We start from the raw sequence: 144,179 nt of genomic DNA on the forward strand, positions 1-144,179 counted from the left end.
TTTGGAGATTAACTGGGGTAGCTCAGAGCTCGGAGTTGTCTGGGACACTCATAAAGCCGGAATTCGAGGAGAAACAATGAGCTACTCTCTGAGAAGGAGCAAATTGGAAAAAACTGAAAGGGAGGTTACGCAGAGATTAATTGTGGATCTAGAGGAGGAATTGGTTAACGCAATAAAACATAGCTTGAATATAGAAGAGATTCTAAAAAAATTGGCTCTGGCAAAGGCTGCGGCAGGGGAAGCTATTGCTGCTAAAGCAGCAGGGACATTTTTGGTATGGAAGCAAACTCAGCATGAATTTAGTGAGCAAGTGGGGCAAATACTTGCTGTAAGGACCAGGCAGCTAGCCACTAAGGGGGATATTACGGAGATTAAAAGTAAGCATGGGTGAATTTTGCGAATTCGCTTTTTGCGATTTTGCGGATTTGCGAACTCACAATTTGCAAAATTTGCGAATTCGTGCAAATTTGCTGTTTTTGCCAGTTCGCAAGGGTTTTGTACAAGTTCGGGAACGCAAACTTACTTGTGTGGTCGCAACAGTTGCGACCATGTTGTTTCTACGTGTCCAGCCTGTTTGTGACCCTGTGGTTCATCACGGCCAATCTCCGGTTCATCACTGCCACCCTCTGGTTCACCAATGCCACCCTCTGGATCATCACTGTCTCTCTCTGGTTTATCACAGCACCCTCTGGTTCATCACTGCCACCCTCTTGTTGATCACTGCCACCCTCTGGTTCATCAATGCCACCCTCTGGTTGATCGCTGCCATCCTCTGGTTCATCCCTGCCACCCTTTGGTTCATCACTGCCACCCTCTGGTTTGCCACTGCCACCCTCTGGATCATCACTGTCCCCCTCTGGTTCAAGGCTGCCACCCTCTGGTTCATCTCTGCCATCCTCTGGTTCATCCCTGCCACCCTCTGGGTCATCACTGCCACCCTCTGGTTTGCCACTGCCATCCTCTGGTTCATCCCTGCCACCCTCTGGTTCAAGGCTGCCACCCTCTGGTTCATCACTGCCACCCTCTGGATCGTCGCTGTCCCCCTCTGGTTTATCACAGCACCCTCTGGTTCATCAATGCCACCCTCTTGTTGATCGCTGTCATCCTCTGGTTCATCCCTGCCACCCTTTGTTTCATCACTGCCACCCTCTGGTTTGCCACTGCCACCCTCTGGATCATCACTGTCCCCCTCTTGTTCAAGGCTGCCACCCTCTGGTTCATCACTGCCATCCTCTGGTTCGTCCCTGCCACCCTCTGGTTCATCACTGCCACCCTATAGGTTTGCCACTGCCATCCTCTGGTTCATCCCTGCCACCCTCTGGTTCATCACTGCCACTCTCTGGATCATCACTGTCCCCCTCTGGTTTATCACAGCACCATCTGGTTCATCAATGCCACCCTCTGGTTGATCGCTGCCATCCTCTGGTTCATCCCTGCCACCCTTTGGTTCATCACTGCCACCCTCTGGTTTGCCACTGCCACCCTCTGAATCATCACTGCCCCCCTCTGGTTCAAGGCTGCCACCCTCTGGTTCATCACTGCCATCCTATGGTTCATCCCTGCCACCCTCTGGTTCATCACTGCCACCCTCTGGTTTGCCACTGCCATCCTCTGGTTCATCCCTGCCACCCTCTGGTTCAAGGCTGCCACCCTCTGGTTCATCACTGCCACCCTCTGGATCATCACTGTGCCCTTCTGGTTTATCACAGCACCCTCTGGTTCATCAATGCCACCCTCCGGTTGATCGCTGCCATCCTCTGGTTCATCCCTGCAACCCTTTGGTTCATCACTGCCACCCTCTGGTTTGCCACTGCCACCCTCTGGATCATCACTGTCCCCCTCTGGTTCAAGGCTGCCACCCTCTGGTTCATCACTGCCATCCTCTGGTTCATCACTGCCACCCTCTGGTTTGCCACTGCCACCCTCTGGATCCTCCCTGTCCCCCTCTGGTTTATCACAGCACCCTCTGGTTCACCACTACCACCCTCTGGTTGATCACTGCCACCCTCTGGTTCATCAATGCCACCCTCTTGCTGATCGCTGCCATCCTCTGATTAATCCCTGGCACCCTTTGGTTCATCACTGCCACCCTTTGGTTTGCCACTGCCACCCTCTGGATCATCACTGTCCCCCTCTGGTTCAAGGCTGCCACCCTCTGGTTCATCACTGCCATCCTCTGGTTTGCCACTGCCACCCTCTGGTTTGCCACTGCCACCCTCTGGATCCTCACTGTCCCCCTCTAGTTTATCACAGCACCCTCTGGTTCACCACTACCACCCTCTGGTTGATCACTGTAGATTATGGGGGTTAAGCAAAGCACACCTTCCCAGCCTCAACTGAGATGAATTAATTTGGGGCTAGTTAATGTGTCACTGAATTGGTGCTTCAAGTTTGGCACCTGCTTCCTTAGCTGTAAGACCTTCCTGTTGCAGTTATTTTTTTTACAGGAGCATTGTGCGATACTTGTAACTATTCTCTGACCCTGCTTTGAGGGTCAGAGAATAGTCTCCGCGGGTAAACTGTAAATGACTTCCGCATTTACACGCTGAGACGCTGGAAAGCAGTACGGCTTAACCTGCCGCTCACACGGATACTCCTATGGTGTGTTGCATCTTTGGTATTAACCATCACACGGACGGCTGAGACGAATCAGCTGGAACCTCGACAGTACCCGGTAGCTGGGTCGGAATTAGAACCGGCTGAGAGCACCTAGCCATTGTGGCAATAGCTTTGGAACCGCTGCCCGCGTGAGCCCTGATAAAGTCGCGGGCTACTAGCCCTGACGAAACACGTGTTGGCTGGGCGTGGTAGATAAAATCAGAATAGAAGAAAAACTTCTATCAAGACTACTTCCACATTGTTTGTCTATTGGTTGTGTTGTTTGATTACCAACAGCATTTACTCTGTAAAAGGCGACGTGTGCACAGATACCTGCTGTATCAATTATGCTTGGATCTTGGTCCTCCTAAGTGGAGGTTTAGGTTCTTCCTCCTATCTGGGGCACCCTCAAAATAGTGGTTAGAAATTATAAATAACGTCACATACGGGAGGCGCCAGTTGTGGATCGACAATCAAAAAAACCTGGTCCGTTATCTTCAAAATGTTTTACTGTATTTGCTACTTGCTGGTGTTACTGATGCTGGTTTTACTGAGTGTCACCTTTCTGTTGAATTATTTTGACTTTATGTTAAAGACTATTGGCTACAGTATTTTTCTTTCTTTTTTCATAGATGCTACTCTCAAAAAGCTCACCCGTAAGGAGATGGATGTCCGGGCCAGGGCCCGTAAGCTGGAGGCTATTTGTGTCGAGTATCGACGGTTGTGGGCTCGGGAGCATGAGGAGGAAACTACAACAACCTCCAGTGCATCCTCCTCCACTGCCCCCGGGTCCACCAGCCACAAGCCTCCAGCCAAACGGAGCCGTGGCCCGACAGCCTCCCGCCGCTGCCGCCGCACAGCAGCAAACACAACAGCTGCCCCCCCAGAGCCTGGATGGTACGCCAGCACCGCCTCCGAAAGCGAGTGGACTACCTGGAGTGGTTGGCCCAAAAACTTCAGCGCCAGCTCCGGGACCTCCGCAAAGAGCTGCGGGACGTGCAGCACCAGCTTTCCAAACGCCACCGGAGGAAGTGACTGTCTCTTGTCCCTATTTTAAAGACTGTTGGGGGGGGGGGGGGGAATTGGGTTTTTGGGAAAGGGTACTTTTTGATTTTTGGACATTGGTTTGGTTAGGGAGGGGGTGAGTTGGGGTAATTCTGTTTTTGTGACGACAACAACATCCATAATTTATATTTCTTAATATTTATATTTTTTATTCAAAAACACAGTATACGCGCTCATATTATTTTGTGTGGGGGTTGGCGGTGGTTACTGGACGTTTGGTTTTTCAAACTTACCAGCATGAATGAAACATCTTGTCCTGAAATGTACCAAAATGCAAGTAACCGAGTTAGTTAATTCAGTAGCCCTACTACTGTACTTTACTAGTAGTACTGTTAGTCTCTGCTCTCCTCCAAACTTAGTCCTAGCCCATTATTCTACTACCTCCCCAATATGCTTATCTTACCTGTGATTTGCGAATCACGGTTGGTGAATAAGGTTAGTTGTTGACTTGAATCCTTGACGGATGCAATATCATTGTGGTGCTGGTAGCAGTAGTGGTACACACTGGCAGTATCACCATATGAAAAAAAAAGGAAATTAAACATTGAGTGGCCTGAGCGTAGCATTTGAAAAAGTACAATAGATAGTACGGTACAGAACAGTGCCCTAGCCTAAGCAGTGCCAACATAAGGTAAGCATTAATCATTTCATTGTTGTTAACGTCGTGTAGGAGGAGGATGTTCTTATCAATCCACGATGACGCACATGAACTTCTGGTTGCTTTGACCTTATCCTCCCCAGCAAGGGTGTGGAATTTATTGTTGTTGTCAGTCACACCTCAATGAAATACCACACAGCCCGGGGGAAGAGGGGTAGGGTTTGAAAATTGGATGAGAATGGGGGTTTTTGGGAAAGTTTGGTAGAGAGGAAAAAAAACACAGCATGGACAGTCAAACAACAAATGAAGAGAAACAAATCTTTGGAGTAGAAGATATTGATACATCTTGAAAGGGACATAAAGGAAGTGCACTTCTGCATGCCATAAGTAGTAAATGGATGGCTAGGTTACTGAAAAGTAGTACTACTACTTACTGCAACTTACTAGTAACTACGAAGAAACAAGTTGACAGTACAGGGATGCAGTCATTACGCAATTTCACTTGCCTCTCTGCCCTCAGAGAGAATAAACACTTAGAACATTAAATTAGTGTTAAACATAGCAAAGATGTATCTAATTGCTGGAGGGAGGGATGAATTTGAAGCAGAGATCAAACAAACGCACAGAGTCACACTCGTAGAAGTAAGTTCAAGTTCACAACAATATAATTTAAAAGATAAGGAGAATTTTGGATACTGTTACTGTTTTTTTAGTTGTCCCGTTGAATTTGTGAAGTCGATGCATCCAGCCATTCCTCTTATTCGCGGTACTCCTTCATTCCATCGGATGCTCCGTCGATCAATCTTGGTGACCAGACACACTGTCCACTGCCTGCCTGAGGCGGATTTGCGGATCGCTAATTGTAAGCCTGAGTAGTACATCGGTGGCACAGGGTAAAAGCCTGCCTGTAATTGATGATGGAAAAATACAACAGTAAGTGTTAAAGACACCTCAGAGAAAAAAATATGTAAGGCACGCTGTGTAGTTTAAAAATTATACTGTCACTTTCAGAGATGACAATCCTCAAAATCTAGAACACCCCACATTACCCTCCCAAAAACGTGCAGAATACTGCTGCTACCATCACAGAGGCCTAATTTCAAATCGTGTCAAAACGCACTAAGAAAGTATGCCCAAAACCCCCCTTTCCCTCCATGGATTATGTTCAAACGACTTGAAATCAAAATTACACATTACAACAAGTTTTCCAAGACCCCACATAGTCGTAAAAATCCATAACCCCCGCCCAAACACATGCAATACAATACTGCTAACCCTAACGAGCCCTAAGGTAAGAATAGTGACAAACGCTTTCTTCAACTAGGCCAAATCCACCCTTTCCCACCATGGATTTTCTTCAAACCACTTGCAACCAAGATTACACATTCCCACGAGTGCTGTAAGACCCCAGAACTAAGCCTGGGCGTAGTTCGCGTAGCCGCACTCCGCGAGCTACGCGAAGATGCACTTGCACTCCGCGAACTACGCATAGCTCCGCGAGCATGCGTAGTAGCTTGCTTGACCCGTTCGCAAGCCATTTTTCATCTTCGGGAGCGCCGTGGAATTCTGGAACCTGCTCGACACCACATCTCCAGACGTCGCCTTCCTCACGGAAACATGGATGAACGCCTCCTCAGCGCCCGACATCGCCGTCGCCATCCCGGACGGATACAAGATCACCCGGAGAGACCGCGTCAACGAGACAGGAGGAGGCATCGCCATCGTCCACAAGAACACCATCCACATCACGACCAACTCAGACGACACCCTCACAGCCGCTTAACATCTTCACTTCCAGATACACACCGACCCCAAGACCACACTCAGAGGCACCCTCATCTACAGACCCCCAGGACCTCGCACACAATTCAGCTAAGACATCGCAGACTTCATCAGCCCGCACGCCCTCGCCTCCGCTGACTACATCCTCCTAGGGGACCTCAACTTCCACCTGGAGAACAACAACGACAACACCACCACCACCCTGCTGGACAACCTTGCCAACCTCGGACTCATGCAACTGGTGAACACCCCCACCCACTACGCCGGACACATGCTTGACCCAGTCTTCTCCTCCAGCAAGTACATCTCCTTCAGCCACTCCACCGGGCTCCACTGGACAGACCACAGCTGCGTCCACTTCAGCTTCAGAAAGACCACGACTCACCACCACCCGCAACAGGTTCCCCGCAGGAACTGGAACAAGATCCCCACCGACCAGCTCACCACTTCACTGAGCCAGAACCCGCCCGCCAGCTCAACGGACCCCAACCAAGCAGCCAACAACCTCACACAGTGGATCACCAATTGCGCTCGCCCAACCAGCCTCGACCACTCGCAGTCCGGCTTCTGAACCAACCACAGCACCGAGACCGCCCTCATCGCAGCCACTGACGACATCCGAGCCCTGCTCGACAACTGGGAAACAGCGGCCCTCATCCTCCTGGACCTCTCCGCAGCATTCGATACGGTCTGCCACCGCACCCTAGTGCAGCGCCTCAGCAACATCGGAATCCAAGAGAAGGCACTGGAGTGGATCATCTCGTTCCTCACCGGAAGCACCCAGAGAGTCCGCCTCCCCCCGTACAGATCCAAGGCCACCAAAGTCATATGCGGCGTACCACAAGGATCATCACTCAGCCCCACCCCCTTCAACGTCTACATTAGCCCCCTCGCAGCCATCCTACGCCAACACAACCTCAACATCATCTCCTACGCCGATGACACCCAGCCGATCCTCTCCCTCACCAACGACCCAGGAACCGCCAGAACTAACCTACACGAAGGGATGAAAGACGTAGTCGAGTGGATGAGGAACAGCCGCCTGAAACTGAACTCAGACAAGACGGAAGTCCTCATCCTTGAATCATCACCCTCCGCCTGGGACGACTCCTGGTGGCCCCCTGCCCTGGGCAGCGCACCCAAACCAACGGACCACGCACGCAACCTGGGCTTCATCCTGGACTCCTCCCTCACGATGACCAGACAAGTCAACGCCGTCTCATCATCATGCTTCAACATCCTACGCATGCTCCGAAAGATCTTCCCATGGCTCGCCACCGAAACCAGAAAGACGGTCACACAGGCACTCTTCACCAGCCGACTGGACTATGGAAACACCCTCTATACTGGAACCACAGCCAAACTCCAGAAAAGACTCTAACACATCCAGAACGCCTCCGCACGACTCATCTTGGACATCCCCCGACACAGCCACATCTCCGGACACCTGAGAGACCTTCACTGGCTCCCCGTCAGCAAGAGAATCACGTTCCAACTCCTCACCCACGCACACAAGGCCCTCCCCGACCTGGGCCCCAGGTACCTCAACAACCGCCTGACCTTCTACACTCCCACCCGCCAGCTACGATCGACCAGCCACGCCCTCGCCGCCGTGCCACGCATCCGAAGATCCACCATGGGAGGAAGATCCTTCTCTTACCTGGCAGCCAAGACTTGGAACTCCCTCCCCATCCACCACCGCCTGACCCAAGACCACCTCTGCTTCAGGAAGCAACTCAAGACATGGCTGTTCGAGCAGTAGCGGACCCCCCTCCCCCAAGTGCCTTGAGACCCTCTGGGTGAGTAGCGCGCTATACAAATATCCTGATTGATTGATTGATTGATTGATTGCCTGCATGCTCGGGATGTGTAGCGCGCGAAGTTACCCATGAGGTTTGTCCCGCCCGCTCGCGTCCCCTTATTTCCGGTCACTACTAACGTGTTCGCGAGTTATTCTGTGCCAGATTGCAGTATCTGCGTGTTCGGCAGCTCGATCTTACCGACAAGCATCCTCGCGCACGCGAAAATGCTATTGAGCGCGCGAGAACTACCCTACGCAGCAGTTTGCGGAGTATTCAACAACTTCGCGTTTTCCGCGGAGCGCGGAGTTGCCGAAACTCCGCAAACTCCGCGAACGGAGCGTAGTTCTTCGCCCAGGGTTACCCAGAACCCAGTTGTAAAAATCTAGAACACCCCCAAACACATGGAATACTGCTACTAGTGCTAACCCTAACGAACCCTAAGTTACAAAAAATGCCAAAAGGCTTTACAGCATGGATTTTGTCCAAACCACTTTATCCGGTATTAGACCTTCCCAGCAATGCCCCAAGACCCGTCAACCCACCCGCAAAAAAGCACAACACCCCCAAACAGCCAAAAAGCAAAAATGGAAAATATCATACTTACAATATTTTTCGGCCTTCTTTCAATTCTGTCCAAACGCGCTGTGCAGCTAGGCCATAACTCCCGTTTTCCACCCTGGATTTCCTGAAAAACAAATGCAATCAAAATTAGACTATGCCAGCAGTGCTCCCAGACCCCAAAACCCACCCACAAACACCAGGAACCCCCCCCCCAAAGAGCACCTCAAAGACAGGCAAGTCAGCCAAAACGCAAAAAAAAATTTGCCTCCGATTTTGTCCAAACCACTTTTATCCGGTATTAGAACTTCCCAGCAATGGCCCCAGAGCCGTCAACCCAGGCGAAAACAAGTAGAAGACCCCCAAACAGCCAAAAAGCAAAACTACAAAAATGGGGACTTAGTCATTTTCAGCCCAATTTCCAAAATCACTCCGGCGCTCTATGCAGCTAGGCCCTAACTCCCCTCTGCCACCATGGATTTGCTTCAAATCTCTTGCAATCAAAAGTATCCATACCCAGCAGTGCTCCCAGACCCCGAAAACCCACCCACAAAAGCCAGGAAGCCCCCCAAACAGGCCCCTGAAAACGCTAAATTGAGCAAAATGTCAGAAAAATCTAAAACTTTTTCCGCATGGATTTTGTCCAAACCACTTTTATCCTGTAGTAGACCTTCCCAGCAATGGCCCCAGAGCCGTCAACCCAGGCGAAAACAAGTAGAAGACCCCCAAAAAGCCAAAAAGCAAAACTACAAAAATGGGGACTTAGTCATATTTAGCCCAATTTCCAAAATCACTCCGTGCGCGCTCTGCAACTAGGCCCTAACTCCCCTCTGCCACCATGGATTTGCTTCAAACCTCTTGCAATCAAAAGTATCCATACCCAGCCCCCAAACAGGCCCCTGAAAACGCTAAATTGAGCGAAATGTCAGAAAAAGCAAAAGGTTTTTCTGCATGGATTTTGTCCAAACCACTTTTATCCGGTATTAGACCTTCCCAGCAATGCCCCAAGACCCACCAACCCACCCGCAAAAAAGCACAACACCCCCAAACAGGCAAAAAGCAAAAATGGAAAATCTCATACTTACAATATTTTTCGGCCTTCTGTCCAAACGTGCTTTTCAGCTAGGTCATGACTCCACTTTTCCACCATGGATGTCCTAGAAAACAAATGCAATCAACATTAGACTGTGCCAGCAGTGCTCCCAGACCCCGAAACCCACCCACAAACACCAGGAAGCCCCCCAAACAGGCCCACGAAAACATGATAGTGAGCAAAAAGGCAAAAACTTTTTCAAGTCTGATTTTCGACAAACCACTTTTATCCGGTATTAGACCTTCCCAGCAATGGCCCCAGAGCCGTCAACTCACCTGCAAAGAAGTAAAACACCCCCACAAGTGCAGAGTCTTTCTTCATTGGGCGTAATCCAGCCCTCTGCTTTGAGGGAAATAGGAGTCTGGAGGAGGATAGAGGAGCATGTTCTTGGGAACTTGTGAACCTGAGGTATGCAGACTGCGGCACCTCCAAATCAATAAGCAAATAAGTGAAGACAGGTCTGCTGATGGGCTTGTTTTTGTGATTAGGTGATTAAAGTTTTTATTTATATTGACTTTGCAAAACAAAGAAAGACATACACACAGGAATAAAAGTGAATAAGGACGAAAAAGAACGTTATTGATTCATTGGCTCATTTTCAGGGCTCGGTATCAGGGAAGAAGAGTTTGTCCTCATACTCTGCGAATTCAGGCGGGAGTAGGTCACCTAACAGAGAAGAAATTCCCTCATCTAAGTTGGTATCCTCCTCGTCTTCTTCCGGCGTGTATTCTCGTACTTTGTAATCTGGTGGTATGAGGTGCTGATTCATCTTGATCATTGTTAACCTCTCCACATTTTTGGGTGAGAGGCGGGTCCTTTTGCAAGTTACAATGCCACCAGCAGCACTGAAAACACGTTCAGAAGACACACTTGCGAGTGGGCAAGACAAGTAGTTTATAGCCAGGTTGGAGATCTCTGGCCACAATTCTTTTTTACCATGCCAATACGACAATGGGTCATCATGAACATAGACCTCTGTTGAGTCATTCGGATAGTCCTGCACCATCGACTCAAGGTTCTCCACGGTTCCTCCACTTTGCATACTTTTTGCTGGGACCTTTTGAGAAGCAAACCCAAGCTGAGTTAGCCAATCCTCTTCTTCACACAATGTTACTGTTGTGTCTGGTGCAGATGATCCGGTTGCTGGTGTCTTTAACGGCTGAGAGGTCACTTCTGCCACAGCCACAGGTGCAGAAGTGGATTCCTTTGACTCCGGATGGCCTGCTGATGCTGATGTACTGCCTTTTCCTTCAATTTCCTGCCGTTCTCTTTCAAACCTCATGGCTGACACAGCTAGCCAATGTTTGTACTTTAAAACTTCTGTGTCACCAAAAGGAAAGAATGCTCTGCCTGCCAGTGCCTTTTTTGTAGCGTGGATCCAGAATAGTAGCACAAATATAATGCTGTTCTGTGTGGATTTTTAGAAGACGTTCATCGCAAAGTAGGCGCTGTAATAATTTCTCCGCCAAATCAAAAGCTTCTTGCTTTTCTTCATCTTTTTGAAACGTAGAAGACACCGCCTTCAGTTGGTGCTCTAGCATGCGCAACAATGGGATAGCTTTTCCCAAATTACAGTCCTCCCTGCTGACCGCACACGTGAAGACCTCAAAAGGACGAAGCATGTCTGTCAGGCTTTTAACTAGCTCCCATTGCTCCGCATGTAACCTCAGGTCCTTCACAGCTGTACCCAGTGTAAGGAAATACTGATCGACTACCGTAAACTGCTCATACAGACGCTCAAGCATGTAGAAGGTTGAGTTCCAACGTGTTGCCACCTCCTGGATGAGTGCTTTCACTGGCAGTCGACGTTCATGTAGCAGGCCTCTTAGATGCTTCCAGGCCTTAAAAAAAATGGCTGAAATGTGTGCACATTCTTCGGCAGGTAGTCAGTAACTCGCACGCTGGATTTTCTTTACTCAAGAATTTTTTAACTACCAGGTTTATACAGTGCTCCAAACACGGCACTCTGAAATAGTTACCCTTATCCATGGCCTTAACTACATTGGCGCCATTATCCGTGGAAACATAACCAATCGTGCATTTTTTTGGGGACAGCCATTGAAAGACCTTTGTGTTAAACTCCTGCAAAATGTTTTCTGCTGTATGACTTGACTCCATGCCAAACATGGCTAGTGTTGCATGTTTCCGAGCAGCTTTAAAAACGTTGTCCGGGTCAACACCTGCCCTTAGCTTTGCTGTAACTCCTGAAAAAGAGACCCAGTGTGCAGTGATGCACATGTAATCAGTGCCTGCGCCACTGGTCCACATGTCTGTTGTCAGATGTATAGTGTGAATAGCACTCTTCTTCAAAGCTGCCCCAATCGCCTCCAGCACATCTGCATGTAGTGCTGGAACCGCAACTCTGGCAAAATAGACCCGGCTAGGAACCTTCCATTTAGGGCAGAGCGTTGCCACTAATTCAAGAAAACCAACCCCTTCCACAAAAGGAAAAGGGAGAAGGTCTAGAGCTAGCATTTTAGCCATCTTAGTGTTATACAGACGCGTCATTGGGTGGTTGCGTTCAAATGGCGCTTCTGAAAACAACATGCTTCTAATGGTGGGCTGGACCATGATTTTACGGGATGATGATGATGACTTCTTACGCTCGGTTACGCTCGGTGATGATGAACTTTTTCCCATTGGTGTCTCACTCTCTCCCACACTCTTAGTGTGGCTCACAGGGGGTGTGCTGCTGACAGGGGTACTGGGTGTAGGTGAAGAAATGTTTGACGCTTCTTCCTCTGCGTCATCATCAGATGAAACATCAACGGATACAGTTTGTTGACTTCCAATTCGGGCTTCCTTGATCTCCTTTAGGTGCGCATGCCATTGGACAGTGTGCTGTCTCTCAAGATGACCTTTCTGGCCTCCGGTACCATAGTTGGTACCAAGCTTACCACGACTAACTGCAAGCTTACAAATTCTACAAATGGCTATGTTTTCCCTTCTTGCGCAAACACTAAAGAAGTCCCCAAATGCGGACTTTAAATGTCTGTGGGGGGCGGAGGAGGCGATAATGGTCATGCTGCTAATGCCAGATGAAGTGGAGGATGTGTGTTGCCGAACTTTACTACGTTGTGCACTTGCACCACCACTAATTGAGGTCGAGGTGGATGGAGGTCCCTTCTGGCGAGAAAAAAATATGGAAGCGGTAGGTGGTGGTGTACTAGTTAACTCCAATGATGGTGGTCCCATTGCCTCCTCGTCGACCAGATCACGCTCAGCAGCTTTTCGGGCTATGGTAAAAATGTCTGTTTGCTGCATGCCCGCTGAGGCTCGAATGGCGTGTATGATGACTGCGTCGTCGTCGTGAGAGTCTTCATCAGCAGGAGTAGTATACGCCACTTTTTCAGCATTGTCATCATCACACCCCATAACTATGAGTCTTTTGGGGACCTTCCTTTTACGCTTAGCTACCTTTGTCAGATCATGGTGTGCCTCACTCTCAGACGGCAGTGGTGGTTCCCAAGTTGGATCCATATCATCAGAAGGAAGGGGGCTTGAAGAAGATGTAGACACCATCCTTGAACTTTTCCTTGCTAGGGATGTGGAAGACAATGAATGATCAGGAGGAGTGGCTTCCTCAAATGATACCTCGGCTTGAATGTCGATTTCCTGATGTGCCCCTACTTCGGGAGGAACAACTATTGTGGGCCCTTGTGCCTCTCCATGCACCTCTGCTTGCGCATCTCCTTATGCTGCCTCTCTTTCCACATGTACTTGGGCTTGTACTTGCACATGTGGTTGTCGTTGCGGCTGTGGTTGTTGAACACTCGTCAGATGAGTTACAACAACCTGTGTTGATTGAGGGACATTGCTGCTGCTTTCTTGTGATGAGCCAACATCACTGGTCGATGGTGATTGAACAACTAGACTAAGTGCCTCTCTAGCACTCAAGGGCTTGGACTTAAGTTGGCGTGGTGGTGGTGGCACTGAGCCCAATGGAGCGCGGGTGCTGCTCCCAGCTTGGTCCCCAGCAGATCCCGCTGCTGCTCAGGCGTACTTTTTTTAATTACCCAAAAATATGGCGGGCGGCACACCAGTCTCCTTGGTAACTTGCTTCTTCTGCTCCTTACTGGCAACTTTCTTGCTAGAGGAGCTACGGGGAACTTTTTTTGGGGCCATCTTCTTCAGATGTCAGAACAGCAGGCCGCAGTTGCACGAGTTGCAGAGTTGTCTTGTCTGTGGCCACACGTGACGTCGCGTGACGTTATGCTAAACACACACCGCTGCAGGACTTCTTCCTGGCACTGGTGGTTCTCTTGCGCACCTAAAAGCAATGGAAGACAGAGGAACATCAGTTATACACCCCAAAAAGTCGAAAAACACATAAAAATCAGCACAATCCCATGCCATCCATGCCCTCAATGATGTTAAATTCAAGACACCCCACAGAAAGACTAGGCCCATGCACCACTCACTACCCCTGGGCATAATGGATGGAAGCTAGGCACAATGGGTGCAGGCCTGGGAACACTGCCTGCATTCAAAATGGCCCCTTGCCCCCCAGCACATAGCCAGGGCCTGCCTGTACCAGCACTCAAAATGGCCCCCACCCACATGGCCAGACCCCATCAACACCCCAAAAATCGAAAAACACACAAAAATCACCACAATCCAATGCCATCCATGCCCTCCATGATGTTTACATTAAAGAGACCCCACAGAAAGACTCAGTCCATGCACCACTCACTACCCCTGGGCAAAAAGCCCCAACAGCAGCACCATAAAATCGAAAAACACACAAAAATCAGCACAATCCAATGCCATCCATGCCCTCCATTATGTTTACATTAAAGAGACCCCAAAGAAAGACTCAGTCCATGCACCACTCACTAGCCCCAACAGCAGCCCAAAAATCGAAAATTCCAGAGTTGCAGCAACTGTAATGCCACAAACAAACTTACTTGTGAAATTTCTAATCCAAAACTGATCCAAAGAAAGTCAAAAAGGTCTCAAATCCAAATATCCAGCAGCATCCACAAAAAGTAATCCTTCCAGGTCAAGAATCCAAATGAAAGTGACCAGCATATGAAGAAAGCACTGGGAGGAGCCCGCTGAACAGGAACAGGAAGTCGGAGACTGTGGGGCACTTCCTCCCCCCCCAAATGGACTCCTTGCAAAGAAAAGTGCAGACAAATGTCAACCTGAGGAGTTATTCTGATAAAAATCATCATTTTCAGAAGGTTTATGCTGCTTGCTGGTGGATTTCTTTTGCAGAATTGCAAATTTTGCAATTTTGCGAGTGCGAGATTGTTGCTGCCCGCCGCATCTACGTGTTCGCAATTGTTTACTCCCACGATGCGTGATCACGAGCCTTTATGACGTACTCGCGTTGACAAACTCTCGCTGTGCAAGGTGGCGGGCGCGATGACGTAATCGCGGTCGGCAAACTCACGCGGGATCACGCAGCAAGATCCAAAATGGCGCAGCACACGCAAATATGGAGAAAAACAACTCTTCAAATGCTGAATGACGGTAAGTGAACGCCGCGCGCCGCAATATTGTATTTGTCAAGCGCGACCAAGCAAAAAAATCCGCTGAGTGCGAATTTTCGGCAAATTCGCGAGATTTCGCGGATCGCAAATTTGCCGAAAATCCGCAAATTCCGCGAGTGGAACGGATTTTACACCCATGCTTAATTAAAACATCAGATGGGACGATCGCTACAAACACAGAAAGATATCTGTGAGGCTTTTCAAGGGTTTTATCAAAATCTATATAATGAGGATACAGCAAGGGACTCCAAGGAAGTTAGGGATTATCTAGAGCCAATTTCTGTTGATGCTTTTTCTCTGGAAGACTCAACCGCATTAGAAGTCAGCTTTACAGGCAAAGAAATTAGAAAAGCCATTTTTGACGAATAGAGGAATTGTTCCAATCCGACTTAATGGGTTTGAAACAAAGATTCTGGGATACGCTAATGATCTGGCCATCACGTCCGCTAACCCAGCTGAGGCATTGGTTGAAATTGAACAGGAGGCAGATTGCTCTGGGGCAGTCCCCGGCTATAGTCTTAACAGGGGGAAAGCTCAGATTGTTATTAATGAGAAGACTAGCCTGGCAGACTCACGTGTGACTGAATCAGCTACTTATTTAGGGGTTGTAATTTCATCTGATTTAACGAAGATTGTTGAAACAAATTTTTCACCTATAATTCAGAAGTCAAGGAGGTATCTTGATAGGATGAACAATCTGCACCTAACAATTGTGGGAAGATGTAATATTATTAAAATGTTGTTTCTTCCAAAGGTTTTATATCTTTTTAGAACCATACCTTTGAAATTTGATAATAGCTGGTTTCAAGAAATGCAGAGAATGATCCATAGATTCATATGGGCCCAAGGGAAAATGAGAAGAGCTTTCAGGCTGATGACTCTCCCAAGGGAGAGAGGAGGTTGGGCAGTTCCCGATCTTAAATTATATTATTGGGCTGCAGTACTACAGTATATTCGTGGGTTGTTAGGGGGAACTGTGACCGATAACTGGAGGGAGGATGAAACAGTGCCAGATGCATACGAGCTCCTTTTAAAAGGTAAAGCGCGCAACTGGCTACTCATGTTTCATGAGGCCAGCTAATATGAAAAAGTGAAATTTAAGACCCTAGGGGCGGCAGGATCAGTTTGGTCTTCTGTTAGGAGACGGTTGGGATTGGTCAGAATGAATCACTATACTCCCCTGTTCGGAAACCCATCTCTGCCAGAGAAGTTTAATGACAATATAATGAGGCAATAGGACGGGATGGGGGTCAAGACAATTGGAGACATTATAGATCCTGACGGCATAATTACTTTGTAATGGCACAAAGTCGGTTTAATTTGGAGCGTAGGGAGTTTTTAAAGTTTTTACAGGTACGATCGGTTATTAATTAAAAAAGTGGGGGAGCAAAGGTCTTTGACAGAGATGTTGTGATGGATAGGCTGCAAAATCCTGAAGGCTGTTCCATCTCCCAGATATATTGTGAGCTAAACCAAAAGCAAAATGATGATATTATCAAACACACTGAGAAATGGCGGGAGAAGCTGGGTATCGAAGATAATGAGCTGGTAACATCGCTCAAGATGGCTTGCACTGTTTTGAAAATAGCGAACCTACAAGCCCAACATTTTAAAATGATTTTTAACCTCTACTGTACTCCGGCTAAAATAGCTCAGTGGGGAGGACGAACGGGAACCTGTTGTCCACGGTGTGGCAGCACTGAGGCTGATTTGATGCATATGTTTGCAGCCTGCCCAAAATTAGATCAATTCAAAAGGGCAATAGAGAATTTCATAGGTCAATCCCTGAAGATTATAGTAAACCTAGCTAATGAATTAGTGATCTTAGGTACCTGCAGGGAGGGAGTCGCAATAGCGTAGAGGGAGTTTCTATTCATTGCCATGGCGGTCGCCAGGATTTGTGTAGCAGCAGCTTGGAAAGATTCTAACCCCCCCACAAGTCAACAATGGGTTTCACGGCTTTTAGCCACTTACAGCCTGGAAAAAAGACTTTATGAGAAGAAACGGTGGAAAGCTATGAAACTGGGGAAACGTATTTGGGCTCTGATAGCAGACTGGAAGGCTAGGATGGTACAATCCCGACCATAATTTCTGGCTGTTGATATATATTGTATAAAAAATGTTTGTGTAATGCTGTAATGCTGCAATGCTGCTTTTGCGTTTTCTGTAATGTTATGTCTTGGCTATATCAATTTTGTATTATATTGTAAAAATTCTTTACATTTATCTTTCTTCTTTTTTGTAAAACTTGATGGAATACTTATGGTGAAAAAAAAAATTAAAAAAAAATATATATACATTTTTGTTTCTAATCTACACTGTAACTTTTCTTTTGAAATATTAGATCACTATAAAGCCATTCACGGATAAGTGGAAACAAGATTTGAAAATAAAAGTACGTCCGCATTCTTTTACCAAACCAACAGGTAAGCATCTCATCAAACAGCGCAACAACAAAAATAATCATTTTGTTCCACATATTTATAGGAGAATAAAAAAAGATTCAAAGATCAATCTTATCCCTTTGTAAACTGGTGTTCAAATATATAACATATTTCTTGCCAGTTCAACTTACATATTTCAAATATAGATGAATAATTGTAACATACTCTAGAACCACGCAAAAACAGAAGAAGAAAAAACAACCGCCATCATCTTGCTTGAATTTCTTTTCAAAATACACACATACAGCCAAAAGTCCACTTAAAAAAATGTAATGTTCCACCAGTGAAGAAAAAGACCACACTAAAAAAATTCTCTTTACTTTTATGACAAAACAATATTGATTTTTACTTCTTCCAGCAGGGGTGGCTGGCAAGTTTATGCATTGATGGGGGTGGGAAGGGCATTTAAGTGGTGGGTGGGTGCATGCATGTAGTCAAGGTGAGTAGCAAATAATACAAAATAAAGTCACTTAACTTGCCTGCTGCACATCCGACATCCTCCTCGATCCCTCTTCTGTCGGCATGGCGGGCTCCAGCCTCCAGGAAATCCCACACACCAGTATTGGATGGAGCATCCTAGCTGGACGTTCCTTCAGGGCCTTTACCCCTGTGCTTGGTCTCCACCCAGCTGTATAAAGCAGCTGGGTTAAGAGCTTCAAAGTGCACATGTCACTTTCGCCAGCACAAGACAGCCGGACAAAGTGACGTGCGCACTTTGGAGCATCTAGTCAGCCCTGCTTCAGGCTTCCTCTACTGTCAATTGCCAGTAATAGATGGCACACCCCTATTTCTCCTGGCTGGAGGCAGGCTAGCAGCTGTTGAGCGCTAAACGTGAAATATAAAACGACATTGAAATAGTTAAATTGACATTTTATTTTTAGGAAGTTTAGCGCCGCTGCAGCTGTTGGGGCGGGGAAGCTCCTCTGCCCTCACAAAGAAACCAGCAAGAAAATGACTACTTTTGCACATTTTCTTAAACAGAATTCCAACAACTAATACTATATCTTTTTTAGTTCAACAAGAGAAAAAAGAATCACATTTTAAAAATTTTCCACATGATAAATCAAAGCATGTAAAACATTTCCATTCTGTCTTTAGATATTCAATATGGAAAATTCAAGGCAAAGTGCATACTTCTGTTCTAATCAAGGAAACAAACTTCTCAAACAAGGTTGGTATCTTTATGGTAAGGACAGACATACTGAGCCCAAAAGCCTTTGGAGGTGTGTGGACTACTTCTCAATCCATTGCAAAAGCAGATACATTACACTTGGTGATATCATTAATAAAACAGAGAGCATAACCACTCTGCTTCTGCAACCGAGTTGGAAGTTTGAGAAAATGTATAACATATTAAGCACTTGGTGCCACCGTCAATGAACACTGTGGCTCAATATGGAAGGAGGCAGCACAGGACATCCTCATGCATGTTGCTAGCAGTAGGTCCGCAATTCCTATTCTTGGAAGAATCCTTCTCTATGACAACCCTCACCCTCAAAAACTTTTCAAATCTTTGCAACCCTTCATAACACAGCTACTATAGAAAACAGTGACATTTGGATGAAGGAGGACACCTTTAACCTCTTAAGCGCTGCCGACGGCCAACGGTCGTCACGAGCGCTACCTCCCCAGTGCTGCGCACGACCATTGGACGTCCATTCAGCACTAGTTCCAATGGACAGCGCAGCACTGGGGAGGGATATTTGCGCCGCAGCTAAGGTGTTAAATCCACAACTGATCCATTCACCCGAATTTACACAATCCATGCTAACATTAATCACACTACTATCCCACTGATTTTGCATTAAAAGATGATGTACACTATTGTTACATTGTACCCAAATACCCAAATTCAAGGATGTTTTCATATTTCAGAGGACTATTTGAAAAACACATGTACAAAACATGAGGATTACATATCAAACAGTAAATTAAAATTCAAACGTAGAAAGCTAACAGATTTGTATCTTGTGACTCTTCGTTGCGTTGATGACTTCTACACATCAATTAGACAATCATCATTTTTTTCACAATAGGAGAAAAAATCGTCTCCCCTTTTAAATTAATTTGAAGATACATGGATTGGCCTTCTAAGCAGATCGGGTCACAGGAAGAAACCATGCTTTCCAATTGAATGGTGGAACTGCTAATTGACCTGCTTAGAAGGAGGCGCAAACACAAATAATGCCATCAAGAGTTGGCATAACTCCTCTAACAGTTTATTTATGAAACAACACCTCAACCTGTATCATTTCCTGGAATCTTTACTAAAGGAACAAAGGGCCTGGTTATGACGACGGTGGGACTGCCACTGACATCCGGTCGGTGGCGGCCTCACAGTCATCGGAATGGGGATTCCCGCCTGCCTCATAATGATGTGTAACTGCAACAAATGATGAACAGAATGCTGAATGTATTCAAACATTCTCCCCCAGTCAAGAGATCTGGGTTAAATCTTTGTTCATTTGCCCACTACGCCAACCCAGTTTGCACCCAGCCATATGCAAATCAGTCTTGACCCTATGCCTCATGGGAACAGTCCAGCCCGAACTACCAAGCCAGTTCCTCCCTGGACCAGAAATAAGCATGCTAAGGCCCGTTTTGGGAAGTGTCACCCCTCATCTGCCAGGATAGCTTGAATCAGGTGGGAAGGTGAGCAAGGGACCCTCGTCTGGGAATACCCGTCCCACTTAGGGCAAAAAGTGTAACTGCAATAAATGATGACCTGAATGCTGAATGATTCAAACATTCTCCCCCAGTTAAGAGATTTGTGTTAAATCCATTGTTCTTTTCCCCACTATGCCACCCAGTTTTGACACAGCCATATGCAAATCAGTCTTGACCCTATTCCTCATGGGAACAAACCAGCCCGAACTGCCAAGCCAGGTCCTGCCTGGACTGGAAACAAGTTTCCTGGGACTGGGAATGGTTCATAATGACGGCGGTACACAAATCCGACGGGCTCCATCGGAGGAGTAGTAATACCTAGAATGGTTGCAGCGCCTGGCAGGCACCACTGTAGCTATTACAATGTTCCTTTTCGCTTGCCCATTCATGACGGTGAACCCGCCATGAAAAGGCTGGTGGAAAGGGACATTGGGGGCTGGTGCCGTCCCCTCTTTGCCCCTGTGCCTCAGCTTTGTGTCTTGGGGGGAACCCATGGTGCCCCCTACATATCCTTGCGCCATATGGCAGGCACCGCATGGTACCTGCCATGTAGTGCAGGGATATGTAGGATGTCCATGTTTTGTATTGCTGCATGTGCTGTAGCCCGCAGCAGTTGGGCCGTCCCATTTTTGGATGGATGACGGTGGGATGTATGTCCGACCGCCATCCCAATGATTCAGGCACAATCTTAAACAGGTAGTCTAAATTATTGTGTAACAAAAAAAGCGAAGCAATGTCTGAAAGACTGAAAGACTGATGGCCAAAATACAACCGTTTTATATTTTGAGAGGTTCAGACTATCAGGAAAACATTAGTTACATCCTACACTATTAATCTTACTAACATTTAAAATACATTACTCTAATGTTTCTTTTGCATATTATTTTTATAAAATTGACATTTTTGGAATTGTTCACAAACAACGTTATAATATTCAGATAGGTAGAGAAACCCGCCAAGGATGCCCCCTCTCTCCCTTGCTCTTTAACTTTTATATTGAGCCGGTTGCAGAGTGCCTCAGGAACCTCTCTTCAATCCTCCCGTTTCACTATCAAGGGTGGCATAAGAAAGTATCTCTTTATGCAGATGACCTCATGATTTTCACCTCAGACTTAAAAGAGGCCCTTAAAACAACAGAGGAGACCCTGATAGAATTTGGGAAGTTATCTGGTTACCAGATAACTCAAACTAAAACTGAAACCATGAGTTGGAATGAGGAGTTTATATCCTCTTTTCGCAAGGAGAAAATAAGATATTTGGGTATAGATCGCGTAAAAGATCTTGACAAAATCACACATACCAACATTCATAGAGTAGAAACTGAGGTAAAAAAACTTCCGAAAGTATGGAGTAGTCTTCCTTTAACATTCCTGGGTAAATCAAACATCATAAAAATGGCAGTCTTGCCAAAGTTCACTTTTATGTTTAGTGCTATCCCGCTCGAGTTTAAAAGAGAAACCATAAAAAAGATCCAGGGAGAACTAACTAGCTTCATCTGGTCCGCAAAAAGACCAAGAATCGCTTGGCATAAGATAAGGAGAAGGAAAGAGCAGGGAGGTATAGCTTGTCCAGACCTCCTAGAATATTGCAGGGCCTTTCAATTTAAAAACATCAGGATGTTGTTGGGCCTTTATGAAACCTACCCATTATATCTACAAAAACTAACAAACAATACCAGCCACTTTTTGTATAAATTTGGTCACCCGAAGTTTAAAAAAAAAATCAAATTGAAGACCTTGAAATCAGCCGATAGGTTATGGTACTGTGTCAGATCTACATTGGATATCCCTCTTTACAGTGAGAAGGCCCCGATTTGGGATTCCCGGACTACACCAGGCTGCCTTAAGGACAGTTTAGCGACCCCCCTAAAATCGGCAGGAATAGTAGAATGGGGGCAACTCCTGTTTCAGAACAAGCTTCTTGATTGGGAAACACTATCGCAATGTACAAATTTCAAATTATCGAAATTTAAATATTACCAATTGTTGAGCTGGACTAAGTCACTCAAAGAAACTAGAAAAGGTAACATCTCCCTAGAATCAAAGATGCAGGTGGAAAAGCCATTCACGAAAGAAATATCCTACTGGTACTGGGCCCTTATATCAGTGGGGGAAGAGGACTTCCGGATTCCAGAGAGTATCTGGGGGAAAGACCTGCCGACGCTGGATACAAGTAATACATGGCAAGTATTTACGAGCAAATGCTGGTTGATTGTAACTTCTGCTGCCCTCAAAAGAAATCATTTACTCACTATTCATAGAGCTTATTGGACCCCGAAGAGGCTGTCCAAACCAAACGGGTCTACAGAGAGGAGCGTCCAAAATGTGGATTACAGATGGCAGACGACTTGCACATGTTCTGGCAGTGCCCCAGTCTCGATGGCTTCTGGAAGGACGTGGGTACTACCTTAGAAGGGGTAATGGGAAGACAGCTAACTGTGAGTATGGATCTAGTCATTTTTGGGGTGTTGGGCATTAATGTAATAAGACCTTTTTCTAAAGCCCAGGAAAATCTAACTTTTGTGCTGATCCTCCTGGCAAGGAGGGAGGTATGTATAAAATGGATAAGCCCAACCCCCCGACTCACAATGAATGGCTTGCGTCAGTTCTTAGAGTGTATAACTTAGACAAAAAAAAGAGGCTAGCCCCTAAGAAATATACATTTTGGGACATATGGGAAGAGTTTCATAAGGGTTGATTGATTGCATGGGTGTTTCTTTATTGCGGTAGTTATTTTTTTGGTTTATAACCCACCAATTGTCCAATGATTACGCTATCGCAACATTAATGGAGGAAGGCTTGCAAGAGTAGCCATAATGGCTAGCTCACCCCTGACCGAAATAAGAATCCTTCTCCTTACAAGTATACGGAAGTAAGGGGTTCCCTTTCTCTGAAATGCCGGAAAGATGTGGTCTAGACCCTTGAAAAAAAAAAAGCGTGGAGTAAGAGAAGGGACCCTGATAATCTCCTAACTTTAACTTGTTGCGTAATGAGGACACTAAAAAAAAAACATTGTTTGTGTTTTAAATGTCCTACCTTTTGAAGTCTTCTTGTGATATTTTTAACAATCCACTCACCAGCAGCCATTGGTAATTCACTTATTCAGTAAGTCTAAATTCTAACCAAATCTAAAAAAATAAGTTAAAATATAATTCAAAAATCTCACAAATAAATTTACAAACCCTTATTAGTTGCACCCAAAAAATCTCCAATCAAGATATTTAAAAACTGAATTCTTTCAAAATCAACTTCCATAAACCCTAAATAAAATCAATCCATATCTTTCGAAAGTTTCTGGCTCCTCTTTTGTGTGATCGTAGTCTCCTTTGTTGAAAACAAATTATCAATTCAAAAAGGTGACATAAACAATTAAAAAATAGTTGGTATTTTTGTAATTTAGGTTTAAAAAGAAGTATTTCTAATGTAATATTACTTCTTTTTAAAACTACGATTTAAAAATAACAACCATTCCAATGTGCGTATAAGAACACAACCTCTATGGGGATGTAAAACAGGTTAGAATTAGCAATAAATGTGTATATATATTTTAAAGGAGCCACAAGGAGACACTTGTGTTAGCAGAGATGACAAGCCCTAGCCGCCGCAAGCATCTGATCCCCCCGCATCACTCACCTCATTGTAGAACTGCACTCTGGGACCTGCAGTCTTTGCTGTAGCCTCAAAATCTTCACGTGGAGTAGATTGACTATTTGGGAGGCTGGGTCAGAGGCGAACCTATCGGTGTGCGGCAGGACATTGCTTTAACTCCATCTTGTGCCCACACTCTGCTCAAAGACTCTAGGCGCTGAGGAAGGCTACAAATTCCGAAATGCATCCGCCGTGTATGAGTCAAGCTTCGATTAAAGTGTTTCCTGTCATCCCCTACGTGGCCTCTGCTTCTTTCTTGGAAGGAGTGTACTGCATATTTGGCGCGATTGCCAGTATCGCACAACAGGGGCACCCGCATCTCAAGTTGGCCTGGAAACTGCTGGCACTGCTTCGGCGTTTTCTTTCTTCAGGTTACTGAAAATTCCAGGCCCACCCTCGGAGTGGAGTCAAAGGATTCCAACGGTGTTGGAGGCATTCGTGCACCACGAAGGGCAAGCTGGATTTCCGGACAAGTCCCCGTCATTTTCCTACATTGACTTCGGAGGTTTTGCGGTCCAGGGGACCTGAGGGGGCATTTTAAAGGAGCCACACGCAGGACACTTGTGTTAGCAGAGATGACAAGCCCTAGCCACCGCAAGCATCTGATCCCCCCCAGCATCACTCACCTCAATGTAGAACTGCATTCTGGGACCTGCAGTCTTTGCTGTAGCCTCAAAATCTTCAGGTGGAGTAGATTGACTATTTGGGAGGCGGGGTCAGAGGCGAACCTATTGGTGTGCGGCAGGACATTGCTTTAACTCCATCTTGTGCCCACACCCTGCTCAAAGACTATAGGCGCTGAGGAAGGCTACAAATGCCGAAATGCATCCGCCGTGTATGAGTCAAGCTTCGATTGAAGTGTTTCCTGTCATCCCCTACGTGGCCTCTGCTTATTTCTTGGAAGGAGTGTAAAGCATATATATATATATATATATATATGTATATATATTACCTACTGGCGGTCGCCAGTAGGTAGTTATAGTTAGGATTTTTTTCAATGCAAATTCTCAAAAATCTATTGTGAATAACTTTGGCGCCGGTTGAAGAATCTGCCTGAAAAGTTCCTCAAATTTGCCTCGCAAAGCTCCGGTACTTCCTTGGAAGTTTGGGGGGATTCGTCAAGCGGGGGCCGAGATAAAAGGGGGGCCCAAAACGTGTTTTCCCCATGTTAATTTCCATAGGGCGGTCGACCTCACTTTTAGCCCGAACAGCTGAATGGATTTCCACCCAACTTGGCAAAATTGTAGGGACTGGTAGCCCGATGTGCCTTTGCTATGTCTCAAGAAATGTGCTCCTGTGGTTTTTGAGTAATTTAGGTTAAAAAAATATATATATATCTATGGCCACGCACCGGTACGCACACCGGGGCGCGCTCCGGGCGCGCCACGCGAGGTGCGCACGGAAAGCTGATTGGCTTTCGGGTGTCTGTAAACATTCGAAACAGTCCGGAGTGGCCGCCATCTTGTGTCTCGGTAGGATCGAGACACAAGAGATGGCAAAAACAAAGGGGGAAATGACCATAAGGGGGCAGAGTAGACCCCCCTGACCCCCGGAGCGTACCGGGGAGCGTTCCATGGGGAAAAAAGAATGATAGAGTTTTAAAAAAATGTAGCCGTTTTTTATAATTTGGAGGTAGTTCTAAAAAGAACTGTTTTTTTTCTTCTTTTTGTTGTTTTATATTTTTTTATGTTTTTTGAACATTTTGTACTTTTTTTGGCTTTTATGAACTATTTTGTATTTTTTTTGTTATTTGTATGGGGAGAAACAAAAAACAGGGAATTGAAAACGGCTCAACTGGAGTAAAAAAAAATAAGGAAAAAATTAGGGTTTTTTGGGGCAATTGTAGTTGTCACCAGCAAGGAGGATGAGCTTTAGGCTCCGCTCACCATAGGAGATGGTCTTACCACAAAAAATACAGTGACCCTAAATTCTCCAAACTGTGGTTGAATGCAAGGGATTGTCTCCCTTGTCTCTGGTCCCGATGGATTGGGTTGTTTTCGTTTGGAGGTGCTGGGTGTAGATTGGGGAGGGTTCCTGGCCAGTTCTCTCATCTCTGCGGCAGCATAGCTGTTAGGATGCTTGCGCTGCATGTGCCTTATCATGGTATTGTTCCCAAATGAATATTTTTTATTTGGGTTACCCCTTCAGAGTTCCATGTCACAGATAAGGCAAGTCACCTTTGCCGCATTCACTTTCTTTTTTCCCTCAGGGATGGAAAAAAACTCCCATACAATGTGTGGCTTGGGTTGGTATGGGGTATTGTGTTCTTCCAGCCACCTCCTCCTCATCCCCTCCTCCTCTTCCTCCTCCTCCTCTTCTTCTTGACCACCAATGTGATGTTGTGGTGGTCCTCTTGGTGGTGGTGGTGGTGGTGGTGGTGGTGCAGATGCTCCAGCTGATGCTGCTACTGTAGCCATTTCAAAGTACAAAATATACCTCAAAGATTTCAGAACAGGTCTTCCTCAGTCAAAGGACAAAGTCAGAATAAGGAAAAAAGGTGGGGTCTTTCATCATTTGGAAAAAAAAATGTCCTGAAACAATGAGAAGTGATATTTTCAGGTCACAAGACCAGGGATTTCATCATTATGAAACCAAAACTGTTCTGTACCAATTAAAAGTGTTATTTTCAGGTCACATGACCCGATGCGCTTACGCGACGCGCCCTCGGGCATGCCCATGGGCGCGCCCAGGGTCGCGTCGCGTAAGCGCGTCGGATGTTTACGTTGCACGATCGTATTCGCTCGAGTGCTTCCGTGTGCGCTTACCCTGTGCGTATCACGTGGACGCGACTACGCGATACGTCACGATGATGTTTTCGTTCGCGGCAATAGCGCTAACGGGACGCTCTCCGGAGCGCGCCCTGTGGCACTTCAAAAGAATTCGCTTTCTGGGGCGCTCACCGGGGAGCGCCCCGGGAGCGCTCCAGGGCAAAAAAAAAAATATATATATATACATTAAAAAAATTTTTTAAATACAAATATAATAGAGGATTCATTAATTTTCAAAAATATTACATTTCATAGCTATAGACATTTGCTATTAACACAATTTTGAAATTCACTGAAAAAAACATAGGGTTGGGGCCTTATATATAGTTAGGAATTAGCATTTAAAAAACCTATGAAATTCACTGAAAAAAACATAGGTTTAACACCAGTTATAGTTAGGAATTAGCATTTAAAAAACCTATTAAATTCACTGAAAAAACCATAGGTTTCACACCAGTTATAGTTAGCTGGAAATTTTACTGACATAAAACCATTGAAATTCCCACGTTATAGTTAGTTGGACTCACTATAACTTGCTGTGCCTGCAATGCACTGCTGATGACGTCACATATTACATCACTCATGACATGGTCATTGACATCACTCATGACATCACTGACAGACTGAAAGACCTCCTTTCGGTGTAATGTAACCCTTGAAACACATATTCAAAAATAGAAACTAACATTTTCAAAAAAATGGAGATACCCATACCAGTTACAACAACCAATTCAGTAATTCCACCATCTATATACACATCCACTCATTCAGCAACAGTTCTATATAGTCACTCATACATATACTCACTCATCATATGTAGTGATACACATATACATCCTGTTACACACCGACAGTCTCCCAAAATGTACTCACACATGCAAATAAACTATTGAACATCCATTTATTTGCATATACAGCTATACACACACTACCACCTTACTTCTAAGGAAACTTACACATACTTACTCTCCTAAACAATCACTCATAGAAACACATACTTATTTAAACAGGAACTCTTTCAATCTCTCACTCTCACAAATACTTACTTATATACATCAATACTCACATATACTAGATTAAAACATATGTAGTCACTCATAAAGACACTAGTGAGGCAGGCATTCACTCACTAACACACATATATACACACTCATCCACCCATACAGTCCTGCACATATGCTGTCTTCAAAACACCTACAAACAGTGAGTCAGTCACCAACTCATGCAGCAACTTATAAACAAAGTGAAACACTGATACATATATTTAAATATTTAAAAATTATTCGCTAATATATGTATTCACTAAGATACACTTAATAAGCCAGTTAACCAATCAATATTTCATTTAAAAAACATCCATTTACACACTTATTTAAACATTTATTCTTCCATCGACCTTTACAAATACATATATAAAACATATTATTTTTCAGAAAGCCACACATTCACAGGATGGTGTCATCAGTGATGTCATCAGGGATGTCATTTGAGATGTCATCAGTGATGTCATGAGTGATGTCACTGACCATGTCATGAGTGATGTAATATGTGACGTCATCAGCAGTGCATTGCAGGCGCACAAGTTATTGTGAGTCCAACTAACTATAACGTGGGAATTTCAATGGTTTTATGTCAGTAAAATTTCCAGCTAACTATAACTGGTGTGAAACCTATGGTTTTTTCAGTGAATTTATTAGGTTTTTTAAATGCTAATTCCTAACTATAACTGGTGTGAAAACTATGTTTTTTTCAGTGAATATATATATATATATATATATATATATAAACACCATTTAACATCAACCTACCTTCCTCCAAATTCTGACAGTAAGGTGCCTAACAAATACATATATTTCCACACTTCTGTTCTTGACTGTGATGCTCCTCCAACTGTAGAAACAGATGCGCAAGCAAAAACGTCAACCTGAAAGGTAAAAACTGACAAAAGGCAATTTCTCCCATTGAAATCAATGCGAAAACGTGGGTAGAAGTTTAAAAAATGATATTTAAATGTTGGACTATGTGTGGAAAATGTCTAATTTATTATATTAGATAAGTTTATAGTTTTTATGAATTAAGACAATGAAACAGATTTTACTTGCCTACATATTATTTTGGGGTTTCATTCCTTATTTAAAAGTTTCTATTACATTTAGGGGCTGATTACTATGTTGGTCAGAAAGCCTCTGACTGCTAGATGTAAACTTGGCGATCAAGGTTGGAGGCTTTGCGACCGACACGGTCGGTTCGTGGTCTGACCACCCGATTACAATGTTGGTGGTCAGAACGTAAACCGGCCGGACATTCCGATGTGGTTCTGATCGGCTCTCAGAGTCTTTTCGTTGGTCGGCCTACAGTTGCTGGTCAAGGGAGTAACACACCCACGTCTATATAGGAGGCTGTATTACAGCCAGTTTACAGCCGTAGCACAAGCTCCCATATAAAAAAGTGAGTATGTAACAGAACAGAGTTCGGTCGCATCGGAATCATGCAGTCTAAACCGCTGACCGGAGGCCGGTCATTCCCGAGACGTGTCGGTCGGAGGAAACTCCGACCGACATTGTAATAAGCCTCTTTATACTTTTTAATATTGATAGCTTTAATTTTTTGATTGCATTATTTTAATTGTTTTTTTATTTTTTTTATTTTTGTAAACCTTTATTGTGCATGTAAAAATGACAAATACGGGCCCACAACCATCAGGTCAGCCATGATACTTTGAGCACAAGAGCAAGCAAAACATATTCTCAGCGGCACCAGGATGAATGGCGATAATCAGTTAATGACACACTGGATGACTTCGTGTCGCCGAGAAAACAAGAGCATTGAAGGTTAGTTTTTAAAGTTTTTGTCATATAAAATATAAACAATGAAGAATAGAGACCAAGGAGAACTGAGTCCGTACTGTAACTTCACAGCATGAGCAGGCAACAGCATCGCACGAAACCATCTGTAGAAGCTAACATCGCAGGCAGTATGGCGGTTCTAAGCAAAACAACAAGATAGTAAGCTGGCAATTACACGCCATGTATAGCGCAACCCACTCCCTACTAACCCCTATCGCGGACCCTGAACAGAAATAGATTAAGAAAAGCGCAGGAAGTATAGAAAATAAGGCCCATAGAAATTAACTGTATAAAATTAAAACCCCCCCCACCCTACATCAATGCAGAGGCTACGGCCTACCCCCCCCCCCGGCAGTGTGTCTGTCGCCCACTAAAGAACCCGAAATATAGACAAAGAAAAGAAGGAAAAGAAAAAGAAATCCCTAATACTCGAGGAGGGCTAAATTCTAAATCACCCGAACTCCCCGGCCAGTAAGTACTCTGCACCCTACACGTAATACCCAAAGTCAGAATTTCCGTGCACACAATGAAATAGGGAGAGACATCATAAAACACGGCTGCACGCGTTACGGAAGCGTCCCATCCCGGGCCCCCACCCGCCCCACATGCACAATTCACATGTAAAAGGACCCACCTAGCCCTGGCCAGATTTCAAGCGTCCCCCTAAGCATGGCTCCGGAGAAGGACCCGCCCCAGATAGAACAAAGGGGTAAGATGGCCGCCCTCGACAAGGAGAAGGTCCCCAAACACAAAATGAACACCTCCAGTTACATGCAGTGATAGCGATCCAGAAGATTGCCGCTTCCAGGTCCGCCCGATTTAGCATAAAACAACGACTTGAAGCCATACCATGCATAGCGAATACAGTGAGGGAGATTAGTTGCATCGCCAGCGGAGCCGTGAACAAGGACAAAGGTTCAATGTCCGACGATAAAAGTGGAGGCAGGATAGGAAACAGTGTAGCATCAACGACATGGGCTAACGTCAGTCCTGTAGAAAGTTCACTTTCAGAAAGCTGCTCCAGTTCACATTCACGCGGCAACAATGTTTCCACTGCGATATCCAGAGGGGGCCGTTCGATGCCGCAAGGAGAGCCAGCTGACGGTGCACTCTCCGAACCGAGAGCGGCTTCATCCATCTTCGCGCCGAGTGCGCGAGAACACTCATGCCAGTCTGCCCTCAAGTCGGCTAGCGCCGCAAGAATGGAGGCATAGGTGACTACGGGCGGGCGATCCAATGTGTCCTCAGTCCGAAATGCAGCAAAGTGTTCCATACGCCTCCCGAGGCCATGTAGGGCGACCCAGTCAGGGGCCGAGATGGAGCCCATCAGTGCTGTGGAGGAGACGGCCGCCATGTTGAATCCAATAAGGGGGTCACCGATCTTATAGGTGATTCTCACAACAGGCAGCGGGGGTGTGATCCCACGATATAGCCTGGGCTCCCCTGTTCGCGAGCAATAAGCCACATAAGTCCCTTCGTGGAGACCCAAACAGGGGTAATCGCAAAGGCGAGCTGCAGCGGCCAGGTCCGCACCAACAAAGAAAGGAACAGCACGGCTCACCTCAGCGCCGCTCAAAGAAGGAGTAGCGGTGGAGACCCACAGTCGGTCGACTCACACTTCCACAGGAGGGATCAGTGCGGGTGCTTCACAGGCGATAGATTGTGGCGGGGGATAGCAGTCACACCATCCGTCGGTAAAGTCTCAGGAGCTCCGGCCGTCTCCGGCTGTGCACAGCGACAAGGGGCACTGACCCAGGGCTCGGCAACGATCGTCGGGTGAACACGCCAGTACTACCATCAATCGGGCAGGTAGGGATACCGGAGAAACACTCCCGACAACAGCACGCTTCCCTCGTTCTTCCGCGGCAGCGCTGTAACAGGATGGAGATCAGGATATAGTTGCTGAAGTCACAGGCTCGGGGAGCCGGGCGACTACACGTCCGTCTCCGCCGCCATCTTGGCTCCTCCTCCCCATTATTTCCATTGTTTAATTGTTTTAATATATTTGGGAATTGGATATAATTAATTAGTGTGATTTTTTAAATATTAATTTTAAACAAAACGTAATATCAAGTATTAATAATTAATACCTGATTATCATTACATTTCCCTACCCATTACACCCAAATCCCTTGCTTCTAATCCCTAAAATTTATTATTGTAATTTTTAACATTTTTTTAACCAGTACCTTTAATTCTTTTGTTTTTTATTACTACCCAAGTATTATTAATTAATACCTGACTATTAATGCACTTCTCCACCGAATGCCCTTATGACCCTTGTATCCTGTCCCTATCACTTATTTCTCGTAAATTAAAAAAATATAATTTTTAGTAAAAACAATAATTTTTAATTAAATTGATGTATGTAACAAATTAATACTCACATTTTTTCAAACAACCCTAGGTATTAATTCCATTAACCAGTACAAAATTGAGAAACCCATCACCAAAAATTGCATTCAACTTAAAGTAAATATTAAATATATTTAAAAAAAAAACAAATTAAATATTTCAAAAGTTTCTAAAACTATTTACCAATACTTACTAATATGCATGGTAAAGGCATGCGTGGTAAAGGCATGCATGGTAAAGCCATGAGTAGTAAAGACACATGCGTGGTAAAGGATTGTGTGGTAAAGACACATGTTTGGTAAAGGTCTACGTGATAAAGAATTTTGCGGTAAAATTAGTAGTCCCATGTCTAATACATTTTGTAATCCCATGAAGTCTCAGGTCAATGCCGTCACCTCCTAAAACTTCCACATCCACTAAATGTTACGTAAAATCTTCAAGTAGCACTAGACATCAGACACTCCATCACACAGGCCCTAATCACAAGCAGATTGGACTATGCCAAAGCACTCTACAACAATATAATTGGCTCATGTTTCGGCATCATGCGTAACTTATGCAAAGTCTTCAAATGGATTCCAAGAGAAGCCAGGAAACCACTAGTCCAGGGACTGATCATCAACCGTATGGATTACGGAAATGCCCTGCTGTCCTCAATAAATGAAGTACTTCTCTCCAGGCTTTCAGGTTCTGCAGAACACCGCAGCCAGGCTTGTCCTTAACCTCCTGTCAAGATCCCCTTATCTGAGATTCCTCCACTGGCTCCCTGTCAGGAAGCAAATTAATTTTAAGACCCTTTGTTTAACACATAAAAATATGTACGGTAGAGGTCCCGGTTATTGGGCCAAAACACTAAGGGGCCCATTACGATGTCAGGTGAATTGCCCCCACCAGGCTGGCGGTAGCCACCGCCGACCTGGTGGGGGCAATCCGCCCGACATCACCTCCCGAATGCCCCCGCCTTATTAGTATGGCGGGGGGACTGTGGGGGACGGAAAGACCGTCCGCCGCTTTTCCGCGACCGGGGCGGAAAAGGATTAATATAGTGGTGGTGTCTCATAGACACCGCCAGCCATATTAGGATGGGCCATCAGGCGGCATCAGGCATCAGGCATGCAGTCTTCACTCTGGGGGCCCCCTGCGGGCCTCCAGAGTGAAGGAGGGGTGGGGGGTGCACACGGGTGTACCTGTGGTACCCCCCAGCATTTGCATAAACAAAGCGGCAGGCACCGCGTGGTGCCTGCCGCTTTGTTTATGCAAATGCACGCATTCATTTTTAACATTGTGGCGGGCGGTGCAGTGAGCACCGCCCGCCACAATGTTGAAAATGGGGGATGCGCCCGCCACTGTGGCGGGCGCATCCTAATGCAGACATCGGGACCCCCTCCCTTGAGGCGGGCGGTCGTGTTTTCTGCAAGGGTGGCAGGTGGGCAAAGCCCGCCCGCCATCCTAATGGGGCCCTAAGCTGGTACCAGCCTCGCAGGACTCTGAGATCCAGCAATCGATCACTTCTCACACCTCTCAAAAGCTGTACTATTAAAAATGGAGTAAGGTCATTTTCTTTTCTTGCACCCCCCTCTTGAACAAACTGCCCCGCACCTCCGCAACATCACTGATCATAACTGTTTTCGCAGAGAGCTGAAGACATGGCAGTTCGACAACTAACTAGCCCTCCCCTTCCAAGCTGACCCCCGAGCTTTCTGCAAGTGCCATGAGACTTTTGGATGATTTGTGTGCTCTATAAATGCTCCTTGATTTGATTTGATTTGACTCTACACCGACATCCTAACCCATCTTCTTCACAGACTTCTAACCATCCGAATTTCTCCAACAGACTTGTCTTCAACCTCCCACACCTATACCACCCCACACCACAGCTCAGAGAGCTTCACTAGCTTCCTATCCCAAAGCGTTGCCAGTTCAAACTTCTCATACATACATTCAAGTCATCACACAACATGGGCCATGCATACTCCAATCACTGGCTTCACTTCCACAAACCAATTGGACAATTTCGCTCGTCAATACTCTTACTTACCTACACACACTTTGCATCCAGAGAAGAAGAACAGGAGGTCGATCAATCTCCGACTGAGCTGTCAAATCCTGTAACAACTTCCCCCAACACATCAGGGCCTCCTCCTCACTTTGTGAATTCCAGAAGAAGTTTTTGGAAGTTTTTGCTTTTTAATTAATCTTCTTGTTGGACCATCGAGAATGCCTGTACTCAGGCCAAGCCTCACCACACACCTACTCTCACCTTCTGAGTATCTGGATACCCACACAGGTGATAAGCAGGGCTCTACAAATCCACATTACATTACACAACAATAGTATTGCTTCAGATTACAAAATGCTATTAACTAACCCATGTGCGGAGGTTTAGTAGTAAATATAGAAGGGATGGGGGAGTGGCTGGAAAATAGAGAATAATTACTACTGAAGAGGGGGTTTTGTAGGGAGTATGGCTAGGTTCAGTAAGGGTTATGGAGGGAAATGCACCCACCCACAGAAGAGTAAGCTTAATTCTATTAAAAATAGCCCTCAGACGCTCAATTCACCCACACAAGCAGGGTAGTGTTTTTATTGGGAGAAGTGCTGGAATACAGAATAGTAAAACATTTGTTATTCTCTCCTAGATTTATCTTCATTTTTGACTACCAGATGTTACACCGTGCAATAAATAACAGATTTTGCAAAGCACCCTTTGAATATGGGTAACCTCAATTTTAGAGGTGTCCAAATACTCACTATTCCTTAACTCAGTATGTTTTGCACATTTTATAAATGCATAGGGTTCCTTCAGTCATTACTTTTTGCCATATGAATTGCTGCATGTTCAGTACACATTGTAAAATCATTACAAGCTGTAGCTCAGTAGTTGACTCCATTGAATAGAATGTTTCTGGACAACATACAATTTTGTTGTCACTAAAGCCACAAATGACCCAAAACAGTTGTAAATGTACTCCAGCCCCGAGCTGGAGTAAGACCATCATTGCTCATGCCCATTAAGAAGTACTGCAACACACTCCGATAGATAAAAATAAAGGTAGGGACTTAAAATAATATGTCAAACGAAGTAATGTTAAAATAAAATAGTTCATTTAAACTATTAATAAGAAATATACATTTATTTTAATGTTTAAAAAAGTAAGTTATACATAAACACCATTAATTATAAATATTTTAATAACATTCTATTATTTTCAAAATAAATGAAACTTTTACTTTGGATGGGCCTTTGTTTTTTTAAATAGATCATTAAAGATACTTTTAATATATTTAATGTACTTACATTAATAAAAAATGTAATTAATTGTGTTCAGCATATTTTTTATTAATCTACGTTTAAAAGAGATATATGTATATATATATATATATATATATATATATATATATATATATATATATATATATATATATATATATATATATGTTACAGTCAAAGTGTGAAATCCCGGTATTGTATAGAATGCCTAGGTAATGTATAGAATGCCTGATGGGTTTCAGCAAACTATGAAATATACGTTTTTTGTGAAAATGTTACATACTTTTCCTAGGCATTTTATACAATTCCTAGGCATTAAACCGAATGACCAGTACCATTTACACAAAGTGTTAAAAGGGCACAAGATGAGATTCCTAGGCATTCGGCAAAGTTTGAAATCCCGGTATTGTATAGAATGCCTAGGTAATGTATAGAATGCCTGATGGTTTAGAGGCAAACTAGGAAATATAAGTTTTTTGTGAAAATGTTACATACTTTTCCTAGGCATTCTATAAAATTCCTAGGCATTATACAGAATGACCAGTACCATTTACGCAAAGTGTTGAAAGTGATACAAGAACAACGGGAAAGGATGACAGCAGAGCGTCTGTGGAATCTCAGCCGGATGCTATACACGACCTCTGACCCTGCTTGCAGGCAGGTCGCTCCCCACACCACCGCACAGCTGCCACCTGCTCTTTGCCTGGTTACTCGTGCTGTCTCTGCCCCTCGCTTGCTGGCAACTTGTGCTGTCTCTGCCCCTCGCTTGCTGGCAACTTGTGCTGTCTCTGCCCTTCGCTTGCTGATAACTTGTGCTGTCTCTGCCCTTCACTTGCTGAAAACTTGTTCTGTCTCTGGGATTAGGTCTATTATATACTTTGCCGGCAGACAATCCGGCAAAGTGTACAATGCCTAGATAATGTATAAAATATCAATCATTTCATACTTTGATGTTTGATTTTCAGGCATTCTATACATTACCTAGCCATTCTATAGAATGCCAGATTTCACACATTGCCGGGCGGGAATAAAATGGCAGGATTAGGCGTATTATATACTTTGCCGGCAGACAATCCGGCAAAGTATACAATGCCTAGGCAATGTGTAAAATATCAATCAGTTCATACTTTGACATTCGATTTTCAGGAATTTTCAGGCATTCTATACATTACCTAGGCCTTCTATAGAATGCGGGATTTCACACTTTGGGGCCGATCAGGATAGCGGTTTTTCCGCATCCTCGGGGCCGGCGGAAGCCACCGCCGGCCCCGAGGATGCGGAAAAACCGCAGCGGACTGACCAAGGACCCACCGCCACATTAGGATGGCTGGTGGGTCCTGGTTTCCGTCCGCAGCTTTTCCGCCGCGGTTGGCTTACAACCGCGGCGGAAAAGCTCTAATATGGTGACGGTGTCTCTCAGACACCGTCCACCATATTAGGATGGGCAGTGAATTATGCTTTTCCGCGGCGCGTTTCCCGCCGTGGAAAAGCATACGGAACTTCACTGCGGGGGCCCGTTGCGGGCCCCCTAGGTGAAGGGGGGGTGGGGGGGTGCACATGGGGGGTACCTATGGTACCCCCCTGCATTTGCATGCAGAAAGCGGCAGGCACCGCACGGTGCCTGCCTCTTTCTGCATGCAAAAGCAATGCGTGCATTTTTAACATTGCCGCGGGTGCAGCTTGAAGCTGCACCCTCCGCAATGTTAAAAATAGAGGATGTGACCGCCAGGGTGGCGGTCACATCCTAATTGCACAGGAGGGAACTCCGCATGCCATGCGGAGGTTCCCTCCTGCTCTGGGGTCGCGGACGGACGCAAGTCCGTCCGCGATCCTGATCGGCCCCTTTGACTGTAACATATACATTAAACTCCAACTTACAAATGCTTTAAAAAAAATCTTTGACACATTTTCCAAACCTTTCCAATATTTACCATAGGGAGATTTCACCCTCAATTGGTGAGGTCTCTGTCAAGTGTCCAGAAAATCAAATATTTTGTAGAGGATCTCTTATCATCTCAGACATTTGATGTCTGCATGTTGTGTTGTGGAGCATTTTTTGTCACAGACGCTCAATTCAGCCGCCCAAGCAGGGTAGTGGTTTTATTGGGAGAAGTGTTGGAATACAGAATAGTAAAACATTTGTTATTCTCTGCTAGATTTATCTTCATTTTTGACTACCAGATGTAACACTGCAATAAAATAACAGATTTTGCAAAGCACCCTTTGAATATGGGTAACCTCAATTTCAGAGGTGTCCAAATACTCACTATTCCTTAACTCAGTATGTTTTGCACATTTTATAAATGCATAGGGTTCCTTCAATCATTAGTTTTTGCCATATGAATTGCTGCATGTTCAGTACACATTGCAAAATCATTACAAGCTATAGCTCAGTAGTTGACTCCATTGTATAGAATGTTTCTGGACAACATACAAATACTATAAGACCCTCTGGCCAAAAGTGTCTGGAGGATGTATGTGAGTATTTTTGAAAATCAGGCATCAGGGCAAAACAATTACACATCTAAATGCTGTCATTAATTGCTAGTTTTGTATGCTTGCTTCCTTTATTTATTGGTTTCAAATATTACAGGGAGATTTTCAACCATTTTGCACTGGGTTAGCTTCACAATAGTGACGCTAACCAGCTTTCCAGCTTAAAACTTTTTTTGCGCTGGGAAGCACCCTCAAAGTAGCGCAAAGCACTGTTTCGCTTTACTTAGTACTGAGGGGGTGTTACATGAATGAATGAATATTAGTCTTATAAAGCGCAAACTTTGCCCAAAGGTGTCAAGGCACTACATGGGTGGAACATGGGTGTTCCCATGCAATCACCCATGCCTTTTGTTGCAAAACCATATTTACAAAGATTTGTAGACATGGTTTTGTGACGTAAGTTAACCCCCCTGCAAGGGAGGTGCTAACAGGGGAAATGCTTTCATTTCTTCGTGCTTTATTGACTTTGCATGCGTGCTGCACTGAGCACCATGCATACAAAATGGGAAAAGCTTCCCATTATGCCTAGGCACAGTATTTGGTAAAAGCAGAATACCCTTCCTGTACAAAACCTATGCCAGACTCATGCATACAACCTAGCACTATGTCGCTAAGGTGTGTGCATGCCACACAGCCACTGAAATCAGCACCGACACAAGGAAAAGGATAGGAGGGAGCCATATCTCTGAAGATATGGCGCTCTCCTGTTCCCTCACTGTTGCGCAATGCAGCGCAGCCTCGGGGGGGGGGGTGGGGGCTGCGCTGAGTTGCGTGACTTTTTTGTAAATCTCCACCTTAGTTTCTTATAGAAAACCATTAGTAAATTTACACAAATAATCTTTTGCTGAAATTGAGATGTCTTGTTGTCAGAAAAATATAGTTTTCTGGTTTCACCCATGGGTTTCATACCTGTTTTTGCCACACACTGCAAGTAGGACTAAACCACAAAAAAGGGAAAAGTGGACTACAAGTTAAAAAGAATGCAATGACTGATGTACAAAATTGGTTTTCTTTCACAACTCTGCTTGGCCCTGGAAGGCTAGAAGATGTTGATCTTACCAAATTAAAGCTTTTGTTGATGCGTTGGACGTTGGACGGTATCTTTTCCAACTTAGAGGATATCCATATAACCAACATCCTCCCGCTCCCCTGGTTCGACCATTATGTAGTTCTAGGTTCTATTATAACTAACGAGGCATCCACTGCTAGTGCAGACCCTCTTAGTCGTGAACCATTTAAGGCTTGGAGAGATATTAATAACCCAAGCCTTAAACTTCTACTTGATAGTACCAAAACGATTCTGTCAAACGATCCTAACATTGCTACTAAGCAATACCCGGACTGGTTAGGTTATGCTACTAATTCATTGGTTCCTCTCAAATTAGTAACTAGAAATAGGAATGTCCCCTCAGCTCCATGGTTTTCTGAGGAACTAAGGAAGCGGAAACAACTTTGTAGGAATAGGGAGAGGCATTGGCGGAAAAGTTATGATGAAGAAAGTAAAAACCATTATAAGGAGATGTTAGCTCAGTATAAATCCATGATTACATGTGCTAAAAGGAAGCATTTTAGCGAGCAAATAGAGAATGCAAAGAATTCGAATAGGAGGCTCTATGATATCACTAAGCAGTTAGCAGGAAACGCTCCCGATCTTAATCCTCCCCCTTCCCAATCCTTTTGTGATGCATTAGCACAATTCTTTTTCACAAAAGTGAATGATATTTATTCAGCTTTCTCCTCCAACGCTAATCATACTACACATATTGAACACCCTTCTTCTCCTAGCAGTGTACTCACTCAGTTTAGTGATATTACAGAGGCCCAAACCAGAGATATTGTAAGCTCTATTAACCCCTTAAGTGCTGCTGACGGCCAATGGTCGTCAGCAGCGCTACCTCCCCAGTGCTGCGCACGACCATTGAACGTCCATTCAGCACTAGTTCTAATGGACAGCGCAGCACTGGGGAGGAATGTGTAATAGCAGCTATGAGGTTAAATCTGGATCAGCCTTGGATCCATGCCCTTTAAAAACCCTCTCCCCGATCATGGATTCTTTGATTCCGGTTATCACGCAAATTTGTAATTCCATGTTTAGTTCAGGAACCTATCCAAGCATGCTAAAAAAAAACCTCCTGAAGCCCCTATTAAAGAAACCACGCCTAGACAAAGCAGAGTTGAAAAATTACGGACCTATTGCCAATCTTCCATTTTTGGCAAAGGTCGTAGAAAAGGCAATGAATACCCAGTTAGCAGCTTTTATTGAGGAACATCACCAACTGGACGGGACCCAATTTGGGTTCCGCAAGTTCCTTGGCACAGAGACCGCCCTGATTAAAGCTGCTGATGACATTAGAGTCATCCGAGATCAAGGAGGCTCAGCACTACTGGTGCTGTTGGATATCTCTGCAGCTTTCGACACGGTCGACCATCAGATTTTGGTCGACTGTGTCGAAAAAATGGGTATTCAAATGACAGCCAAGAGCCTACTGGCCTCTTTTCTGAACGATAGATCTCAGGCGGTGACCCTGGGACCGTTCCAGTCGGCTAACTTGTCTCTGCCGTGTGGGGTACCACAAGGTTCATCGCTTAGTCCGACACTTTTTAATATCTATGTGTCGGGCCTAGCTAAAATGATCAAAGCACACGGGTTGAACCTTGCCTCATACGCAGATGACACTCAGTTGGTCCTGGCCATCAAAAATGATGGAGAAAGAGTAGCCGAGGGGTTCAAAGTAGGCATGTTGGCAATTGGACATTGGATGTCTGCAAATTGTCTAAAACTTAACTCTGAAAAGACGGAAGTGGTAACCTTTGGACAATTATCTCCAAGTTGGTCCCCCGTCTGGTGGCCAACTTGTTTTGGGACTCTGCCTAAACCGGCTTCTAAGATTAGGAACCTGGGAGTTGTTTTCGACAATGACCTTAATTTTGTTGCCCATGCCAATCAGACTGCTGCCACAGCGTTCCATAAACTACGATTGTTGAAAAAAATTCTTCCTTTCCTACCGAAGAGTGTAGGCAAAACTCTGGTAAGTTCTCTAGTCCTATCCTCGTTAGACTATTGCAATGGCTTATTTGCCAATGCCCAGATCCGGGTAATTAAGAGAATGCAGACTGTATAGAATGCGGCGGCCTGACTTCTTCTGGAATTCCTAGGCATAAACCCATAGCTGATACAATTAGAAGCTACCATTGGCTCCCTATAAGAAGCCGCATTAAATTTAAGACACTATGCATAGTATATAAATCATTGCACAAACAAGCACCCCAGTTCCTGGGAGACCAGTTGACCCCTTACTGCCCTTCAAGACCACTTCGTTCTTCTACTCTTAACGATTTAGTGGTGCCACGTACAAAGTCTGTCTCTTGGGGAGATCGCCGCTTTTTGGTTGCGGCTCCAAAACTATGGAACACATTACCCCAGTCCATTAGGACCAGCCCCTCTCTCATGTCATTTCGAAAAAAAACTGAAAACGTGGTTGTTTAATCAGTGATTGTCAGAAACTCAGTAGTGGAGATTTTTTGCAGAAGTAACAGCACCGAGACGCCTACGGGCATTTGTTCGCGCTTTATCAAATATTATTAATAAATAAATAAATAAATGCCATTTTTAGGGAAAAAACCACTTTCTTGTGCAAAACCTTTTTCCCCAGAAAAAGTGCAATATTGTTATACTGTTATTTCCATAGTTCCCGTCAGGAGAATTGACAAACCCAGGGTACCTCTGCAATCTCCAGAAAGTGGGGGGAAAATCTCAAATTTGGCCTGAACAACTTTTGAGAAAAAAGTTCTATTGGCTTAGATATGAAGTGTCCAAAACAAGAAAAAGGGCTCATCATTGGGATGGGAAACGCTTCAACAGCTCAGGGATTAACATATATAATATGTTTGTATGAAAGTGTACTGATACTCATTTCTTTAAACATACTTATGCTGCTGTAATTTTTAAGCAAAAACTAATTAAGATATACATTAACACAATGAAATTTAAAGTTATTTAGATGAATAATAATAATAAAACAATGGTGAAAATAAGGAGGACAGTTTTAAGAGTAAAATACATCTACTTAACAGCTACTTAGCAGCATAATTGTTACATTAATCCTTCATTAAAATATTTTTAAAAATATGGAGGTGAAAAACATTGGGCCTGATTCACAAAGGTACATTTTCACATGTGTGTAAGTTTACATCTTCACAAACTATGGGCCTAATTACGCTGGCTTTTGTGGCTGCAGCTTGTGCTGCAGCCCGGAAAAAAAGGGCCGCAGCACAAGCCACAGTGAAAAAAGGCAGTTTGTGCACATCCACGCACCGTGTGCTAGGCACCATGTGGTGCCTGGCACAAGGTGTATGAATGTGTGGGGGGCACTACTTGTGGCCTTCAGGCCACTTAGCGGTGATCTACAGGTACAGGGGCCCTGCTTCGGGCCCCCAAATTCTCTTTCCGGCTGCCTTTTTTATGGCAGTGGGACCACCATGAAAAGGCAGTTGGAAAGGGATATCCTAATCCCTATGGCAGTGCCTGCGCAGGCACCACCCCCATTGTACGGTTAGTAATCTCACGCTGTCCTGATGGGATCTTTGATGCTGTCGGAGGCGGTGGTCCTATCCCCCATTCTGTGCCCTCTGACCGCCAGTATTGTAATCTGGATTTTGGGTGGACCACCACCGACAGCCTGTTGGTGGCAGTCTGCCTGACATCAAATTGACCCACTCTGAGTCAATAATAAGTTTATGACTGTGGAAACTGTGCAGTAGGGTGGAGAACTCTGCACATAAAAAGGTAGGCGTGTCCTGTCTTTCTTTTTTTGCGCTGGATATCTAGTTACAGGATAATTATGACATCACTTCATTATTGCCTGTGTATCTCTTCTCCTGGTACATAAAATACTTCTCCACAGTATATGTATTTCACAAGAATGTTGATTCCATTCCTTTATCCACAGCTGAGCATCAATATTTTGATTTCTGCTCACAGTATCAATACAGTGTGAGAGTTCTTTTGCTTGGTTGTTTGACACTGCTAGAATGGAAAGTGATGTGGTAGATGTCTCAACCTGTTTTGTCTGACATGAGAGCACATCTGCTTTTCCATGCCTATTTGCCAGCCTGTAAGTGACCCCACTCCCTCAGAAAGCTTTCTGGATATACCTAATGTATCAGTAGCTGAGACGCGTACAATTGCTGCCAAAGAGAAATCTGCTCCCCCTCTGGACCCTGCCTCACCTGCCATGTTTGAACCAGAAATTGAAGCTATTCTTCCTATTCTCTGTGATCTGCTCAACCTGTCTTTCAGCATGGCTCAGGCCCCTGCTAATTGAAACCCTCCTTAGATCTGTCTAACCCAGACAACTTCAGACCTATATCTCTGCTACCTTTTTTTGGTAAAATTGCAGAAAAACACGTCAGCCAGCAGTTGATGAGATACATCGATGAGAAAGAGATTCTGCATGAAACTCAGTCAGGATTCAGATTATAGAACCCGCCCTTCTGTTGGCTTCAGAGTTCCTGAGACTTATTGCTGATGAGGGTAAGGCAGCGGCCCTGATAATGTTGGACCTACGTGCAGCCTTCGATAATGTGTTCCATGGCCTTCTATTGGATCGGCTGTGCCAACATAGCATCGGGGTCGTGCTATTGAGTGGCTTGCAGATTATCTCCAGAACCATACCTTATAAGTGGTACAGCAGCCATTTTACCTCTGAGATCCTTCCTCTCCAAGAGGGAGTGCAACAGGGTTAGGCCCTGAGTCCGACCTTATTAAACCTCTATGTGCGCCCTCTTGCTGAGGTGATCGAGTGTCATGGGGTCAAATTGTCTGATATGCCGATGACACTCACTTAATCATCATTCTGGCGCAGAATGAAGGCACCGCAGCGACTAGCTTTAGATCATTTCTGGTGGATGCAGCTGAACAGATGGATCTCAGCTGCCTTAGAATCAGTGCTGAAAAAACTTAAGTCATGGAGTGGGGACACAGCCCTCAATATGGTCTTCAACGTGGTGCCAGATGACCTAGGTCCACCACAGACCCCCAAACGAAAAGTCAAAATTCTGGGTATTGTATTTGACTGTACCTTGTCCTTTGATATCCAGATCTCTGCCCTGGTCGGAACCTGCTTTGGCATTTTAAAATGCCCAGAAAGGTACTTGGCTTTTTACCTGGGACAGTGAAAAAGACTGTTGTCCAGGCTCTCTTGGTGTTCAGATTGGACTACTGCAATGGTTATATCTTGGGGCTCCGAGGGTACACTGAAAATGCTTTGGAGAGTTCACAATACGATCCTAAATCAGAAAGGTCTGCAATATATTGTTCTGCTGATTAAACAATACCTTTCCAATATGTGCCTCAAATCCTCGGGGACAGCACTTGGCTGAGGCCCCCAAGATGAAGAGAGAACATTTGGGTGGTAGCTCCTTTATATATTTAACTGCTAAACTATGGAATTCTCTGCCGTTGGAGATGAGACTGGAACGTTCAGAAGCCATTTTCTGAAAGACACGTAAAATTTGGCTTTTCGTACAAGCTGAGTAGAGCAGTGTGAGGTCGACCTGTAGGTTTCTGGGAAGTCTAGCGTGGGTGGGGACATTCTGAATGGAGTAACTTTGCTCTCTATAAATCTTCTCAAAAAAGTCCATTGAGAATATCTGGCATTGCCACACTTTATTGAGGTGAGGTGAAGTACAGTAAGTTCTTATTGTCTGTTTATATGAAAACCTGAAGAAATACTTTTTCCAGGTAATGTCTTAATAAATAAAGGCTTACCTTATACTATATTGTAGTCGATGTAGTTTATTTCTGCTTCAGAGAAAGTACATGAAACATGGGCCACAGGATGCAGGGCTTTTGTCTTAGAATCTTAAAATCATTTTGTGGAAGTACTAATCCAATTGTTTATTAAGAGAGCTAATTTAGACCACAAAAGAAACATATTGTCATAATGTCTAAATATGGGTGCCTCGTGAAGTTGACTAAAATCTCTGAAATGTTTGATTTTGCTCCTCTCTCCAGCAGAATTTTAAACCTTTTGTTGTAAGTCGAATGATAGAAAAAATAATGGAGAAAAAATCTTGTATGAATTGCTGGTAAGAATTGACAAGTCCGTTGTACTTGTTTCACCATTTTCAGAATGGGCCACTCCAATACCACTTTGACTTTGGCGGAATCCACACTGATTAGTCAATTTTAACACCCAATAAGGATATTCTGGATACTTCATAAATGGCAGCGGTAATGCCAGTGTCTGTTGAACTTGCTCCTTTGGTGGCTGAGATCTCTCCACCAAGGTGGAAATCCCTTCTGTGGGAGGATTAACTTTGTGTGAGAAGCCTTTAGCAGGCTTTATGCCAATTATTGAGGTACCTGATATGAAAGTGGAAATGTATCGATAAAATGGGGCTACACTGTCAGTGCCTATATATTTGGTCTCTGAAAAATGGCGAGGAGATGTTTGCCAACATGTTATAGACATCCATGTCCCTTTTTATAGAGGTTAAACACCCTTGCCATGCTGGTCTTTGACAGCGATAACTACTTTAGTGATAGTGGCGACTTAACTGGGGCTGCAGAACTGCCATCATCTTTAATACCACCACCCAGAGCGGGCATGAGGGAGGCAAAGAAGAAGGTGTGTTCTCTGTCATAAACTGAGCAATGAATAGAGAAGATAATCCACCGGGACTGTTTTGTGTCTAATCCTCTGCTACCAGGCCCCATAAATCAGGGCACTAGAGCCTAATTTATGGTTGATAGATGTGGTATATTCACCCAAACATTATGATGTTCTGTCGACCAATGTCTAGGTTCCTTTGCCCCGTTTGGAGGTGGAGAAACCACAGAGTTTCCAGAGGTAGATCATTAAGTCACTACATCAACAGAAATGCTTAACATAGGGCCATTTGTCACTGGACTACCAGATGACAGTGACTGTTACTGGTCTGATTTAGACCGGGGAGACTGTCACTGAATTTCTCTGTCCAATGCTGTAATGCAAGGCAGTGGCGGTTCCCTGGTTGGAAAACAAACAATGGACCTAATGCAGAGACTTTTCCCTCCATGGCAGGGCTATTTTATTGTTTCACTGAAAGAAACTCCAACATTGGGAGTTTTTTTTTCTTTTTTAAACAAACATGTTTGATGTGTGAGTACAATAAACCAGTTATCCACTTGGCAAAATACTCTGCTGGCAATGCATTGAAAACACAGAGATGCCTGCCAGACAGGTAAAGATCTTTAATTATGGCGGGGGCATTCACCATGGGAGCCAAGACCAGAGCCAAAACAAGCGCATCCACTCTTGGGGTGGTAGGTCGCCTGCCAGAATTTAGATGAACATGTAAGAAGAGGGACTTTTTACAGCCCCTAAGCCAAATGCACAGCTCTGTGCCGCTAGTTAGCGTGCACTTTTGATTCACATTCCTTTGTCAACTCTTAAGTTTATAAACCGTTTTAGTCCATATATTGATTCCTTATTTTAACATTTGATTCATTATTTTCTCTTCAGTCCACCAATCGGGTACAGGTGCCAATTTTCAAGTTTCAAACATTCTGACTGTGCCAATCCAGGCTTCTTCGAAAGAATGCAATAGATGCAAGAAGTCCTTCGCAAGTAGTTGTTTATTATGCAGTTAAAAACCCAATGCATTTCGGGCCTCCATGTGCCCTTCTTCGGGGGTCACTACAAATTAATCACAGTACAAACACATTATTATACACTTAATATCTAAAAGACACCACATCACAACATCATCTCATTTCTGGGCTTAATTAACCATCATCCTAACGTTACTCCCTGGTGCACTATATTCATGTGACTGCCATGCTTCTACTGTGGTCATCATGCAATTTATCCTCAATAAACAGGGTATGAATCTAATTTTTCAACAGCATCTGTGTCCTATAATTACTCATAGTCATTTACCCTCCCACCAACGTAGGCGCGGTGCGTCCCTTTAACCTTCTGTATTAAACGTGCTTTCTAGATGGATCAACCCTTGCGCGCTGCCTTGCACTAAAGCTGGAGCTATTCGACATGTGCTATATTAGCTAAAGTTGTTATACTTAAAAGTACAAAACGTGCATTCCATCTTACATCCTATACAAATTGCTAAACATGCAAATCCTCTTTACGCCCTCGCTTACCTAAAACAACGATCTACATGCGTCTAGCGTCCTCGTCCTGGTTCTTCAACCGGTATAACGAGTCATTCACCGCCCACGTTTTTGAACCCTCCTCCCTGGTATTCTCCCTCCCAATTCGCCCAAAATCCGAGACACTCCCTGTTACGTCATAACCATAGACTCTTAGTGCACCACGTTTCCCAGAATGCATCATATGAAATGTTTGCAATGTCCGTATATATACAATAATAAAAAATCATTGTTTCAACTCCATTCGGTTCTAAAAACTTGCCGAATGCATACATGTGATTAAACATTCTGCGAGGGACTCCGATGTTAACTCCGATTGTATGAAACTTTTAACGATCTTCTTTCACTCCGTTTTTTTCTTTCTTGAACGGGTGCAATCCCTGGGTAGGGCTGAAGTTACGAAAGTTTTTGAAAATGGAGGGATGCACACCAGCTTTAACTAACATATTGTATTCATCGATTCTAATCCGGATTAGAATCGATGAATACAATATGTTAGTTAAAGCTGGTGTGCATCCCTCCATTTTCAAGAATTTAGATGAAGGCATTAGTCTCTAATTAATAATAACCCCTATGGCACTGGTGACGGAACCGCTACGTCACCATCCTCGGTTGCGCTGTGCTGGTGACGGAGCAGTTCCATCACGGCCCGCTTGGCGGCGCTGATTTCGTGCCTGCGCGCGCGTTCTATTGAGCGGGCAGGGCCGTGACGGAACCGCTCCGTCACAAGCACAGCGCAACCGAGGCTCGTGAAGGAGCGATTCCGTCACGAGTACGGGAGCGCCGCCCTCCCCCTCCCCACTAGCGCTGCGCCGAAATAGCCGCCGCCTCAAAGGAGTTAAGGAAGATGATGTACTTACCTCATAAGTTGTTTTCTCATTATTATTTTTTATTTTTTTTGGTGAAGACCAAGTATGCCAGCTTCAACTGCTAGGCATGTTGATCACAACTGACCATGGGGCATATTACCAACAACTAGCGATATTTAACGCTAAATGAGCTTAGCAATATTTTTTTATTGCAGTGCGTCACCGGATTTTATCGCAGAGATAACGTGCTATTAGCAACGTTTATCTCAAATGCGATAAAATATCTGGGGATAGCGGCTCAATGCGTGAATATCGCTGGAAATCCAGCGATATTCAGGCATTAACGCTTATAGGGTCTTAACCTGAATATCCAACTCCCATTGGATATACAGGTTAAGAAGTGGTCTGAGCAGGCGTTAGTTTTTGGCGATATTTGCGCTTAGCGCACATTTTTTCATCGCTGTGTTAGAAGTAAGAAAAGGAAAAAGCAAAAGCTATAAATGGCTACACTGAGGAGAAGCTGCTTCCATCATGAAAGGCAGAATGCAACACAACAAGGCACAATAAAGCATTGTACTTTTTGTGGTCGAAAGGACTACATTCTGGCTTGATTTACTGAGCTGTGGGAGGCAATGAGGTGTATACAAAAACGTGTACTGTTGACTCATGCTCATGTTTTGAACCATAAAAAACTTCACTTAATGTCAAGCACTGTAGCGATACTTCAGAAAAATAAGTGAATGGATTTGTGATAAAATAAGCCAAGTCTGTGATGCGGCGACCTCAAGGTAAGTGGTTTTTTTAAATGTATTTATTTATTTATTTCATATTACTTATCCCGTCATTTGTCGACTTCCACCACCCCACACCCCACCCTGCCCCGCCTCACCGCTCCTACCTGTGCGAGCCGCTACTGATATGCACATGTAGGCCAGTTTGTAATCATTTTTCTTACTATTTCAACTTCCCAATGTGTGCACATGGGTTGCAGTGCATACACATATATATCATGACACATGTGCATGCATGAAGAGTGATGTACCAGAAGCCGTTTTGGATTTCTAACCTTTTTTAACATTGGCACAAAAGTATTGATGCAAACAAGCATTGGCATGGCCACTAGTTCAGCATTCCTTTTCTAATGGCGAGACCTACTAATCCTTACAAATGTTCTAGTTCTATTTCACATTACGAAGTTAATTTAATCACTTAAGCTCCTGACGATTTGGAATGCAAATAACCTATTACCTGTTTTGATCAACCATCACTCTGTGCCCCCGTCCTTCTGCCAGTCCACTTTAAAGCTTGCATGGCCCCACTGTGAGTGTAAATATCTTTTAGGTGTTTGTGCAGCATGTTGACACCATTAATAAAACAACATAAAAAACTAAAAGATCAATTTATATATTGAGAGTATCTTTGATAAAGAGACTTTTAAGTGGTGTATGTCCCAGAATATATATCATGCAGTTGACCTATCTTCATAACATTCGGAAAATACTTTGCAATTGTGTTATGCAGTATCATTTGCACGGATATCATTTATTTCGCTATAACACTGTAAAGAACTCATACTGGAGAAGTGAGATTGCTTTTATTTAAAGAAAGGGATCGGCACCCTGCATTTTTTAAATACTCAAAAATCGTTCTGCTATCTATGTTTTCAATAAAAGGCCATATTTCTTTTATCCCTGCTAAAGGTTCGTTTTTTTTCGCATTTTCTTCCACTTCATTGATGCATTTTTTTCATGCCAAGGCTTTTATCAGGAAAACAGTTTGATAAAACATTATTTAGCGGTGTGACACTGCAAAAAGGATTCTACACTTAGAAACATTCACACTCTCTAAAGTAACTTTCTGTCGTCTCGCATTCAATGTAGAACACTTCCCTGTGGGACGTTTTACTCCACTTGAGTGCTGTTAAGGCACATTAATAAAGTTCTTTCAGTTTACTAAATCTCTTGTAAATATTTAATGGCCGCATCGAGCGCCCCATTTAATCTTCTCGGCATTCAAGTTCCCTGGCCTCAGAAGAAAGATATCATTTACAAGGGTAATCAAGTTCTTTGTATTGATTGCCTGGGTTACTAAGGCCTTCTGAACAATTCCTATAAACAACAATCATCAAAATGATTTCATTGCATCAGATACAGTGCCACAAAACGCTCTTATGTATAATTGCCCTTGCTGCCTCCTGTTTCTCTGTTGTACAACTGCGCGGCCAGGCTACGAGGAAGGAATAGCGGTTACATCGACGAAATTGCGTCGAAAGAAGCAGCAAATGGGCCTCAAATATTAGATGGTGTGGCCTTCGCAGTGCAAAGGCGAAGGAGTTTTTCAGCTTAACGGGGACTAAAGGGCATTTGATGTGCAAATGGTCCCACGCAGGGGCAGCCCAACACATCTGGCATTAAGAGAGAGAAAATGAAGCTGTTGGGAGTGCAAGAGGGTGAGAGGATTCTGTGCGGGGAGCTTATGGTCCAAGGCGCAGATGAGGGTGTGGAAGGGTGCTGGTGTAGATAAAGGCGGTGGGCTATGGTGCTCAAAACATTCTCAGAATGAGGGTGCTGGAACGATGTTAGTATTGCACATGGTATACTTTTATAAAACAGAGAGGCATATTACCAATAACTAGCGATAATTATCGCTATGTTGGCTTAGCGGGAATATTACTATAGCCGCCCTTCACCTGTTTTTATCGCTGAGATACCTTGCTATTAGCAAGGTTTATCTCAGAAGCGATAAAAAACAGGCGAAATGCGTGAATATCGCTGTCAATACAGCGATATTCAGGCATTACCGTGACAATGCTCTTAGCCATGTTATCCACCTCTCATTGGATAACATGGCTAAGAACTGGTCAGGGCAGGCGTTAGCTTTTGGAGATATTCGCGCTTAGCGCAAATATTTCCCAAACTGTGTTGATCATAGGCGATAGCGATTGCAGCGACTGTTTTCCGTCGCTGACATTTTGGCACGCCCACTTTGCATGTCATTAGCGATAATTATCGCTGACATGCAAAGCGGGCCCCAAAATGCCCGCTAGCGCCTACAAGCTGTCGCCAACTGGTGTTAGCGACAGCTTGGTAATAGGGCGATAACATTATCGCCGCTTTAGCGGTAAAAATTCCCGCTAAAGAGGCAATAAGGCCCTTGGTAATATGCCCCAGAATCCTCACACACTGTTAGACACTCTTCGATCTATGCATAGATATATGGGATAAAGTACCCTATGCTGTACAATATAAGGATTTGCTTGTCACTGAGTAGTTCAATCAATAAGTCCTTGATTCAGCCTATAAAGGCAAAAAAAGCACAGAAAAACACCCACAAATCAGGTCCTGTTGCAGCAGTACATACAGACGTAGCCAGACACAATACAAACAAATATATAAAACATGATCATGCCATAAGATAATACAATGACAAATTAATTACTAGTATACATAGCATACTATGATGATATATGCTGAAACACGAGTTAAAATCAGAGACAACTTTGATCAAAATAGAACTGGTTATGAATAAACAGTGTATGGAGCTCATTCTAAGAGGACTGATTGGAGGTAATCTACCCCTATCTTATACATGTGATTTTCTTAGGGTTTGGTTGGGAGCACAGGCCCTTGCCCAAGAAGCAGCTCCCCCATTCAGAAAATCCCTGGTGTCTATTGAAAGCACCAGGCAAACACAGCCCACTGTGCTCACCTGACGCTCTGTGCTTAAGGGGACATACTATTGACAACCTGACTTTCTCAGCTTTCCAATGTTATCTTCCTATTGGCACGTTTCCTTGGGAGCATGGAGGAAGGGGCTGTTTTCAGCTCCCACTGTACTTATAGGGAAACTAGCAAATGGCTTTCTCTGAGTCAGAGTCACATCCCCCTGGGCGGGCCAGAATTGGAGAGACTCCTTCTCTGACCAAGGATGGTTTGACGTGGGTGGTGGGTACTGGAGAAGCACCCAATAGTTGCTACCCTGGTGCCTGGTGCTTGAACTTGACCTCCACTTCCATATCGTCCAGTTGGGCGCATTATAGAGAACTCCTCCATATCACTCTAAGGGTTAAACTGCAGTTGTAATGATGCTCTCTGATCTTTCACCCTGGCTGTTGACTCTGGCAAAAGGAATTGTGACATCAGAACTCAACTGCAATACAGTTGAGTAGTTATGTCAAAAGTCACCTGTGACAAGGATATTAGTAACAAACATATGCATGGATTGCAAGCTCCCATTTATACAAAGTTATAACAGTCTGTGGTCTTAAAAGAGTGACTTGCCTCATCCGATATAACTATTTTTAGACAAATAAAAGCGCATAGAAGAAAAAAGATTCCCTCTGTATTTGGTAGAATGTAACCCAATGCCTTACAGTAGCACTCTATTTATGCAAGAGAGCAGCAGAGTGATTGCGGAGCTTCAAAGAATCAAGTTATAACTACACAAAAAAGCAAAGTGCAGTATCTTGTGGCAATGAAACCAAGGATATGTTATATTGGAAATGCTTTTCCTTGACTAACTCATCACTTTTTAACTTTCGCAATGTTCAAGTCTTTCACATTTTTTTAAAGTTAAAAAAATTGCAAAACAGAAAATAAAAATATCTCCAAAATAGACTTCTTAGCAGAAGGGAAACCATGCAAAAAAGCTGAAGTTTAGGGAAAATAATTTTGTCTTGAAAATATGTTTGTGAGACATCCTGAGGCGCAAGCAGGAGGAAATGGTGCATACACATCTTTTCCTCAATACTATGCTGTTTATTCTGCTTATGTTTACTTAACAAGTAATTGACAAACGTGCCCTGCAACATGAACTGGCACCACAAAAGTGTCAACAGTGAATGCATCTTTTCTGGTTATACCATAATTGATGGTTGTTTATGAATTAATTAACGTGTGACCCATTTATGAATTAGCCAACCCGCTCTTCATTAGCCATTTCTTAGGTGTTTGAGGATGTATACATACACTGTTTTGTGTATTATCGGCCAAAAGAGGTTGGCAAGGTGCACAGCGTAGTGTTCAGTTGTTACGTAGATTAGAATACTTTAACTGTTAAGTTTTCTAAGGTTGGGTGCTCCAGCAGGTAACGTATCCGGCCGTATACGTTTTCAAACAATGATAAGAAATGTGCGCACATACATTATGAACGCATCCCTTACACCGGGCACTCCTTTAAGTACTTCATGGAAGACTCACTTCAAACAGGGTTGATTATTGTTTTTTAATGTTCAAATTGATTCATACTCATCAATACTTTACTTCGATATCTTCATTTCATATCAAATAAAGGTTCAAAAAGTTCCAAAAAATGCTTGTTTTTACTATGCATATCATTTTATATAGCGATACTCCAATGCATTTCGGGCTCCATCGCCCTTTATCAAGGAGCTCTGCAAACAAAGAATACGTAATATGTAGCCCATCATATCAAACTCAGGATTAATACATAAAAGTAACATATATTGCAATACATGCTGGTAAGTTATTGTATATTTATGTCGACGGGTAACAGGTGGTGAGTGCACAAATCTAAAAGGTGGATGTGATGGAGGGACGGCTTTTAGCGTGGCCGTGTGAAAAACCCAGAGTGAAATGGTAACACTTACATAAATCAGCGTTTCAGAAGGTAGGCGGAAGAAGGAAAAAGTTTGGGAATAACCCTGAAAAAAGGGCTAAGTCCAACAACATCTAAACCAGATGACTAAATCCCTCTCTGTTAAAGACAACAAAGCAACCTGGCCAAGAGAGCTCGCAGGTTAATTCACACAGGTCATTTAAACCCCAGCAATATCTTGATCAAGGGTACCTGTATCAAATGAGGCTCACATTCATGTGACTTTGCCTAGAGGTTCAGCCCACTCTAGGCTTAGCCCCTACCTGGTCCAAAACAGCAGAATCAGAAGGGTGTAGGCTCTGCGACAAGGCAAAGAATGCCATGATGCATGTTCTTTGCATCTATCCAGCATTGCTACCAGAACTGAGAAATTTGTTGAGGGGAGTTTTCATTCGAGCTAGATTAAGAACCTGCAGGAAAGTTCTCAATTAAGGTCTCAACTCAGATCACACCCAACTTACTACATTGGTAGTGAAACTTGCACTATTATTTGGGGCTAGAATAAAGGCTCATAAGGGCCAGACCAAACCTGAAACACAGTTCAACCAGTGTCTATAATGATGAAGCCACTTGTTACCACCACTAATTGACTGAACACCACCACTTTAGCAACCTTTGAATTAATCCTTCCTGAACAGACTGTTACCAGAGCATCACTGGTAAACTGGACACTGGGGATTACAGCCTCCCTATGATGTTGACTGAAGAACGCTGGAGTGCACCATTTGGTAGAGATGCCATTTTTGCCCCTTTTTAAACTGTGGGCCGATTTGACTCCTTGTGCTATGACTCTCATGTACACAAATTATACAATGCCAATCAGAAGAAGGACAAGCTCCTGTCACATCATGTTGTCTTAATACTATGCATTAGTGGGTGTGCATGCCCCCACTTCTCACTTCAACTGTCACTCAACATAGGTTTCAAGTAGGCTGATTACATCACTTTCCATGATTTCAATTTCTCTTATTAAGGAAAAGTCTAATATTGGAGAGTTTGACCCTAATCTCACTGTAAAAATATAGTGGTACATTAATACAGTTAAACATGTATTGTGATGGCATTAATATTATGGGACATTACATTACAGTTACGATTTTTTTTTAACTTATTACATACCACATTGTTTAATTACTTTTTGTGTAATATTGTGTATCTAATATCTGGTTTGTTTTGTTTGTAGTGTTTTATTAGTTTTAATGTTAAAATTGCTTAGTTGAATGTTATTTATTGTAATTTATTGGTGGCGAAGGGTTATTTTTCAGGGTGTAGTAATATAATCAAATAATTATATAGTGATTTTAATTATTTTTGTAATTTATTGTGGGGTGTTAAGTTTGTAGTAAAATAGAGTGGGAAGTGTTTTGAAATGTATATCCAGGGGCATAAATGTAGAAATAGCGGGTGATTTTAATGTGACTTATGAACCCCTCCTAAATGGGAATTCAAACTTTACTAATAGGGAAGATGACTTGTGGAGAAGTCCTAAACTAGATATAATCCCAATAAAAAATGGACTGATGTGGTCGTTCAGATAAATTCCATCTGTATGGAGAAAGGATTAAGGGTTGTAAATGGCAGAACCCAATCAGACAGAGATGGTGCATGTACTTTTAATAATGGCTCTTGTTTTAGCCACATTGATTACTTATTGATAAATTGTCAGTTTCGGCATGCATTAAGGGACATGATGATAAAGGAGCGAATAGAGAGCGATCACAACCCCTGGTGTGCAGTTTTTGAGGTAGTGGTAGAGAATGATGCCAATTATTCTAGTGGAGAAATTATATCCTTAAATGTAGTTCCCACAAACGACTTGAAGCGCTTGAAATCGGTAAATCTAATAGAGATGCTTGAAGTTCTAGAAAAAATCTTACTAGATGTTGATAATGCAATATTAGAACTAGAAGGCCTTTTGGTTAACCTGGCACCTCCCAAGTTGGTAACTGGATTTCAAGCTGAGTTTTTTACACAGCTTCGTACCTATTTCTATAAAAACTGTAAAAATAGAGGTATTCACCATAAAAATGGTTGTGAATGGTTCAATAATGATTGCAAGGATGAATGCTATTTTGTCACAGTTAACAGAATGTGAGGATACAGTACAATTGTCTCTGCCTTAAGGAAAGTAAGGCTGAATACAATTCTGTCCTTAATGTAAAAGGAAAGCTGACTTCAAGTTGTTAACCCAGCAGTCCGCAGTGTAGATTGAAGGCAGTTGTTGAGACAAAGATCGAAGAATGGTATTTAGTCACAGATAACAAAATCTGAGGACACAGTATAATAGTCTCTGCCTTAAGGAAAGCAAGGAAGAATACAATACTGTCCTTAATGTAGAAGGAAAGCTGAATTGAAGTTGTGAACGCAGCTGTCCGCAGTGTAGATTGACGGCAGTTGTTGACACATAGATTGATGAGTGGTATTTAGTCACAGATAGCAGAATCTGAGGACACAGTATAATTGTCTCTGCCGTAAGTAAAGCAAGGCTGGATTCAATGATGTCATTAATGTAGAAGGAAAGCTGAAGTGAAGTTGTGAACCCTGATGTCTGCAATGTATATTGAAGGTGCTACTCGACACAAACAATGATGAATGTTATTTTGTACAGTTAACAGAATCTGAGGACATCGTACAATTGTCTGTGCCTTAAATAAATTGAGACTAATATGTCATACTCTGTTTTACGAGTTTGCAGCATTCTTAAATGCACAAAGGCAAGCATTAAGTTTGATACCATGCTTATGTCATCAATAATGAGAAGTTTCATTTTCTTCAAGAGTCTTCACAACAAGCTTCCCCAGATATCTTGTGGTATTTTAATTTGTTGTTATGCTCCATAGGTAGTATAAGTAAATGATGTAATGTAGCATTGGTAATGTTAACATTTGGTTATATTTTTAATATAAGGAAGTTATTACAAATATGCAATAAGGAAATGATGCTGAATATGGAACTATTCTACAAGAAATAAGAAGTGGAGAAATGACTGAACATGTCAAAGAAGTTTTGCAGAGACGATTAGTTTGAAATTTGTTTCCAAAAGAAAATATTGTTGCTAAGCTTGTAGGTACTTTTAAAATAATTGACAACCCCAGTGAAGAAAAGCAGCAAGTGTGAAAATATCCTACTTTGTTCGGCCGGGGTATTAGCTACAATAAAAAAGTTCAATAAAAGTCCTGGACTTTGAATCAGAAAATGAAATTGAACAATAGTTGATAACCCCTAGCCAAGAAAGGCAGTTAGTATGCAAATTGTCACTGCCTTCGGCCGGAGTTGTAGGTACAACAAAAAGCCTTAATAAAGGGCACGAGTTTGTATCAGAATATGAAATTCACGAACAATTGATATCCCCTAGCCAAAAAAGGTAGTTAGTGTGTAAATTTTCACTGCCTTCGGCCGGAGTCGTAGGTACAACAAAAAGCCTCAATAAAGGGCCATGAGTTTGTATCAGAATAGGAAATTCACGAACAATTGATAACCCCAGCCTAGAAAGGCAGCAAGTGTGCAATTTATTACTGCCTTTGGCTGGGGTACTTGTTACAACAAAAAGGCTCGATAAAGAGCCTGTAGTTTGAATATGAATATGAAATAGAATAGTTTATAACCATAGGCAAGAAAGGCAGCAAGTAGGTGTGTGTACGTGTAGATAATATATTGATTGAGTGGAACATGAATAATGTAAAAACTAAGAAAGGCTGTAAGTGTGCAAATTAGTAATAGTTTGCAAGAAGGCTCAGTAAAGGGCCTGCACTTTGAACTAGAGTAACAAAGAGAATATTTGATAACCATAGACTATACTGGCTCTTTTTTAATATTGGTAGACTTTTGTTAAGATTTTTTTCATACATGAACGGCAGGAAGTGCACAAATTACCCACTGCCATTCACGAGTAATAGTTACCAAGAAGGCTCAATAAAGGGCCTGCACTTTGAATTTGTATTACAAGAAGGATAATTGATAACCCCAGCCAAGAAAGGCAGCAAGAGTTCAAATTTCCTACTGCCTTCGGCCGAGGTAGTTGATAGAATAAAAAGGGCTTGATAAAGGGACTGCAGTTTGAATAATAGTTCATAACCCCTGCGAAGAAATGCAGCAAGTGTACACATTTCCCACTGCCTTCTGCCAGTGCAGTATCTATATGAAAAAGGCTTGATAAAGGGCCTTGACTTTGAATCAGAATATGAAATTGAACAATAATTGATAATCCCAGTCAAGAAAGGCAGTAAGTGTCCAAATTTGCCACTGCCTTCGACTGGGGTAGTAGCTACAACAAAAAGGCTCAATAAAGGGCCACGAGTTTAAATCAGAATATGAAATTGAAAAATAATTGATAACTGCAGCCAAAAAAGGTAGCAAGCTGGTGTGTGTTAGTGTAGATGATGTGTTGATTGAGTGGAAGATAAAAAGGTGAAAAATTAGAAAGGCTGCAGACGTGCAAACTATCCACTTCGTTGTCAGGGAATTGGATCTTTGGATTTCCAAGTCATTATACGGATAGGGCATCGAATTTTGCAGTGGGGGCATAAGAAGGACGACATCGAAGGAAGCAATGTAAGTGCATTAAGTTACCATGGGGGGGGGGGGTAGTATGGCAAAATTACAACACTGGGTCCATTTCAGGGACCCTACTTTGAATTAGAATAATACTTGGAAAAGGCTGCAAGAAAGTTAGGAGGTATGTGTGTTTTAGGTAGTGGATGCAGAATAAGGTGAAAAGGAAGAAAGGTACCATATGTGGAAACAACCCACTGCCTTGTAAAAGAAATGGGGGTTTGGTTTTCCAGTCCATTACAGACTATGAGTCGGATTCCGTAGTGGGAGCCTGAGAAAAGGGTATTTCATCTAAGGAGTTAAGCAAGTGCACAAAGTACACACACTGTGCAGTAGAAAGGACCCAAGAAAGGACGAAAGTGTGAAAGTTACCCACTGCCATTCTTGAGTAATAGTTACCAAGAAGGCTGAATAGAGGGCCTGCACTTTGAATTTGTATTAGAAGAAGGATAATTGATAACTGCAGCCAAGAAAGGCAGCAAGTAGGTGTGTGTACGTGTAGATGATGTGTTGATTGAGTTTTAAATGAATAATGTGAAAAATAAGAAAGGCTGCGTGTGCAAATTACCTAGTGCCATTCACAGGTAGTAGTTACCAAGAACGCTCAATAAAGGGCCCGTACTTTGAATTACAATAACAAACAGAAGATTTGATAACCAAAGACTATACTGGCTCTTTTTTAATATTGGTAGACTTTTGTTAAGCTTTTTAATTTAGACTGGAACGGCAGGAAGTGTGCAAATTACCCACTGCCATTCACAAGTAATAGTTACCAAGAATGCTCAATAAAGGGCCTGCACTTTGAATTTGTATTAGAAGAAGGATAATTGATAACCCCGGCCAAGGAAGGCAGCAAGTAATCAAATTTCACACTGCCTTCGGCCGTGGTAGTTGATTGACGAAAAAGGGCTCGATAAGGGGCCTGTACTTTGAATAGGAATATAAAATTGAACAGCAGTGCAGTATCTACATGAAAAAGGCTCGATAAAGGGCCCGCACTTTGAATACAGATATGAAATAGAAGAATAGTTGATAACCATAGCCAAGAAAGGCAACAAGTAGGTGTGTGTACGTGTAGATGATGTGTTCATATGGGCAAACATATTACGTTAACTCCAGACAGTGCCCTTCTCTGACCCATTATGTGGTACTGCTAACTGTCAGCCATAGGGTTTGTGCTGGTGGGAGTTGTGCGTACTTGTGCCAAGAACACAATACACATGAAAACTTGTTGCCCTTGACCTCAAACAATATGTGATGTGCGTCGGGCTATAGGAATTACACATCCTTGATGGTGCATAGTCAGCTTTCAAATATAATGCACGCAACTCAGAAAAGATTCTTACCATAAAGTTTTCTGTATAAGTTGCTGAAGCTTTTTGGTTGCAGACACAACAATACTTTTCAATAGACTGTAAATGTAAAAAAAGATGTATATTAGGGGATCATAATAGCAATGCTAACCATTGAAAAGGTAGTTTGCAAAATAAATGTTATCCTTGAAAACCCTCTTTGGTATTTACGAGTATTTTAAAGAAGTTGGATCAAGCAAAAAAACGGTCGCAAATGGGCAGATTCTCAGAATCTTTCCATTTTTGACCGGTATTTTTGCATTTGGGATGCATCATCCCAAATGCAAAAATCGCAATTAAGGAATCTCTAAATTGCGATTCCTTAAATTGTGATTGCATTTAAGCAGCCACGGCTCGTGCAGGGCGTTACGCCGGGCGGTGACGTCGGGCAGAGGAGGGGCAGGGTGGGGGTTGTAAAATACGGGATATGGACGATGTCAGGTAAGTACCAAATAAAATAAATATAACGAATTTCGTTACCCGCTCTGCATCGCTAAATTCGTTTTTTTGTTTTTTTTTGCGGTACTTACCTGACATCGCCCATATCCCGCATTTTCCAACTCCCCACCCTGCCCCTCCTCTGCCTGACGTCACCGCCCGGCGTAACGTCCTGCATGAGCCGTGGCTGCCAATTACATTAATTTAGACTTACAAGTATTCAAAAACGAACGCAGGCTTGGGAGTGTGACATGACGCAGTAATAATTATTAAAACTAATGGGAGAATTAGGAGGGAGCAAATACGATGAACCAGAAAGCATATATTTCAGAAAAATAAAGCAAAGCCGAGCTGGGAGGGCCACTTGATGGATTAAAAAAAATAATAGTATTATGAACGCACAATGTATAAGAATACAGGCTAAAGCACGTGACAGTTAAAAAATACGAAACCAAAATTTATGTACGCAGAAATTATAAAAATATAGGTCTGGAGGACTTTGTGACACAGAAAGAAACATTTATACTATGTAAATACAAAATCTTTGAGGGGTAGGAGGGGCATGTGATGCAGAAAAGAATACCATAATGAACATACAATAAGAAAAACACATTGTAAAGCACGTTACACACTTCAAAAATAGGATACAGAAACTCATGGAAGCTCAATTTATAAAAAAGGAAATACAGAAGGAAATATTAGGATCAACAAAGGAAGATCAATAAGAATGAAGGCCTGGGACCAGGGCCGGAGTGGAACCAAAACCGGTCCTGGCAAAGTGCTCGGCTGCCTCCCCACCCCCTCCCCCGGGAGGAGGGAAGTTGGGGGTGCGACCGAGTTCTTTGCCGGGGCCGGTTTTCGGCCGATTTTGTTACAAGGCCGATTTTGCAGCTATGCTGCAAAAAACGGCCCTGTAACAAAATTGGCCCCCACCCTTGCGGCGCACCAGGGGATTGCCTGTGCCTGCAACGGCCAGTCCAGGCCTGCCTGGGACGGCCTTGTGACGCAGAAAAAAAATATCATCATGGACGCACAATTAATAACGATTGAGGCCTAAGCACGTGGCGTAGTACAGAAATACGACACAGAAATTTATGGACGTATAATTGATAAAATTAGAGGTGTATAGGACCTCGTGACGCAGATAGAAACTTTTCTACTATGTGCATACATATTAAAACCATTAAGGGGTAGGAGAGCCATATGATGGAGAAAAAAATAGCATCATGCATATACAATTTGCAGCGGAGTCTGATGTTGTGGCGGTTTCTCTTACCTTTGCTTCTGTCGTCTTTTGTCGTATCTTCAAAGGCTGCGGTTTCGCTGGGTCTGGGGTGTTTTGGGTGCAGGCGCCGCCGCGCCTATGGTATTGTGGCTGGGCAGCAGCCGTAGTGATACCACGCCGAGTGTCAGCAGTCCTCCTCCGCTCGAGCTGTGAGTTTGTAGTAAAATCGATGACGACACTCTGTCTGTTACCGCAGCACAAGCAGGCAAAAGAGAGCGTGCTCACGTCAGTGTTCAGATTATATGGGAACCGCGGGGGCTGAGCAAACCAAGCCCAGGAACATCATTGGTAGCGTTTTCGCGGTCTATAAGAATGATGGCCTTGGGGGACATCACATTGGCTAATGTATTGGTTTCCAGGCTTAGTGATAGCAGGCATGCTAGGTGGTGGCATGTGGGGAGTGTGGGCGGGTGTGCACCGTGCATGTTCAAGTGTGAGTGTGTGCACCAACAATTAACAACAGAGACAGATGGGGGCGGGGTTATCATGTGCGCAGAGGCAGGCCCAGAATCGGATCTCCAATGAGCGACCACTTCTAATTATTCTCGTCAGCGCGTCCTGTGCTCTGATTTGTCACTGAGAGAGTGATCGCACCATACATGTACTGCGAATCATACTCAGCATGTACCCGCACATACAGTACAAATATGGTTTGAAGTTACGCGTCGCATCAAAGGTTACGTGTGACGTCATGAGCGGCGACCTGTACACGAAAGGCGCCAATGTTTCTACATGGTTGAAAACATATATTTATGTATTTAATGGACATACTAAGGAAAGATATTATTTGGGATAACGATGACTTTTTTTTTACAGTTTTAACAATCATATATTGCTTTTAAAAACAAATACACAAATCACGGTAGAACATCATGCGTACGGGTATCGAAACAGCTGCGTAAGCACATCATAAGCGTACGTAAAGTCATGTGACTTTAAAAGGAGAGATTTGATTTGTTCATAACTTTTCCTATTGTATTTGTTGAAATTCCGTCCCATTATAATCATTCGACTTTGACTTTCTAAGAAGAATCATTTCTTCTAAGAATTTTTTCAAATCGAAGGAAGATCATTATAAGAGCAATGGACTCATCTTCCAGAAGTTCTTTAGAGGGAAGTTTCATTCCTGAAGAACCTCCAAAGAAGAGGAAAGAAGCTCTAATTTGGCAATTTTTTACTTTTCCAGAAGGGCAAAAAAAGGTTAATGCTCCAAAAGTAATCTGTAAAATTTGCCAAACAACGCTTTCAAGGGGTGATCCATCTAAAAAATACACCTTTGGCACAGCAAATATGGTGCGACATGTAAAGAACTTGCACCCCAATAACTTTGCTCGAGCTGCAAGACGGAGGTTGCAGGAGAACCCACCTGCTTCTGCACCAAGCACATCAACTACTACAGCAGAATTTTCAGGAAGCAGTCCACATTCACAAATTGCTCCTGATTTTGCTGACGTTAAAATTGTATGCATTCATTGCGATAGACATTTGTGTTATAGGGAGCAGTCTATTGATTTGATGAAACGCAGGATGCAGGAGCATCGCTGTCCTCGACATTAGTTTTTTATTTTTTTCATTCTTTTGTTCCTGTTTGATACTTTTTTGGTTCCAGTTCAATTTTTTTGGTTTAAAAAAAAAACTTGTTGACAAAACACAAAAAAAATTGAAAAGTTAAAACAGAAAAAAAACGTTCTTTTTAGAACTACCTTCACTGGTCAAAGAAAGAACTATATTTCTATGTTAGTGTGTTTAAGTTTGTCAGAATGGAAAGGGGCGACCACTCGGTCCCCCCGAACGTATGGTCGGGTGCCCCGATCCCCCCGGGAAACCATTTTGGGCGGGAGGCGTGTCTCGGCTGGTATGCCCGAAGTGGCGTAGCCGGGGCGCGCCTTTTCCCGCCCAAGAGGGGTTGTCCTAGACACCTACACCGTTGGAAACGCCCCGTAGGCGGTTGGAGGAGGGTCCACACCCTCCCGAGGAAGGATAAAAGGAGCAACAATCCAAGGAAGCATCCTCTTGTTCCCGTGCTTGGAAGCTGCACCCCCTCGTTGCACGTGAGCCCGAGACGGAACAAGGAGCCAATTTTGAGAACGTGTAATCTTTTGTGTTTCTCTTTCAGTGAGTCCGAAGCTTTGGATCCAGGACCTCAAATCGAATATCCGTGAACGATGCCTGGCAAGAAGGTCGGAAAGAAAGTGGGGACCGAACAAATGCTTCGCATGCTGGTGAAGGACATGGCGAACATGAAGAAGCAGATGGCGGCAATGAATGGCACGGGTAGACCGAAGAAGGTCATCGGACCAGCATTGCCGGGAGTAGTCCCTGCCGGGAGAGGTAAAAGGGCCAGGAATAGGGTGGCAGGAGGGGAGGCCCCGGTGCCCGAGTCCCCCCCAGCGAGCCCGGTCAGTCCGGTGGAGGCCCCAGTTCCGATCCCGAACGCGGGACAGCCGATCCCTGTGGTAGTTACACCCGTTAGCGAGGGGGATATGCCTCCCGAACTGGCCGCCCAGTTGGCGACATGGTTGGGCAAGAACAATGAGAGTGGTGGGGCATCAGGGGACACGGCTGAAGAGGCCAGGTTAATAATGAAGCAGTTGCGGCAATCAAGAGATGCTGCGAAGGCACCTTGTCCTCTTGTTCCCCCGCAGGTTCCTTCGGAAAACCCGGCGGCGAGCGTTGGAGCGGCAGCAACAACAGATACAGCTACCGGTTCGGGTAAGCAGCCGTTGCCAATGGCGGGGATGGGATCGTTACCCTCAAGGAGGGAAAGGGTGGTGCAGCATATCCCGATGGATGTGAAAGAAAGGATCTGGGCTGATAAATATGTGAATATGTTTTCTCTGTTGACCGATCACTATGAGATAGAGCACGTTAAAAATCAGAAGGAGTTGTTACACCCGAGTGTATGGCGTGCAAAAATGGCGGGTTTCAGAGTGGATGAAACGATCTCTAATTGGGCCAGGGCCTTTGGCATGTTCACTGCAATCATGGGGGAACGTAGGCCTGAACTGTTGTCGGAATTAGCCTGTTATCAAACACGTATTATGGAATTTTATGAATCATACGAAGGCAATCAATGGATGTGTTATGATAACAAATTTCGTAAGGCCAAGGAGCACGACTCATCCCTGACGTGGGATTGTTTCGACTCCATTTCATGGCAGAAGCAGGGTATGCCGAGCACGGCGAAGTCGTCTTCTTTTGGCGGGAATGGGACAGAGTCTTCCCGCCATTATTCGGCGGCGCCCTTTCGGGCAGGCGCCAACGGGGATCAGCACACGAAGAATAATGGGAACTCAGGTAAAAAAGGGGTCTGTTGGAGCTTTAACAGAGGCAAATGCACTAGGCCACAAGGGACATGCAAGTTCAGGCATGAATGTGCGGGGTGCGGACAGTCTTCACACCCCGAGAGTTTGTGCAGAGCCAAGAATGGTGAGACAGGAGGTAGAGGAGGAGCCAAACAGGTCTAACATCTACCGAGGGGCACCATTACCTACTCCCGTTGACATCATGGCATTGATCCCTTGGCTGAACGAATACCCTGATCATGTCTCCGCTGGGGTGTTGCGAGATGGTTTCGCATATGGTTTCCACATCCCGGCGGAGGATTTTCGGGGGGAAGCACAGTGTAAAAATCAACTATCTGTCCAACAAAATACGGCGGTGGTACAGGCAAAGATTGCAAGAGAGGTGACCCGAGGTCGGGTTGCGGGTCCGTATGTGAATCCGCCTGTTGTTAATTTTGTTTGTTCACCGTTGGGAGTAGTCCCCAAGAAGGACCCAGGTGAGTTTCGATTAATCCATAATTTGTCGGCTCCTAGGGGTCTTTCGGTGAACGATGCGATTGACCCGGGAGTTTGTTCGGTGCGGTACGCATCCTTTGATGAGGCCGTCGCCATGTTGAATCGCCTGGGGCCCGGGGCGCTGATGGCTAAATCAGATATCGAGTCAGCGTTCCGGTTGCTCCCGGTACACCCACACGATCAGCGTCTCTTAGGTTTTGTGTTTCAAGGACGCTACTATATGGATAAATGTATGCCGATGGGTTGCTCCATCTCTTGTGCGTATTTTGAGATGTTCAGTACTTTTTTGCAGTGGGCGTTCACCAGAGCCACAGGCTTTACGCAGGTTATGCATTACATTGATGATTTTCTGTTTCTGGGGGCAGCTGGGGACACGGAATGTGCACAGGCTCTGAAGGAATTCTGTGATCTCATGAAACGTTTTGGCGTGCCACTGGCACCAGGCAAGACGGTAGGGCCATCTACTTCACTTGAGTTTCTGGGAATTGAGCTCGATTCTGTAGAGGGGTGCTTCCGTTTGCACAAGGAAAAGGTAATGAAATTTAAAGCCTCACTTGAAATGTGCCTCGGCGAGAAAAAAGTAACTCTCCATCAGTTGCAACAAGCTGTGGGTCAGCTTAACTTTGCCCTTAGGGTGATACCGATGGCGCGCCCCTTTTCTCGCTCTATCGCACAAGCCATGGTGGGCCTCAAGGAAGGGCACCACCGCACACGACTGTCAGCAGAGGTTCGCCAGGATATGTGCATATGGCTGGCATTCCTGGCGGATTTCAACGGTCGCGTTGTGTGGAACAAACCGCCAGCTTCCTCCGAAGAGCTGGGGTTGTGGACCGACTCAGCAGGGAGTGTGGGCTTTGGCGCCATCTTTGGTAATCAATGGTCGGCACGAACATGGCCGGCGTGGTGGCACGATAGTAGGCTCACAGGTAACATTGGGTTTCTTGAGCTGTTCCCCATTCTGGTGGCATTGAAAACATGGCCAGAAGGGTTTCGTGATCGCACTGTGGTGTTCTGGTCTGATAATATGACCGTTGTTGAATGTATCAATAATCAGGCAGCACGCTGCAAATGGATTTTGAGATTGCTGAAAGAAATTGTCCTGCTATGTATGAAACTAAACGTCCACTTTAGGGCAAGACACGTGCCTGGGGTACTGAACCAGGCGGCTGATGCGCTCTCTCGTTCCCACATGCAGGCCTTCCGGGGTTTTCTGCCCTCAGCTGACTTGGTGGCGGCACCATTTCCCGAAGCTCTCTGGTCTCTCGGTGCCCCGGATTACAAAACCTCGTGGGAGAGAGTCTAGCACCCAGGACAAGGAAGGCATATGAAGGGGCGTTCCGTTCCTATTGGGAATTTTTGGGTCCAGCTAGGGGGGAGCATTGGGGGCAGGAGGAGTATGTCCTGAAATTCCTGGTATCATTACATCAGGCAGGCCGATAACTAGCAACAGCCAATAGGCACAGGGCCGCCATTGCCTTCATGGCGCAGGCTCATGGCATCCAGGATCCCACATCGTCCTTTCTCGTAAGGAAGGCTCTGCGTGGGTGGCAACGCCTTGAGGGGCGTAGAGTGGATGAGAGGCACCCGATAGGTCTAGAAAGGTTGTCCCTGTTAATGTCCGTACTCCCTGCGACATGTTCATCTCAATCAGAGACAGTGCTGTTCCGGGCCGCTTTTGCATTAGCATTCCATGGGGCTATGCGGGTAAGCGAACTGGTAGCAAGGAATAAGCAGGATACGGGGGGAGGTCTGTGTCGAGAACACATTCAGATAAGGGGTGACACAATGATAGTCACAATGGCCAGGTCCAAGACCGATCAGGGTGCCATCGGGGACAGCGTGGTAATCCAGCAGATCCCGGGATCTCCCATGTGCCCGGTAAAATGCGTGAAGGAGTATTTAGCGCAGAGGGCGGCATCATGGGGGGGGAGCTTGCTGAGGCACACCGACGCCACCCCACTGACTAGATTTCAGTTTCAGCGGGTGCTAACAATGACAATCGCGGCAGCGGGCTTGGACCCGAGCGATTTTGGGACCCATTCCTTCCGGATAGGGGCTGCTACAGAGGCTACAGCCAGGGGTCTGAGTGTTGAAAAGGTGAAACAGTTGGGGCGTTGGTCCTCAAATTGTTATAAAAGGTATGTGCGATTGCACATGTTGTGAAGCTAATGTCATGCACTCACGCTTCTTGTCTTCTGTTTGGTTTCAGTTTCGCGAGCAGGCTTTGCGGGGCGGACTGTGCAGTTGACCCGACACCTGGGGACCAGCGGTCAAAGATCACCGGCTGAGGGAAGAGTGGTGTGGGTCGTTGGCCACTCATACGTGAGGCGCGCCGCGGACGTATTCAAAGCAGGTGACATGATTCACGTGGCTGGGGAATACGGGTACAGGGTGACCTTCCACGGAAGGGGCGGGCTCTGTATTGACCAGTTTCAAGGTTTTATGGAGGGACTGTTAGGGCGGACAAGGTCACCGCCGTCTGTAATCATAGTGCATCTTGGTGGCAATGATTTGGTGACCATTGGTCGACGAGTACTGCTCGAGTTAATCTTATCCTCGGTAAGTTGGTTGGCGAGAAGGGTTCCGGGGTGCACGATTGCATGGTCACACATGATTCCTCGGAAGGTGTGGCGGGGGGCCCTCTCTGTGTCAGCATTGAATCAATCTGTAAAGAAGGTTAATAACAAACTGGGTAGGTTGTTTCGTACAAGAAATTTGCATTGTGTTCCACATGAATGTATCAGGGGGGACCATATGTATCTGGAAGACGGGGTCCACTTGTCCCGGGAGGGAAATGTCTTACTCATAGGTGACTTCATAGCTTGGCTAATAAGTTTGTGTAGCCATGACCTTTAGTAGGAGTTTTGTGGGGGGTCCGGATAGCCGGTCAACTATCCGGCCTGTGGCGGTAAGGTCATGATCGGTGAGCAGTAATTGGAAGATCCCTAGAGGTGGGGCGCCACCCATTATGGATGGGAGCGCCCGGGGGGAGGCGGCCATTGGCCCCTCACACGGGGAGGCGGTACCCTCTAAGGATGGGGCCGCCGAAAGTGAAGGCGGTCAAGGCCCCTCCCTGGGGAGGAGGGGCTACGGGCCCCTCCTGGGAATTTCCCGGGGCCAGGACATCCGCGAAGGCGGATGTGGTAAGCAGTGTGGGGTGGGAGGGGGGTCTACGCTACCTTCTAGACACCTCACACGAGTCCTCGGACGACCACCAAGATGGCGTCGAGTAAATATGGGGCCCCCGTTAAGACAAGGGAAATTGGAAGTTGGCACAGAGGTACAGTCCTCTGTGCGCCCGCCCCTCACAAGTAAGGGGGGGAGATCTGGTATTAGGGATCTGACACCGGTTACGACCTTGCCGTTGGCCCGTAATGTTAGGATGTACAATTTGAATTTTGAGAAATGCATTTACAGGATGTTGTAGAATCGGCTAGGAGAACCTTTGTATTAGAGATATGTTAAGGTTAGCCAATAAACATCGTAATGTGTAAATGAAATTGTACATGATATGAAACTGTTATTTTAATGTTTTAATTTTGTTTCATATTTTAATAAATACGGCCGGGAGGGTAACTCCCTCCCGCCTTCCAAAAGTCAAGAACTGTGTCCGTCTTCCCATCCTTGGGGATTGTGTTGGGAGGGGGTGACGGGTATCCCGGCCATATGGAAAGGGGCGACCACTCGGTCCCCCCGAACGTATGGTCGGGTGCCCCGATCCCCCCGGGAAACCATTTTGGGCGGGAGGCGTGTCTCGGCTGGTATGCCTGAAGTGGCGTAGCCGGGGCGCGCCTCTTCCCGCCCAAGAGGGGTTGTCCTAGACACCTACACCGTTGGACACGCCCCGTAGGCGGTTGGAGGAGGGTCCACACCCTCCCGAGGAAGGATAAAAGGAGCAACAATCCAAGGAAGCATCCTCTTGTTCCCGTGCTTGGAAGCTGCACCCCCTCGTTGCACGTGAGCCCGAGACGGAACAAGGAGCCAATTTTGACCCACCCACCAGCCCCTGATGACAGCGATTTGTTGCAATAAAGTGGATTAACGGGGATTTTTTATCTCTTTTCAGGTTGTTTCAAATAAAGTTTGCATTGTTTTGATATGACAATAAAATGGTTACTGTTTTTAGGCGAAGTATTGCAGCTGAATTGAAAGAGCAGCGATTGCATAGTTTGAAGTTTATGTTAAAATGTCCATTATAACTGTTTATCCCGCCTCATTAGGTTAAAAAAAAAAAAAAAAAAAAAAAACTGTCGTATTTATTTTGGTCGGGCGGTAAGGTCATGATCGGTGAGCAGTAACTGGAAGATCCCTAGAGGTGGGGCGCCACCCATTATGGATGGGAGCACCCGGGGGGAGGCGGCCATTGGCCCCTCACACGGGGAGGCGGTACCCTCTAACAATGGGGCCGCCGAAAGGGAAGGCGGTCAAGGCCCCTCCCTGGGGAGGAGGGGCTACGGGCCCCTCCTGGGAATTTCCCGGGGCCAGGACATCCGCGACGGCGGATGTGGTAAGCAGTGTGGGGTGGGAGGGGGGTCTATGCTACCTTCTAGACACCTCACACGAGTACTCGGACGACCACCAAGATGGCGTCGAGTAAATATGGGGCCCCCGTTAAGACAAGGGAAATTGGAAGTTGGCACAGAGGTACAGTCCTCTGTGCGCCCGCCCCTCACAAGTAAGGGGGGGAGATCTGGTATTAGGGATCTGACACCGGTTACGACCTTGCCGTTGGCCCGTAATGTTAGGATGTACAATTTGAATTTTGAGAAATGCATTTACAGGATGTTGTAGAATCGGCTAGGAGAACCTTTGTATTAGAGATATGTTAAGGTTAGCCAATAAACATCGTAATGTGTAAATGAAATTGTACATGATATGAAACTGTTATTTTAATGTTTTAATTTTGTTTCATATTTTAATAAATACGGCCGGGAGGGTAACTCCCTCCCGCCTTCCAAAAGTCAAGAACTGTGTCCGTCTTCCCATCCTTGGGGATTGTGTTGGGAGGGGGTGACGGGTATCCCGGCCATATGAATTAGTGGTTTATAAATGAATGAATTAATATATTACTAGTGTATGGAGAATGTGAAAGGGCAGAACTATAAGGAAGTGCTACAGCACAAATCTACAAGGTGTTTACCTATAGTATACTGTAGTATGTCCGAAGCACTTGAATGTAGCATATGTACATAAATATGTTACAAGTCTGTGCTTCAATTTGTGCTGCTGGTCAAACTGTCTGGGTGAATTTGTATGTGTGAGGGGCGGATTTACAATCCCCTTGTGCCTCTTTTACACATCCGTTGCATCACTTTTGTGACACAGAGGTGGTGAAAAAGATGTGCTATGGTGTGTTGTATTAAGAATGTGATGCACCTGGAGGGTGCATTGCATTGTAAAGCCCTGTGCCAGAAGGAGGCTTTCCTGTGCAGGAGGGGGTGCAGCAACGCCTCCTAAAAGTGACTGAGTGAAATGTATAACATTTCATTCAGTCACTTTTGAGCTTATGCTGCGTCAAAACCTTGCATATGCTTGAAGCAGGTGTAAGGATTGATACAGCATCGTGAGCATACGGCCCGAGAGCATTGCTGGAGTTGTGTTATGCCTGCAACTGAAGTCAAGCAATAATTAATCCCAAAAATATTTAGCAATTTAGTTTTGTTAGTATTTTATAATAAGAATATGAAATATAATCTAAAAAATAAAATAAATATAAATATTTATATAAAAAATATAAGTAATTAGTATAAAAAGAAAGACATAATAATTAATACATTTATAAATTATTATTTACAAAACCTTTGAAATTCACAGAAAAAAACCATAGGTTTCAGGCACGTTATAGTTAGGAATTAGCATTTAAAAAACCTTAGAAATTTACTGAAAAAACAATAGGTTTCAGTCATGTTAAAGATAGGAATTAGCATTTAAACAACTTTAAAAATTCACTGAAAAAAACATAGGTTTCAGTCATGTTATAGTTAGGAATTAGCATTTAAAAAACCTTAGAAATTTACTGAAAAAACCATAGGTTTCATCTATGTTATAGTTAGCTGGACATTTCTCTCATACATTTGAGATGTCATCAGTGATGTCATGAGTGATGTCACTGACCATGTCATGAGTGATGTAATATGTGACGTCATCAGCAGTGCATTGCGAGCGCGCGAGTTATAGTTAGCTGAACTAACTATAACGGAGGAATTTCAATTTCAATTTCAAGTGGCCCCTTCCCCTTTAAAACAAACATGGCCTTGGGGGATGGGATCTCCAGGGCTTTTTAATGCTCTGGGAGGTGAACATCTACTTAATTAACACATTGGGCCCTGGGGGTTGGGGTCCCCAGGGCCTAATAAGACATAAGGAGGGGAGCTACTTGCCCCCCTCCCATTGAAAATACATAGGAAGCTGGGGATGGGTCCCCCAGGGCCTAATGAGGTTCAGGGAGGGGAGCCATGCTCCCGTTTAAAAGAGATATAGCCCTTGGCAATTGAATCCTCCATGGACTGATGAGGCTTTAAAAAAAACGGTCCGGTGGATGGGGTGACCAGGGCCTAATAAGGCTTGGAGAAGAGGGCTGCATGGCCTCCCTCTCCTTTAAGGTACATATGGCCCTGGGGGATTGGGTCACCAGGGCCCAAAGGCTGATCTTATTCCATGTGGCAAATGCTCACCCCCACTGCTGCAGCCAGCCAAAGGCCTTGCGTGACTTGGGATTCCCTGACTGCTGCCCAGTCCCTGTGGCCACCCCCTGCAATGCATGACCAAAGCCCAAGCACGACCAAAGGCCATGTGCTGCGAGAAGGTGGCTGCATTCAGAGGTTTATCTGTAGTGCCTGCACATGACTGAAGGCTGACAAATTTTGAAATGAGGGCAATGATTGATTTACATGCATTTTGAGCTACAAATGCAGCACAATACTAGCAAATTCTAAAATGATGCCATAAAATAAACTAGTCTGGAGCTCTGAAATTTCTACAAGATCTACAAAGCCATAGCAAACAAATAATTCTGGTCATATCACTATGAAAACCAATAGATTTGGTGATGCTTTTCACCATGCTTACAAAACATTATGCCTGCAACAACAAAAAAGTTCAGTTTGAGAGAGTCCATGCATAGGTACCTGTGAAATATTGAACAGTGATAGAGCTATTTGCTGCTGCTAGCCCCCATGAAAGAAAAAGCAGAGTGTGTGTCTTTTAAACCCTGCCTTATTTCCCCACTTCCTATCTTACTCATTTGTGTTTGTACATAGTCAGGCTAGGAATGTTTGTACAGCGTCAGGTCAGGAATCCAGAACTATGAACTCCTGACAGGTACCCACTATCCCTCCAAATGTGTGGACTGTATATACAAGATACAATTATCTAGTACTTGCCCTCAGTCAGGGACAGACCTAAAAGGAAAATACATTGCAGACTGAATTACCTACAATTTGAGAATTTCGGGGTGATTTGGTTAATTTGCTTGGTATTGCAGCAATCGTACAATTTAAAGCCAAATGGGATGGGCAAGCCCCAAAAGGGTTGCCAAATCCTGCAGAGCAATGAAGAATTTCTATGGTGAATTATGTTTCTTTAAGGGAAGGATAGTCACAATCTGGAGTGGTCTTGCATCTGTTTATGTATTTTTCAGAGTCTCATTTAGTTTCTTATAAGCATGGTAGAATTAACACATTTTGCTTGGTAAAAAGTCTATAAATGAACATAAGGAACTGTTTGTTGTACATCAGCATGTAAAGGCGGTGAAGCCTTATACGGGTAACTTATGTAGCTCTTTAGGGAATGGCACCCATCCATCTGCTACTGTATTTGTCCTTAGATTTTTCAAAGGCACAGTCCTCTATTCTAAACAAATACATATTTGACCTTTTGCTAGGCTATGTCTCTAGGAGATGCATAACAGACTGTAGTATTTCTTCTTTGGTTACAAGTAAAACAAATACTGCCTACATGGTTACTATTAACATGGCATAATGTAATTCTTTTAGAACACTAGGCAGCTGCTGCAGCCAGACCCGAATCACTTAAATTCAGGTTCCAAAAGGTTTTTCATTACTAGAAAAGCATAGCATGATGTGGTGGAGCTCCCTTACACCCCTGCATGATTTGTGGGAGTTTGTGGCGCCCAAATTAATGCACAAATTGCCCCAAATCACCTGAGGTATATGATATATGGTATACCGCTCTACAAGGGGCTTATAAGTAAAGCAAATATGCCAATTAGGTATAGGCAAATCAAACCATGTTTAGGGGAGTGGGCTCAAGCAGGAAACATCCTTTACATCGCATGTGATAAATCGCATGGCATTACAACGTGGTCGTTACAACAACTGCGTTTTTACATCGCACACCATTACAACGCAAGTTGTTACAACAGCTTGCTGTAGGGGGCAGAAGGTGTTGGATTCCCTACTGTTGTACAGACTGGAGTTGGAATAGTAAGTTATACTATGCCAACATCCAGTGCCCCCTACATTGTAACATGCCATATTCAGCACAAGCACTTCAGCACTGGTTAAGAGTGGTTAAATGCAGAGTCCTAAAGCCAACAAAAACGAAATCCAGCAAAATTTGGAGGTAAGCAGGCAAAATGTTTGGGGGAAGACCACCTGAAGGCTGACAAGTCAAACAATGGTGTGAAAAATCTAAATCCCATTTTGCACTATTTGTGTAATTCGTGATGGAACAAACACTTTCTCCCAATTCCACATTACAGAACGTTTGGTCCCCTAGGATTAGAATCGAAGATTGATTGTGGATCCATTTCTAAACACATATAACACATTCTAGGGTTATAAAAAAGTGGCATCACCCAAATGCTTTGTGTGTATTTCTCCTTTTGCACATCTGGCAAGGGTATTGTGTTCGGTCCGACTAATCAGTGGCAAGGGATAATCCTCTGTTATCCAACATAATGAATTTTTTGAGTTTGGTATAATTGGGCACTGCTAATAGTAAAATCCTTGCTCGTTGGCTTGTCTGTATGTTTTTTATGGAAGAGATGTGGTGCAGCGGCCAGAGTGCCTGACTCCGGACCATGGGGTTCACGGTAGGGTCCCCCAGCGCCGGGACACCTCTCCGGAGGTAGCTGTGCGCTTTACAAATGCTGGTATTTCATTTCATTTTATGGCAAATGTTTGTGAACTGTTATGATGCAATGTGTTAACTAATGCTGTGATGCTTTTTAAATACCATTTTAACTGTTGTCATATGTATTTTATCTTTTCTGGTCATCCTTTTAGTATACCGAATAAAGATTTATCTCATCTGAAGTGGCATCGCGATTTTAACAATAATGTCTTAGTCCATAAGCAATTCCTTTAAATAAAGAAAAAAATTGAGAATACAGATGTTGCACTTTTATTGGTACTATAATACAAACGAACAAAATGATTTTGCCTTACACATAGTCCCATATTCCTGATTTGACATGTAGAACTTATTTTTTTCTCTCCATGTGTCCTAATGTAAAGACAGGGAAATGTTTAGAAATCAGTTTGCGCCATGTTTGTCCTGGGGCAACTTCCATTTCCTTTTACACAAGCATTACAAAGATTCAAACAAATTCCCGCCCTTGTGTTTCCCTCACACCCAGTGGCCACCTGGCCCACTAGGTACGTCTATTTCCCTCCACTTTGAAGATTCCATCTTTTTACCAATTCTGACTACCTTTTATGCAGGTTTCAACTTCAGCAGTCCACTTTAGCAACATAAAAATAGAATAAACATTTCGACTTCATTTATAAACGTGCCACAACATGGTATGTTATGAATATCAATTCGGAATTTCTATCGTATGACATTTAAGTTATTTAAAATCGACGCAAAAACTACTCTAAAAATTGCAGGAAACCTAAGTCCAGGCCTTTATTGCACACCACCTTTATTTCCCAGTATACCTTGTTCCTAAGATGTTCAAATTTCACTTCTGTCTCCTTATCCTTGACTTAACATGCTCAGAAACATTGACGTGTGTGCGGAAGGTGCCAAAAAGGATGCTTTCTCTGGGGGAGTGGCAACCGGGTAAAGCTGTCAGGAACAAGTAGGCTTTTATCAGTTCTTTGCGTTCACCAAGGACAGATGATTTTCAAAGAGATGTCTAGAGAGTTGAAGCACTGGTGTGTCACAGCTCTCTGACTCTAGGCTTCCATCCTCCCTCCCAGGCTCAACTTTATGTGAACTTGATAAAAATAGCTGTAGCAGTTTCTTGCTCTCCTCTACATATGCAGCTATATACATTTCTTGGCATGCATGGCTGCCACCTTGGATAATCGATCAGAAATCACGTTCCGTCTGATGTTTGACCAGTGGCCCGGTGGCAGTGGGTCCTCCGGTCATACTTTGGAGAGTATCCTGATTCCTAGGCATCCCGCCCCGCTGATTACGAGCGCAGGCGTTTTATTTGTCATTTTCGGAAATTTCGGAAATTGCTGTTATTTTATCTGTAACTAACGGATTTTAAAGTTATGCAGGTTCTTACCTCATTGTGTTTGCAGGGGTGAGTTGCTGACTGGGCCTGACTGTTTCCTCGGGGGCTCCCAGCGGTAACGGGCGCCATTTTGGCTTGGGCAGCATACTCCACCATAGCCCTGCCACTCCCCCGCAGCTCCGCCCCTATTTAGGAGCGCGTTTCCTGCTCTCTCTCGTGTTTGACCAGTGGCCCGGTGGCAGTGGGTCCTCCGGTCATACTTTGGAGAGTATCCTGATTCCTAGGCATCCCGCCCCGCTGATTACGAGCGCAGGCGTTTTATTTGTCATTTTCGGAAATTTCGGAAATTGCTGTTATTTTATCTGTAACTAACGGATTTTAAAGTTATGCAGGTTCTTACCTCATTGTGTTTGCAGGGGTGAGTTGCTGACTGGGCCTGACTGTTTCCTCGGGGGCTCCCAGCGGTAACGGACGCCATTTTGGCTTGGGCAGCATACTCCACCATAGCCCTGCCACTCCCCCGCAGCTCCGCCCCTATTTAGGAGCGCGTTTCCTGCTCTCTCTCGTGTTTGACCAGTGGCCCGGTGGCAGTGGGTCCTCCGGTCATACTTTGGAGAGTATCCTGATTCCTAGGCATCCCGCCCCGCTGATTACGAGCGCAGGCGTTTTATTTGTCATTTTCGGAAATTTCGGAAATTGCTGTTATTTTATCTGTAACTAACGGATTTTAAAGTTATGCAGGTTCTTACCTCATTGTGTTTGCAGGGGTGAGTTGCTGACTGGGCCTGACTGTTTCCTCGGGGGCTCCCAGCGGTAACGGGCGCCATTTTGGCTTGGGCAGCATACTCCACCATAGCCCTGCCACTCCCCCGCAGCTCCGCCCCTATTTAGGAGCGCGTTTCCTGCTCTCTCTCGTGTTTGACCAGTGGCCCGGTGGCAGTGGGTCCTCCGGTCATACTTTGGAGAGTATCCTGATTCCTAGGCATCCCGCCCCGCTGATTACGAGCGCAGGCGTTTTATTTGTCATTTTCGGAAATTTCGGAAATTGCTGTTATTTTATCTGTAACTAACGGATTTTAAAGTTATGCAGGTTCTTACCTCATTGTGTTTGCAGGGGTGAGTTGCTGACTGGGCCTGACTGTTTCCTCGGGGGCTCCCAGCGGTAACGGGCGCCATTTTGGCTTGGGCAGCATACTCCACCATAGCCCTGCCACTCCCCCGCAGCTCCGCCCCTATTTATACGGACACTATGAGGCAGCGCAGCGGACGAGCGCAGCGGGCGCGTCGTAGGCGCGCCGGAGTCGCGCCAGAGTTAAGCCCGTCTGCGCCCGTCCGCGGCCGGCTGGGGCCCGGGCCCGGTCGCCATGCCTGTCTCTTAACCACTTATCCATCGGCGCATATACACTCCCTCTGGCATCCCCGTCCCCCTTCACTTTTAGTATTAGACTGTATTGCCTCTTTGGGTCTTAGCCGCTCTTGCCCTGCACCCCCGCTCCCTAGTGTTTCATCCCTATTGCTGTCCTCTAACCCTCCTCCCTTCACCAATTCGCCCTCCAGGCATGACGACGCCCTCCCCTGTGCCCTTGTCGGCCCTAAGCTTCCTATTTCTGCGATCCTCCTTAACACCAGGTCTGCGGATGGGCACCAGCTCGAGCTTTTCCATCTACTCGACTCACGCCAGCCTGACCTGTTATTCCTCACGGAAACATGGTTCAGGGACGACTCGCTTCCCAGCCTGCTGTCCATTTTGCCCCCTACTTACGCGGCCATTAGGAAGGACCGCCCAGGAGGGAAGACTGGGGGGGGTGTGGCATTGATCACCCGCGCAGACTTCCTCTTCCAAACCTTACCGTCCCCCGTGATCCCTGCAGTAGACTGCTTAGTAGTCCGTTCCACTTCCTTTGGAACTCCTATAACTTGTGTTCTGATATATCGCCCGCCCCAGTCTACCCCTGGTTTTCTACCCGCCCTAGAGGACCTTTTGGCCACCCTTGTGGTTAACAACTCTGCCATTCTTCTATTGGGAGACTTAAATTATTGGCCGAATGACCCAGCTGAAGATATGAGATCTAAGGAGTTTACGGCTCTGCTCACCAGCCTTAACTTCTCCTCTCAGCTGAGTTCGGCCACACACATCAAAGGTCATCAACTTGACCAAATTTGGTCCCTTAACATCCCTATGGGCCCTTCAATCATTTCCCCTTGTTCTTGGTCAGACCATTCCCTCATCTCTTTCACAGCCAGCCTTGGACGGCCACCTAAACCCCCTCTGCCCAAAAACATCTGGGCCAGAAAGTGGGATAAGGCGGCCCTCCCGGCGGTTTGCTCCTCCCTGGAGGCTACCAGCCCGGAGCTTAATGATTTATCCCCTTCCTCCCAGCTCTCAGCCATTAACAACTGGCTGTTAAAGGCGTGTAATTCCACCGTCCCCCTTAAGAGAGTGACTGTTAAACGCGCCCATGGGGCCAACCGATGGTTCACTCCCGCCCTCAGGGGGAAAAAACTGGCGACCCGTAGAGCGGAACGCGCCTGGCGGCGCACCTACTGCCCCCTCCTTAAGGCTAGTTACTGCCTGTCCCTAAAAGAGTACAAACACGACATTCTAAAAGCAAAAACGGAGTACTTCTCTGGCAGAATCTTGGCAGCAGAAAACCAACCGAAGGAGATATTCAATACTATTCATGAATTGGCGGCCTCTGACAGGGTGGTCTCTAAAATCCCCCCGTCCCAAACACTTTGTAACTCCCTTAATTCTTTTTTCTTTGAGAAGATTTCCCTCATTAGGGCCAACATTCCTCCCCCACCCATGGTACCCTCTGCTGTTCCCTCACCCCCCCTCCCCCCTCCTTTATTCAGTTCCCTCCCCTCACCCGAGACTCTCTGCTCCCTCTTCTAGCGCGGATCAAATCAGGCTCCCCTCGGGACATTGGTCCTGCTTTTGCTCTTAAAGAGCTTTTTTCTAACTGCTACTCCCCACCACTTACTTTCATCAATCACTCCCTTAACTCTGGCACTGTCCCCCTTGCTCATAAATCAGCAGTCATCATTCCCATTTTGAAAAAGCCTGGCTCCGATCCCTCTGCGCCCGCCAATTACCGCCCGATCTCTCTCCTCCCTTACCTTGCTAAGGTCTCAGAGGCTCATATCACCAGGTCCCTGAGCTCCTTTGTGGAATCCACAGGCTGCTTGGCCGCTCGCCAAGCGGGCTTTCGCCCGCTGCACTCTACCGAGAAGGTAGTTGTGTCGGTGATGGACCAGTTAAGAGAGGGCATTGACATTGGCCGGCCACAGGCTCTAGTCCTGTTAGACCTGTCCGCCGCGTTCGACACGGTGGACCATGACATCTTGTTGACCCGTGTCGAAGCGGCAGGCATTGGGGGCTCGGCCTATGCCTGGCTCCGCTCTTTTTTGACGGACAGGGAACAGGCTGTCCATCTTGCTAACTTCTCTGCTCCTCCTAGGAGGGTGACTTGCGGAGTTCCCCAAGGCTCTTCCCTGTCCCCCTTGCTTTTCAATTTGTACATTTCACCCCTCATTTTTTCTTTACAGCAGATGGAGGTCTCGGTGTTTAATTACGCCGACGACCTCCAACTTGTTTTCAACCTTTCCTCTTCTCCTTCCTCAGCTTCTAATTTCCAGAAGGTTATGCTTTTTATCCAAGGGTGGATGAACTGCAACCACCTCAAACTGAATCCGGACAAGACCGAACTGGTCCTGACGGGGGGTGGTTGCAGTCCCTGGTCCCCTTCCTTCTGGCCCCCTGCCCTTGGCCCTCCCCCTACTCCTGTTCCCAAGGTTAAAACCTTGGGTATTTTCATCAATCCCATGCTTACCCTTCACACGCAGATCAATGCAGTTGTATCTGCCTGTTTCCTTTCCCTGCGGATCATCCGAAAGGTTGCCCGCTTCTTCTCAACTGCTGCACTCAAGCTCATCCTCATGGCCATGGTGCTTTCGCGCCTTGACTATGGGAACGTCATCTACAATGGGGCGCCGGCTTATCTGCTCCGCCGGCTCCAACAAATTCAGAATCAGGCGGCTCGCCTGATCTACGGACTCCCCAGGTTCAACCATACGACCCCTCTGTTGCAGTCTCTCCATTGGCTCCCAGTGAGGGAGAGGGCCCTTTTTAAGCTTGGATGTATCACCTACCAGGCTAGAGCAGGGACCGCTCCCGTTTTCCTGTGTGAAGCCATCTCCCCTTACCTTCCTTCCCGAGAACTCCGTTCCACTCATTTGGCCCTTTTGTCAGTCCCTCGTTTTAGGAAACAGAAGTCCGGTGGGGCCAGATTTGCAGTGCTGGCTCCTTCCTTCTGGAACTCACTCCCTTTTTCTCTTAGGTCGTCATCTTCCTACCTGGAATTTCGCAGACATCTGAAAACCCTCCTGTTCTCCAGACCTGTAGCCGTATAACCCTTTCCTCTGCACCCACTGGTCTTCTGCCTTTAGCGCCATGAAACCGATTTCGGTATAAGAGCGCTTTATAAATATTTTAAAAATTCAAATTACATGCGAGTGTATCTGGTCAGTCTAGACAGCTATATGATATGTTTTAATTGGAAAGCAATCAATATACTCCATTTGTTAGGCCTTAATAAATGTTGTACTTCAAGAACCGACAAGACCTGCTACTTTAGCCTTTTCTAATTTTGTCTAATCTTAGTTTTGTTATGACTGTTTTATTTCCCTTCAATCTTTCTTCCCCGTAGACGCCCCCTGGCATTAATGTCCTCTTCAAAACAAAGGAAAAGTCTCTTCAAAACAGAGGCAAACATAATGTCTCTTTGACCAATAAACAGGAGAGAGTGGAGTAAAAATGGACTTGCAGAGTGTTCAGGGCTGGCTTTATTGCTAGTGGCGCCCGGTGCAACAATATTTTTTTGCGCTGTTGTGTCTTGTGTCTGTATATATGAGGCCTCCAGTGGTCATAAACAGACTCCTTCCACACCTTCCACATATTGCATAATTGGTTTGTTGTGACTGGGTGTGGTTAATAAAGTTGATGACGCAGTGCGTTCAGTTAGCCTTTGTATGCTGAAGAATAAAGACATGCAGACCAGATCTCTGTGTGTAGCATGGTCTGCAGCTCCCAGGCTGGGGAGAACGCTACAACTGGTGACGAGATAGGGGATCAGTAGGACCCGGACCCCCCAGCATTGTCCCCGCCTCCCCCTATCTGACATTGACATGCAAGCCCACAATGAAATCACCATGAGATTTGAGTGGGTAAGAAACTGCCATGTTTAATCACAAACAATGCATAAACATGACAAGCAAATTACATGCATAAATGATATTTAAGACACACTTTAATAACATCTTTAATAAACAACTTTTATGATTGCTCTTCTGATGCCCCCAGCACCAAGGGAGGAGCCCCATCTGGTTCGCATCTCGCAACTGGGCATCCTACGCCAGGTGCCGCGCACCTGCCCCTTAGAGTGGTGGGCCCCAACCTCTGATCCTTGTGCGCCATTACCAGGGCCCACCCCTCGACCACCAGGCTGCCCAGGGACCCAGGAAGCTCGAATTCTGTCGCCCTAGCCTCCCCAGCCGGTGGTAACTTCCTCCCAGCGGAGAGCTTACTATATCCCCCCTCAGTGCTGGCCTATGGAGTACGCAAGGCGGACTCCCGTCCATTGTGTTAGTCACTGTTACTGATCGCAGGTCTCTTTACCGCAACACACCCCTCCAACCACTAATCTAAGGGACGGGTGGGTGGGAGTTCAAGAAGGACGGGGGTGATTCTGCCAGGGGATAGGGATCGATTTCCGCGCCGACGAGGGTCTGAGCGACTGGAGTGGTAGCAGGGACAGAGACCGAGGCCCAGGGGATTGGACCCTAAATAGGCCAACGGTCTCCGCCCTCACCACTCCGGAAGTGCGTCACTCTTTGACCCGGAAGTGAAAGGGCGGCCGGATGCCCACTGGACTACTCGGCCGCCCAACCACAAGGGACGGGAGGCGGGGCCCGTGGGGCCGGATCCTAAGTGCGCGCGTCTCGAGTGCCGCGCTTGGCATAACCTGAAGAGTCGAGAGTGCTCTCCCAGAGTTTGCAGTGGCCCAGCAAATGTCGTGTGCGTGCCACAGGCACCCCAAGAAGTGGTCTGCTGTTAGCATGTGTGGAGTCAAAGCACATCTACAGTTTTTGAGGGGTCCTAGAAGAATGTTAAGGCCTTATGGAAGAATACGCTCAGTAAGCCTGCAAGAAGTAGACTGGTGCGGCCGAAAGAAGAGATACTGCACTACAACATAACACAGAGCCATCATCCATACAGTCTATGAAATGCTAAATGCAGCGATAGCCAGGGTAGAGGAAGCACCAGGAGAGGAATAGTCAGACATAGAGTAACGCCAAAGGCAGTGACAGCCAGGTTGCAGAGAGTGTAATTGTTCTTACTAGAGCCAGAGTACAGAGAGCCATTCAACCTCAGCATCGCTTGCAGCAACTCAAGTTAATTCAATGTGTTTGTGAACTGTCAGCTCTTTCCTGACAGTTCATAGGTCACTGTACTATATTAGGTTTGTAACTCAACAATTTCAAGTAAGGACCTCTGTGTCAAAAAAATTAACCTACTGAGCTATCCACATAAAATACATTTCTGTGATCTGCATGGTACACGTTCTTTGCAGCAGGCATATTAACCCTATGTGCTATTTTATGATGAGTCAGAACTGCCACCAGACAAAACTCAATCTCTCCCAGCAGGAACATTTGTCACCAGAGTTATCTTGACATTTATATTGTTGCCTGAATACTGTTGGCCACACAAGGAATTCAGCAGCAGGTGCTGTTAAACCCAGGGCCGGCGCTAGGCATTGGCAGTGTGGGCAGCTGCCCAGGGCCTCGCGCTCAGCTCAGGCACATGGGGGCCACTTTCTGTGTGAAAGGTCGCACTTTCCTATCGGCCCACCTGCTCCTTCAGGGCCCCCTTCCCAAAGCAATCACTCTGCTAATGTGTTTTCAAGTGAGGTGTCTCGACTTCGACTTCCCTGCTCACGGCGTGGGGTCATTCATAGAGGTGCATTGGTGGGGGGTGGGAAAGACTGGGTATAGGAGGTGACAGCAGCAAGGCCAGCAAATATGCCTCCTCACAGGCTAAAGGGCGGGGCAGCACCTCTGTTAAAAGCCTGTCTGCCCTTTGTGTATTCCGTTTACCGGCAACAGAAGGCTCTTTTGTTTTACGGAATAGCTGAACATTAACAAGTTAGGAGAGGTGGCTGAGGGGAGGAGGGAGCATCCAGATCAGACTGGCAGCACACGAGGGCAGTGTTTAGCAAAGTGTCTTGCTAATTCTTTGCGGCACAGGGGAGGTGTTTTCCATCCCATGGGCCTCAGCACTGGATCAGGCTACAAGGTCATCTGTGGGGGCCCCTTTCACTGGGTCTTGCGAAGCCCAGGGCAGGTAGGCCACACAGCATTCAATTAGGCTGCAAGGTCCTGGTGTGGGCCCCCTTTGCAGGACCTTGTATTCATTATGTAGTGCTGGGAGGCCCAGGGCAGGAGGGCCCTGTCCTTGGCCTCACAGCGCTATACTGTGAGATCACTACATTTTATTCCACAGAGGGACTAGTATGTTAACTTCCCAGAGCATGCCACCAGTGCTAAAATTAGAGGGCTAGAGAGGTAATGCAGCTAAGTGCAAAAAACCTGATAACCACCCAATTCCCCAGCAGGGAGCTCTGTGGCCCCTCTTTTCCATGATTGTAGCAGATTAACTGCTCCATGACACACTTTGAGTTCCCCGGCCCACTTATGTCCCTGGGGCTGTGAATTAGTAATTTCTTGTCCATATAATCACTTGTAGGAGATTTCATGATACCGTTTTGACAGCCCATGGCGAGTGCTGCTCCTGGGTCTTGTTTAACAGGGCAGTGAGGGTGCGGTGCTGGGGTAGATAGAAAGGATCTGCTGTAGCTAGACAAGGTTTCTCGTTGTGGAAGAGTGCGACACGCTGTCAGACATCAGCCACGAAACCTCGCTACCTGCCTTTTCAAATGTAGAAATCAGTGCCCGTCCATTGCTCCTGACATCATTGAGGTACTGTTCTGTTTAACTTTTAGCGCCCTGCAAGTAGAAGGCATGCGACTGGCATAAACATGCCCAGCAGCACAAAGAATTGCAAAGATTTATTTTCTATAGTCAAGTTTCTTTTATTTTTCCAAGTCTTCTTTTCTTAATTTGCACTCATGCTTTCTTTTGTATTTGCTTGTGGACACTGTTCTCAAAATATAAGGATTATTTTATTGCAAAGCACAACATTGTTTCTTTCTTATGTGTATTTTCTGAAATTATGCTTTGACACGTAATTGTGCAGTACACCCCAATCCGCCCCACTCCAATCCACCCCACCCCACCCCACTTCACCTCACCCCACACCAATCCACTCCACTTAATACAATCCACACCAAACCAATCCACCCCACTCCACCACATTCAAATCCTCCCACCCCAATCTGCCCACTCCAATTTACCCCACTTCAATTCAGAACAATCTGCCCACTCCAATATACCCCACTCCAATCCAAAACAATCTGCCCCACTCCAATCCAAAACAATCTGTACAACTCCAATCCAAAACAATCTGCCCCACTACAATTTACCCCACTCCGATACAAAACAATCTGCCCCACTCCAATCCAAAACAATCTGCCCCACTACAATTTACCCCACTCTAATCCAAAACACTCTGCCCCACTCCAATTTATCCCACTCCAATCCAACACAATCTGTCCCACTCCAATTTACCCCACTCCAATTCAACACAATCTGCCCCACTCCAATTTACCCCACTCCAATCCAAAACAATCTGCCCCACTTCAATTTACCCCGCTCCAATCCGCAACAATCTGCCTCACTCCAATCCACAACAATCTGCCCCACTCCAATCCACAACAATCTGCCCGACTCCAATCCAAAACAATCTGCCCCACTCCAATTTACCCCACTCCAATCCACAACAATCTGTCCCTCTCCAATTTACCCCACTCCAATCCACAACAATCTACCCCTCTCCAATTTACCCCACTCCAATCCACAACAATCTGCCTCACTCCAATCCACTCCTATCCAATCTGCCACACTCCAATTCGCCACACTCCAATCCGCCCACCTCACTACATTCCACCCCACTCCAGTTCAGTCCACCCCACTCGTGTGCACAACACTCCACTCCAATCCACCCCACCCCATTTAAATCCACCCCTCTCCAGTCCACCCCACCCCATCCCACTCCTGTTCACTCCACTCCAACCCACCCCACCCCACCCCATTTTAATCCACCCCACTACAATCCACCCCAATCAGTCCACCCCACTGCAGTCCAATCCACCCCAATCTGCTCCAATCCACCTCACTCTACCCCAATCTAATCGACCCCACCCCAGGTCAATCCATCCCACAAAATCCAATCACGCCAGCCCACCATATTCCAATTCACCCCAATCCAGTCCAATCTACCCCACTACACCAGTCCAATCCACCTCCTCCTGTACAGTCCAATCCACTCCCTCCAGTCCACTCAAATTCACCCCACTCAAACCACCCTACTCTAATCCAATCCACCCAAGCCAATCCACCCTACCTCAAACCAATCTAATACACCCTACTCCAATCCACCTCAATCCAATCCAACTCACCCCATTTCAATCCACCTCTCTACAATCCAATCAAGTCCATCCACTTCAATCAACCTCACTCCACTCAATCAAACTCACTCCACTCAATCAAACTCACTCTACAGTCCAATCCACCCCTATCTTCCCCACTCCACCCGATTCCAACCCAACCCACTGCACTCTACGGCACTCCACTCTATCGTACTACACTATACGACACTGCACTCTTCCACTAAACTCTACTCCCCTCTACTCAACTGTATGACACTGTACTCCCCCCTACTCCACACTGCAACACTATACTCCAACAAATCCAGTCTATGACACTTTACTCACACCACTCCACTCAAGGGCACTCTGTGCCACTAACTTTTAACCATGCTGAACAGCAGCCACGCTAGTGTACAACATGCCAAATACACATTGCCAAAGCCAATTGCTCTCATAGGCGAGACCTATTGGCTTTGCCAGTGCTTGTTAATGGCGATGTTATTCTGAGAATTTGCCTGTCATTTGAATTACCACTACCATATAAAAGTGGTTCATTCCACTTTTTCTAAGGAGTTGCTATTATACTATATAATGACGTTCAGATAATGGACCCTGGAAGGATGATTGTGCATCACATAGATTCAAACTACTGATCTGTAGTTATACAGCCAGGGTGCAACTCACTCAACTATTCTGCTACCATCTGTGAAGAAACAGAGGCCTTTGCTTGTCTCCTCTCCAGGCTTTGTTGGTCAACAGATTTACTATCCAATCCAATTACCCAATTATTAGCGACCACACACAAGGATCCAGGCCTTGCACTTATTTAGCCTTGTTTGTTGCATGTACAGAGCACAAACACACTTTACGGAGTGGGGGAGAGGGAATGAAAAAATAAAACACACTTACCTGTCTGCCGCTCGCCATCACCGCCGCCTCCTCTCGGTCTACTTCCCCGCTTCCAGGGCAGGAAGCAGGATGCATCCCGCTCCCAGTCTCCTGATGGCCAATCCCAAAGCTACAATGCAGCGTTGTGATTGGTCTGAGCACCATGGATTGTCGCTCAGACAGATAATGGGAGTCTGGGCATGTTCTCCATGCAGGCTGTAATGAAGCCTGCAAGGAGAACTTGCAAAGTGCGCATTAATGTTAGGCTGGCCCCAATGGCTGGCCAAACGTTCATGTACACGTTAGGGAGTGCAAAGCACTCCTCCAGTCCCCTGCTTTGTCAGCTGAGCAGCCACGCCCCGTCCCTCCCGCAAAGCTGCAGCAATAATGAAAAAATTAAATAATAACGTAGCTATTATAATTTTATTTTTCCTTAAGAGACACTTCTTAAAAGCAGTGGGGCGACCCTCCTCCGCCACTGGATGTCGGTTTTTTATGATGTCACTTCTTGTGATGTCACATGCAAATTAGAGGGGCCTCGCATCTTCCATCTCGCCCAGGGCCCCACAATTCCTAGGACCGGCCCTGGTTAAACCTATAAGTTATTTCTCAAACAGCAGCCCTCTCTTCCGAGATCAGAATCCGGTGGAACTGCACCTATCGTAGCAACCTACAGCCAGCCCTGTGAGTGTTGCACACGTATGTCTATTCTTATGGTTTGTAAGAGGGCCACCTCTTGTTTTTTCAACTCCACTGTATGACTCTAGGTCTATGCCAGAAAGAGGTCCTCAGTAAAACCTGCACATACAGTTTGGACCTAGAGAGGACCTGACATGACTAGCTTTTTCTAGTTACAGTGAAGGTGTATGCCACTAGAACAAGCTGTGCTTTTGGGGGGGCAAAGGTAATGAAAAGGGATTAGAGAAAGACGACCAAATAGATCCCAGTACCAGGACTTTCTGGATATTAGTATTGAATATTACATTTCAGAGGACGTCAATCAATCAGATTGAAGCATATGCATTTTAAAACACCAAACTGCACATTGTTCCCAAAACACTAACAACTAACACAAACACAACATTAAACTGTGGAGAAGTGTGGCAGACCCTGATGTAGAGGTCTAGCCCGGGACCAGGGTTAAATTCCCTGCCTCTGCTGGTCTTGGGCTCAAAATTCCACGGACCTAATAATTCTCGCCTCGGTGCCTATTCCAATCATGGAGTCCCACTCTGCAACTCTGGGCAATAGCTTGCTTAATCTCCACAACGGCCCCCACAACGCTAAGGATGCCTGGTCTCCACCTTGGGGGTGCCCAGGAGTGGACGCCTCACAGGGAAAGCCAGGATGGGTTCCACAGCGGTATTCGTACAAGCGCCTTGAGACCCTTGCGGGTGAGTAGTGCGCTATACAAGTATCAATTTACATTTACTGTAGTGCCTCTAAGGGACATTAACTAAACTGCCTAGCGTTCTAGGGGCACCAAGACAAATTATGCACCTTAAATAGGGTAACAAACCAAACTTCATTATGTCTAATGAACATAACTGACTAGATAACATCCTATTTCCTCATAAGGATTCAATCAAAATTTACTGCACTTGATTGTAGAGATTATAACTCACCTGTAAAGGTACCATTCTAGGCGAATCAACCCTTTTTACTGCCCCATAAAGATGCATACAGATCACCCTGTACTGCATGAACACATTTTACGACTTCATAGTGATACCAACCAAACACATTGAACACAAACCCACAACAATACATTTTAGAGACATTAACACAATATAATGCGCTTCTGAGACATTACCCCACCCTATTGCAGTTAACAAACAAACCACATTGCACTGCACCCTACGGACTGAACCCATTGATTAGCATATTATCCTAAGTCACAAAACTCCCTCCCGCTGCATTGCTTTTTCAAGCACTAATTCACACAAAGATGTGCACATTCACCCCTAAACTGGATCCTAAGGGCAGTATCCCAACAAACTGCACAGCCTACTGGACACACTAACACCATATAATGCACAATAAGGATGCTAATGCACCACAGTGACCTAGCCTCTTGCAAAACAAATGCAAAATGCTACATCATTATGCTTCGAACCTAAAACACTGCATTATATCATAGGAACACTAACTAACTGCACTGCTATAGATCCTAAGGATAATAACCCAAAATTTACATGTCATCCTAAAGACAAAATAATACCACATTGGACTGAAATCTAGGGCCATTAGTTAACAACCCACATTGGAAATGTTAAGACACAATGCTACACTACACATTAGGAATACTAACAAACACTGCAGCACTCCATGTAGAGAGACTAACCATATTGCACAACATCCTAGAGACACCACAAGTAATCCAACGGATGCTCGTATACCACCGTGCATTGCAACCTAAGGGAGCTAATCCACCACATTACACTACAAACTAGAGATAATATTGCATCACACTACATTGTATCACTAAAATATTAGGGACGATAAAACACCGCACCATGCCTGCTGGCTGTGCACACCCCCCTACACTTCAACATTGTGCTGCAAATCCAGTGCACTAAATGGTATCAATATGACATTAACCACTAGTCGGCACTATAGTAATGTGAACAAATATATCTGCATTGTATTTTATGAAGCTGTCGTTTCACACTGTGCTGCATCTAAGGAAGGTGCAAAATCCACACACAACACTTGATGCTATGGGAACTAACAAATTACATTGCACTGCATATTCAGAACAATACCCCAGTTTACTGTATCCTAGGGGTATTATTCCACCAAACAACACTATACTGTACCACACACTATGAGCACAATGACCTACCCACCATGCACTTCATTGTACCAGTACTGGCCTACTACCTACAATACTACATTGCATCATAAGAAACATAATCCAAAAACTACATTGGGACATGTGCACACTATATTGCACTTTAAAAATGTTAAGATGAGTGGTAGACATGGCTTCGGCACCACCTGAGATGACCACCTGAGAAGAGAGTTCAGCTGCATGGATCACTTACTGACACTCTTCCTGCATCTGTGGAGCATTTTTTGAGGAGACTTTGGGTTCTGTGAACAGACGGAACATCAGAGGATGCCTGAATGTTGACTGGAGTCTGTAGTGAAGCTTTTTCAAGCTTCTGCATTGTTGTCACAACCACCGATCTGATTGTGGCACTCATTTTTTATTCTTTTTAGCCTCATCTCTGCACCCAAATATTGTGTAGTGTCAAAAAGCGAGTTCCGTCATAATATACTGTGGCACTTTTTCTCCAGCATGTTATATTTTTTGGGAACCTTTCCCATTCAACTCATTAAGAGAGCTCTATATTTCTAAAGGATATGTACTAATTTTTGGTAGCCTTGCCAGCATATGCTTGTAGTAATTTGAGTGGCTTTGACAGTGAGTGTTTTCGGAGTATATAAATATTCAACTCCGTTGCCGAAAAACAGAATATTTATTTCCTAGCCATTATATTTTCCTCACAGACACAGTTTTGACTGCACCCGCCATTTTGAGCTTACCTCAGCCGCTCTTTAACTGCAAAATATTATGATATACTACTAGGTGACTTTCCTTTTCATGTTCATTGATATCCTTTTTTTTCAACATGCTACATTCTGCTGGACGATTCGATTGGAAACAAGGATGAACGTGCAAACAACAAAACAAGATTGATCACTGAAGTAGTTCAAGAATTCTAACCATTTCTTCCAAACTGAAGACTATCTATGTGACTTACAGACCATAGAGCATGTGTTGCTTTTAGGTTATATATGGGAATCCTCCTTCTTGAATGTACAGCATCCTTTGAAGCCTCCTAATCACTGCCCCTTTACCTCATTGAGGGGGAAGGCTTTAATATTAAGGTTCCGTGACAACTCTCTGAAATCAACTGAGCATTTCGCTCTATAGAGGAATTAAAACACAACCGTATAGACCCCACAACCTCTCTGATAGAAGAAGAAAATGTGTCTCTTGGTCCTGATGAAGGTGATAGACATTTTGGTTTCACTGAAACATACGTAGGCCATGACAAGCATCTGAGACTATTATCCAAGATCAAACCAAGAAGAAGAAATTACCAAGTTTCAAACTCGCTGTTTGTTCAAAAAGTGAAATTAATTACAACGTTACTGGTGCATCTATGAATATGATTTTCTCTCAGATGTCTCCTTTAACATGTATCTATTTTTGAGGTATGGTAGTTGGTATGCATGAGTAGAATGATAGGAGTGTATGGAAGTGTGATGAGTTTTAGTGTGGGGGTCACTGTAAATATATTTTACAATTTGTAAAAAGTGGAAAAAACATTTGAGTCTCATGCGCTTTGAATAACATAACGATTTCTCTTTATATATATGGATCACTTACGGACACTCTTATTGCATCTGTGGAGCATTTTTTGAGGAGACGGAACATCAGAGAATGCCTGGAGGTTGTCTGGAGTCTGTAGTGAAGCTTTTTCTAGCTTCTGCGTTGTCGTCACACCCACCGATTTGATTGTGGCCGCCATTTTGTTATACTTTTTAGCCTCATCTCAGCACCCAAATATTGTGTGATGTCATAAAGCGAGTTCCGTCATAATATTCTGTGGCACTTTTTCTCCAGCATGTTTGGGAACCTTGCCCATTCAACTCATTAAGAGAGCTCTTTATTTCTAAAGGATATGTACTAATTTTTAGTAGCCTTGCCAGCATATGCTTGTAGTAATTTGAGTGGCTTTGGCATTGAGTGTTTTCAGAGTATATAAATATTCAACTTCGATGTCGAAAAACAGAATATCTATTTGCTAGCCATTACACTTTCATCACAGACACAGTTTTGACTGCACCTGCCATTTTGAGCTTTCCTCAGCCGCTCTTTAACGGCAGAATATTATGGTGATATACTATTAGGTGACTTTCCTTTACATGTTCTTTGATATCCATTTTCTTCAACATGCTACATTCTGCTGGAGCTCTACTTTCACATTTTCTCTAAGAACTCAAAAGTACTATGACTCTAAAGTATCAATATTCATTTGTGATTGTATTGCCAGTATATACTTGCACTACACTGGTTGTTCTTGGCACCTGACTGTCATTGAAATGCAAAATAGTGCAATTCAGTCACTAGTATATAGAGTACCTCTTCTCTTGGCAATATTGTAGGTCATTTTGAGCTACAACCCTTCGCAAATGTATTAACCTGGCTACTTTTTATTGTTTTGCCTGAGTAGATTAAAAAAATGCTCTGCATGTTTACATCTAAACCACACTCTACCCCAGCTTCAAGTACATGCTCATCTTCTAAAAACTTGTTGATGGATAAACCAACGTCTTCTGGTGAAAAGGCTAACTCTGCTACTCCTTGCTTTTCTTTGTCCATATCGATACCCTCAAATAAAGCTTCATCACCCTCTTTAACCAACAAGCGCTTAATACAGGATGCTCCCTTGTTGGAAAAGTCTCCATCTCCCATTTCTCTAAAGATGCATTTAGAAAAAAATAGAGCACTGCATCCTTTTGATGAGGAGACCAACAAGTGCATTCAACATCTTGATGATTGATGGACTCTTATGGAAACATATGTATCTTTAGAGGAGCTGCAGATTGTTGACTTACATGATGAAGCAAATAAAATGATGTTCTTAGAAAAAGAAGTGCTCCAGTCAAAGAAGTATATGGAAGATTTAGAAAACAGGAATAGGTGAAATAATCTTTGCATTTAAGGCCTCCCTGAGAGAACAGAAGGCAGTGACCCGGATTTCTTTTTTTTATCTCATTCTCCCAAAGGTATTGGACTTACCTTCTTCCACCTCGCTTAACATACGAAGAGCTCACAGACCGGGTCCTCGCCTCTCTTCCTCTGCATTTTCTGATAAACCAAGGGGAGTTGTAATCCTATTCCTGGGATTCACTGACTCATTGAAGGTTCTTACTGCAGCCAAGTCTAAACAACAAATTACTTGGTCGAGGAAGAGGATCTTCCTGTTACAAGATATTTTCAATGCCACTGCCACCAGATAGAAAGAATTCCTCAATCTTCAACCTGCTGCGCAAACTTTGGGTGAATGGTATGATCTTTTCCATCCCTGCTCTTTCAAAGTTACTTATCCGAACAGTACCACCTCGTTTGATGATCCAGTTGAACTTAAAATGTTTATGAACGCTCATACATCTGACACCGTGGACAAAGCTGGTCATTCAATACACTGATTATTTCCTCTGACATAGTTCTCATATATTCTATTGCATTTTTGAACTGCTATTATAATCAGTATGTATCTTAATAAGTTCTTCTGGTTGTTTTGACTTCTTTTTCCTTGTTTATCCTTACCGATTCATCATATATGTTTGCTGGGTATGGTTTCCCTGCTGTCTATAAACGGTTATCCTGTGGCGTGTAGTCATCCCTTTTTGGATGTGTCATCTTCACTTGTGTTGTCACCACACCGTTTTGCCTTTTATTACTTATTCAGTTATGTGTTTTCAGTCATCATGTTTTGAGATGTAATGTCCCTATTGTCCCTTTTCCCGCTTTACTATTCTGTTCCTTTTTTAATTGTTTTCTCACCTTATATATAGTTTCTGAGTTTTATTTTAATTTCCTTCTATGTTGCATTGTCCTCCTGAATTTTATCCCTTGCATTTGTCGCAAACTTCAGAGTAATCTCATGAAATATAAAGGTTTTATGAATCTGATCAAGCAACAGACTGTATTCTCCCATTTAGGGAAATCTATTCCAGATTTAGTTAATCTACAAGAAACTTACCTTACTAAATATGAAGCTTCAAAATTGAAAGGAGTTGTGTGGGTACTGTATGCGTATCCCCATCATCAAATTAGAAGAATGAAGTTATTGTTTCATGTAAGAACTCTCTTAATTTTACAGTGCTTTCACCCAAAAAGATGATATGGGTAGATGAGTAATTATTAATATTCTCATAGATAACATTCTTCCAAATGTTATGAACATTTATGCTCCCACACAACCTGATCATAGTTTTTGGCCTTCAATAGCAAGAAAGTGTACACTTTATCACGATTCATACTCCATTCTAGAAGGTGGCTGTAATCAAACTATGGATCCATTCCTAGATTTATGAGGTGTGAACTTCACATCTCAGGAAATGCACAAACAATTTAACTCCACTATCTCTTTTTTTTTTTTTTTTACCTTTTTTTTTTTTATTGAAGTCTTGGATGCACCACAACACAGAAATATACTAACATATGCCGAATGAGTTCGGAACCAAACGTATTCGATAGAGAATATAAATAAAAATACATTCCGTAACATTCCCAATATTCGTTAAACAAAATACGATTCCCAGATTTTCTCAAATTTCCGAACCACCCCAATTCTTTGAGCATAACTTTGTTCACATTTTCTAACTCTCTCCATTTTATGGCGCCATTCTTGTACCGTAGGGCAATAATGTGAACGCCAGTTCTGAAGTAATAATGATCTAGCCACGGCCATAGCTATATACAATAGTTTGACTAGTTGCCCAGTTAACATCAGCTCTAAATCAAAGCCAAACAAAATCAATTTAACATTCTGTGAAATCATAATTTTCTGTTGATTTTGAAGAAATGCAAAGATATCCTCCCAAAAGGATGCTATTTTGGGACAGAAAGCAATAACATGAGACCAATTGGCGGGATTATAATTCAAACATCGGAAGCAGTTAGATGAGCTATTGGGATACATTTTAGATACAATCGCCGGGGTATAATACAGGAGCCACTTACTAAAAAACAGCATTCTGCGCCAATTAGCGCCTCTTAGTACAGAGAAGTTCAGTCTATTAATTTTCTGCCACGCAGTAGAAGTTAATGCTAAATGTTCCTGCCCTTGCCATTTATGAACTGCTTTAAGATAAAGATCCGGGGCCTTATTCTGTGTTAAAGAGCGTTTCCACTCCCCTGGTTTCTTCTCATGTATAGAAATAAACAGTTCACTAAATAGCTGGACAGGAGGAGAAAGAAGTGTAGGATCCAGTTGACGCAATACACTGTAAATCAGTTTATATGAACCCAACATTAAAAAGTTGCCTTGGACCAGAGGAGCCATATCTGAAGGGGTAATCCAGGCTCCGTCTTTCATAAAGTTTTTTAACATTGTAAACCCTGTCCTATACCAATTTTCTACTATTTCCAAACTTATATCCGTCCCTAAAAAAGAAAATGCGCTATATAAAGAGGAAGTTAGATTAAGAAAAGGGAGGGAATATCTTTTAAGCATTGCAGAACGCTTCTTGAAAAACCAGTTTAAGACCTTGTAACGAACCAGTTTGGGTGATTTAAATATTTGAAGAGGAGAGGGAATCTGGGTCTCTCGGCTAATTAAATTAAAAAAAAAGTTGATAAAGAGTTTCTGGTTACTGTCTTTAAATCTCGCTAGGAATTGGGCTAAATACGCATTGTAATAATCTTTCAGATTTGGAAGAGCAAGCCCTCCTTGCTCCTTATCCTCATATAATGTATTTAAAGCTATTCGTGGGGTCTTTTTGGCCCAAATAAAAGATGAGAACAAAGATTCTGTTTTAGCGAAAAACGATCCGGGTAAAAAGCAGGAAATGGTTGCGAACAGAAAATTAAATAAAGGAAGAACTGACATTTTAATTAGTGCCACCCGTCCTAAAATAGATAATGGTAGAGGGTTCCATCTTTCCAACATTGAACGTACTCTATGAAGAAGGGTCACAAAATTTAGCCTGTAAAGGTCTGAGACAGAAGAAGAGAAAAGAACCCCTAAATATCTTTTCGGTTTATTATTAATACAAAGTCTTAGATCAGGATGGAGTTCAGGATCGGAACCACCACAAACCAGGATTTCAGTTTTTTTTTTATTGATACGATATCCGCCAAAAGCTTCAAACTCTTCAAATATTTGCAGAGCATAAGTTTGGCATTGCAATTCAGGTAACTCCACTATCTCAAAAGGTGCTTTTTTTGATTCTTCTAGATGATCTAATCCTACACCCAGAGAGCACACATTCTATTTATCATTTACATGGTACACTCTCAAGGTTAGATAACACAATGTCTCAAAATCCCTATCAAGGCTTATCATACAGTCCCACATAAGTCCCATCTTACTCTCTGCTCATGCCATGGTCATTACAGACTTCGATTTGGTTCGTCCCCCTTCTAACTCACATACATAGATATTTATCAAAAATCTATTACAAGATACGCAATTCTCTACTTCCTTTATATCCTTTCTAAGCATGGGCGAATTTTGCGAATTCGTGGATTTGCGAATTCGCGATCCGCAAAATTCGTGAATTTATGCAAATTTGCGGATTTTTTTATATTTGCATGTTCGCGGGGCGCTTTGCGTGTTCGCGGGGCGCTGTGCGTGGTCGCAGGGTTTTTTTTTTGTTTTTACTTTTTGTTCCCTTCTGCCCTCTGCCCTTCTGCCCTCTGCCCCACTTCTGTTTTATTTTAGGATGGCGCCGGCAAGCTGCCAGCACCATCCTAAAACAGTTACTAAGTTATCAGGAAGCACTAATAGATAAAAAAGCAGGTGCACCTGCTTAATTTTATCTATTAGTGCTTCCTGATAACTTATTAACTGTTTTAGGATTGCGCTGACAGTGTGCCGGCTCCATCCTAAAGTAAAACAGGAGTGGGGCAGAGAGCAGAAGGGCAGAGGGCAGAAGGTTAGCTTCAACAGGAAGCACTAATAAATAAAATGAAGCAGGTGCTCGAGCACCTGCTTTATTTTATCTATTAGTGCTTCCTGATGAAGCTAACTTAGTAACTGTTTTAGGATGGCGCTGGCAGCTTGCCGGCGCCATCCTAAAATAGTTACAAGCTTGAATCTTGAACTTTTGCCCCCAGATCCGTTTGCTCGCGGATTTGCGGATTTTCGGCAAATTCACGGGAGTTCGTGGATTGCGAATTTGCCGAAAATCCGCAAAATCCGCGAGCGGAACGGATTTTACGCTCACACTTAATCCTTTCCTTCTGAATTTTTCCTATTCAATGACACCTTTACTATTTTTGATCCATAATCATGAGTTACGTTTAAAGCTGCTGTGTGTGATTTTATTCTAGCTTACATTTCTAGAAGAAGAAGAGTTGCATCAAAGAACATGCTACCCTACTCTCCTCAATCAAATCCTTAGAACAACATTTTTCTTCTTAATCAAGTTAATCTGGCAAGAGTTAAGTGCTTCTATGAGTTCCTCGGTATTTAGAGATTATATGGGATTTATCCTTCCACAGTTACCGGCTTCAGATTTGTTAGTTGTCCAATGTACAGGAGCTGTTTTAAAAAAATAATAAATAAGCAAACACACTTGTTACCGAGGATAGAGGATAAAAGTGGCATGGCCAAATGTGCAAATTGATGGCAGATTATTAACAATTGAATCCTTCTCTTGTCCACAGGTTTATTTGTTTCAGTGCTAATCACAGGGTTGAAAAAATAAGCCTATAAATAATATCGTTTTGAGACCTCTCCAACTTTGGGCATGCTTCCACTATCAGCAAAGGTACCAGAAATTTGAAAATCAGGCTTTGGTATAAGGCTGAATAAATATTAATACATATTTTACGTATTTATCCTAATCTCCTAGCTGCACGAAAACACTACATCAGGATGTACCTAAACAAGTTGGGGTCTGTACATGTAGGCATTCAGGTATTGAGTGCTTGTAAACCAGCAATACAACTTTGAATATAGGCTTTGTAAGATTACTGATGTTGTTTATGAAACGTATCAAGACCATATAATTTATTTCTTTTCAGTGCTTTAGAGAGTTTTGATTAATCAGAAGTGTTGCCTGTGTTATAAGGTTGTTCCTTTTCATGCATGTGAGATATATTAAATAGGATATTATGTTGAGCATTTTATGACCCGCCCACATTATAGCACATTAAGTTTTATAAGATTGTATATGGCCAATTTTGGAGGCATGCATTTTAATGCACAAAGTTTGCACAAAACAATAAGCATTTTGAATCACTGACATATTATTGAAGACAAAATATAGAAGGCAAAAAAAGATAGGATGTCAATATTTTGACTATTGATATTTTTATCGAGGTAAAAATATCAATAGTCAAAATATTGACATCCTATCTTTAAAATGTAAATAACGGGGACGTGGCCAAGATGGCGGGGTGAGCGGACGCTTCCTCCCGTAGCTCCTCCGGCCCAGCTCAGCCTGAGCCCTGATTTCTGTGCTTCTCTCCCCCCGCGGCTGCACCGCGGGTGAGAGGACTGTGCCGGAGCTCGAGGGGCACATTTTGGTGCCACTTTGATTTCTGTGGCCCCGGGGGAAGTTCCCGGAAAGTTTATTCAGAGATCGCTCCGAGGAGTAGAGCCCGGGTCGCCCCGAGGAGAAGAGCCTGGAGGCGGAGCGTAGCACGGCGCTGTCCGCACGCTTCGGCTGGCCCGAGTGCTGAAAAGCGGAAAGCCGGAGATCCCGAGGGAACGGACTGGACGGACTTCGTGGAGTGAGGTGGCTTCCTGGCCGGTGCCCTGGTGACGGGCACCATTGCTGGGCGACGGACCTTAGCCCTGCACTGGCGGTCTCCCCCCTCCCGGGGTCTCGAAGGGAGACAACTTGCGAACTCCGCGTCTGGAGGCACTGGATGGCGGAGTTCGAGCATTGCCCGAGCTGGGCAAATTCACTGGAGGTGGAGGGAGGCATCGGGTTTCTACTTTCCGGACTCGTTACCAATTGAGAGTCGCCCACGGACTTGCTGGCCCGGGTTGCCTTCTTGGGTCCCACCCTCCCGCCATCTTGTCTTTGTGTGGCTGAGCCCAGTGACCCCGACCCGCGCCCTTCTCACACGGGCGCCTCGGCTAGTCCTGGCACCAGCACATTTGCGGCCCTCCCTGGGAGCATGAGGCGGGGGGCCCGCACTTCGGACGTTGCTGCCTGCCCTGCTGGCCCGGGGGCCGTCTTGCCCAGGCTCAGACCGCCATCTTGTCGCCTGTGACGCACTACCCTTGTCCTCGGCGAGGGCCTCACATCTGGTGCCCGCGGGCGGCGGCGCTCGCCCCCAGCAACTGACCCTGGGCTTTGCCGGGCCCCAAGATGACTGGAAGACGTGGCGCGGCACGAGGAGATCGCACTTTGCCGGAAATGCTCGGCAGGACCCAGCAACTACGCGACAGGACGCAGCCGTCCCCGGGGGCCTCCCGGGCATCAACGGACGCAACTGTGGGCGAGCCGCCGGTCACGCGGTCCTTCATGGAGGACTTATTTAGCTCCCTCAAGGAGGAATTTCAAACTCTTAAGACCGAAGTGGCTGGAGAGGTCCGGGAGGTGCGCAGGGAGGTCGAGGGCCTGGGTGAGCGGGTCGATGCTGTGGAAACGGCGGCTCAACGTCGCGATGAGGAGATAACCCATCTCCAGCAGGACATCCTCCGCCTCCGGGAGCAATGTGTCGAGCTCCAGGCCCACTCGGAGGACCTCGAGAACAGGTCCAGGCGGAACAACATCCGGGTGCGAGGTGTTCCATCCGCAGATGAAGGTGCGGACCTAGTGGCTTATCTGCAGGACCTGTTCCGCGACATCTTGGAGGAAGGAGCGGATTTCCCAATCCGCATTGACAGAGCACACAGGGTGGGCCGCCAACGCCAGTCATCGGCACCCCGCCTGATATCCTGGCATTCTTGCCGGATTTCCCCCTAAAGGAGCGCATCATGACGGAGGCCCGCAGGAAGCAACCACTGACCTTCCGAGAAAGACCTGTGGCGCTCTATCAGGACCTGTCCGCTATCACACTGCAGAAGCGCAGGTCTTTCCGCATCGCTACAGACTTTCTGCGGGAGCACGAGACAGCCTATTCCTGGGGTCACCCCTTCCGTCTTATCTTTCGATGGAATGGGGTGCTGCATCAGCCGCGCTCCTTACAAGATGTCTGCGGAGTGCTGGACCTTACTGCTACGGAGGAGGAAGGGGCTACACCCGCATGGCGGCGTCCCGAACGGCGGAGCCGACGGAGGTCGAGAAGGCGCCCATCGTCGGCGCCAACGAGTCGCCCAGACTCGCCCACCATCAGAGCTGAAATGGCGGAGGCCCTGAGGACTGCATCCAGGAACTTGCCTGAATCTACTGGTGTGGCCTTAACGGCCTAACTTTTCTCCGGGGGGAGAGGCTCTTAGCTTTAACGATGCTGGGCTGGGGGCTGGGGGGGCGAGGGTGGTGGTGTGTGGCTGGACGTCCACTTGACGGTTTTCTGCAGACTCGCCCATTTGGGCTAGACTGAGACTATGGGGTGCTGTTTCCTGCTTTTTGTTTTGGCTGGTTGCCATGAGTGGGTTTTGGGGGGGTTTCACTGTTGGTTTGTTGTGGGGGGGGTCCCGTCCGAAACTGTCCGATTGTGTGCGATGCCGCTTCTGGCCTTCCCTGTGCCCCTCCCCCGCGCGCCCCCTCCGCTGATCCCCCGCCTGCTGCATAGCGCGTTGTTTCCCTGGAGGCGATGCCACCCCTGAAAGTAGTGACCCTTAATGTTAAGGGTCTGAATAACCCTGTGAAGCGTAGGGCGATCCTCTCCCTGTTGGAGGGGTCGCAGGCGGATATCTGCCTCCTGCAGGAGACCCATTTGCTTCCCAGAGATTGCCATAGGTTGCGCTCTGCCAAGTTCCCCACGCAACTCTTTTCCACTGCTGCGACTAAGACCGCTGGGGTGGCCATTCTTTTAGCCAGCTCCTTTAGGGGGGAGGTGTTGTATAAACATGCTGAGCAGAAGGGGAGGCTTTTGGTGTATCGCATGCGCCTCGGAGGTGTTGCCTTTACGGTTGGTTCGGTTTACAGCCCCAACGACCACCAGGACCGCTTCCTGGAGTCAGTGTTGGTGGACGTTACTGCCTCGCCCGATCGCCATATTATCCTGGGAGGAGACCTGAATATGGTCTTCGACTCCACTCTAGATAGGTCTGCCCAGCGCTTTCCGCAGACAGGGGAGCTTTCTAAGGCGGTACAGGACCGGATTGCGGAGATGGACCTGCATGACCTCTGGCGCACCATGCATCCCACCGTTAGAGACTACTCGTATTTTTCCCACGCACACCGCACTTATTCGCGGTTGGATTATCTTTTGGTGAGCGGCCCGCTCGGCTCGGCCGCCATGGCGGCGGACATAGGGGTCTTGTCCCTGTCCGATCATGCGCCGGTTTCAGGGGTCTTTGCTTGGCCGGCGGCCCCCCCCTCCAGAGGGATGTGGCGGCTTCGGGACACGCTTCTCCATAAGAAATCGGTAGTGAAGCGAGTGGAGGAAGTCATCCAGGACTACCTGACCCACAATAACAACTCTGACACGTCCCTGGCTACGCAGTGGGCGGCTTTGAAAACAGTCGTCAGGGGGGAGTTTATCTCCATTTCCTCGGCGGAAAACAAGGAGCGCCAGCGCAAGAGGGAGGAACTGACGGCGCAGGTTAGGGAGCTTGAGCAGGTCCACCGCAGAACGGGGGCTCCTCGTGTTTGGAAGCAACTGAAGGCGGCACGGAAACTCCTCTCTGCGTTGGATCTAGATCGGGCGGAGTACGCAGCACTGCGCCTGAAACACGCCTTTTACACCGGCAGAGACAGGTGCGGTAAGCTCCTGGCCCATAGGCTCAGGGCTGCGCAGCAACGCAATGTGGTGAAGGAGCTGGTGGGAGTGGACGGGATTCCGGTTTCTAGTGACGCGGAGGTGGCAGATACCTTTCGCTCCTTTTACGAGGCACTGTACGCTTCAGAACCATCCCCACCGGGAGAGGCTGAGGCCTATTTGGAATCCGTGACCCTCCCGGCCTTGGACCCCTCCCAGGCGGACCACCTTGAGAGGGACATTCACGTGGAGGAGGTCATCTCCGCGATCGCACGGCTGAAGCATGGTAAGGCCCCGGGCCCAGATGGCTACACGGCCTTGTTCTACAAGACCTTCTGTCCCACTGTCGCTCCTCTCCTAGCTCGCTTGTTTAATTCCTTCTCTGCACCGGGTGCCATCCCACCGGACCTCCTCTCGGCGACTGTGTCGGTTATCCCCAAACCGGGGAAGGACCGGACCTTGTGCGGCTCGTACCGGCCCATCTCGCTCCTAAATGTGGACCTCAAGCTTTACACCGGAATCTTGGCGGCCAGACTGGGTCTACATCTACCGGGTTTGGTGGAGGCGGATCAGGCCGGTTTTGTACCCGGTAGGCAGACGGTCGACAACACGAAGAGGGTGACGCACGTGCTGGAAAAGGCCTCACGCGTCCCGGGGGAGCGGATGCTGCTGTCGGTCGACGCGGAGAAGGCCTTTGATAGGGTTCATTGGCCCTACCTCGAGCTGGTTCTTGGGAAACTGGGGATCGGCGAGAAGTTCCGCACTATGGTCTTTAACTGCTATAGGAGACCGTCGGCGTCAGTGCGTGTCAATGGACACAGCTCCAGCAGCTTCGCCATTGAGCGCGGCACGAGACAGGGTTGCCCCCTCTCGCCGCTCCTCTTTGCCCTTTATATGGAGCCGTTTGCGCAGAGGATCCGCGACAACCCGGACGCTATTGGGGTGAAGATGGGACAATACACACATACTGTCAGCTTATACGCGGACGATGTCTTGCTGACCCTAGATGACCCCAGGCGGTCACTCCCTGCCTGCGTCCAGGAGCTGGACGCTTTTGCCCGCGTCGCAGGCTTTAAAATGAACATGGCTAAGTCGGCTGCACTGGATGTGTCGCTCTCTGCCGACGCCAGGCGGGACCTTCAAAGTCTCTTCCCTTTGCAGTGGTCCTCCTCCACGGTGCCTTACCTGGGCATATTGCTTGCTCCCTCCCTGCCTGCCATGGTTGCAGCTAACTATTCCTCTCTGGGCAAAAAGATCAAAGAGGAACTCGGCCGATGGAACAAGGGCCTACTCTCGTGGCTGGGCCGTATCGCAGCGGTGAAGATGTCGGTATTGCCCCAGATTCTGTATCTTTTTCGCGCTCTACCTCTTCAGCCCCCTGTGGGTTGGATACGGCAGACGCAGGCAGACATCTCCCGCTTTGTGTGGCAGGGCCGTAAGCCTCGAATGAAGCGGGTCCTCTCCACGCTTGCCCCGGAGGCGGGAGGTCTCGGAGTCCCGGACCTCCGGAAGTACTTTCAGGCGGTGCAGCTCCGGTACCTGGTGGAGTGGAGCCGGTGGGAATCGGACAAACACTGGCTCTTTCAAGACCAGGCAGTTGCAGGCCGTACCCTCCAGGAGGTCCCGTTCCTGCGGCGCATTCATCGCCCGCCTAATCTCTACGCCTCCTTTATCACCCGGGTCCCGCTAAGAGTGTGGGACGCGGTGTGTGAGCTTCGGGAGCTCACCACTTTTCCATCGCCGTTCACTCCCATTGCTGGCAACCCGGACTTCACTCCGGGTCTGGAGCCGGGGGCCTTTTCCCACTGGGTGAGTGCGGGATGCAGAGCGCTTTTCCAGATCTACGGGCCGGAGGGCGTGCTCCCCTTCCAGCAGCTCCGACAGGAGTTTGGCCTGACGGAAGGGGACAGACTGCGTTATATGCAAGTCCGCCACTGGGCTCTTCAACCCCCAGTGCGGGATGTCGCCGCCCGTTCGATTACGCCCTATGAGCGATGGTTGGTAACCCGGGCCTCGGACGCCAAACTCATCACGGATTTGTATAAGTTTCTCCAACCCCCGCCGTTTCATTACCATAACCCAGGGAGGGAGCGCTGGCACAGGGAACTGGGCAGGACCCTGAGCCACAAGGAGTGGGACAGGATTGCATATCGGGCGAGGCACTCTGCGTACCACACTGGGCTGACGGAAACCTTCACTAAAGTATCCACCTATTGGTACTACACCCCGGAGCGGCTCTACGAGATGCGCAAAATAGGCGATAAGGGTTGCTGGCGCGGCTGCGGACAGGAGGGCACCCTCACGCACATTCTCTGGGAGTGCCCGGTGCTGTCGGCCTACTGGAAGGAAGTCTTAGATGAGGTGGATAGGCATTTTGAGATCGAGCTTCCGCGCTTCCCCGCGTATGTCTTGCTTGGCCTCCCCAATGACCTGATGTACCCGTTGAAATCCCGCAGAGGCAGGCAGATTGCGATTGCGCTAGGCTCCGCTGTTCAGAACATACTTGTACTTTGGCGCACCCCCACTGCCCCCTCTGTCACTGGTTGGTTGCATAGGCTCTGGCAGGTACTGGGCATGGAGAAGATGTCGCTGACGGTGGCTGGGAATGTTGACCAGTTTGAGGAGCTCTGGCATCCCTTTTTGGCACTGCTGTCCACGGAATTTCGCGAACTTACGTGCCCACGGTACTTGCGCCTCCTTAGGCTGACACCGCCGGCGCCAGCGGCGGAGTGAGTGTGCGGATTGGGGACCAGGGGTTGGGGGTGGGAAGTGGAGTTATATGCTTTTAATGCTGACTTTCGGACGGGGATGTTGGGGTGTTGTTTTCTTTCCTTTCTTTCTTTGCTTTTCTTTCTCCTTCTTTTCTGGGGTCAAGGGGCTGGCGGAACGGTATGCTTCTCTTTTGCTGTGTCGCGGAGTCCTATTCTGGCTTGGCCTTGCCTAGGGAGCGGGGGCCTACAGAGGGGGCGTTCACAATGCCTTATCGCCTTATGTCTTTGCCTTGTTACCCTCTGGGGCATCCTGCCTCCCTCTTTCTCTTCTGACTCGTTGCAATGATTTGCTTTTTGTACTGTATGTTTACCTGACTTCGTGATCCCCTCCCCGTGTTTGTTTTTTATGCCTTAAAAAAATACTTTAAACCTAAAATGTAAATAACAAAAATATCGAGAAAAGAAATTAGATGTAAGAAATATTGTTGTCCAAAATATCGTTTTTTGTAATATATAACAAATTATGTCAAAACAATTATATTATAACATTAACTAAAAGAATACTTAGATATAATATACATTTAAAAAATATAATAAACACATTTAATGTAAAATAAATGTAATGTACATACATAACATTTATTATATAAATATATATTTACTTCATTATAATTATTGGACTAATAATTTTAACTTATTTTAAATTATTATGCATATGTAAAAATAAGAATAAATTATACATATAATATATATATGCTTAAGGAAAACCCCTCACTGCATGGGTTCCTTCGGTGGACCACAATGCCCATAATGCAGTAGCGGAGCAGACGTGGGATTTCAGAACTTTCCACCTGCGAGGCAGGACAGGGCGTGGCCACAGAATGGGAAGTGGTCACAGCTTTAAAACCACCGAAGCATTGGACCCTGGCTTAAAGCAACGGACTGAAACGGGCACTGAAGATTCCTCTCAAAGGATGAAACGCGTCTGCCTAGCGTTTCAGGAACCAACTTTCTGTCAGCGCTGTACACATTAAAAGCAACCTTTGTTCCCCCGGAGTTGTTCACACTTTCTTCTTTCCGCTGGTAGAAGAGAGACTGGTTTGGATACTTAACGCCAGCAAGCAGGTGTTGGCGTGCTGTGAACCCCTCTCGGTCTGGCGTGACACGGATTGACCTGCTAATCTTTTGGTGTTGCATGAAACTGCTAACGTGTCACCCCCCCTCTGTGCAGGATGCAGAACCACATGGCGATTCATTAACACGAGGGGAGAGATGGAGGCAGTACTTTGCTGCCTGTGTAAGGGGGACGGAGGAAGAACTTTTAATTTTCTGCACTGTAACTGCGTGTGGGAAAGTGAAACGCCGACCACCACTGTGTGGAAACATCACTTGATGCTTAAGGAAAACCCCTCACTGCATGGGTTCCTTCGGTGGACCACAATGCCCATAATGCAGTAGCGGAGCAGACGTGGGATTTCAGAACTTTCCACCTGCGAGGCAGGACAGGGCGTGGCCACAGAATGGGAAGTGGTCACAGCTTTAAAACCACCGAAGCATTGGACCCTGGCTTAAAGCAACGGACTGAAACGGGCACTGAAGATTCCTCTCAAAGGATGAAACGCGTCTGCCTAGCGTTTCAGGAACCAACTTTCTGTCAGCGCTGTACACATTAAAAGCAACCTTTGTTCCCCCGGAGTTGTTCACACTTTCTTCTTTCCGCTGGTAGAAGAGAGACTGGTTTGGATACTTAACGCCAGCAAGCAGGTGTTGGCGTGCTGTGAACCCCTCTCGGTCTGGCGTGACACGGATTGACCTGCTAATCTTTTGGTGTTGCATGAAACTGCTAACGTGTCACCCCCCCTCTGTGCAGGATGCAGAACCACATGGCGATTCATTAACACGAGGGGAGAGATGGAGGCAGTACTTTGCTGCCTGTGTAAGGGGGACGGAGGAAGAACTTTTAATTTTCTGCACTGTAACTGCGTGTGGGAAAGTGAAACGCCGACCACCACTGTGTGGAAACATCACTTGATGCTTAAGGAAAACCCCTCACTGCATGGGTTCCTTCGGTGGACCACAATGCCCATAATGCAGTAGCGGAGCAGACGTGGGATTTCAGAACTTTCCACCTGCGAGGCAGGACAGGGCGTGGCCACAGAATGGGAAGTGGTCACAGCTTTAAAACCACCGAAGCATTGGACCCTGGCTTAAAGCAACGGACTGAAACGGGCACTGAAGATTCCTCTCAAAGGATGAAACGCGTCTGCCTAGCGTTTCAGGAACCAACTTTCTGTCAGCGCTGTACACATTAAAAGCAACCTTTGTTCCCCCGGAGTTGTTCACACTTTCTTCTTTCCGCTGGTAGAAGAGAGACTGGTTTGGATATATATATATATATATATATATTCACTGAAAAAGCCATAGGTTATAGACCATATATAGTTAGGAATTCGCATTTACAAAACCTTATTTTACTCACACAAAACCATACTGGGGATCGGCGAGAAGTTCCGCACTATGGTCTTTAACTGCTATAGGAGACCGTCGGCGTCAGTGCGTGTCAATGGACACAGCTCCAGCAGCTTCGCCATTGAGCGCGGCACGAGACAGGGTTGCCCCCTCTCGCCGCTCCTCTTTGCCCTTTATATGGAGCCGTTTGCGCAGAGGATCCGCGACAACCCGGACGCTATTGGGGTGAAGATGGGACAATACACACATACTGTCAGCTTATACGCGGACGATGTCTTGCTGACCCTAGATGACCCCAGGCGGTCACTCCCTGCCTGCGTCCAGGAGCTGGACGCTTTTGCCCGCGTCGCAGGCTTTAAAATGAACATGGCTAAGTCGGCTGCACTGGATGTGTCGCTCTCTGCCGACGCCAGGCGGGACCTTCAAAGTCTCTTCCCTTTGCAGTGGTCCTCCTCCACGGTGCCTTACCTGGGCATATTGCTTGCTCCCTCCCTGCCTGCCATGGTTGCAGCTAACTATTCCTCTCTGGGCAAAAAGATCAAAGAGGAACTCGGCCGATGGAACAAGGGCCTACTCTCGTGGCTGGGCCGTATCGCAGCGGTGAAGATGTCGGTATTGCCCCAGATTCTGTATCTTTTTCGCGCTCTACCTCTTCAGCCCCCTGTGGGTTGGATACGGCAGACGCAGGCAGACATCTCCCGCTTTGTGTGGCAGGGCCGTAAGCCTCGAATGAAGCGGGTCCTCTCCACGCTTGCCCCGGAGGCGGGAGGTCTCGGAGTCCCGGACCTCCGGAAGTACTTTCAGGCGGTGCAGCTCCGGTACCTGGTGGAGTGGAGCCGGTGGGAATCGGACAAACACTGGCTCTTTCAAGACCAGGCAGTTGCAGGCCGTACCCTCCAGGAGGTCCCGTTCCTGCGGCGCATTCATCGCCCGCCTAATCTCTACGCCTCCTTTATCACCCGGGTCCCGCTAAGAGTGTGGGACGCGGTGTGTGAGCTTCGGGAGCTCACCACTTTTCCATCGCCGTTCACTCCCATTGCTGGCAACCCGGACTTCACTCCGGGTCTGGAGCCGGGGGCCTTTTCCCACTGGGTGAGTGCGGGATGCAGAGCGCTTTTCCAGATCTACGGGCCGGAGGGCGTGCTCCCCTTCCAGCAGCTCCGACAGGAGTTTGGCCTGACGGAAGGGGACAGACTGCGTTATATGCAAGTCCGCCACTGGGCTCTTCAACCCCCAGTGCGGGATGTCGCCGCCCGTTCGATTACGCCCTATGAGCGATGGTTGGTACAGTCACTGGATGTTGTCATCAGTGATGTCATCAGTGATGTCATTTGAGATGTCATCAGTGATGTCATCAGTGATGTCACTGACCATGTCATTAATGATGTAATATGTGACATCATCAGCAGTGGATTGCGGGTGCGCGATATATAGTTAGTGCAACTAACTATATATGGAATTTCAATGGTTTTGTGTGAGTAAAATAAGGTTTTGTAAATGCGAATTCCTAACTATATATGGTCTATAACCTATGGTTTTTTCAGTGAATTTTCAAGGTTTTGTAAATGCTAATTCCTAACTATATATGGTCTATAACCTATGGTTTTTTCAGTGAATTTTCAAGGTTTTGTAAATGCTAATTCCTAACTATATATGGTCTATAGCCTATGGTTTTTTCAGTGAATATATATATATACATACATATATAAACATATATCATCTGTATATCTATATAAATACAAACATAAATGCATGCATACATATACTTATATGCATACAGATGCATGTTATTTACATGAAAGTTGAAAAAACACTAATAAAAGCAAAGCTAAAAAGCCACCTCATTACAAACAGAATGGCTTTAACTTAAACGAGGGCGAGATCTGTTGCATTTTCAATGCTTGTTTACTTTGGTTCCATCAAGAAGGCATTCAGATGTGTCACACATTTGCCATAAATTCTGAATGTTAGCACTCTAGTTGCACATTAGATCACTGTAGTAAAGCTACTGCTCACCAGGGACGTCTGCTGCTGGTATTCAAAGTGCATGTTTCAGTCTGCATGTCAGAATTTTTTTAATGAAATAGAAGAGGATTTGAGAAGTCACTCAAAATGATCCCTATTTTTTCTTTCTGAAGCACTAATCATACTTTCTATGGCAAAATTAACCCCCTCATGTTGTTCCTTTTTAAATTGAGTGTTTTCAGACTTACCACTTCATTCCAATCAAGATGGCTTCTGGTGTGCCATACTTTTGTCATAAGTAAGACTGTTAGCTCTCTAGTTGTTCTTTAGAACACTCTGGGACATTCTGTCATTGGGCTATACTTGGGGTACATCTGGGTGATATTTGGGCTACATTTAGGCTCTTTTGTCTCTGGTGGCCATCTTGGGAGACTGTATGTCAGAATTTTTTAATGAAATTGAAGAGGGTTTGAGAAGTCACTCAAAATGTGCCTTAATTTTTCTTTCTGCAGCACTAATCATAATTCATATGGCAAAATATACCCCCTCATTTTGTTCCTTTTTAAATTAAATGTTTTAAGAGTTACCACTTTATTCCAATCAAGATGGCTTCAGGTGTGCCATACCTTTGTAATAAGTAGGACTGTTAGCGCTCTAGTTGTTCTTTATAACACTCTGGGACATTCTGTCATTGGGCTATACTTGGGCTACATCTGGGTGATATTTGGGCTACATTTGGGCTCTTTTGTCTCTGGTGGCCATTTTGGGAGACTGCATGTCAGAATTGTTTAATGAAATAGAAGAGGATTTGAAAAGTCACTCAAAATGTGCCCTAATTTTTCTTTCTGCAGCACTAATAATACCTTCTATTGCATAATATACCCCCTCATTTTGTTCCTTTTTAAATTAAATGTTTTAAGAGTTACCACTTTATTCCCATCACGATGGCTCCAGGTGTGCTATACCTTTGTAATAAGTAGGACTGTTAGCACTCTAGTTGTTCTTTAGAACACTCTGGGACATTCTGTCATTGGGCTATACTTGGGCTACATCTGGGTGATATTTGGGTTACATTTGGGCTCTTTTGTCTCTGGTGGCCATTTTGGGAGACTGCATGTCAGAATGTTTTAATGAAATAGAAAAGGATTTGAGAAGTCACTCAAAATGTGCCCTAATTTTTCATTCTGCAGCACTAATCATACTTTCTATGGCAAAACATACCCCCTCATGTTGTTTCTTTTTAAATTAAATGTTTTAAGAGTTACCACTTTATTCCAATCAAGATGGCTTCAGGTGTGCCATACCTTTGTAATAAGTAGGACTGTTAGCGCTCTAGTTGTTCTTTAGAACACTCTGGGACATTCTGTCATTGGGCTATACTTGGGCTACATCTGGGTGATATTTGGGCTACATTTGGGCTCTTTTGTCTCTGGTGGCCATTTTGGGAGACTCCATGTCAGAATGTTTTAATGAAATAGAAAAGGATTTGAGAAGTCACTCAAAATGTGCCCTAATTTTTCATTCTGCAGCACTAATCATACTTTCTATGGCAAAATATACCCCCTCATGTTGTTTCTTTTTAAATTAAATGTTTTAAGAGTTACCACTTTATTCCAATCAAGATGGCTTCAGGTGTGCCATACCTTTGTAATAAGTAGGACTGTTAGCGCTCTAGTTGTTCTTTAGAACACTCTAGGAGGCTGCAGTAGAACACAAAGGAATCAACTGACAGTCTCTGTCCTTGTTGGATGTACATGTTTTACTGAGAATGTCAGACTTCATTTTCACATGACTGAGAAAGATAATGTGAATTTACAGAAAATATGCTTTCAGTTTAGCTTATAGATCCCCTTCCAAACCACTGTGGGAAAATCATGAGATATTAGTTTTCTTTCAAACAATATTCATGATATCACAGCAGAAGGTTTTTTCACATGGTAAAATCACCTTAGAACCCACCACAATTCCTAAAACGAGTATGGTACCATCAACAAATGATTTATAATGTAACTAAAGTCCTAAAAGCCTCTATTAACTACAATGCTTTTTAATGAGGTGCTATCATGTATATTGGTCCCAAGATGGCTGCCAACACTTCTTGGATGAAGTGCTGACAGCCAATCAGATCAGATGTGTGGTTAGGCTCCGCCCAGATATATATCTTTTTTTGAACCTAAATTACTCAAAATCCACTGGAGCACATATATTGAGACCTAGCAAAGGCACATCGGGCTAACAGTCCCTACAATTTTGACAAGTTTCGTGCAAATCCATTCAGCCGTTCGAGCTAAAAGTGAGGCCAACCACCCTATGGAAATTAAAATGGGAAAAACGCGTTTTGGGACCCCCCTTTTTTCTCGGCCCCCCCTTGATGAAACCCCCCCAAATTGTCAGGGGCTACTCAGAAACAAAATGTTCCATTTTCCTGAAAATTTCAGCCAATTCCGTCCACAAACGCCAAAGTTATTAGACATAGAATTCTAGCCTAGGTCGCGGAGATGCCCTGCCACGAGTGATGCGGACCGGGCGCTTTGAAGCTCAAAGCGCCGAGGAGCAAAGGGGCCGGTGCGAGTGAAATACAAAGGATTGTTTGTTGAAAGCGGCAACCTGGATTCAACCCACTGGGGGAACAATTTGCAAATAACTTGATTCACCACGGCGTCCACTGTGAGTTTACATTGAATGGGAACATCAAGTACCAGCATGCTCGAGGCATACGCCCACCAGGGCGGGACTAGTTGCAACTTATCAGGGGTTGCCCTCACAGCTGTGGTGTTTACTGCACTTTCCGCCCGTGACCAAGAGCACAGCAGTGCTCGAAACGCGTTGGGCTTTACACGAACTTGGGAAAAGGGCTGTCAATTTTGCAAAGAAGTTTTCCTCCATTAAAGGCTGTTCAACCCTTTGCTGTGTGGCGTCTCCAAATTAGGCTGTCTTTTGTGGTGGATATATATATATATATATTCAAACACTTTTTCACTCCAAATCTAGGCTGAAAGGAGCTAGCACACAGGTATCCGTTTTCGAGTTACTTTATTGCAAAACCCCTCACCCCTAACAGATGCGTTTCGCTTAAAAAAGCTTTGTCAGTGTCAGTTTGTGTGCGCATAGTGACGCCATTTTAAAGCCACATTGTGATGGATATTCATCAACATAGAAAATGGTATTTAGTGCCTAAATTAAATTCACGGCAGCCATCTTATAGTGTGTTACTTATTAATACAGTTCATATGGTCATTTAAGGCGTATTTTAAATAAAGTGCTCTAGTGCTTTCCTTTACTCTCTTATAGTGCTTTTATAGCCCTGAATGGGCTATAAAAGCAAAATTATTGGGTTGGTTTGTGGCCCTGAATGGGCCTAGATTTTGATCAGTCTCTACGGTTACAGGATGTCATTCATTGTACAGAGTTCATTGATAAGTATTTAGGGTCTTTGTTCTTCATGTTTAGATTTCCCTCTCCATGACCTTTTGATTGGGTTTTATTTTCCCATGATTAAAAAAGTTCAGAATTTACAGATGGGCCCACATTTCTTCATTGTTAGGGAGCCCCCAAGGTGCTATGGTTTTGAGATCAACTATCCATTTCGATTCCAGAGTAGGTAAAGCCTTCACCTTGTCTCCCCCTCTTTCTGAGCGGTCCACTTGGTCAATGCAGTAAAAGTTCAGCAGCTCCCTGTTGCTTTGATGTAATTCTGCAAAGTGGCATGCCAATGGATAAGATTTATCGTTTTTTGCTATGGCACGCATATGCTCTAAGATTCTTAACTTAGTGGGGTTGATGGTACTTCCTATGTAGCGTTTCCCGCAGGGACATTCTAGGCAGTAAATGGTGTACTCTGAATTGCAGTTTTAAAGCTTTCTGATCTCCCTGTTAGGCTCATTTTCATTAGTTCTTCCTGGATAATTCAACACATTTTTACTTTCTTTACAGGACTTGCACCGTAAACATGGAAAAAACCCTTTGGCTTTGGAGAGTTTAGTTGGTGGAGGTTTGGGGGAGAAGTGGCTATGGACGAGGTGGTCTGCCAGAGATTGACTACGTCAATAGGTTATCAACGGTTTCTCTGGAAGAACTCTTTTAAGCACATGATCAGTCGTCAGGATGTGGCAATTCTTCTTAAATATTTGCACTATTCTTCCTGCTTTTGTACTGAAGTTGGTGATCATTCTATATAAATACACCTATCACATAAACTATAATAATAAAAAGATTATATTACAAAATAAAATACAAAAATATTTATACATTTTTAAACTTACATTTTGCACTCCTTTGAGTGCAACAGTAGGAAAATTGTTGAATAGCATAAGGATAAAAGTTTACTATTTCCAATGCAATTTCTGCAACAGTAGGGAAAGTGTTGCATAGCGTATGGGTAAAAATTACTATTCCCCACTCCAGTGAATGCAACAGTAGGGAAAGTGTTGGATAGCGGAGGGGTAAAAATTACTATTCCCACTCCAGTGAGTGCAACAGTAGGGAAAATGTTGGATAGCGAAGGGGAAAAAATTACTATTTCCACTCCAGTGAGTGCAACAGTAAGGAAAGTGTTAGATAGTGGAAGGGAAAAAATTACTATCCCCACTCCAGAGAGTGCAACAGTAGAGAAAGTGTTGGATAGCTTAATTGTAAAAATTACTATTCCCACTACAGAGAGTGCAACAGTAGGGAAAGTGTTGGATAGCGTAGGTGTAAAGTTTACTATTCCCATTCCAGAGAGTGCAACAGTAGGGAAAGTGTTGGAAAGCGGAGAGGTAGAAGTTACTATACCCCTACAGTGAGTGCAACAGTAGGGAAAGTGAATGCTAGCATAGGGGTAACAATTATTGTTCTCTCTCCAGTTAGTGCAACAGTGGGGAAAGTGTTGGATAGCGAAGGGGAAAAATGTACTATTCCCACTCCAGTGAGTGTAACAGTCGGGAAAGTGTTGGATAGCGGGGGGGGGTTGAAACTACTATTCCCAATCCAGTGAGGCAACAATAGGGAAAGTGTTGGCTAGCATAGGGGTAACAATTACTATTCCCTCTCCAGTGAGTGCAACAGTAGGTAAAGTGTTGGATAGTGGAAGAGAAAAAGGGAAAACATTACTATTCCCACTCCAGAGAGTGTAACAGTAGAGAAAGTGTTGGATAGCGTAGGTGTAAAAGTTACTACCACTCCAGAGAGTACAACAGTAGGGAAGTGTTCGCTAGAGGAGGGGTAGAAATTACTTTTCCGACTCCAGTGAGTGCAACAGTAGGGAAAGTGTTGGCAAGCGTAGGGGTAACAATTACTATTCCCTCTCCAGTGAGTGCTACAGTAGGGAAAGTATTGGATAGCGGAGGGGTAAAAACTACTATTCCCACTCCAGAGAACGCAACAGTAGGGAAAGTGTTGGATAGCATAGGTGTTAAAATGACTATTCCCACTCCAGTTAGTGCAACAGTAGGGAAAGTGTTGGATAGCTTGGTGTACAAATTACTATTCCCACTCCAGGGAGTGCCTCAGTAGGGAAAATGTTGGATAGCGGAGGTGAAAAAATTACTATTCCAACTCCAGAGAGTGCAACAATACGGAAAGTGTTGGATAGCGGAGGGTAAAAAATTATTATTCCCACTCCAGAGTGTACAACAGTAGGGAAAGTGTTAGATTGCAGTGTTAAAATTAATTTTTCCCAAAAACTAAAAGTAAAATAAAAAAGAAATAAAGTATCAACTACAATTCAAAAATTGTTTATAACTCAAACATAAAAAAACATATAAAAAATTACAAAAGATAGAAAAAAAATGTAATGGTAAAAAGTGCTAAAAATTAACAACATACAGTAATTTATCAAAGAATTGTTTTTTTTACAAACAAATACCTATATTTAATATAAATTAATTCTATTAAAAAAATCATTATTAATGATTTTTAAATAAAGGACTTGACACCATATTCCCCTATAAACGCATAAACAACTCCTACATTCAAACTGGTTTTTGTGGAATCTCAATATCTATTTTGACTGACTTTGTTCTTGGGTTCAGCTCGTCCTGACTGAACCTGATAGGATATTGTTTTAATTGTTTAGCCGTGCCCAACTTAACCGGATTGTATGTTGATTGTTATTGTCTTTTAATGAACATGTAGTAGTTTTAATACACTATGCATGATAAATACATTTGAATTGCTAAATTATACACTCCTGTGTTGCTTATGAAGAGTTTTACTTTAAAGTGTAGCTTGTTGTGTATTACAATGGTTTGTTTGCTATGTTTAGGTACAATTTGGTTAACAGATTGCTCTGTTCGTAGTTATTGGTAGCTTTGCTCTGTTTGCAATCCTTCTATAAATTGGTAGAGTGTAAGTTGGGTTCTGCTTAGTGTGGATACTAAGGCAGTGTGCCATCCTTCCACTTCATTGTTTGTTGTGTCTTCCTGTGCCAAGGTGTTGTCAAAGACATTCCACAATGGTATTTTAAATTTGTGTTGGAGTCTGTGTCTAGAGCACTTTCGTCTGCCTACCCAAGTATCTTCAAAATGATATATTAAGGAGCTTAGTTTGTGTTCATTTTGTTGGTATAAGGGACTTTCAATTAGTAAATTATAGTGGTTAGCTACCTCTGTGACAAGGATATATGCCAGCGTTTAGAGTATTATTTAGTACATTTCCAATTCACAGTTTTCATCGATATACAATTGTGGTTGTAGGTGTAGATCTTGTGACTTAATAATTGCTTTCCCCTCTGTGATGTTATGCATCTTGCTGTCACTAGGGGGCCCATTACGATGGCGGGCGGACACTGTAACGGTAAACGGGACCGACCGCCAGAGGTGAGGCAGTCCCGCTGTGCCCATTAGGATGCGACCACCACCCTGGCAGTGGCATCCCGCATATTCAACATTGTGACGGGCGGTGCGGTAAGCAGCACCCGCCACAATGTTTAAAATGCATGCTGTGCATTGGCATGCACAATGTGACAGGCATCGCACGGTCCCTGCCACCTTGTGAATGCCAATGTAGGGGGGTACCATGGGTGCCCCCCAAGTGCAGCCTCCCACCATTGCGGGGGCCCATAACGAGCCACCAAATCAATACATGCCTTTCCATGGTGGAGTGTCCACCATGGAAAGGCATTCCACCGCACACACTATATTATGGGCCTTTTCTGCCCGGCAGGCAATTGTGACGATTGCCTGCCAGCGGAAAAGTGGCAGATGGTTTTTCCGTCTGCCACGGTACCCACCGCCCTGCTAATGTGGCGGGGGTAAATGGCCGTCCGGCGGGGTGCTTTGGCGGGCGGTGGCGATCCGTCCGCAAAGATAATAGGCCCCTGTGTTTGTAAATATTGTAATTGTATAAAGAATTACACATTTAAAATGTTTATACATTTGTTATTTACGTGTAAAATTAAGCAACTAGTTTTCTTGTTTATACTTACCTGTATGTTCTTAGATGTTTCACACTTTTAGCAGCTTTTCCAATGGGGTGTTGTAATTTGGAGCAGGTGTTTTCTTTTCTTTTGAAATAAAAAAACAGTTTGATTTTAAATGTCTATTTGTTGTTAGATTGTAGAGTTAGAGGTTGTTAGGTTTTATTGTTTTCAGTTTTATGGTAAGTTTCCATTTTATAATGATTTATATAAACTTACTATTTTATGTCTTTTTCTGATTTGTGATTGGTGTTAGTTTTCTGTAGGTTAACACTTTCTTGATGTTGTAATATTTTCTTTCAGTAACTACATCTAAACAGATAAAAGTTGACGAGTTTTAGTAATTATTTGGTATTGTACAATTTTAATTAAACGTAAGTTTTAATTTAATTATTTAAATAGTTTTACTTATTTTGTAAGGTAGTTGCTGTGATGTATGTTTTCAGGGTTTGGTCAGAGATTCTGGCAGAGTATCCTCTTTTTGTGGCTGTTTTCGTTTTTGGAGTATTGAGTTGATAACATTTGTGTGCTTTTTATACTGTTGATTTGAATTTTTGTGTGGTTATATTGGTTGTTTACAGTTTAGTTTTCCTTTGGTTTGAATGTTTTTTTTAATCAGATATTTCCTTCTATGCTAAACACCAATTTGTGTTTTATTTATAAAGATTAATATGTAGTTCAACAATTGTGAAAATTATTTTATTTCTGCATATATTTTTATTATTATTTAGATTGTTGTATAAATGTTTGTACTTTGTAGTTTATGTCATTATCTTTTAGCTCATATTGTTAAGTATTTAGTTATTTTCTTCTTTGGGTTGAATTATATTTATTCTGATGATTTAATATATTTTTATTTTGTTAAAATGTGTATATATTCTTCAATGCTTATTTTGAGGTTTTGCAGAATGTAAAAAGTAGTTATTTTTATGTTGATTAAAGATAATGTAATCATTTTGGTAGTATTATTGTAGTTGATATTTTGTGAGGCAATATTTTCCACAAATCATATGCTTATTTAAAAGTCACAATATTTTTTCTTGTGATATTTTTGTTTTTAGATATAAGTACAAATTGTTATTTTTAACAATTATATTGGCATTCACAATATTTGTGGTTTTATTAGTTAAGTATTGGAAGGCAATATTTTTGTTAATGATATTTAATTTCTGATATTTTTTATATTGATATTGTGTGCATCCATATTATGCCACTAATCTGATAAGCCACATCCTGGTTTCATTTAACAATGGCCTCCATGAAGCCTGGTAGGCTAGCTCGTTTGTTAAAGTTAAATTAGACTTTAAAAAAAAGATGAACAAGCTTCTTGATGGCCTCTGCACGAAGCAAAGTTGTCAGATTCTATTGAATGCCTCTCTTCTGCATTCTCATATTGAGTGACCTATTTACTTTCCTGAAGGGCATAGCCATATGCCTGATGTGTATAGCTCCAGGGACGCTAGTAGGCTGCATACATCGGAAATATTTGTAGAAACTAAAAACCTCTGCCTGGGTTGCTGGACTGATGTAGGATAGGGGGTTGTGTATTCTCTCAATTGCTGAAGACATTTTGGTCTTTTTTTGTTTAAGCTGCTCCAGATTTATTGAGTGGCAGTCTTTGGAAATTCCCAATTGTTTTTTCCAGAATTTGATTCGCACAATTCTAAACCTTCCTTTTGTAAAAAGTCAGTCAGATGGCTGCGGAAAGGTAGGCTTTTGAATTATCTGTGATGTTTAATCTCATTACTCCATATACTGTTGTTGGACTCCATTTTTAACAGCTACCATGTGAATTATGTTCTACGTTCATGGGGGCATCAATCACTAGGAGTCAAAGAATAAGGGAAAGCAACTTAATAGTTCCAGAGGTCTCATGGAGAGCTGGATTCCCCAAACCTGCAAACCAAATTCAATGTATAACGACTTTTGCAAAAAGGAAGACCATTATTATCTCCTGTTTGCTGTAGGAAGCCATCCAATCCAGAACTTTTAACAATTCAGTGGAACTTTGTTACACATTCAATAAAGATACTTAGGGCCTTATTTATGAAGGACTTGCGCCACCGGTGCGTCACTTTTAACATGGGAAAAAGTGACGCACCGGCGGCGCAAGTCCTTCATAAATAAGGCCCTTAATGTTTTCATTTGTACACCTTCTAAATCTAAATTTTACAAATAATAAGCTGTCGAACAAATGCTTCCCCCATGTCACTGCAAGGTGATTTCATGCCATTCTAAAAGAGTTGGAACCAAAAATATCATCAACTCTTTCCACAGTAATCCAAGATTGCCGACCTCTTTGGGATATAGAGCCTTATTGCATTTTTGCTCTTAACCACTCATCTCTACCGCAAAGGTAAACAGGCTATAAAATGTGAGTCATACCAGAGGAACGGACCGAGTGCTGGGCTTGAAGCCAGAAGGACTACTTTGGTTACTGTGAGGACAAGACATCACCCAATTGCCTAATTACAGTATAATGGCCTTTTCTGGGCTCCTTTGAGCATTAGCATTTAAGCCCCCCAAGAAGGTCCAATAATGTATGAGCCCTGTCATCCTAGTGAAAGCCAGATAAGGCAATCTCTATCACAATTTACTAAATAAGCATTAGATTCTGATTGTGGCTCATACAGAACACTTCACTAGCTACCACCTTGGAAGTTGGAACATATACACAAAAGAATGTAGGCTTTATTATAAGAATCAGACCAAATATTCAAATTGAAGTGTGTAATAAACCCTGTAATGATTCGAAATCTAACTTTGTTTATTTAGTTGATTGAGAGTACATTAAGGTTTGAAGCTTAAATTATTATTTTGAAGCCTGCCCTATTTCTCAGCCTGTATGCTGGCATGTATCTATGTGTGTTAAATGCTATAATGCTTCCTCTTTTGACCTGCTTATCATTATTTTGCAATTACTGCCTATTTTTTTCCTTGTTGCAATGTTTTACAGAAGCCTCCTTTCTCTCCTTTTCTTCGGCCTGATTCACAAAGGCAAACTAACACTTATTTAGAAGTTTGCACTTGTTTTGAAGTTCACAAAACGGCATTTTAAACCCTCCAGTGCTACCGTCGACCATTGGACGACGGGTGCATTCCCTCCCCAGTGCTGCTGTTGGCTAACCAGCTACGCAGCCCCGCCCACCCTTTAGAATGCCCACACCGCAGCGGAAAAACCGCCGCGGTTAAGGCGTTAATAGTAAATTTATGAGTGCAGTGCCTCTGCAGTTGGGTGAAGAACTCCGCACATCAAAAGATAGACCTGTTGTATATTTTTATGTACAGAGTTGTCCACCCCAACTGTGGAGTCTCTGAACTTGTAAATTTACTATTAAACTGCAGTTTTGTGAATTCCCAACATTTTTTAACTTATACAAAAGTTTACCTTAGCGAAGCAGGCCCGTTGTGTTCAACAGGGCAGTGGTGTAAATGCGTCTATGATCCTGTCAGCCTCCAATCCCAGGTGATGTCCCCTGCCCACCATCCTTTTTCACGGATCAGATTTCTGAGCTGCCATTCAGGCTTTGCGCTCTCAGTGATAAGAGAATCAGTGGCTCATTGGGCACAGTCTACTTCCCCCACCCAGATTCACTAGGGTTGAGGGTCCCTCTCTGTGACCAACTCCCCAGTACGTGGTGCAGATCCCAGGAGCCTGGACCTTTCTAAACCACTCAGGGCTCACTATAGATAGCCTAAGACCCCTTAGTGAATTATGCTATTTTCCAGTGCTTTAGTCATGAATGGTGAGAGTTTAACCTTAAATTCCCTCACATAAGAATAAAGGTATTTGTAATGTGCAAACAATTACCCCTAAGGCTGTCAAAGCGCTGGGGGCCGTAGGGAAGATTAAGCGAGCTATTGCCTAGAGCCACATGGTGCTGGGCTAACCTGCCACCCGGACCGGGGATTGAACCGTGACCCCTGGGCTCCAGAGTCAGCCGCCTGGCCGCTGCATCACACCTCTTCCACTGACCCACTCTGCAAGCACTTACCTCTCTGCAGGTGCTTACATAACCGGGGCCCAAGAACTTCAACTGAAATGCACCCAGTATGTGAGACCTAGCCACCCTGCAGCGATGCATGTTCAGAAAAACGTTTAATTTCTTATTCCAGTTGTAGCAGGAGTGCACAGGAGTAATGTAGTGCTGATCTTCATGGTGCACACAAGGTGCTATGGGATATGCTTATTTAGTGATCACATACTGCTTATCCACATTGGTGTAAACCATTGATACTCAAATTACGGCCCGGGGGCTGCATGCAGCCCTCCTGGCCTTTACATGTGGCCCCAGGTCAACAACAGCACTGGGCTGCTGTTAACTCCACTCAACACTAACAATAACGAGGTTAAATATATAGGCAAGCATTCATTTAAAGGTTAATTGGTGTCAAAGAAAGGATGTAACTCAGTAGTCATGCCCCACTTACTTTAGAACACCATCATTTTTAAACACATCCTGCTAGGATAAGTGTAACCTTTTGACAGTCTCTTCAAAATTCAAAAAGTATATTAACATGCAGAACCTTTTCACTATTTATATCAGTGCATTAAGAAGTATTAATTTAAAAGTTTTATGTTTCAAACATGAATTTAGAATGTATTGGCTCAATTCACAAAGGTAAAAAGCATTGGAAGTGCAATAGGTCTCGCATTAGGAAAGTTTGAGCTATTGGTCTTATAAATGATTTTTTTTAAATGTATGTGTTGTTTTTTAAAATAGCTAAGTTAATAGCTTTGTCATTTACAATGCCAATAGTTACAACTTTCGCAAATGTGACACCTATAGCATTTGTAATGCAATATGTTTTGTATTTAAGTGACTTAGATGTATTGATATTACAATTAACAATGGCTTTTAATTTTTTAAAATAATTAATACTTAAATAATTTATTTAATTTGTAATGTCAATAGCTTAAACTTTTGTAAATAACTTTTGTGAAGATTATGTTCAGTGTTTTTTATTGTGACGAAAATCCAAGAACAGAAGTGAAATATTAACATATTTTTGTGATTTGTAATAAAGCATGAAAACAGCTTGAAACATTGAAAGAACATATTTGAACCAGCGATGCTGTGGTTGCGCTGAGTGATGCTGTGGTTGCGCTGAGTGATGCTGTGGTTGCGCTGAGTGATGCTGTGGTTGGGCTGAGTGATGCTGTGGTTGCGCTGAGTGATGCTGGGGTGATGTTGAGTGATGATGTGGTGATGCTGAGTGGTGCTGAGTGATGTTGTGGTTGCGCTGAGTGATGCTGTGGTTGCACTGAGTGATGCTGTGGTTGCGCTGAGTGATGCTGGGATGATGCTGAGTGATGATGTGGTGATGCTGAGTGGTGCTGAGTGATGCTGGGGTGATACTGAGTGATGATGTGGTGATGGTGAGTGATGCTGGAGTGATGCTGAGTGATGATGTGGTGATGCAGAGTGGTGCTGAGTGATGCTGGGGTGATGCAGAGTGATGCTGGGGTGATGCACAGTGATGATGTGGTGATGCAGAGTGATGATGTGGTGATGCAGAGTGATGATGTGGTGATGCAGAGTGATGATGTGGTGATGCAGAGTGATGATGTGGTGATGCAGAGTGATGCAGAGTGTAAAAAGGGGGAGAGGGTAAAAAGGGGGAGAGGGTGAAAAGGGGGAGAGAGAGGGGGAGAGAGGAGAGAGAGGGGGTAGAGAGTAAAAAGGGGGAGAGAGAGAGGGGGAGAGAGGAGAGAGAGAGGGGGAGAGAGGAGAGAGAGAGGGGGAGAGAGGAGGAGAGAGGAGAGAGAGAGGGGGAGAGAGGAGAGAGAGAGGGGGAGAGAGCGGAGAGAGAGGGGAGAGAGCAGAGAGAGGGGGAGAGAGGAGAGAGAGAGGGGGAGAGAGGAGAGAGAGAGAGGGGGAGAGAGGAGAGAGAGAGAGAGAGGGAGACAGGGAAAGAGAGCTGGGGGAGACGGGGAGAGAGAGAGGGGGAGACAGGGAGAGGGAGAGGGGGAGACGGGGAGAGAGAGAGGGGGAGACGGGAGAGAGGGAAGTGAGGGAAAGGGAGAGAGGGAGGGTAAGAAGAGAGGGGGAGGACAAGAGCGAAGGACGGAGGGGAGAGAGAGGGGAGGGAGGGAGAGAGAGGAGAGCAGGGGGAAGGTAATGAGAGGGAGAGAGGAGAGAGAGGGGGAGAGAGGAGAGAGAGAGAAGGAGAGGGTGAGAGGAGAGAGGAAAGTGAGGGAAAGGGAGAGAGGAAGACGGAGAGAGGGAGAGTGAGAGAGTGAGGGGAGATTGAGAGGCATTAGAAACGAGGGGCGACAGAAAATATTTATACCGGCGAACCTAAATGTAGATACAGTATGTACTCAAAGATCCAGAAGAGACAGGGCGGCGCTATACAAAAGTCCGGGGAGTATCTTTGTTTGCACAGCAGCGTGGTCTGGGAACAAAATGAATTTGATTGGTCAAAACTTAAGCATGAACCTCTCAGGTGATGAAGTAAAGCACAAGTGACAAGGTGCAATATTGATTTCGATTTATTGTTTGTTGTGTGGGCGGGCACTGCTGAGGTGACAGACAAGAAATAAGAAATTTAAGAAACATAAGAAAGGAGGACCCGGTAAAGGAAGGAACGAGATGATTCAAGGGTCATGTTCTGAAGGTTTCGGAAATTCCACTTCTCTGGTGACGTGGGTGGTGTGCCTTCCTCCTGGTGAATAACACGCCTTTGGATGTTGACGACTGTGGTCAGGTGAAAAATTTGGAATACGCAGTGGGCACACTGATGCCAGCAAAAGAAACAGCCTATCAACTGTCAGACCCTCCCAGACCTCAACCTGAATCGGTGAATTGTCTTTGAAACGTGTAAGTCCTGGATTCATAGTAAATTGGAGTGCATAGACCATAAAGACGGTCGTGCTGTTGGATGTAGCTGGCAAACCTGGCAGGCTTCCCGCGCGTGCGCTGGTGAAGGTAGTCCCCTGGCGGAGTCGTTGGCACTCGAGAGTGATATGAAATGATGTAGCCTTGCCCCATTTCTAAGAATGTGTATAATGCCTTGTTTACAGACGCAGCCCGGCGCTGTGAGACCTATCCTGTGGAAATGCTCAGACACCAAGTGTGCCGCCTTGTGTCTTTTTTACATCTCCTCAGCTGGTCTAGGGATTTGCACGTATGTGTAGTTAGTCTTTTTTGCAATGCCGAGTACATGCACAGCACTATGACATTTTTATTATATACAGAGGGGTACTTATTTTGTACCAATCACTGACCGATGTTAATGTAAGGGTTGTAGATGGTGGGTTGCGCATGCCTTGTTTTCATTTCCATTATAATGACAATAACCCTTTCTTTGACCCTGAGCTCAATCAACGTGGACTGTATTATAGTGAATACGAGGGGCTTAGATAAAGAAATAGGAGAGGTGAGGAGGAAGGGAAACTGGGGTAAGGAACAGCCGATGGAGGAGAACAAGACTGAGAGCATTGCTGTGGGGAGGGTGGAGGAGAAATGCGACACGGCGGGCAGGGGAGGGGGCAGAGCGGGGAGAGCGGCGATTATTTTGTACCAATCACTGACCGATGTTAATGCAAGGGTTGTAGATGGTGGGTTGCGCATGCCTTGTTTTAATTTCCATTATAATGACAATAATCCTTTCTCTTGACCCTGTGCTCAATCAACATGGACTGTATTATAGTGAATACGAGGGGCTTAGATAAAGAAATAGGAGAGGCGAGGAAGAAGGGAAACTGGGGTAAGGAACAGCCGACGGAGGAGAACAAGATGGAGGGCATTGCTGTGGGGAAGGGGGGAGGAGAAATGCGACACGGCGGGCAGGGGGGGGGCGGAGCGGGGAGAGCGGCGATGAGGGTGTGAAGCAGCAGGGGCCTTTGAAGTGAAGCTTGCGCATTGACCTAAAAGCGCACGGGCACAGCACCAAATCGCCCAGTTGGGTAAAGTCTGTTTAAGTCGCTATAGTCTCGCTCTGCTCAATGCGCATGCGCATTGAGAGGCAAGACCTAAAAATAGGGGGAGAGTTACTAAGATTTTGCACCATGTTTGTGTCACAAAAGTAATACAAATTGGAGCGAAATTTACTTTCCAGCACTAAACTTGCATTACTTTGTGCCATGGAGAAATACCAAAGCTGGAGCATGAGCGTTCCCATGCAACCACCCAAGGTTTCACATGCTAAACCCAATATACTAAATCAAGTAGATTGGGGTTAGCCTGGGAAACTGAGCCCTTTCAAGAAGGTGCAAGGAAGGAGAAAAGCTTTCCTTTCTTCTTCCTTTTCCAACTTTCCTCGTGTGCTGCACTTTACAGCACACATACAAAATGGGAAAATGGTTAAAGTGAGTCTGTGCATAGTATTTGGTTCTGGAAGGGTTCCTTCCAGTACAAAACCTAAACTAGACTTACAGAGACACTGTTGCACCATGGCAGAAAGGTGTCACCATGGCGCAAAGCAGCTGATTTCAGCGCCTGCGCTAGTGAGAGGAGTGGAGAGTGTCTCATTTTAGTAAATAGGGCACGCTCCTCCTCTCTCCTTTTCACGTAGCATAGGCAGCATTTGCGACTGCTGCACAAGGCGCCATTAAAAAATGGTAAATCTGCCTCATAGACGGTTGGTCTAAACTTAGACCAACCGTCTAAGTTTATGACTTTGGCAATTCGCAAATGGCATTTACGAGTATTATCTTTATGTCCGCACTCAGGCCTGATATCCACCCCGTAAATGGCCTTTGTGAATCCACAAAGTTGTAAAATTAGACGTTTGGTCAAAGTTCGGACCAAACGTCTAGGTGTGCCTTTGTGAATAAGGCGCTTTATTTCTTTCCCCTATACTGACAACAATGCCAATAGTGAACTAAAGAGGCAAGTCAGGTGTTATGTCCATTCTTTGGGTAGCCTGGGTTCCTATTATACATGAACAACATTAAAGTTTATTAAATCAAACACAAGAGAAGGTTTTGTACTGTGCACATCCTTAAGCCATGTATTTCAAGGTCTTTTTATATGTGACAATGATGAAAAAGGAGGGAAAGTTAAATAAAACAATTGCTTAGGATCACACAATTTGGTAAAGTGCAGACACCACTAATAATCCCAAGTTTTCTGGTTTTCCATTGTTCAATTCAGCTACTAGACGTGCATGCTTTGCTTACCGTACACCACCTTACCGCCAATTCCCCCAATCCTTGGGCACATCACACACCAAACCTTTTGGCCCCTGGAAAAATGTTTGTGAGAACCCATGGTGTACACCCATCCTTTGCTTCTTAAAATGAAAATTGATTTGAAGCAACAGTGGGAATAGCATCCTAATTAAATAAAAAAGAAAATAACATTCAACATGATAAATGCTTATTTTGCTATTTCTGAATTGTGTCATGTGATACTTTTGCAAGGGAGAGAGAATGGCACAATTTAAACTAGGCACTCAGTGGCAGTATGATGAAGCATCAAGTTATACATGTGTATGTGCTCAGCATCTTGCACATACTTGCTATGTGGTTACTCTGTGGTGTACATGTGGCTAGTGATGTGATTTACTCATCATTGTTTTGCACGTCTTCACCTGTGTATTTTACTTTGTCTGGTTTTCGTATTTTACACAGTTTGTATGTAGTTATCCACACACTTTACACAATACAGCACATGCTCTCTTGACTCACTGATACACGGTTGCTTAGTGCTTGAAAATGTAAATATTGAGCGCAGGTAATGATTATAGCAAAGTAACTGTATGCTATTGAGAAGTGCTGATACTCTCCTATTCAAATAATTAAGCCCCTGCTGAGAAGTGCTGGTACTCCTATGTCAAATGTAAAAAGTATGGGTAGTACGTAACTTTCCATTTAAAGCACTATGGGCCGGATGTACGACCGTTTTTTGTGGTTGCAAACGGGGAAATCAGCCCTTTTGCGACCGCAATATTGGTCTGCCCTATTTACAAACACTACTTTGTGAGTTATTAACACCTTCGCTGCGGTGGCTATTCCGCCGCAGCGCTAAGGGGGTGGGGAGGCCGCGCGGCGGTTCTGTGCTTGCGGGTGAGCTGTGCTTGTGACGGAACGGTTCCGTCACGAACCCGCCCGCCCGCCCATTAAATCGTCAGTGCAGGCGCGGAATTCGTGCCGCGCAGGCGCGGCGAGCGGGCCGTGACGGAACCGTTCCGTCACAAGCACAGCTCACCCGAGGCTTGTGACGGAACGGTTCCGTCACAAGCATGCAAGGGGTTAACCAAATCGCAAAATATGGTTTGCAACTCACAATTAGGGAGGGGCATACCAAGGGCGTCCTTTTCTAATAGCGACTCACACTTCAATGTCTGATTGTTTTGCAGCCATAATTGCAGCCGCAAAACACCACCAGCTTAACACCCATTTCAAATAGAAGGTAAGCCACTCATAAACAGCTTTGTGACTGGCATTGATAATATTTTTTAGCAGCAGACTGTGGTCCTATGAACCGCTGCCTGCTTTCATTTAATTCTTTTCATTTTTAAATGCATCCTGATTTTCTTTAAGGAAAAAAAAGGAAAACGGGCTGCATTAAAAAAAAAACTGCTTTATTGAAAAAGCAGTCATAGACATGGTGGTCTACTGACTCCAGCTGGCCACCATCCCTGGGAGTACCAGCCAGTCCCAATAGGGTTGCAAATTGCACCTGCCTCATGAATATTAATGAGGCAGGCAAAATGCGACACTGTTGTAAATTCCTTTTTGCGAGTCGCAAAATGATGCAATTTGTGACTAGCAAATTGGAAAAGTTCGTACATCTGACTCTATATGTGCTCTATGAGTTACTTTTGGCTCGTAGCACTGTTGTTTTCTCAGACATGCATGTGTACTTGCAATTCATATTAATTCACTGGAGTGCATGCGTTAAATGTGTGCCGTGCGTATGTGCATGTGTCCAGCCATATAGGGCCCGATGTAGGTAGCCCTTTACCGATCCGAAACGGCCGAAAATACCGATTTTCGGCCGTTTCCGATCGGTAAAGGGCTACCGAGATGTAGGGGCACATTTTCGGTAATTTTACCGAATCGATATCATTACCGAATCGGTAAATTTACCGATTCGGTAATATGTACCGAATCGGTAAAATAATTACCGATTCGGTAATATTTACCGATTCGGTAAAATTACCGAAAATGCTATGTAGGTAGGCAATGTACCTTCTGCACATGGCTTACAGAATCGGTATTTTACCATGGAATACAAATCCATGGTAAAATACCGATTCCGGTGTGCATGCACATGTGTGCATGCACACCTATGTCATGTGACAGGCAGACCTGCCCTTAGGGCAGGTATGCCTGCCACATGGCACCTGTGCCTGTTTTGGGGGTGCCAGAGGGTGTCAAAGTGACACCCCCTGCACCCTTGTGAATTCTTTAATTACCGATTCGGTAAATACCGAATCGGTAATGCCTAATCATTCCTATGGGCTTCAAAGCCCATAGGAATGAATGGGCATTACCGATTCGGTATTTACCGAATCGGTAATTAAAGAATTGCTAAGGATTCGGTAACGAATCCAGATGTTGGGACCTACATACCATTTACCGATTTTGAAATACCGAATCGGTAGGATTCGGTATTTCAAAATCGGTAAATGGAATTTACCTACATCGGGCCCATAATGTATTTGGTGCTGAGAACGTTCAAGTTGACGCTGCGTTGTACATGTGCTCAACCCTGTTTAGTTGCTTGGTGATATATATTTAGCAGAAGCCCTCACGCAATCATCCTGGTGTGGCCAATGTGGCAAGTGCAATGGCCTGTGGAGAATGTGTACCGGCAGTTGCATCATATTTATATAGCGCGTCCCTACCCCTGGAGAGGCAAACAACGCTTCTAATGCTCTGTTATGTAGCATAGTGTCATTATGCCTGATTATCCTTGCTGCTGCACCTGCATCCTTGAGACTGTACAGCCAACAATGACTTGCAGTCTCTTTCTAACTATAACAAACATGGCCAACTAACACAGTCTGAATGAATAATAGAGAACTCAACTCCTACATCACTTAAAACACGGAATAAATGTATGAATCAACAGGAATGTGAAAGCTTTAACCAATATGTGACAGGTTGAATTTGTGAGCTGCGTCTTTATTTCAGCTGGTGAGTGAACTATCTAGTCTGCTGCTTTCATGTGTAATCTGTGCAAGAGTTTGCAGTAACATTAAAGAAAGAGTTGGTACTGTTCATAATCGGATGGCTGTGTTTATTCAATAACATAGTTCTTGCCTTGAGGCCCTGGGAAGTCATAGAGCTTCTGTCACAAAAAACAACAGAATAGTATAAGCAAGAGCTAGTGTCTTTGTCAAAGTCTTTAAGCTATGTTGTACAGCAGCATGGCTGCAAAGAAATGGGAACCAAACATTTGCAATGCAAGGTCTCACATTTGCGAGAGTTTAAGCTATTGGCATGGTAAATGCCAATGCCTTCTATTTATCTGTTTTGATCACTTTCACATAAATAAAAGGCATTGTCATTTACAATGCCAATAGCTCAAACTCTTGTAAATGCGAGACCTATTTCATTTTAAAGAAGCGGCCGCCATTGTCCTGGGCTGCTTGGAAAGTGAAAGTACGCATGGCGCGCTGAACTTTGCAGGAAAGCATATTGTGCCTGCACTAGGAGAAACTCATTGAAAAAATAGTGCTTAACACTTAATAGAAAATAGTGTAATAAAAGAAGTAAAAGGGCCAGTCCTCATGGGAGATTACAGATGAAGACAAGGCGGTACTAAGGAGGGACTATTAAGCCTATTACCGAATCAGAAGCCAGCATTTACAAAGGACAATGACACATCTCAGTGAAAAATATGGGTGGAGGGTGGGCGCAGATTCAAGTTTATACTTGAATACAGCATGCCTCACAGAGTAGCGCATGCGCTACCCAGGCTCGATTTAAAAAGCCTATGATGTGGTCAATGCTGGCCGCATCATGACAATTTTTTTCCCTTTACTTTTAGCCATGTTGACCTGCAGCCACGCCACTGTACAACATGGCTAAACAAAAATTGAAAAAGCCAATTGCTCTTGTGTAGGTGATACGTTATCTTTGCCAATACTTGTTAAACATGAGCTGGTGGTTATTGATTTGAGTGACTGCTTGGGTTGCTGGTCGTGCCTCCAAAATACTGACAGAATTCTCTTCCTCATGGTGTTACTTATGAACGCGACAGCATTCGGCTTCCTGTCCCCTGCTTCACTCAGACTTCTGTCAGGGTTTCTTTCTCCTCCCTGACTGTGACAGCAAATGGGCTTCATGCCCTGCCCAACCCAATTGTTGGTATGATTTAATTTTGCTAAGAGCCGCCATGCTGGTTGTTGCACATGCCCCTTGTCTGAGCTTTCTTCATTGTTTTTGCCCCTCATAAATGTGATGGGATTTGCCTCACGTCCTGCCATATGTCAGTTCTTTATGGGTGGTCCTCTCCAATTGTGTCGGCTTGTGTATGCTTCCATTCAGTAGCAGCTTGTGCTGCCCTCACACTAACAAGCAGGTTGTTGGCTGAATTTGTATAGGCATGCTATTGCTTTTAATTCTTTTGCACTACCTGGATGACCATTAACTGTCTTGCATACCACTGAGGCTTAGTTAATTACATCATTTATCTATTGCCCGGTATTTTCACTGCATTGGTTTTCATTTCTTATTACAGGAATTGATCACCATGCTGACTACATGTGGCTACCTTTGGCAATGTATCTCTCTGGTGCTACTTGCACTTCTTTAGCACCCATATGCTTTCAGGTCTTACCTACTGTAGTGATTCATTAAAATACATCCTACATCTATTGCCTGATATTTCTACTCCATTGGTTGAGTTTCTTTTTTTTAAAAACATTTTTATGGAACAGGTTTCCTCAGACATTTACAATACTGGATGCCTCCAGTTTCACTTTTCAACACTGCACCTATAGGTACCCCCACCCCATCTTTTTCACACTGTTGCTTCTTTTGTTTTTAGGTTTCGGCTCTGACTGCATGCATGAGATGTCATCAAAATCTATTGTTAACCAAAAAAAGGCTTTAAAACAGGCTTAGCCCCAGCCCATTACATACCATCAATTACCATTGGTTTGTTTCCACATCACTCTTCTTTCCTTGCTTCGGATTGGTCAGCGCCTTGTGCTCCTTCCTGCTTCATGCAGGTGCTTAGGGTGTCGATCCCTGCATGGAGTATGGACCTAATACAGCTTCCTGTGTCCTTTCACTGGCCGAGCGCTCCTGCAAGTACTATTTTTTTAACTTTTGGCCATGCGCTCCCAAACAGTGCATGTCTGCAGTCAGTCTCCCACCCCTCCCTTGTGTGTCTTGTGCCCCACCTTGTCCCTGGCATTGCTGCTTCCTCCCTACTTCCACACACCTCACTGGAATTGCTCCCCCTCGCTAGCTGTCCGTTGTTGGAGCTCCCACTCTCTTTCCTGTGGCGTTCTGTGTGCAAACTCGATCCAAAGGTATAGGAGTCCTTTACACGAGGACCAATTACATTACACAAAGACAAATTCATTTTTTGAGGCACAGGGAAACAAAGTGAGGTAATCCCACCCTCCCATTGTTTCTGCTCCCAGCTCTCCCCCATCACATCTCCTTGGTGTTGCTCCCCCCACTCCTGCTGTCCATTGTTGCTGCTTCATCCCTCTGCCCTCGAAACCTCCCTCACTCTTGGTTAAAAAAACAAGCATTTTCAATGCAACCGGTCTCGCATTTACGAGAGTTTGAGCTATTGGCATTGTAAATGACAAAGTCTTTTATTTATGTGTTGCTTTTTAAACAGATAAATAAAAGTCATTGTCATTTGCAATGGCAATAGCTTAAACTCTTGCAAATGCAAGACCTATTACATTGCAAATGCATTCGGTGCCCATGCTATAAAAATAAAAAATAAGTGTTAGGAGAGTGTGTGTCCTGCCTGCAACAGAAGGCAGGACAAAGCTATTTGAGAAATTAGTGCTCATAAGCTGTAATAGAAGCCTACCGAGTAACACACGTAACAGGGGCTGTCGCTGTGTGAGGTTACAATCTGAGACAGGGCGGTACTATGGAGGGACTACTAAGCTTATTGACCAATGAACAGCCACAGTGCACAGTGAACAATGACACAAGCCAATGAAAAATATGGACGGAGAGTGGGTAGAGCTTAATGTCCCTACCTGAATATAGCATGCCTCGCAGAGCAGCTCATGCGCTGCCCAGCCTCAACCTAAAAAGCACCATGACCCAGTAAAACTGGCCGCGTCATTGCATTTTTTTTTACCTTTGAGCCATGCTGCGGAGCAGCCTCTACTGCTGTGCAACATGGCTTAATGTAATGAGTACTATGACATAGTCAAAGCTGGCTGCATCATGCTGTTTTCTTTTCTTTACTTTTGCATACCCTCTGAGGATGGCAGAAAAGTGAGACAGACATGAAGAGAAAGAAACAGTTGCACAGCATTACTTGATAATATTTCTGAGAGTTGCTCTCAGAACCAACCGTTGTGCTGTCAAATACATTTTCCTGTGTTCTTACAGAGTTTGCAATCGTCCATGACAGTTGCTTGCCTCACCTTCCTTTATTCATATAAATCACAGAATGCAAACAAGAATGCAGCAAACACAGCGTGAATGTTTCGAAAGGCTGGAAGGAAGGGATGCATAAGAAAGGAAACTGACCCAAACAATACTTCATCCATTCTATAGATTTATCATATACGTTTATAAAAAAAACGAAAAATGCCGAAAAGTACATATTTGTCTGCCAAAGAAGCCAGCCCTGCTATAAAATGTTTGTATAGAATACATTTAAACTAAGCATCCATCTAAGAGTATATATCACCATGGTCATAACTGACATTTTACATAGTCCACACTTGCAGATCACTGAACATGCACAGGTTTGAAAGGGGGATCTCAGCACTTGGCTTCCCACAAACTAGTCTTGTCACTGTAGGTTTGATAGCTGTCTGATGGCGATTGTGGTAAAAAATAACCCTATATATTCTTGTTCGGTGATAGCTTCTGACAAAGGAGAGGATGATTTTGGACACACATAAGATCAAAACTAAAACACCTAGAATGGTGGGATTGTGGCCTTGTAATTAATGTTGGGCACTAATGGCTGGAAAAGTGAATCACGAAATCACTGTTTGTTTGTGAAATGAACGTTACCTCATCCCTCCTAAGTGAGAGATATAGATGAGGCTCACATAATGGAGAAGGCTGAGAGGGTGATTTGGCAGAGAATAATGAGGAAGGGTTGAAGAAAGACAAATGGGCTCCACGTTAGCCATGTACAGGTAATTCCTAACTCTGGATGTAGAAAGCTATCTATCAAAGTCAATGAACAGGCAAATTGGGTAAGTGGAGAGAGGGGCTTGATGAGAGGGAATCTGAATACAGTGACTCTATTTTGTAATTTATTGACCGATTTGATAGCTGAAAATGTCAAATTTGCAAATTGTGAAGTTAAAAATACAATTCAGAAATATTTGGAATTGTGGTGTTGTTGGAAAGGTTATCATAATTTTAAAATTCACATTGGGTATCAAGTGCAGGCTCAACAAAAGAGGGGCGAAGGTTGTATTGATTTTCTATTCTTCTTCTTTTATTACTTGCTGTTCACTGCCACCTAGGAGGATGGCAGAGCATTCTCAATGCAAAATGAGTTATGGTTCCATAATAAGCAAACAAATAAAAGCAGCCGAAGCAGAACGACGAAAAATCAACTTTTCAAAAGAAACGAGATTGTAATTCATCCATAACTGAAATTACAGCAAATAATTTATTTTAAGCAGACAGCAATTGAGATATCACCAGCTAAGTGAGTCATATATGTATGTGTTTTATAATGCTGATTTTTTTTAGCTCTCATATGTTATTTGCACATTCGACAGCTAAATAACTCAGGGGCATATTATCAAGGGGGTTTATCTCCGCTTTTTTGGCTTTAAAAGCCAAGAAAGCGGGGATAAAATTATCTCCCAATTACCTAGCTGTCGCTAACACCAGTTAGCGACAGCTAGTAGGAGATAGCGACCATCTTGGGCCCCACTTTGCATGTCAGTGATATTTATCACTAATGACATGCAAAGTGGGCGTGCCAAGATGTTAGAGACTGAAAACAGTCGCTAACATCGCTATCTCCTATTACCAACTTTTGGAGATATTCGCGCTAAGCGCGAATATCTCCAAAAGCTAACACCTGCCCTGAGCAGTTCTTAGCCATGTTATCCAATGGGAGGTGGATAACATGGCTAAGAGCATTAGCTCGGTAATGCATGAATATCGCTGACTTTTCAGCGATATTCATGCATTGCGGCGATTTTTATCGCATTTGCGATAAACCTTGGTAATACCAAGGTTTATTTGCGGTAAAAATCGCCGCAGCTCAGCGGTAAATTTTTGTCTCTAACCAAGCAATAGCGATAATTATCGCTATTGCTTGGTAATATGCCCCTCAATTCTCAAAACAGCAATGGCGAACTAGTAGTGTGAGTATGCTGCCTTACGTCCCATATAGGTACCATATAGGGCAGTTAGAGTATCTCAATCCAACACTTATCTCGATCTACGTCTTTAACATTTCCTTTTCTTTTTTAATGTCTCTGGAATCAGCTATTCTCTAAGGGACTAGGCCTTCAATACATACAAATAATTAGGCCTACTTGAAATTTTAATTACGAAGTCGAAATTCTCAAACTTCTTAAATGTCACCTTGAGCGAAATTTGCAAAATGTTTCAAAAGTTGACCTTGGGCAGTTTTTTTAAATGTTTGCTTGTGGAGATTGGTTCACAAAGAAAATGTCTCATGAAGAGATATTTTCTGCTCAAACCATAAGTCTGCCAATAGTTTACAAGCAGAATTTGTAAACAACATATTTCCTCAAATAAAAATAAAAATAAGTCATGCAAAATACAGACAAACCACATTTTGCCGCGAAAGAGTAGTTTTGCAAAATGTTCATGAAATTCAATAAAGAAATACTAACTAATTTCTGTAATACCTTCTATTTCATTTGATTACCCTTCTCTTTAGAATGAATGCTCATCTTGTACTGCCAATGGGTCTATTTCTTTCACAGAGCCATTGCAATCTAACATTTGCAACAGAATAAAGACTTACAGGTAGATTCATCAAGCCGAAATCGGCTCGCAAAATGCCAGATTATGAGAATCTGGCCCTTTGCGAGCGCTATTTTTGCATTTGGGATTCATCATCACAAATGCAAAAATCGCAATTCTAGAAATTGCTAAATTGCGATTAATTGCATTTAAGGAATCTCAATTTGAGATTCCTTAAATGCAATTCATGAACTATTTAAAAATTGCGAATTCGCAATCTGGGGCCGCTATTTACCACAAAGTCTAACTACGTGGTAAATAGCAAAAACTTAGAAAAATGCACTTTAGTGCATTTTTCTAAGTTGTATGTTACACACTTACATGTCCTTTGGACATGTGTGAGCGCAACACCATTGTACATTACCATTTCAGGGGTGCTACAGGGTGTCCTTTGGACACCCTGGCACCCTTGAAATTGCTTCCTTATTTGCGATTCGCTAATTGCTAATCGCAAATAAGGAATGACTCCCCATTCATTCCTATGGGCCTTTAGACCCATAGGGATGAATGGGAAAGCCATTCCTTATTTGCGATTAGCAATTAGTGAATCGCAAATAAGGAAGCAGTAGAAATCACATAAAATATTGCGATTTCTACATGCATCCCGATTTGAGAGTCTTTAATAGCGAATCCTTAAAATTCGCTATTAAGGACTCGCAAAACATGACCATGATGAATCTGGCGGTTAGAGCCACAGATTTGTACTTCATCATTTTCCCTGTCAATGGCTCAGGTTGGCTATGCAGTGTTCCTTGGTGAGATGGGGTAGTTGCGGTGTTTATTGACTGTTAGAAACATGCATGCACTTTCTGACTTGTTGGTTCACTTACCTTTCTCAGTGACTCATAACAAAATTCTTTCTTCCTACTGATGTCACTGTATTTCCAAGTGTCTACAGGGTTATCAGGTGGTTTGTTGGAACAGGGCAGTAGGTTTATGCCATCCACTGGTGAGTAAGGGGGCTTCTGGTTGTTTTGTTCCGAGCTCGATTGCTTTGCGAGGCATATGGCGATTAAGTTTGGTATTGACTGCCTCCCCATTGTAGTCACTGAAATTTCACAATGTCTCGCAATCTCGGCAGTAATGCAATACCTCCAAAATGGCTATTTAAATCTGGTGTTCCTCTGGTCCAAAAAGCAAAAAAGGTGCGAGGGATAGCACCAACTTCCAGGTATGGTGCAGCCAAAAATCCCTGCACTGAGTCTGCTGCTAGGGGTATTCATGAAATATACTAGAAGTTTCATGATTTGTTATAGAGAACGGATTCTCCACCGGGTGTCAAAGGTTCACCTTTTCAAGAAAAATTATGTAAAAAATTGCAAAATGCTACATTTGTAGCCTAAGTTCCTTAAAATTTGGTTAAAATGCTATAGGCGTTATGCTCATTGACAAAATTGGGTGTCATTTCTCATAGCATGTGAAATGACACCTCCGCCAGACTCGTCCTCTGCATCCCCTGACACGCGCACATCAGCTAACACCTACGAAGTCTCCACTGGCTCCCCCTGGAGAAAAGAGTCACTTTCAAAATCCTCACTCACACCTACAAATGCCTACACAACAACAGACCCAAATACCTCAACGACAGAATCAACTTCCACGTACCCAAAAGAAACCTCTGATCTTCCAACCTCGCACTGGCCGAAACCCTGCGCATCCACAGGGGCAGAGCAGGCAGAAAATCCTTCTCTCACATTGCAGCCAAGACCTGGAATGAGCTACCAGCAGACATCAGATGTGCCCCCTTCCTGAACACCTTTAGGAAGACCCTCAAGACCTGGCTCTTCGGCTAAATTGATCTGTGGACCGCCGCACCCTCAGCGACTTGAAACCCTCACGGGTGAGTAGCGCACTTACAATTCCCCTGATTGATTGATAGCATGTTAGTTTTCCACACGCATATATATTATCTTTCCTCAACTCCATTTTCCATTTCTTTTCATTTTGACACTCAGCACCTTCTTAGTAGATCTTAGGTTGCATTCTATGACTGACAATTTAGTTTGAGGGTATAGAGTGTGAAAATTCTAAGTTATACAGAAACTACAATCTCACCTCGGTAGAACTAGGAAATGTTAGACAGCAGGACTCCTATTCAGACTACAAAGTACTTAAAAGTTCAGACTGGCTGTGCCACTCTTACTGGTACAGGCGTCATACAGCAGCAGTGATAAAAGAACTAAAAGACTTTATCATTAGAAATGATGACATGCCTCCACGTGAGTCATGAAATAACCTCCAAAACAGCTCATATATACCTGAAACTGATTTTTCTCACTATAATAGTAGTTGTTGCCCATAACTTGTGTTTCAGCTATTTCTGGGTCCACACTTTATATGATATTACTTCCTATCTCAGTGCTCACTCATTTACTCTTGGTCCTCCGATGGACCTTTCTTACCAAACTGAAGGGTAGAAGTTCCTAGGGTGTCACACTTAGTTCATTCAATTAACAGTGCAACCAATTTGGCTACACAACGAGGACCAGGAATCTGTAGCCAAGTTCAAAGGTGTTTATTAGAAATTAGTACTCACATTAAATAGATCACTCACAAGACCATTCAATAGAAGTATAGTATTGCAGTAGGGGGACCACGTCTCCTAAAGAAATTTAGGTAGATCAGTATGAAACAAATGAGAAGCTCTGTAAGTGCAAAACAAGCTATCAGGGACATGGCTTGGCATGGGTTCAAAGGAAATCCTACATGGGGCTCCAGAAGGGGCATGGCAATAGATCCACAAAGAGTCAGAAGGGGAAGGTTCATCAAAGTTCCATAAAGCCCCTCTAAGGTGCTGAATTTGAAGAGTGTCCCAAAGATCTGCAGAGTGTTGTTGTTCATGGAAGCTGTCAATAGGTTATGATCCATGAAATCCACAGGTAATGCCCATTTAGAGAATTCCAGCTATGGTCAGGATTTTCTCACCTGCCCCTCGACTACGGCCTGCAGACACAGGTACAAATGATGATCTAATGTTTCCTTTACCTGGAAGCTTAAAACGGGAACTTCCAGGCAAAAAAACACGGCACCAGACGGCTGTTCGATGAGGCAAGTTAGATGAGCAGTGGGCTCCCGACCTTGATGAAGTAAGTCTTGCATGGAGTGTTTTGAGGATTATTAGAATAGAGGCTCTTCAAGAGGCAGTGAAACAGGATATTTTGGTATCCTTATAAATTCGCTCCTATTACAAAGGAGGACAAGGGCGTGTTTTATGTTTTAGGCATATCGGAAGTGTTGTTGTGCTTCCCTATATAACTTATACTACATGTGGGGCCTGAATATTTGGCTACCATTCCTGTTCTAACCACAGTAGGACAAGATATTTATATAATTTTTTAGCATTCTCCCGTGTGTTCCATAGGGATATATGTCCAAACTCTATCTTATATATCTATTCATGACTCAAGAGTGTGACTATAGGAAAGACCCACCCGAACAGACCATGAAGCTCCTAGCTGAATAGTCCTACGTACTTATTTTGTCTGCTTTCTTCATTTTGATCACAGCAATGTTATGTGATATCATATGCACAAGACTAACCTTATATATGTCACCAAAGGCTAGAGGGCGTCTATTCACCCTAATCACTAGCCTGTTGTGAATTATTTTGTGTCAGATAGTGCTACATATTTTTAAAAAATTGTAAAATCGACCATCTTTCTGGTCGAATTTGTGCTAAGTTAAGTCAACTCTAACTCCTTGTTCACCTATTTAATGAACAACAATCCTTTCTGCTTTTTGTAGTTATCTAATAGGTTATCACTTATTTATGATATCAGTCACACACCACTTACTAATTGCAGTGTAGGGGGCATAGACACAGCCCTGATGAATGCCTTAGGCCCACGGCTGATTAGAGGTAGAAACATGTTGGCATAATTATTTATACAGTAACACATACAGGTAATCACTCCTAAATAAGCCTCCAGCATTTACCCCATGGTAACATTTTAATCAACCAGGAATCCCACCTCATTAAAGGAAACTTTAGTAGATTATCCCATGGTTATTTAATGTCATAAACTGGACCTAAATCATTGTCCTGAGAGAAGAAATATCTAGGAACCCTCTCAGGACAGCCCCATTCTAAGGTCAATTCCACCTTGGTAGTAACTTTTTACTAGGGTGGGACAAGGTGGCAAATGATGAAACATGTCACATTACGTGAGAAAGCCATCCTCATCTAATTCTTGGAATTGGCATGAACAAGGTAACAAACAACTATCAGCACTCAGAGAACTCATTAGGTCTGTGGTACTAACCTGCTGACTTGCTGATTAAGAAAACAGCATTTCTCTGAGGGTAACATGCCATTGTTTGTGTTTGTTTGAGTTAGTAAGGGCAGCTGTGAGCCCCTTAACGTCCCTCTTGTCTCCCCTTTGTGATAGTATAATGCCACTTAGTCATATTGTTATCGGCAGTTCATTTTCCATAGTATCCACACGTTGTAGGCTGCAGCAGTATAGAAAAATCCCACACTGGACATGGGAATGAAACATCTTTCACACACTCATGTTAAAGTTGAATAGCTCTTTGTTAACAATTCAGTTCTCATGTGCTCACCGTCAAAATTCCTTTCTCAGGATATGTATATATTGCTGTTATAAGAAATGTATCTATTCTAACCTAGCAATGCCTAAGGACACCTGCAAGAATTCTGAGATAACAAAAAGAACAGTACATTGATTTTATGAAAATGCAGTAGGTAGTAATACAGGCCTTTAGAGTAAATGCTAACTCAAGGCACTAAATCAATAGTGCACATTTAATATGTATGTGCACATTTCACCATTTACAAACATAACTTCTTTAGTATTTTTAGTTTGCATTTCATTAACATATAATGAACAATAAATTACACAATAATAAGTATGACTGACAACTACATATGAAAAAACATATGTGTAACCTTAATGCATACATAAAATAACTTTTGTCGTTGGACTTGTGCTACGATACTGCACATATAAATATAGTTGGGAGCTAACAACTATGACCCTAACAGTTTCACAGACTATATAGCACACTCTTAGGAATTGTGAGTAAGATTTCAACAGTAAAGAAAAGAGACTGGTTTAAAGTCAGTTACACGTTACTAATGTTCATCCTTGCAATGTAGCACACGTTAAAATTCATAAACCTTTTAGTTGCATTGATGCACATACATTGTGTTTTTACATGTCAACCACTTTATTAATTAACATCAAATGATTATTTCTAGATCAATTATATTAAATGCATCTCTTATTTAGTGAATAGGGTTCCCAAGTTAAAAATCCAAAACATTTCTTTCAACATTGGTTAAGATTCTATGTGAAAAGACTGTAACTACAGTAAAGACTCTCTACAATAGCATTTTTAGATACAACATGTGCATAATTCACGGTGGCATGAAAGAATTATTTGCAAAGTGCACGTTCTTTTTGTGTTTTAAATATCATTCTATTTAGACTTCTGTCACATGTAAAGAATGGGCAACATTGTGCTGTACCACTTGCTATTTTAATTTTATTTGTGAGTGCATTTTTTGCTTAGCTTTCTATCGCAAATTCTCTGAAATCATGGTTTACTAGTAACTTTTGGGCATTGTGTATGCAAGTGCATCCTTTGATTCATGAGTATTCTAAAAGATGAGCACTCATAAGCATTTTGAATAAGAGTGCATAATTCGTTCTGTTTTTCTTTGCAAGTGACTTAACAAAAATATCACTTACATCAAAATTCATACAGCATAGACCACTGCAAAAATCTGTATCTTACGACATTGGAAGTCCCCGTCTCCTCCTTCACAAGAAGAATGGTTGGCCACAATGATACACACAGCATGAAAACATAATTTACAAGCTCCGGAATTAAACTGACAGATTCCTTCAGGTTTGGTCACCTTTCTTGAATATGAATAGTAGTATTGATATTGATGTAAGTACCCACAATGATGTTGTTTCTTTAACTTAGTTCAACTCTTTTCTTTCCCCTTATCCTTTATTCTTTCCCTCCCCTAGTTATTCTATTTTATCATATTCTATCTTATTTTATTCTATCTTACCTTATTCTATCTCAACTTTTCTTATATTATCCTATCTTATTCTATCTTATCCTATTTTCTTATCTTTAACATCATAATATACTATTTGATATCTAATTTCCTTCTTCTGCATGTTCACATTACTTAGTATCTTAAATATTCTCTTCTTCTGATTCTTCTATTTATTGAATTATTTATACAGATATTTATTCATATTTATATATATTGTATTTTTACAAACAATACTTATTACTTATGTATATTTCTGCTCAGAATGTAATTATTTCTCCACTATGAATTATTTCAAGTTAAATGCTATTATCATTACTGTTCTTGTGGTGAATTCTTGCAAAACTGCTAATATCAGTAGATCTGTCCTTTCGCATTAGCTGGTTCATTGTACTGTATTGTGTTTTCCTTTTCTTTCTTCTTGTGTCTATCCCTAGCGCCGGGAAACCCACTGCGGGTAGCTGTTGCGCATTACAAGTTCAAATAAATAAATAAATAAATATATATATTTTTAAATCTTGTCAAAGTTCGGATGTTCTATTGCAGCCTCCTATGTGCAGAACTATGGACACTTTGTATGATTTCTAATTTTTTACAGGAATTGCATATAAAATGAGAGGAATATTTCGATGTGAATTTGCACATCCCTAAAATATGCACATTTTGATATCAAACATAAGATTTTTATTTTGGGTAAAGAAACTCAATTCTCCTGAAGAAAAAAGGGTGTCATTTACTACAGCTCCACATAGACGGATTGTGTCTTACATAATCCCATGTTCATTTATCACCAGCATATGCCACCAATATGACCAATGATTATGTCAAAAAACTTACAATATGGATAGGATGGACACCACTATCCAGGGCAGCTGTTATGCCTGAGGGGGCCGGCATAATTCCAAGGATTGCCAGCACTATTCTGTAATAATAAATATAAAAGGATCTTCATTAGCACTTCATAATGCAGATGAGTTGCTTACACAAACCATTAATAACTGATTTTACTATTATCCAATGTAATTCTATTTAACTTATGGTCTTGGAAGAATAAAACTCTAGCTAGTGGGGAATGTTCTTCTGACTTCATCACTGCTATGTGAAAGTAAAGTGCTTATTCGCTGATACATATTTACAACATATGTGGCTATCAAACTGCTAAGGATACTCACAATATGCAAGTAATGACAATTTAAAAAAAATGTATTTAATTTTTTACCCTGAGCAAAGACAAGTTACAGCAATTTAGAAAAGACGATTCATAGACATAAATACATTACGAATAGTAGATATTAAGCTCCATTTGATCATAAAAATACAGCCATGGCAATTCATAAACCAAGAAAAAGAAGAAAAAGGCTGATTCAATGAGGAGATCTTCAGATCCTAAATACCAAATATAGGAGTAAGCTATTTACCTTAATAAAAACAGACACACACACACACATAATAATAAAACAGAGCTAATCCAAATCTGTTGGGATATCCAAGCTGTGAGTGGTCCCCAGATCCTATTCCCCTTGATCTTCCCCTTCCTGCCTCTTCGATCATACAGCATTGTCTCGAGCTGGAAAATATATGAACCATTTCTGCTCCTTCCCCTCTGCATCTAAAGCACAGGGTCCCTTCTGCTTCCCCCATTTTATAATTTTTGAAGGTGTTATGTACAAATCAGACAGGGATTTATAGTGTTGTGACTGTAAGGTAGCAGAACATAGTATTGAGCCCCCCATAGCTAATGATTTGAGAAAATAGGTGTCAGATAACTCTAGTCTGACCTGTTACTTCAAGCTGTGTTTATCTAAATCATCTGTGGACTCCTCCAGTAAACAACTATATAGCTGAGAGATTGAAGGGATCTCATCCTTCATTAGTAGTTCCATTACAGGGACCTGTGTAAAGCCTGCAGCTCCTCCAGCTTTCTTATATAAAAAGTCCCAGATTTGCAGATATTTGAAAAAATCCCAGGCACCAATATTAAATCTTTCCATGACTATCTCAAGGGAAGCAATATGATCTCCAGCCAACAGATCCCCTACCCCACTTGCCAGAGAATCATCTTGCAGGGCCCTGGGTACCTGATCATTCTTGATGAGAGGGGTACATCTGCTGAATCTGCTTATCCCAAGCTGTTCCAGATCCCCATCCAATTCTGAAATGCGGGGATTAAGGTCTTGAATTTCATCTTTTTAAAATAACTACCTTCATAAAATTTAACAATGCAACCTTCCACCCTAGCACCTATCAAGATTATATTGATGGAACGTAGCTAGGATCATCCCCTTCCCTTGCCTTTCCTGAATAGAGGGCTATAAAACTGCAAAACTGAAGCTATATAATGTATCTTAAAATTAGGGAGCCTCCACCCCATCTTACCCTAGGTAGACTTAAGAACGCATTGGCCCTCCTCGTTATCCCATAGGAACAGATAAACTGCAACCTCCCTTTCTAGTCATTATGTATGGCTAGGGGTATAGTTAAAAAAATATAGAGTAGCTTTGGTAGGAACATCATTTTTACTAAATGACACCTCCCCATAATTGAGAGTCTCAGATTATCCCAGCGTCAAAAGTGCTTCCTGATTCTCCCCATTATAGGGGAAAGGTTTAGATCTACAATTGCCTCAACCTTTGCCGTAATAGTTATACCAAGATATATTGCTTCATTTACTATCCTACCATCAGAGGCTGAGGTAAACCTATTTATCAGAATCTCAGTCTTAGTCCGATTCAGTATGAAGCCAGATTGGATCCCGAAATCTTCAGCTATGCTTTCAACCGCTTGTAATGCTCTATCCGGGTCAGCAGTAATTACTGCCACATCATCGGCATAAGCCAATATCTTAGTGTCTCACCCCTGTATGCTTATGGGGATAATATCCTTAGAGTCCTCCAATCGTCTCAGGAGTGGGTCTAGATATAAAGTGAACAGCAAGGGGGAAGAGGAACACCCCTGCCTTGTTCCTCTTTCGATTAAAAATAGTTTAGAGTCTTCTCCCATTATTTGCAATCAGGCGGTAGGTTTAATATACATAGCCTGTATCAGTTTGATAAAAGGTGTGCCAAGGCCGTTAGCTTCCATGATCTTCCGAAGGTATGCCATGACACCCTATCGAAGGCCTTCTCCCCATCTAAAATTGTGACCTCCATTGGTTTGGTAAGAACCTCTGTGGTATCCAGTAATGTAATTACTCGCTTGATATGATGTGGCGTCCCACTCCCTTGAATGAAGCAGTGTTGCCAGGCTGAGACGAGAAGTGGCATTGCTTTAGTCAAGCGGGTTGAACACAGCTTGACATCACTTCTAAGAACTGTGATAGGCCTATAAGATCCCAGTTACCTAGAGTCTTTCCATTTCTTTAGAAAGATAATAATATTAGCTGTGCCCCAAGAGCCTGGTAGATCTTATGCTTCCCTAACCCCGTGAATTACCTCAAACATATCCTTACCAACCTCTTCTCTAAAGATTTTATAGAACTCGCGGGGTATGCCATCTGTTCAGGCAACTTTACCTGAGAGAAGGGCTGAAGAGCTACCTGGAATTCCTACAGAGATACATCCCCTACAAGGGGAAGGCTCTCGTCCTGTGGGAGCATCACCGATGGTGCGAATACTAGTTGTTCCCCAATTCTATCATTATCCACTACCTGAGGGGCCATATAAAGTTCTTCATAGAATTCCCTAAACGCATCCCTAATCTTTGCTGGTTCAGAGACTGTTACCCCCTGCATATTCGTAACCTGTCTAATATGCCCCTCAGCAATCTATTGGCTATCCCTAACAGCTAAGTACCAACCCACACTCTCACTATACTCGTAGCACTCTTGTCTTTTTGCCACATACTTCCCTGCAGTTTTCTCTGTGCTGAAGTCGTCCATATCTGATTTTGTAATGACAATTGCATTCATTCTTGGTCGGACATCACCTCCTGAGGCCACACTATAGATTAACTTGGTATTTAAACTCCCAAGTCTCTGATAGAGTGCTTTTAGCCTCCGGACTCTCTTTTTTGTTTAGTGTTAACCCTGGAATCATTGGCGTGAGTCTCCCCTCCATTTTGACGCATTGCCTCCTCTGTTTTGATATGTTTTTGCTGGATTTGTGCTTTGGGCACTGTGCCACTGCTAATCAGTGCCACAGTGCAAGTGCTCCCTATGTTAAATTAATGTACTAATTGGTTATTTGATTTATCTGTCAGCCCCTAGTACAGTGAACCATGTGTGCCCAGGGTTTGTAATTCAAATGCTGCTGGCGGGCTTGCAGCACTGGTTGTGTCACCCACAGGAGCAGCTTATAAAGTGTGTCTCAGGCATGCCATTGCAAGGCCTGTGTGCAGTCTAGCACTGCTATGTCGACTTGGTCAAGTGCAGACACTTGCCAGTCCCTAAACCTTCCCTTTGCTTCATATTAGATACCCCTATGGTAGGCCCAAGGGCAGGGTGCATTGTAAGTATAAGGTAGGACATGTTCTGATATGTGTAGCATGTTCTAATAGTGAATTAAAGACATTTTCGTTTTTCACTATTGAAGGTTACATGTTCTCAGAATGGGCTGTTAGATTATTATATTCTTATACTCCTAACTGACTCAGGGAACACAGTAGAAATTCGAGTATAGTATGCCTGAACTTAGGATAATAAAATACATCTTTTAATAAAGTTTATTTTAATATTCTGTGTTTGGACATACCACTTTTAGAAAGCAGGTATGCTTGCATAACCATTTGAGCCGGCCTCTGCTGGGTTGTGTATTCCTTGCCTGAGTTTGTGAGTGACAGGGCTGGGGGATTCCAGGAGACAGGCTGGGGCAGCCCAGTGGTGAATAGAGAGATCTGCATCTAGATGGGAAGGAGAGGTTGCACCTGGGACCTGAATAGGGCTGGGTCTTCCTTCTACAATGCTGGCTCCACCTCCTGTGGCTTGTCTGATGTCTCTGCACTGCACTGTGAAAGGAGAGGAGGAATCAATTCAATTCAATTCAATTCAATTCAATTCAATTCAATTCAATTCAAAAAGCTTTTATTCGATTTGTACATACAAATCATACAAGCAAAAAATACATAGTTAAAATGTTTAAAATCACCATATGAACACTTATAAGAAAAGATGGTAAGACGATGTGCAAAAGGCTGGAGTGCAACAATTAGTAAGTAATCTTGCCATTTTGAGTCAACGTACTATTATAAAATGCAAGACATTCATAAATGAACAGACAGGAGATCAGTAGGAATTACTCGATAGGCCTTTCCTGGCAGCTGTACATCAAAATTTTTAAATAATCATAATATACTGTGGACATCAACGAATAAGAATAATACCTTAATTACAGAAATTGGTATAAAACTTGAAGGCGTATATATACAGACAGGAATGTAAACAGTAATAACAACATAATACAATTCCTGGCAGCTGTATAACATAGGTACAGACAGGTAAGTATAAAAATATTATAGTGCAATACTTTTCCTGGCAGCTGTACACTTCAGAATAAAAGTAGCCAGAAAAAAGCAGATCTCCTC

Source organism: Lissotriton vulgaris, chromosome 4_1 (assembly GCF_964263255.1).
Source record: "Lissotriton vulgaris chromosome 4_1, aLisVul1.2, whole genome shotgun sequence".
NCBI lineage: Eukaryota > Metazoa > Chordata > Amphibia > Caudata > Salamandridae > Lissotriton > Lissotriton vulgaris.